Source organism: Callithrix jacchus, chromosome 22, assembly GCF_049354715.1.
Source record: "Callithrix jacchus isolate 240 chromosome 22, calJac240_pri, whole genome shotgun sequence".
Classification (NCBI taxonomy): domain Eukaryota; kingdom Metazoa; phylum Chordata; class Mammalia; order Primates; family Cebidae; genus Callithrix; species Callithrix jacchus.
Window position 1 is genome coordinate 40,282,998 of NC_133523.1, and position 141,797 is coordinate 40,424,794.

The 141,797-nt window shown below is 49.6% G+C and overlaps 2 protein-coding genes, 1 long non-coding RNA gene, 1 other non-coding gene and 1 pseudogene across 13 annotated transcripts; 2 read left to right on the forward strand and 3 right to left on the reverse strand.

Moving 5' to 3' along the window:
- Window positions 1–19,648: 19,648 nt before the first annotated feature.
- On the reverse strand, window positions 19,649–21,205 carry LOC100404632 (inositol polyphosphate 5-phosphatase K pseudogene; annotated as a pseudogene). Its single transcript, XR_013531190.1, has one exon. The product of XR_013531190.1 is annotated as an inositol polyphosphate 5-phosphatase K pseudogene (transcript).
- A 9,910-nt stretch (window positions 21,206–31,115) lies between these two features.
- HIF3A (hypoxia inducible factor 3 subunit alpha) lies at window positions 31,116–75,312 on the forward strand. Of its 9 annotated transcripts, none has more exons than XM_078360201.1 (15): window positions 31,116–31,311; window positions 39,162–39,352; window positions 40,509–40,654; window positions 43,415–43,499; window positions 43,794–43,909; window positions 44,347–44,555; window positions 45,172–45,278; window positions 45,513–45,660; window positions 52,924–53,042; window positions 54,118–54,308; window positions 57,796–57,900; window positions 62,075–62,346; window positions 64,160–64,277; window positions 67,976–68,057; window positions 72,641–75,312. In XM_078360201.1, exons 2-15 carry the CDS (start codon window positions 39,304–39,306, stop codon window positions 72,736–72,738), a joined length of 1,845 nt encoding a protein of 614 aa, XP_078216327.1. In that variant the 5' UTR covers window positions 31,116–31,311; window positions 39,162–39,303; the 3' UTR covers window positions 72,739–75,312. The 9 variants fall into 9 exon arrangements, with proteins under 9 accessions (XP_078216327.1, XP_078216329.1, XP_035140720.1 ...); XM_035284829.2 differs by lacking the exon at window positions 31,116–31,311 and adding an exon at window positions 31,512–31,566; XM_078360200.1 differs by lacking the exon at window positions 31,116–31,311 and adding an exon at window positions 32,879–32,968.
- LOC118150349 (U6 spliceosomal RNA) lies at window positions 41,733–41,837 on the reverse strand. The gene has a single exon (XR_004738459.1). It is a non-coding gene; the product is annotated as a U6 spliceosomal RNA (small nuclear RNA).
- A 3,032-nt stretch (window positions 75,313–78,344) lies between the features above and the next one.
- Window positions 78,345–79,014, reverse strand: LOC108589637 (uncharacterized). Its single transcript, XR_004737896.3, has 3 exons — window positions 78,869–79,014; window positions 78,624–78,686; window positions 78,345–78,475 (listed from the first exon to the last, which is right to left on the reverse strand). It is a non-coding gene; the product is annotated as an uncharacterized LOC108589637 (long non-coding RNA).
- A 143-nt stretch (window positions 79,015–79,157) lies between these two features.
- PPP5C (protein phosphatase 5 catalytic subunit) lies at window positions 79,158–118,062 on the forward strand. The gene is made up of 13 exons (XM_002762256.4): window positions 79,158–79,288; window positions 84,265–84,506; window positions 103,527–103,674; window positions 104,341–104,462; window positions 110,993–111,058; window positions 111,369–111,467; window positions 112,201–112,306; window positions 114,797–114,939; window positions 115,070–115,157; window positions 116,049–116,089; window positions 116,176–116,354; window positions 117,265–117,346; window positions 117,487–118,062. The coding sequence occupies exons 1-13, from the start codon at window positions 79,168–79,170 to the stop codon at window positions 117,547–117,549; spliced, it is 1,500 nt and encodes a 499-aa protein (XP_002762302.1). The 5' UTR covers window positions 79,158–79,167; the 3' UTR covers window positions 117,550–118,062.
- Window positions 118,063–141,797: the final 23,735 nt, after the last annotated feature.

Here is a 141,797-nt window from a genome sequence, read left to right on the forward strand (position 1 = left end):
TCGGTCTTTCCATGGAGAATTCATGTAGAGATTCTTGATCCTTAATCACATTTGTCAAATAAAAAGTTTCCCAGAAAACCAGATACCATATGTTAATGAAAGAAAAGAAAGCATTTGGTCATGAAAAACTAAGGATTCACAAGATCTCAAGGGAGAATCTATAGAGAAGTGAATGAATGAAGAGATACTTCCTAGCTTAAGAATGAAGCAGGAGGCAGTGGATGACATTTGACTCAGCAAAGAGTCTGCACGTGGTCTGAATGTCCATTTCTGGCCTGTGTAAAAAACCCTGTGAAAGATGTTTTATACAATGACTTCGGCCATATAGGATGACAAGCAAATTTGTTATCCAGTGAATAGTTTAAAAGGAAATCAATAATGGAAACCCGTGGATAGTGGGAGGCACCTCACTCCATGCCTGTCCTCTGATGTTCATGTTTCCTGCCTTTGCCTGACAGCTCACCTACCTCCCAGCACGGGGCCCGAGGCACGTGTTCAGCACCATGGACAGCGCCCTATTCATCCTGGGTCTGCTGGCTGCTCATTGTGTGAGGATGGAGGCAAGTAAGAAGTTTCCCACCCTGGGATACAGAGAGCTCTGGGAAATGTTTAAAGAACGTGTCCTGGGGTGACAGAGTCAGATCTGAATAAAGTCTTAATGAGCCCTCAGGGGGCTGAAATTAGGGAGCTCTGCAGGGACCTCAAGGCCCAGAACTATTGTTAAACAAACTGTGGGTCAATGCAAGCAGCCTGTGTCATCTTCCCTGAACCCTAGTCTTACAATACGAGATCCCAAACAACCTGAGCCCTGTTGAGACCTCCACCACTTCCCAAGCCCACTGTCCCCATTACACAACCACTCGTGGTGTGGATGGGTAGACTAGGACTCTCCCAAACAGGGCTTCAGTTGCTTCCAAAGGGGGTTTAACTTTGAAGAGACCAGAAAAAACACTGATAACACCAGCGTTTCCCAATGAGCTGGAAAAGAAAATTGAAGAGGTTTGGGCATGTTTTTCTGATGACTGTCAAGAAAGACCTCAATCTGGGTATCCTAGAGACATCTCACTTTCCAGTCCATGTTTGACATAAAAGTGGTTTAAATGATGTGCAAATTCATGAAGCATTCCATTTTAAACAATTAATAAAAAGGCTGGCACCGTGACTCATCTCACTTTCCGGTCCAAATAAAAAAAAAAAAAGGGGGGGTTTAAAAATTACTAAAAAGGCTGGTGAGGTGACTCACGCCTGTAATCTCAGCACTCCAGATGACTGGAGGCCAGGAGTTGGAGACCAGCCTGGGCAATATGGAGAAACCCTGGCTCTGGCCACCCATCTTCTGTGCTGTGTCTCTGGGTTTCCCGACAAATACCTGTTCATTCTCTCTGTGTACCCTTCCTGTCTGTGCTATGCAGCACATTCCCAGACCCTCCCTGGAGTCTGTGCCTCCTCTCTCACTTATCTCTCCTGTCCATCTCATCCTCTCAGCCCTGCTGCCAGCCTCCCAAATGCTGCCCCTACTCTCTGGCAAATCCCCATTTATAAGATTTGCCCTAGTGCTAAAATTCCTAAGACACCTTCTCTTTTCTCTAGACCCTGAGGCTGAAAGTGCATATCACCACCAAGGAACAAACTGGGGCAAAAGATGATGAATATAAAATGTTATCCGATTTTAAAAAAATAATAGTTTTATTGTTGCTGTGATTAGTACTCACTTTTCAGTTTGAACTCATTGGGCAGACTAGTAATTCCTCAGTGCTTTCAGCTACCAGGGGAGCCCCGAGGCCCCACACTGCCTGTGGACATGCTGTAGGGATGGACCCTCTCAGAAGGTCACTCACCTTTCTATGTCTAGGGCAATGGCATTCCCAGGCATTTACTAGTAATACAAAGGTTTTTGTAGTGCTGGTAATGGTCTTTCCTTTCCATGTTTAGCACTCCCTTCAGGACCTCTTGTAAGGCAGGTCTGGTGGTAACAATTTTCCTTAGCATTTGCTTGACCGAAAAGGGTGTTATGTCCCCTTGATGTATGAAGCTTAGTTTGACTGGATATGAAAGTCTTGGGTTGAATGTCTTTTCTGTAAGAATGCTGAAGATAAGACCCGATCTTTTCTGACTTACAGGGTTTCTGCTAAAAGCTAAGCTGTTAGCCTGATGGGGTTCTCTTTACAGGGTACCTGTCCCTTGTCTCTAGCTCCTTGTAACATTTTTTCATTCATTCTGACTGTGGGGAATCTAATTATTATGTGTTGAGGATGGCCACCTTGTGTCATATCTCACAAGGGTTCTCTGTATTTCCCAAATTTAAGTGTTCCTCCAACTTTGTCTCTCTAGTGAAGTTGGGGAAATTTTCATGAAAGATATCCTAAAATATATTTTGCAAGTTGTTTAATTCTTTCCCTCTCTTTCAAGGATGCCAGTCATAGATTTTGTCTCTCTACATAATCTCATATTTCTCAGAGGTTTTATCTATTCTTCTTTAATGTTTTTTCCTTATTTTTGTCGGAGTTATTTCAGATAACTTGCTCTTTAAGCTCTGAGATTCTTTCCCCCACTCAGTCAATTCTGCTATGAATACTTTTGATTATATTCTGAAATTCTTTAAGCGAGTTTTTCAACTCAATCAGATCAGTTTGGCTCTTTCTTAAAATGATCATTTCATCATTCATCTCCTGTATCATTTTATTGTATTCCTAGAATGCTTGGATTGGGTTTTGATTTTCTCCTGAATCTCAGTGATCTCTGTTCCTATTCATATCGTTTCAAGCCATTTCAGCCTGGTTAAAAACCATTACTGGAGAAGTAGTGCAGACATCTGGAGCTCAGAAGACAGTCTGGCTTTTTGAGTTGCCAGAGTTCTTTTGCTGGTTCGTTCTCATCTGTATGGGCTGATGTTCCTTCAGTCTTTGAAGTTGCTGTCTTTTAGATGCCTTGTTTTTGTTGCTTTTATTTTTATTTTCTCTTTTATCTTCTTCGATGCTCTTGGGGGTTTGATTGTGGTTTAATGTAAAACATAAAAAGTATAATTCCCCCCAAGAACCTATTATAACCAAAATAAAAGAGCCCCTATTGTATATTGTTAAATGCCTCTACCACCGTTAAACATCAGGCAATAACTGCTTGGGTACACCTATCAATGGTTAAACCTGTTTCTTATGAGTCACAGACACAAAGGAAGGACAGCATGACCTACATCTGAAAAGCTGCTCAAGACCTCCACTACCTACCTAAAAGAATCAACACTCAGCCAGAAGTGGTAACATGATGCTCTGGGTGGCAATGGGAGCATTAATTTTTCTCTTTTTCCCAAATGTAATGCCTCCGTTGTATCATTTTGGCCTGCCGCCTTTTCCTTGGAAACATCTCTTTTGTCCTTGTTGGGTGTAGAGGCCACTCTAAGGCCAAACTGGATACCACGTTGTCACTGTTAATCTTGTTTGCTCTCCCACTTACCCTTAGCCAGAGCAGATGGGAACGTAACTCTATAGTAAACAGAAAAAACTATGGCATCAGGGAGTCATCTTCATGGTTGCTAGATTTGTCATCAGCATCCCCAGAGAATTTTGTCTGGCCTATCTGGAAAAGTTTCATGGCCATCTCCCTAGACCTTCTGACTAACCATAGTGATCCCAAAGTACCTAAACTCCTACTTAGTAAGTGAAACTCTCCCCAACTTAACAGAGTCCACCTAAACCCACTCCTCACTATCACATGGACTGGGAAGGTGGCTGTCTCCCAAATTCGTGCACGTCAAGGGCACTAGTGATTCAGTCTTTTGCAATCTTTTGTTCAAGGAGTGTGGAGAATGTCTTTATGTGTCCTATCAAGGTTTTCCAAACTCATATGGCACCTTGGATTCCCCCAGAGAACCAGCGTTTCTCCTCAGGTTGCTTTCATCCTGTGGGAATGGTGTTCAGAAACCCAGAGCTTCTCCGGGCACCCCCACCTCCCATCCGCTGCCCCAGAGCTGTGTTTTCTCTGACATTCCATATTTACAACTTTATTCTTCCGCAGAAAAACCACAGTTCAAACCATCGTTTGTTTTCATTGTCTCAGTCCTACCCTCAAATAGTTACACCATGTGAAAATTTGAATTTGTATTGTCTGATTCATTGACCTTTCCCATATGACTACCTATGCTCTTTCCTACCACCATTATTTATTTATCCTCCTGTATTTTCCTCTAATATTTGATCTGCTCCTCCTTTGATATTGATTATTGTTATCCAGATGAATTTAGGACTTCGTGAGTTGTGTGAAATTGGGATTTCTATAGTTTTCTGTAAGTTAGCATCCAGTTGGCCAAGGAGATCTTTCCACATTCCATGTTTCCCTCTGAACTGAAAATGAATTTTCATCACATCATTGACCGACCTACCCTCTGCTGCAATACTGAGCTCGTTCGGAAAAAACCGGACCGCAGGCTAGAGGAAATTCCTTAAGTTCAGGCTTTATTGAGAGGAAAGAGCCTCCGGGCGGACCAGCCAGGAGGAAGAGGAGAATGGCCGCGCCGCTCAGAGGGCCAGGGTTGTTTTATAGGGGGCTGAAGGGCTGGGGGTTGGGAAGCCGAAAGCCGAGGTGGTAGGCAACTGTTGGTCAGTTTGAACTGCTGGGCGGCGGGAAGCTGGGCGGCGGGAAGCTGGGCGGCGGGAGGGCTAGGGCCGGTATGTAAAGTGAGAGATAAGGGAGCCTCTTTGTGGGGGAGGGAAAGAGAGAGCTTTCGCGGTAGGGGCAGAGTTTTCCAAACAATCATAAACGCAGAAATACAAATTCATCAGGTTGTCTTTGTTTTCAGAGTCACCTGAGCTGAAGTGCAGTGCTACAATCTCAGCTCACTGCAGCCTTGATCTCCTAGGCTCAAGAAATCCCTTCTCAGCCTCCCGAGGTAGCTAGGATTACAGGCATGCACCGACACAAGCAACTGATTTATTTTTATTTTTTATTTTTAGTAGAGAGGAGGTATCACTTTGTTGCCTAGGATGGTCTCAGACCCCTGGGCTCAAGCGATCCTCCTGCCTCAGCCTCCCAAAGTGCTGGGATTACTGGCATGAACCGCCATGTCTGGCCTAGATTGTTTTTGATACTCATAATACATGTTTCTGTGCCTTTGAGATCACCATTCATCATCCTTTTTAAAATGAATAAACACCGGTGGCTCAAGCCTGTAATCCCAGCACTTTGGGAGGCCGAGGCAGATGGATCATGAGGTCAAGAGATCGAGACCATCCTGGTCAACATGGTGAAACCCCGTCTCTACTAAAGATACAAAAAATTAGCTGGGCATGGTGGCGCATGCCTGTAATCCCAGCTACTCAGGAGGCTGAGGTAGGAGAATTGCCTGAACCCAGGAAGCGGAGGTTGTGGTGAGCCGAGATCACGCCATTGCACTCCAGCCTGGGTAACAAGAGCGAAACTCCGTCTCAAAAATAAAATAAAATAAAATGAATAAACACATTATGTTTTGACTGGACTTGAGCTTCATGAGACAATTTTGGTTATTTTCCTAATTCTACATTTTCTGGCTGTCTTCAAAATAGTTTTTCAGCTGAAACACAAACTTTTATTTCAAATGTCATAATAATCCAATTGGAATGACATAGGATACCTGCACACAAACACGTTTATATAGAGAGAGGCTACACATTTTTAAAAATAAAAATTTTTAACCAGAAACATAATATACTTTAAAATAATTGCGGAGATATTTAGAACCACTGGCAATGTTACGTGATATTTTACATGAAGAAAAAAGGAAGAGTTTCCCATTCTGTGTCTTTATATCCCGGCATGAAACAATTTATAAAGGATTTAGAACATCTCTAAGATTGTTCTGTGCCAATGGGGGAAAAGGAATTTCATGGTGAAGTCGAGTGAAAGGACTTGTGATGGAAGGGCTCCGAAACCATGGGAATTTTGGTGAAGACCAGAGAACCAGGACAGCAGCAGTTTCTTTTCTGCATTATCCCTTCTGTCATCATGTCCTTCTGAAATTGGAACCCTCTGGCCATTCAATGAATTCATCATTTTACAAACTCTCCAAGGTTGAAAAGAAGGAAGGAAGAGAGACAGAGAGCATTGTGTGCATATACCCAACAGGTGGAGAGGCCTGGCTGCCTCAGGGTGAGAGGTGGCAGCCCATGCCACCCTCTGTGACCCATCCCAACCACCCAGTTTGTTTAATAATAGTTCCTACATCACACAAGACAAATTTATAAATTTATAAAGTCATACATTTATTACTCATCTTGTGCTTTGCTTCTGAGAGAAAAGGATGCAAGGTAATAAAAAAAATCTCAGAGAAGAAGCCCCCTGCCATCCTGGGGGTGGTACCTGCTTGATATCAGCCATAGGGGTCATAATGAGGGGTCAGAGTCCCTGGTTCCCATCAGCATACACCTCTCACGCTGTCCAGAATCCTAGAAGGGGGCCTGTGGCCCTCGGCATACATGCATGGTGGGCGTCAAACAAGTCACAGAATGAAGTGAGAAGTTGAATATGTGTTTCTCCTGCCCCCAAACACCCACTCAGCATCCCACATCTCAAGTGATTCCATCCTCTCTTTCCAGGCACATCCAGGAAGCAGAATCCAGGAGTCATCTTTCCCCTCATGTTCCATCAGCTGACACTGGAGGGAGTGACAGGGATAGACACTGAGCAGGACAGAGATGGCCAGAGGTGGGGGAGAGACTGGACATGGGCAGAAAAGAGGACAGGAGAGCCAGGAGGAGAGGATGGCAGTGTTGAGAGAGTGAGGTTGTGAGAGGGAAATAAAAAACAGATGGAGGAAGAAACACGGAGGGAAAGGGAGAGGTGGACTGAATAGAAGCAGGGGGCAGAGACAGGAAGACACGGTGAACAGGGACTCTACCCAGGGCAGAGCAGGCATGCGGCTCCCCTGCTCCCCTGTACCCACAATCCCATGGAGGGGACAGGACTCACCTGCAACAAAGCCAGTCATCTGAGGTCAGGGGTGAGGGATACTTCTTGCCTTTCATCTCCACTGTGAGGGACCAGGAGCAGCACTGCTTGAAGCAGACTCTGAAGCTGCGGTCTCCACACATCTGGGTCCTGGCCAAGGGCTCACCGGCATCGTCATAGCAACAGTGCTGCAGCAGGTCGTAGAACTAGTGCCCACATCTCACGTGCGGCTGGCTCAGCGTCAGATAAGCACTCCTGGGGCCACTGGAGGAGACAGAGCTGGTGAGGTCCAGGTGGTTGAGCTAGAGAGAAACTGCCCAGGACAGCCCTGGTCTCATTCCCATCCCTCCTACAGGGAGTGTCCTACAGCACTAGCCCAGGGCGTGTTTCCTGGGTATGAAACCCAGTGTTCACTGCTGAGTCCTCAGCTGTGATGCAAGAGACTCCATCTGCCCTGGGGGTGCTCCTGAGCCTTGGGGGACCAGTGAGTCATGAATCCTCCGCTTCTGCTGTCCCTCCCTGCCTGACTGTAAGTTATTAACCTGCTTTTTGGAACTGGCTGTGGTTGTGGGTGTTCTGTTCACCATATTCAGTGTGGTCAGATGCAGCCCAAGATGCAGTAGCTGAAGTGTTCAGACCCCTGTTCCCGGTTGTCGGCGCGGTGGTGACGTTTGCCATCCTCCCTGCAGTGGGAGTCCTCCCTTGGGATTGGTAACTCACAAATGCTGCAAATTTGGCAGAGCAAGGAGGGTCCAATCTGATGAAGCCACGGCTTACCTGGCGTGCTATAATATGGAAATGTTTGTTCTTTGACCGTAGTTCCTACCGTGAAGCTAAACTTGGAATTTCCTGATAGGAACACCTGTTATTCCAAATGAGCTTCTTTCAGGTCACACCAACCGAGTTCATGCTAAGAATGTGGTTTAGGGGAGGCCCCCAGGTAGCCTCAGTGTCATGCCAATCACCACAAAGACCAAGAGATTTGAGGATTAGAAGGAAGAAACCTTCAGCATCACCAACCTCCAAGAAAAGTGGAAATGGGGAGGCAACAAAGACCAAACTTACTATAAAAACTCTTGAAAAACTGGAGTTGAACTTTCCGATTGCTGAAAACGTGGAGGTGCTGAGAGGATGGGGAGCCCCTGGAGGCCATGGATGCTCCCACCATCCCCACAGCTTCCCCTCTCCATCCTCAATCATGAGCCTCGGTGAGAACTGGTCTTCTCAGTGCATTTGAGCTACAGACAGGTCCTAAGCAGGGCATATAAGTGATCAGATTGTGAATCAGGAAAATCTGTGTCCCTCCTGCTTGAAGGAGGGTGGGTGAGAGGATTGAGATGGGAGCAGGAGACCAGGCAGGAGGCTGATGGAGCAGAAATATGCAGGCAATTTCCAGAGTCCTGCAGGCCCACTCGTTCTCACAGGTGGATGAGCTAAGCACCCATATCCCCCTCCCCATTTCTCATTCTGACCCCTCTCCTGCAGCTGCAGGGTGAGAAGTGACCTCCAACATGGGGATTGTGACACTCTCAGGTTGTGAATCAATTTGTCACCATGGGTGTCTCACACATTAAACTAGACTCAACAGAAATAGAGGAGTGTGCACAGCACAGTCTTATTCATCAGTGTCTAAACTTTTCCTTCAGACTGATGCAATGTGACTTTCTCCTAGTGAGTCACAGCCAGACAATTACTAAACACTGGGAGGAAAAATCCTCTGGGCACAGGTTCATCTCGACTTCCTTAAAATCACGGACTGAGTGCCCTGGCGTGTTGCCCCCACACAAAAATTGAGTTGAGAGCTCACAGAGTCAGTCCTAGGTGCTTTGTAGGCTGAGATGGGGCGTGACATTTGGCCTGGTTTTTTGTGGTAAAAACAAAGTTGAATTTAGGCCTGGAGACCAGCCAGTGCCAGAGAGCACATTCCACAGGGCAGGGTGGGCTTGGCATCTCTGGGGAGAGAGGAGCCCAGCCGGCCCTCCTTGGCCTTGACCCCCATCTCTCAGGGCAGCCAAGTCAGGCCAGGTAGAGAAAGCGGCAGTGGGAGATGATGATGGTAAATGGGGTGTCAGAAGCCGGGTCGGAGGGAGGGCAGCGGGGCAGGGCCAGGGCTCTGTGGATGCAAGAGTCCCTCTCTCAGCAATCCTGACACTTTGAGGTCAAACCTCCCTGGGCTGGAATCTTCTCTCTACATTTTCTCAAAGGGTCAGAGAAGCTGTTTTCCAGTAGCCCTGTTCATCTCCCTGTATGATAAGAACATTCTGTTTCTGGATATTGTCGGCGTCCCGGCCCCTTCTCGGTCACATCCAGTGCACATCTGGACACACCATGCGCTCTCTTGGCAGCAGAAGAATGTTGAAATCACTCAAACTCCAGCCCACATGCAGCAACCCTCGCCATGGCCTCATGCTCAAAAACTAGCCAAAGCCACCTGCTTAACTGCCCACCTGCTTCACACGGGACCAAGCCTGAATCCTTCTTAGGGAGTGCTGAACTGGTAAAGTGGTGTCATCATCTGGGGTAAACACCCAAGATTCAGGGTCTCATGCCAAGAAAACCGGGTGTACAGACACAGGAAGCGGGCTCAGGAGCAGAGGGTTAATAGGCAAAAGAGGAAGAAAAGCGCTCTCTTTCTCAAGAGGCACCTGAATGGGACTTCCAGCCACAGTGGAGTGTACTGGCTCTTATCCACAGGTTTGAGGAGGCGGTGTCTGATTCCCATAGGGCCCACAGGTTGTTGGAAGAGCTGTGACAGTTACATAGTGCTCGAGGAATCTGGCCGCCCCTCCCTAATTGTATTGTGCAAATGGACTTTCCACTTGGTGGACGCCATGTTGTCTGCTGTCTACATGTGGAAAGGAAAAGGGAAGATGGAACCACTATTTTGAAAATGCCCAGTCCCAGGTAGCCTTTTCCTATCAGTACAACTGCTGACAGTCACCTGTGTAAGCTTCTAGCCTGCCCTTCTATGTCTGCAGCTCGATTTTAATGGCTGATCATTGTTAGAAAAGAATATGATGTGGGGGGAAGCTTTTCATTAAAAGAAAAGCCTTACCAAAGACTTTTTTACCCTCTCTATCTGCCTAAAATGTTTCTTAACTCCTGTATCACTGGGTCCTATTTAAGTTATAAAGTTTATTTCATGCTGGGCATGGTGGCTCATGCCTGTAATCCCAGCACTTTGGGAGGCCAAGGCAGGTGGGTCACCTGAAGTCAGGGGTTTGAGAACAGGCTTGCCAACATGGTGAAACCCTGTGTCTACTAAAAATACAAAAAAAAAAAAATTAGCTGGCTTGGTGGTGGGTGCCTGTAATCCCAGCTACTTGGGAGGCTGAGGCAGGAGAATCACTTGAACCTCGAAAGCAAAGGTTGCAGTGAGCCGAGATCACGGCACTGCACTCCAGCCTGGAAGACAGAGAGAGACTATCTCAAAAAACAAACAAAAACCAACAAAAATATTTCATATACCCGAGCACCTTTGTGTCATTTCTCCTGAAGTCTGTTACACTCCCTGACAGCTCTGGTGTGTCCCAGGAGGAGCGGGGCATCATCTTAGCTCCACCCTGGGGGTGGGTGTGAAGTTTGCACTGCCGTCACACACTGGGTTCTCCTTCCACCCCCGACCCCGCTCAGAGATTCCAGGATTGTCTTCTTATCATCTCACTTGTTAATTCCAGCCATCCTCGTGGGTGTGAAGTGGCATCTCATTGTGGCTTTGATTTGCATTTCCTTGGTGACTAATGATGTCAAGTGTATTTTCATTGGATATCAGCTCTTTTCATACCTTTCTTAAAGGAATGTCTATTCAGATCCTTTGCCCAGTTTTAATTGACTTATCAGTCTTATTATCGAATTGCAGGAGTTTTTTTCTATATCCTGGATTCAAATTCTTTCTGAGATATGAGATTTGCAAATACGTTTTTCCATTCTGTGTGTAATTTTTACTTTGACTCTATCCCTTGAAGCACAAGTGTTAATTCTGATGAAATGCAAATTATCTATTTTTCTTTGGTTGTTCTTGTGTTTGGTATCATATATAAGAATATTTTATTTTATTTTTTGTTCCATTTTAAGACAAAGTCTCACTCTGTCACCTAGGTTGGAGTGCAGTGGCACAATCCTGGCTTACTGCAACTTCCACCTCCCAGGTTCCAGCAATCCTCCTGCCTCAGCCTCCTGAGAAGCTGGGACTACTCAGGGCATGTGCCACCACACCTGGCTAATTTTTATATTTTTAGTAGAGATAGGGTTTCACCACATTGGCCAGGCTGGTCTCGAACTCCTGACCTCAAGTGATCCATCCGCCTTGGCCTCCCAAAGTGCTGAAATTACAGACGTGAGCCACCGCACCCAGCCTTCTTGTTTTTATAAGTATTAGTCTTCAGCTTCCCATTTCCTGTCAGGATTTATTAAAAGATTATTAGATATAAGGCAGGAGGATCACTTGAGCTCAAGAGTTGGGGACTATCTGTAAAAAAATATTTTTATAATAACTTAGTTGGGAATGATGGCATGCACATGTGGTCCCAGCTACTTGGGAGGCTGAGGTGAGAGGATCGCTTGAGCATGGGAGTTCGAAGTTTCAGTGAACCATGATCCCACCACTGTTCAGCAGTCTGGGTGACAGAAAGAGACCTTCTTTCTAAAAACAATGACAACAATGAAAGCAATAACATGAACACATTATGTTACTGAATAAATACTATTCGAAATTGGGCGCGGTGGCTCACGCCTGTAATCCCAGCACTTTGAGAGGCCAAGGTGGGCAGATCATGAGGTCAGGAGATTGAGACCATCCTGGCCAACATGGTGAAACCCCGTGCCTACTAAAAATACAAAAATTAGCCAGGCATGGTGGCGTGCACCTGTAGTCCCAGCTACTCAGGAGGCTGAGGCAGGAGAATCACTTGAACCCAGGAGGCAGAGGTGCAGTGAGTTGAGATTGTACCACTGCACTCCAGCCTGGGTGTCAGAGTGAGACCCTGTCTCAAAAAAACAAAACAAAAACTATTCAAGTCATTTCCATATATAAGTTAATTAAACCACAAAATTACCTTAAGATGTCAGTCTTGTAAGAAAACTATGGCTCAGGGAGAGAGAAAGAGATTTCCAAGTGCTGTATGACAGTGTGAGGAGTTTATTTCTGCAGGGCATTGGCAACGAATGGAAACTGGTTCTGTCCAGGGATGGCTCAGCATCCATCCAGCACTTTGAGGGGCCAACGTGGGCAGATCACTTGTGGTCGGGAGTTTGAGACCAGCCTGGTCAACGTGGTGAAACCCCGTCTCTACTAAAAATACAAAAATTAGCTGGGTGTGGTGGCGTCCACCTGTAGTCTTAGCTACTTCAGAGGCTGAGGCAGGAGAATCGTTTGAACCCGGAGGCAGAGGCTGCAGTGACCCAAGATCACACCGGTGCACTCAGGCCTGGGTGACAGAGCGAGGCTCTGTCTCGAAAAAAAAAAAAAAAAGAAAGAATAAGAAAAGACAAATAAATCAGGCTACTAAAATATGTAGCCAATGTGACCTTTGTCTGTAAATATATTATCAGAGTCATTCTAATTTCTGCCACAAGAGGGCGTGTCAGGCTTAGTTAGGGCTTGACTGCCTTTTAGCTAGCCCAACAGCTCCCAAATGATTGTCTCAGAACTCCCTAATTTTATCATTATGATTACTGTTATTAGTATTATTTTGAGACAGGTTCTCTCTCTGTTGCCCAAATGGGAGTGCAGTGGTGCAACCATGGCTCGCTGCAGTCTCAAACTCCCAGACTCAAGTGATCCTCCCACTTCAACCTCCCAAGTATCTGAACTATGAGGCATAGATCACCACGCTGGCTAAGTTTTTCATCCTTTATAAAGATGGGGGGTCTCACTAAGTTGCCCAGGCTGGTCCTGAACTCCCAGACTCAAGCATTCTTCCCACTTCAGCATCCCAAAGTGCTGGGATTACAGGTGTGAGCCACTGCCCCCAGCCATGTTTGGATTTTTAAACTGACACACCTGCTGGGCATGGTGGCTCACACCTGTAATCTCAGCACTTTGGGATGCTGAAGTGGGAAGACTGCTTCAGCTCAGGAGTCGGAGACCAGCCTGGGTAACAGAGCAAGACCCTGTGTCTACAGAAACTTTCAAAAATTAGCTGGACGTCTTGGTGTGTACCTGTAGTCCCAGCTACTGAGGAGGCTGAGGTAAGAGGATCACTTGAGCCCAGGAGGTCGAGGCTGCAGTAAGCCGTGATCACACTGCACTCCAGCCTGGGCAAGAGAGTAAGACCCTGTCTAAAAATAAAAATAACTTGGCCAGGCACCGTGACTCACGCATGTAAACCCAGCACTTTGGGAGGCCAAGGCAGGCAAATCACAAGGTCAGGAGATCGAGACCATCCTGGCCGTGGTGAAACCCTGTCTACTAAATACAAAAAATTAGCCAGGAGTGGTGGCATGTGCCTGTAGTCCCAGCTACTCGGAAGCCTGAGACTGGGGAATCACTTGAACCCAGGAGACGGAGGTTGCAGTGAGCCGAGACCATGCCAGCCTGGCAACACAGCAAGATTCCGTCTAAAAAAAAAGAAAACAAAAGTAGCACACGTCTATGGCATACATAATGTAACACACCAGCTGGGTTCAGGGTAGTCCCTGGAATCAAACACATCGGCATTTATGCAATGAAATGAGGGCTATTCACAGGAAAGTGGAATAAATACAGAGGACTACCAAAATAGCCTTGTGTCAGTTCAGGTCACATACTGCCACCAAATAAATTAGACAACAATATCTCCCTTTTTAGAGTTATTTGAACCTTGGAATTGTGTGTTTTCTATTTTTATTTTTTTCAGGATGAAGTCTTGCTCTGTTGCAGGCTGGAGTGCAGTGTCGTGATCTCGACTTGCTGTAACCTCCACTTCCCAGGCTCAAGTGATTCTCTTGCCTCAGCCTGCCAAGCAGCTGGGATTACAGGCGCATGCCACTATGCCTGGCTAATTTTTGTATTTTTAGTAGAGATGGGGTTTCACCATGTTGGCCAAGCTGGTCTCAAAACTCCTGATCTCAGGCGATGCACCCGCCTCGGCCTCCCAAAGTACTGGGATTACAGGTGTGAGCCACTGTGCCTGGCTGGAATTGTGGTTGATGAAGGGTGAGCCTGTCATTTTTTATAGATAAGAGGTGTCCTGCCAAGTCACAGCTTAGATGCAATTCAGCTCACAGACATACAGAGTCAGATATCCCTTCTTTTGATGAGTTAAAAGTTTATATTTGGTTGGGCACAGTGGCTCAAGCCTGTAATCCCAGCACTTTAGGAGGCCAGGGTGGGTGGATCTCGAGGTCAGGAGTTCGAGACAAGCCTGGCCAATATGGTGCAACCCCGTCTCTACTAAAACTACAAAATTTAGCTGGGTGAGGTGGTGCACACCTGGAGTCCCAGCTGCTCAGGAGGCTGAAGTAGGAGAATTGCTTGAACCTGGGAGGCAAAGGTTGCAGTGAGCCAAGATCATGCCACTGGACTCCAGCCTGGGCAACAGAGCAAGACTCTGTTTAAAAAAAAAAAAAAAAGTTTATATTTAAGGTGAATAAGACAATATTCAGTCAAAAGTATATTTTTCTTTAGAGTCAACATTTTGAAATAAGAACTAAATAAGAGCATTTCTGTTCCATGTAGACTATGGCAGAGGCCAAAGCCGAGTGATCAGCAAAGACCATCTGAGATTCCAACACCATGGAAGGGGTAGACATGGGCAATACCATTCTCTGAAGCGGAGAACTTTCCCCAATACCAGTTTCTTCCCAAAACAGGGTGCTATCTTCCTTTGATGTACGTGTAGTTGCTTTCCCAGAAAAGTTGGAGTATATTAAAATGCTGCAGGCCTGGCACTGTAGCTTATGACTGTAATCCCAGCACTTTGGGAGGCTGAGGCAAGCGGATCACTTGGGGTCAGGTGTTCAAGACCAGCCTGGCGAGTATGGTGAAACCCCATCTCCACTAAAAGTACAAAAGAAATTAGCTGGGCATGGTGGCAGGTGCCTGTAATCCCAGCTACTAAGGAGGGTGAGGCACGAGAATCACTTGAACCAGGAAGGTAGAGGTTGCAGCGAGCTGAGATGGTGCCACCGCCCTCCAGCCTGGGTGGCAGAGTGAGACTCCGTCTCCAAACAAAATTAAATTTAATTAAATTTTAAAATGCTGCTGCCAGGCATAGTAGCTCACACCTGGTCATCCCACCGCTTGGAAGGCTGAGGCAGGAGGCTAGCTTAAACCTAGTTTTGATTTTTTTCTTTTTTTAAGACAGCAGAAAAAGGTGATTTTATTTATTTATTTAGAGACAGAGTCTCACTCTGTCACCAGGCTGGAGTAAAGTGGCACAGTCTCAGCTCATTGCAGCCTCCGCCTCCCAGGTTCAAGCAATTCTCCTGCCTCAGCCTGTAGCTGGGACTACAGCCATGCACCACCATGCCTGGCAACTTTTTTTTTTTTTTTTTTTGAGACGGAGTTTCGCTCTTGTTACCCAGGCTGGAGTGCAATGGCACAATCTCGGCTCACCGCAACCTCCGCCTCCTGGGTTCAGGCAATTCTCCTGCCTCAGCCTCCTGAGTAGCTGGAATTACAGTCATGTGCCACCATGCCCAGCTAATTTTTTGTATTTTTAATAGAGACGGGGTTTCACCATGTTGACCAGGATGGTCTCGATCTCTTGACCTCGTGATCCACCCGCCTCGGCCTCCCAAAGTGCTGGGATTACAGGCGTGAGCCACCGCGCCTGGCCCGCCTGGCAACTTTTGTTTCTTCTTCTCATGTTTGTTTCCTATCAGCTAATTTTTGTATTTTTTGTAGAGACAAGGTTTTGCTATGTTCCGCAGTCTGGTCTCCAACTCCTGGGCTCAAGCGATCCACCTGCTTCGGCCCCTTGAAGTGCTGCAATGACAGATGTGAACCATCAGGCCCAGCCAGAGCCTAGAAGTTTGAGTCCAGCCTTGGCAACGTAGTGAGAACCCATCTCTACAAAAAAAAATTTTTAATTAGCCTGGCATGATGGTGTGCACTTGTGGCCCCAGCTACTCGGGAGGCGGGGGCAGGAAGATTGCTTGAGCCCAGGGGGTTGAGGCTGCAGTGAGCGGTGATCACACCACGGCACTCCAGCCTGAGCAACGGAGTGAGACACCCCTCCCCCACCCCCGCCAAAAAAAAAAATAAAACGGTGCAAGATTCTTGCTGCTTCTCTGAAAGCTGGCCTGAACGATTGTTAACAGATTCTTCCTGTAGAAGAGGACTTGAACAGGATACAGGAAACCCTGCCTTGCCAGAGCTGTGCAGTGCGTCACACAATGCCTGGAGTCCCTGGCGTCGGCCACTAATTACCAGAAGCTCCGTAAGTTTGCAAATACCTCCCAGCTCTGAGAGCTACTCATTGAACCCTGAGAAAGGTGCAGGAGAGGTGGGGGTGTAGAGCCCTGGGAGGGGCCCCTTGGGTCCCCAGAGTCTGGAGAGAGTTTCTCCTCCAGGGAGATGCTGAGGCCACCAGCAGGGAACTAGGACCACAGTCGCCATCCCACCACTGTCCAGGGCAGTCACCTGCATCATCAAGTAGACATCAGCCTCTGCACAGGGAACCGTGATATATATGAGACCTTCACATGGACGTAACCATAAGCATGAATTCAGCACTCACGTTTTCTTAATGACAGCTGTTTTTTTTTTTTTTGGAGATGGAGTCTCAGTCTGTTGCGCAGGCTGGAGTGCAGTGGCACGATCTCAGCTCACTGCAACCTCTGCCTCCTGGATTCAAGCAATTCTCCCACCTCAGCCTCCAAGTAGCTGGGATTACAGGCATCTGCCATCACACCCAGCTAATTTTTTGTATTTTAGTAGAGATGCGGTTTCACTGTGATGCACAGGCTGGTTTCGAACTCCTGACCTCATGATCCACCTGCTTCAACCTTCCAATGTGCTGGGATTACAGGCATGAGTCACTGCGCCAAGCTGACAGCTGCTCTTCTTTACAGAACCCCAGCATGTACAGGTGTCAGTATCTGTCAGTATCAGCACCAACACATGTCCACGTGCCATCGTCGGTAAGCATACTACTATCAAGGCAGGCCTAAGGCTAAGACACAGATCTTAACACCATGGCACGTACTGACATGTGTAGTTGTCAGAATTCACATGGGTGGATACTGACTTGTGTGTTAATGGCAGCTAGTGACATGACACCTGCCTGTGTGACATTGACACATGCATGGGCATTTATAGATGTGGGCACACACATCTGCATGGGGTGTGAAAGTGCCCATCTGAATCCCATCCATTCACCCTCCAGGCTGGAGCCCCTCAATGGGCTGGGGCCGTTCTGACTAAGTTGTATCCCAGAATCTGGCAGAGAACAGATACATTATAAATGCTTGAATGTGGGCCAGGCATGGTGGCTCATGCCTGTAATCCCAGCACTTTGGAAGGCGGAGGCAGGCAGATCATGTGAAGTCAGGAGTTGGAGACTAGCCTGGCCAATATGGTGAAACCTCATGTCTACTAAAAATACAAAAATTGGCCCACTGGGCTGGTGCACGCCTGTAATCCCAACACTTCGGGAGGCAGAGGTGGGTGGATCACCTGAGTTCAGAAGTTCAAGACCAGTCTGACCAACATGGTGAAACCCCATCTCTACTAAATACAAAAAAATTAGCCGGGCGTGGTGGCGCATGCCTGCAATCTTAGCTACTTGGGAGGCTGAGGCAGGAGAATCGCTTGAACCCAGGAGGCCGAGGAGGTTGCAATGAGCCAAGATTGCACCATTGCACTCCAGTCTGGGCAACGAAAGTGAAACTCCGTCTCAAAAAAAAGAAAAAAATTACCAGATGTGGTGACAGGTACCTATAATCCCAGCTACTCAGGAGGCTGAGACAGGAGAATTGCTTGAACCTGGGAGGCAGAGGTTGGGGTGAGCCAAGATCGGGCCATTGCCTGGGCCACAAGAGCAAAACCCCATCTCAAATAAATAATTAAATGCCTGAATGAGGCTGAGTGCAGTGTCACACACCTGTAATCCCAGCACTTTGGGAGGTCAAGGTGGGAAGATTACTTAAGTCTGGGAGTTTGAGACCAGCCTGGGCAATATAGTGATATCTCTTCTCTATCTAAAAAAAAACAATAATGCTTGAATGAATGAGTAAAGGCAACGAATACTTCAAACTGACCAGGGTCAGGCACTGTGATAAGCACTCACATGCCTGATCTAATTAATCCACACCACAATCTCCATATAAGGACTAATGATCCCACTATACAGATGGGGAAAACTGAGTCATAAAGACAGGATGTAGCTTTCCCAAAGGCATTCACCCTGTAAGTGACAGAGCCGGGATTTGACCCACGTTTCTCAAACTCAACATCTAATGTCCTTAATCACTGGCTGGTCCTCATTATGATGGGACAACCCTCTCTCCCAATTCTTGGGACACACCCTCAAACTCCTTCCAGTGCCGGCACTCAGCAAGCTGGAAGAAAGTAAGGCAGCCTTTCATCATGAAATCAGAGAAAGGGAGAGACACTTTAAGGCCAATGAAGCTCAGAAGTTCTGTATCAGCACTGGGTGAGGTGGCTCACACCAGTCATCCCAATGCTCTAGAATACCAAGGTGGGAGGACTGCTTGGGGCCAGGATTGAAACCCATCTCTACAAAATAAAAATTTTTAAATTACCCATGCCCAGTGGCGTACATCTATAGTTCTAGCAATGTGGGAGGCTGAGGTAAGAGAATCACCTGAGCTGGGGCAGTGAAGGCTGCAGAAAGCCGTGATCACACCACTGCACTCCAGCCTGAGTAAGATGCTGTCGAGAAGGAGAAGGAGGAGGAGGAGGAGGAAAAGGAGGAGGAGAAGGAGAGGGGGAGGAAGAGGAGAAGGAGGAGGAGGAGGAGGCGGAGGAGGAGGAGGAAGAAAAGAAGAAGGAGAAGCAGCAGCAGCAGCAGCCTGAAAACATAAAAATTAAAAATTCAGTTCTTCAGTCACACTCACCACATTTCAAGTGCTTGGTAGCCACATGGACAGATGAGATACAAATAATTTCTAGGATTCTAGAAAGTTCTATCGGACAGCATGGTCTAGCATGGGTATCTAATCCTTTAAATGTAAGGACTCTTTTGCTTATTTGTTTGTTTTTTGAGACGAAGTCTCACTCTGTGGCCCAGGCTGGAGTGCAGCGGCAGGATCTCGGCTCACTGCAACCTCTGCCTCCCAGGTCCAAGCAATTCTCCTGCCTCAGCCTCCTGAGCAAGTACAGGCATGCACCACCACGCCCTGCTAATTTTTGCATTTTTAGTAGAGACCAGGTTTCCTCCTCCATCTTGGCCAGGCTGGTCTCAAACTGCTGGTCTCAAGTGATACATCCACCTCCTTTTTTGCTTATCTGTGGTGGCAGATATCACAAAAATTATATGTAGACTTTTTTTTGAGACAGAGTCTTACTTTCTCACCAGGCTGGAGTGCAGTGGCACAATCTCGGCTCACTGCAACCTCCACCTCTCAGGTTCAAGTGATTCTCCTGCCTCAGCCTCTCAAGAAGCTGAGACTACAGGTGTACACCACCATACCCAGCTAATTTTTTGTATTTTAGTAGATACGGCATTTCAACATGTTGGCCAGAATGGTTTCGATCTCCTGACTTACTTCATGATCCACCTGCCTCCGCCTCCCAAAGTGCTGGGATTACAGGTGTGAGCCAATGCATCCCGCCTCAAGCCTTTTTTTTTTTTTTTTTTTAAAGCCACACTTCTAATTCCCCCTGCACAATGTAACAGTCACAATGTTCTGGCCTGTGGGAAGCCAGGGGACGGTTCTGGATGGTTCTTGCAGCACAGAGCAAGTGCAGTGGGCCTCAGCCTCGGGACACGGGACAGGCACTCGAAGGCTCCCAGAGGCATCTTCTCTGGGAAAAGGGCTGGAAGGGTCTGCTTATCCCCGCTACAGAACGCAGGTTGTTGCTGTAGTAACAGACGAGAAACTTTTCTTCTGTTGCAGGGATGTTGCTGATGTCAATGTAAACCTGGTTCAGGTTGTTGCTGAAGGAGACCTGGTTGTCCCCAACCCAGATGTAGGACACGTAGTCATGAATGTCACGCAGCCCCACCTTGTACAGTCCGATCCAGTCCCACGGGCTCCTGGGGAAGTCTGAGGTTGAGGAGTAGCTGACCATCAGGTTGTTCTCCAGGGTCCACAGGTCCTCTGGCATCAGAACGATCAGTGGAGCAGACAGCAACGGCTTCAGCTCCAAGTCGAAAGTGCCTGCAACAGGCTTATGGTCACTGATGGTGTACGTCATGTAGCTGCCATAGCTCCTCTGAGACAGGGAGAAGTCTGGGGCTGGCAGTCCAGTGGTGTGGGGGCCGGCCTGGGGCTGCCGCTTCAACCTCCACAGGATGCGGTCTGTCCATGCGGGCTTTCGTTTCTTCTCACTGGTGTCGTAGTTGCTGGAGTTCCTATCAAACTTGTAGGTGGGTGGGAAGAGCAGGCGGCCCTCCTGGAACTCCCGGAGCAGCGGGTCATGTTTCTTGGCAATGCTGAGCTGATCCTTCTCCCACAGGTCACTGTAGCACCGATTTTTAATGGATTCCCGGACAAAGTGCAACCCAAAGTCCTCGATGCGAAAGTTCATGTCTCCAAACCAGATAATGAGGTCATGATCCAGGATGTTGGGAATATCTTGTCCCCCAAAATTCTGCATCTCCAGGATCTGGTCAAAGTGCTCCAGCCGCTGGTAATTGTTGGAAATGTGGGGAGGCAGGTGGCAGTTGATGATGCTGATGTAGTAGCCATACAGCTTCAGGCAGATGTTGACTCCTCCTTTGTTCCCCCAGTACCCAAACAGGCCGGTGGGGGTGGATTTAGTAGAGAGAATCTGGAGATAGGGCAAATGCTGATACTTGGCAAAGACCAGTAAGAGGATCCCTTGTATACGCACGTGGGAGACCTTGATGAAGCTCAGAGGGGAAAGCGTATCCATGAGGAAACTGCTCCATGAGTCATTAAAGGCAGCATCGGAAAGGAGGCTTATGATTCCAGAGTTCAATTCCTGCAAACCAATGATATATATGTCAAGATTTGCATTCTGGTTGTTCAGCTGAAGCAGGTCACTGAGATCTAGAGGGGGTGCTGCTGAGGCCACATTCCAAGTCACAACGTGGATGCCCAGCCTCCTGCCTTTCGGCCCGCTCGGCTTCCGAGAGCTCATGGCCGCAGTCGTCCCGCGCGGTGGTCCGGCAGCTCGCGTCTGGCGGCCAGAGCAGCCCCGCGGCCGGCCGGTCTCACCCGCCCCGCTGTCGTTGACTGTTTTTCTTCCCTCAAGCCTTTTTTTTAAAGCTCATCAGCTATCGTTAGTGTTAGTGTATTTTATGTGTGATCCAAGATCCAAGACAATTCTGCTTCCATTGTGGCCCAGGGTAGTCAACAGTTTGAACACCCATGATGATCTGCCCCAGTCTATATATGATTGGTTCTTCTTTATGGTGTTAATATATTCCTCTGTTCCCTGCCTTTCCTGTATACTGGTAGTTGCACATGGAAGCTGAATCAAATTCAGGTTCAATTATTTTGGTGAAAATACTTCCCAGGTCTGCGTCCTTCCACCAGGAGACATATCATGTCTGGTTGTCTTTATTGTGTGAGACTCACATCCTATTGGCCACAGGAAGTCACATGACCAACCCTGACATAGGTGGGTCAGGAAATGTGTTTGACATACTCGAGGACCTGTGAAGTCACATGGTACAGTCATGGATGTATAATTCTGTAACAAGGAGGAAGTGGAGATTTGGAGACAATAACTCAAGCTACCACAGGGGTATTTCTTTTCTTCTTTTTTTTTTTTTTAAATCAAATGGACTTTTCAGAAATGAAATCCCAGCACTTTGGGAGGCTAAGGTGGGAGGATCACTTGAGCCCAGGAGGTCTAGATCAGCCTGGCCAACATGGTAAGACCCTGTCTCTACAAATAATTTTAAAAATTATCTGGGTCTGGTGGTCTGTGCCTGTGGTCCCAGCTACTCAGAAGGCTGAGACAGGAGAATCACTTGAGCCTCAAGGTCGCAGTGAGCTGTGTTCATGCTACTGTACTCCAGCCTGGGCAACAGATCAAGGTCCTCTCTCAAAAAAAGGAAATGGGCTGGGCACAGTGGCTCACATCTATAATCCCAGCACTTTGGGGGGCCAAGGCAGGTGAATCACCTGAGGTCAGGAGTTCAAGACAAGCCTGGCCAATATGGTGAAACCCGATCTGTACTAAAAATACAAAAATTAGTGAGACATGGTGGCACATGTCTGTAGTTCTGGCTACTCAGGAGGCTGAGGCACAAGAACCGCTTGAACCCGGGAGGCAGAGGTTGCAGTGAGCTGAGATCGTGCCACTGCATTCCAGACTAGGCAACAGAGTGAGACTCCGTCTCAAAAAAAAAAAAAAAAAGGAAACGAGGGAAGGAGGGAAGAAGGAAGAAAAAGAAGGGAAGGGGAAAGGAAGGAAGAGAGAGAGAGAGACAGGAAGGAAGGAAGGGAGGGAGGAAAAGAGGGAGGGAAGAAAGGGAAGGAGGGAGGGAGAGAGGAAGGAAAGGAGGAAGGGAGGAAACTATGAGTCATAGAGAGGTTAAGTAACTTGTTCAGTCATGCAGCTGGTAAATGATGAGATTTGAATGCAGGCAGGCTGGCTCCAGAGCCCAGGATCCCAACTACTACACTCTAGGAAAACATCAGAGCCCACTTAATGGGGCTGTGGTGACATTCTGATATGAACGGGAATGCCAAGGGCTTAGGACAGCGCTTGGCACAGGACCTGGTCATCATGTTTGGAACTGGTGCTGTTTATTTCCATCACCTGATTCTGGGTTGGCCTTGGCTTGGGTTTGGAGGGAATTTCTGCCCCTGGAAATGTTCCAGGGGTGGCAGCTGGATGTTTTAAATCCAAGGACCTTATTAGGAGTCAGAGTTGGGCAAGGGGAGACAGGACATAAAATCCGATCACAAGAGGTAGCTATGAATAGGTCAGGAGCAATTCTCCCCAGCCTTGAGCAGTAGGGAGGGTGAGTCAACAGAAGTGAACTCACCCTTCCTCCTAGTTATAGTATTATACATCCCTGACTGTACCATGTGCCTTTACAGGTCCTCTTAAGTGTGTCAAATACATTTCCTGACCCACTGATGTCAGGGTTGGTCATGTGACTTCCTGTGGCCAATAGGATGTGAGTCTCACACAATAAAGACAACCAGACCTGATGGTAAGTAGAATATCCATGAAGATTTGCAGGAGACCATGGCCAGCAACACTGGCTTATCAGAACTGGGTTTGTGCACAGTTCTGGGTTTTCGTTGCTGAACCCCCTTTCTCTGTGGATAAGACAAGCATTTATTTCCCAATATCCCAAGGCCTATGACTCTACCTCCAGGCTGCTACTCGTAGGTGGAGCCCACCTGGTGCCTGTGGCTGGATCCCAGGGGCTACTGGACCTAGCTAGATGATGGTGCTTCATAGCTAGATATGGTGCTATGAAGAGTGTGGCAGATGACATTTCCTGGAAATGGTCACAGTAATATTTTGGGTCTCACATGCTCTCCCTTGTGGTAGCTTGCCCCTCCCATCAAAAGGCAGAGTATTTTCCTCTTCTTGAAGGTGGACAGAACTTTGTGATTGCCTTGACAGAGGGGAAAAGAGGGTGGGCGGTCAGAAGCAACACTGCATACCTAGGTGACTTCCACAGCTAAGTTATAAAAGCAGACATGGCTTCTGCTTGTCCTTTCCCTTCCCTTCCCTTTCTCCCTCTTGGTATCCCTCTCCCTACCTGCTCCCCACCACTGGCACCTGGGACCTAGCTGCCATGATGTGAGGAAGCCCAAGCAGCCACATGGAAAGGTCACAGGTAACTGTTCCGACCACAGGGCCCAGATGAGTTCCCTGCTGATAAGCAGCATTAAATGCCTGACAGGTGAGTGAGAAAGTTTCAAATCATTCCAGTCCACAGCCTTTTAATCCACCCCAAGGGGTGTCAAGTGCAGCAAAGATGAGCCATCCCTGCTGAGCCCTGCCCAGATTGCAGATCTGTGAACAAAGCAAATGTTTTCACTGGGGTGATTTGTAAACTAGGGAACTTCCAGTTCTTTCCTTGTTGAGGGGAAAGAGGACTTGAAGATTTTTCCTTTCATTAAAACCTAACTCAGGCTGGGCACAGTGGCTCATGCCTATAATCATAGCACTTTGGGAGTTAAGGCTGTTGGATCACTTGAGGTCAGGAGTTCAAGATCAGCCTGGCCAACATGGCAAAACCCCGTCTCTATGAAACACAACAACAGCAAAACTAGCTGCTGTGATGGAGCACAGCTACTTGGGAGGCTGAGGCAGGAGAATCACTTGAACCAAAGAGGCAAAGGTTGAAGTGAGCTGAGATTGTGCCACAGCACTCCAGCCTTGGCAACAGAGTGAGACTCCATCTAAAAAAAAAACAGGCCGGGCACAGGGGCTCACACCTATAATCCCAGCACTTTGGGAGACCGAGGCGGGTGGATCATGAGGTCAAGAGACTGAGACCATCCTGGTCAACATGGTGAAACACTGTCTCTACTAAAAATACAAAAATTAGCTTGGCATGGTGGTGCGTGCCTGTAATCCCAGCTACTCAGGAGGCTGAGGCAGGAGAATTGCCTGAACCCAGGAGGCGGAGGTCGTGGTGAGCCGAGATCGAGCCATTGCACTCCAGCCTGGGTAACAAGAGCGAAACTCCGTCTCAAAACAAACAAACAAACAAAAGAAACCCACCTAACTCAGATGTTGCTTTCTTATTTAAAAGTCTCCCATGTTCCCATCTCCTTCAGAATGAAAGTCTAAGTCCACACTTAATCTAAAAGATCCTTCCTACATGAGCTGCCCGTACCATGGTTTCCTGTCAGCATTGACTCTCTGACCTCTTATTCCACTCTCCCCATCCACCCCTCTGCTCCAGCCACACTGGCCTCCTTGCTGATTCTTGAACTTACCAAGCAAGTCCCACCTCAGGGACTTTGCACTTGCTGTTGTCCCAGCTCAGAATGCTCTTTCCCCAGATATCTATATAGCTCCCACCTCACGTTCAGGTCTTTGCTCAAATGTCACCTTCTCAATAAGTCCTTCTATGACCACACTATTTAAAATTACAACTCCCCTTCCTTCCCCCCAAAATAAGTCACTTCTCATCCTTATTATCTGGGTTCCATTTCTGCAGAGCTCTTAGCACAATCTAATGGATTGCATATTTCACTTATGTTTCTTATGCATGATCTGTCTGCCTGACTGGAGTATGAGTTCCATTTGGGCAGGTCAGGGGTCTCTGTCTGTCTTTGTCACTGCTGTATCCGCAGTGCCTACAACAGTGCCAGGCATATGTTCACCACTCTGTGAATATTTGTTGGTATAAATGGAAGGAATGAATGGATTAATGGGTGCATATATTGTTGGAAGAATAGATCCAGCGGAGAGGAAAGAGGAGGCTGACAGGAAAGGAGCCCAACTCACCTCAAAAACGTGAAGGCTTCCATTTGCCAAAGGCAGAAGATACTTTAAAAAAAAATCTCTTATCTCCACAACCAAATAATCAAGCAACTAATCAATCACTCTCCAAACCATGTCCCTCTTGCCTCTTAAACATTTCTTGTTTCTACCAACATTTTATTATGAGCAATTTCAAGCATGCAGAAAAGTTGAAGGATTTTTCAATGAACACCCTTATCCCAATGACGCAGACTCCGCTCTTAACATTTTACTGTATTTGCTTAACCATATTTGTATACATTTATCCATCCCTCCATCCATCCATCCATTCATCAATTTATCTCTCCATCCCTCCACCTATTACTCCATCCATCCATTACACCATCCATTCATCCATCCATCACACCACCCATCCATCCCTCCATCCATCCCCCATCCTTCCATCCACCTATTATTCCATCCATCCATCGATTACTCCCCCCATTCATCCTTCCAGTCATCCACAACTCCATCCATTACTCCAGCTATGTTTTGGTGCAGTTCAATGAAAGTTGCAGACATCAGTACACTGTCCTCTAAGTTCTTCAGAGTGTCTATCAGTATTTGTTTACCATTCTTTATTTTCTACTTTGAGGTGAAGTTTACAAACAACATGTGCAAATCCAAAGTGTGCTATTCACTGAGTTTTGACAAATTCATATACTCGTAGAACCCAAACTTCTGTCAAGATAAAGAAGCACTCCCCTGCTGTTTTTTCCAGTATACATTAGCCTTACTTGTTCTGGAACTTCATTTCAATAAAATCACATAATACATTCTTTTCTGTGTCTAGCTTCTTTTACTCATTATGAGGTTTCTGAGAGTCATCCATGATGTATGTGTATCAATAGTTCATTATTTTTTTCTTGCTGATAGTATCCACTGCATGGGCATACCGTATCCACTGCATGGGCATACCACAATTTGCTTACCCATTCTACTAATGATGAATCTCAAAATCTCTTCAGTCCGTCCCCTTTCTTCATCTCCATGGTCCCTTCCCTGGTCCAGGCATCTCTTCTTTACACCCAAGTCTGCACCCCAGCCTCTTTCTTGTTCTCTGATCTCTAATCTCACTCCCTCTCATCCACCTTCTGGAGGAATTTTTTTCTTTTTGAGACAGTTTTGTTCTTGTAACCCAGACTGGAGTGCAGTGGTGCAATCTCAACTCACTGCAACCTCTGCCTCCCAGGTTCAAGTCATTCTCCTGTCTCAGCTTCCTGAGTAGCTGGGATGACAAGTGTGCTCCACCATGCCCGGCTAATTTTTTGTGTTTTTAGTAGAAATGCCGTTTCACCATGTTAGCCATCCTGGCCTCAAACTCCTGACCTCAGGTGATTTGCCTGTCTTGGCCTCCCAAAGTGCTGGGATTATAGGTGTGAGCCACTGTGCCCGGCCTTATTTTGTTTGTTTGTTTGTTTTTTTGATAGAGGATCTCTGTCACCCAGGCTGGAGTAAGTGGCAGGATCATAGCTCACTGCAACCTCAACCTCCTGGGTTCGATCAATTCTCCTTCCTCAGCCTCCTGAGTAGCTGAGACTACAGGTGCATACCACCACGCCCATGACTAATTTTTAAATTTTCTTCTTCTTTTCTTTTAATGTAGAGATAGGGTTTCACCATATTGACCAGGCTGGTCTCGAACTCCTGACCTTGTGATCCACCGACCTCGGCCTCCCAAAGTGCTGGGATTACAGGTGTGAGCCACTGCACCCAGCCAATTTTTAAATTTTCTTGAGAGATGGGCTCTCACTATGTTGCTCAGGCTTGTCTCAAACTCCTGGCCTCAAGTGATCCTCCTGCCTCGGCCTCCCAAAGCTGTGATTACAGGTGTGAACTACCATGACCAGCTCCCAGAGGAATCTTTATAAGGTACATGTTGTGTTCTGTCCTGCTCAAAACTCTGCCATGGCTCCCCAGTGCTCCCTAGGGAATGCCCGAGATTCTCTTTTTTTTTTTTTTTTGAGATAGAGTCTCACTTTGTTGCCCAGGCTGGAGTGCAGTGGTGCAATCTTGGCTCACTGCAACCTCTGCCTCCTGGGTTCAAGCAATTCTGCTGCCTCAGCCTCCAGAGTAGCTGGAAGTAGAGGCGCACGCCACCATGCCCAGCTAATTTTTTGTATTTTTAATAGAGACGAAGTTTCACTGTGTTAGCCAGGATGATCTTGATCTCCTGACCTCATGATGCACCTGCCTTGGCCTCCTGAAGTGCTGGGATTACAGGCATGAGCCAGCCCACCTGGCCTTGAGATTCTTTCATGGCTTTCAGACTTGGTTTGGTCTCACCCCCTCGCACCCCTCCACCATCACCTCCCATCTCCCCTCTTTATACTCCAGGCTGCAACCACAGTCTACTTGTCAGTTCCCTCAGTGTACCAAGCGCTCTTTTGCCTCCAAACGGTCATATTATCTTCCCTTTGCCTACATTACTTTCCCCCCAGCCCCCTCGTTCACATATTTATTTATTTTAGAGATGGATCTCATCCTGTTGCCTAGACTGAAGTGCAATGGCACAATCATTCTCACTATAACCTCCAGCTCCCAGGCTCAAGCAATTCTCCCTTCTCAGCCTCCCAAGTAACTGGGACTATAGGCGCACATCACCATACCTGGCAAAGTTTAAAAAAAAAAATTAAGAGATGAGGCCGGGCGCAGTGGCTCATGCCTGTAATCCCAGCACTTTGGGAGGCTGAGACAGGTGGATCACCTGAGGACTGAAACTTGAGACCAGACTGGCCAACATGGTGAAACCCCATCTCTTCTAAAAATACAAAAATTAGCAGGTGTGGTGGCAGACACTTGTAATCCTAGCTACTCAGGTGGCTGAGGAAGGAGAATCGCTTAAACCTGGAAGGTGGAGTTTGCAATAAACCGAGATTGCGCCATTGCACTCCAACCTAGGGAACAAGAGTGAGACTCTGTCTTAAAAAATAAATACATAAATAAATTAAAAATTAAGAGATGGGATCTTGCTATGTTGCCCTGGCTGGTCTCAAACTCCTGGCCTCAAACAATCCTCCCCTCTCAGCCTCCTGAGTCATTGGGTTTACAGGTGTGAGCCACTGCAGTTGGCTCTCCCCAACCCTCTCTCTGCTTGCCTCCTCAAGTCTGCATCCAAATGTCCTTTCCTCAAGAAAGCTTTCTGACAACCCTCACAGGGTGGGTGAGGTGCCTCAACCAAGTTCCCACAGTTCCTGGCAGCTCAGACTACTCTACATTTTAATATTAAAAGGTCTTAAATTCCCCCTTGGCCGGGCGCGGTGGCTCAAGCCTGTAATCCCAGCACTTTGGGAGGCCGAGGCGGGTGGATCACGAGGTCAAGAGATCGAGACCATCCCGGTCAACATGGTGAAACCCCGTCTCTACTAAAAATACAAAAAATTAGCTGGGCACGGTGGCGCGTGCCTGTAATCCCAGCTACTCAGGAGGCTGAGGCAGGAGAATTGCCTGAACCCAGGAGGCGGAGGTTGCGGTGAGCCGAGATCGCGCCATTGCACTCCAGCCTGGGTAACAAGAGCGAAACTCCGTCTCAAAAAAAAAAAAAAAAAAAATTCCCCCTTAACTTCAGTTCCAGGTTCAAATCCTGTCTCTCCAGACAGACAAGAACACATCCTTTAGCAAAAACTGGAAACCATTTTAATGGACACATTTCCCTTATTGCCTTAGCTGCTGGGAACCTCTGAGCGAAGTTTAATGCTAACCCAGATCATAGAGAGACACCTGTTGCATCTCTATCTATAAAGTGCTGGTTCTATTTTAATGTTTGTTGAACTAGTGCCAGCTTTTCTTGGGCACTGTAAATCCCACTGACTGGCTCTCTGCTATGACTCCCTCATGCCAAAATCAATGAGTTCTTCTCTTCCACTGAATCTACCATCCAACTACTGCCCTCTCCAAACTCTTCCAACACACCCACTGGAACGCTTCTCACCTTGTTAACAACCACGCCCCTTCCTCAGTTTCTCCCTTGAACATTTCTTCTACTCCGTGTCCTTGCCTAAACCCTGACAAGCTGTAACAATGCTGCTTCCTCTGCAGCTCCTTCTACTATATATTTATTTAGAGACAGAGGCTCACTCTGTCACCCAGGCTGGAGTGCAATGACACGATCTCAGCTCACTGCAACCTCTGCCTCCCGGTTTCAAGCAATTCTCCTGCCTCAACTGGGATTACAGGCATCCGCCACCACACCTGTCTAATTTTTGTATTTTTAGTAGAGATGGGTTCCACCATGTTGGCCAGTTTAGTCTCAAACTCCTGACCTCAGGTGATCCGCCCACCTTAGCCTCCCAAAGTGCTGGGATTACAGGCGTGAGCCACCATGCCTGGCCCCCTTCTATGATTCAGACTGTTCCTTTTCTCACATCCCATGTGCCTTCACATTGAGGGTTGAGAGGTAATTTCTTTATATATCAAGATTCTTGTGGGTGCAAGTATCTGAAATCCATTCAAACTAATCTAACACAAAGCAAATAAGACAATAGAGAATGAAGCAATATTTAACAAAAGTAACAGCAAAAAAAAAAAAAAAAAGCCCATCGTGGGGTTCATTTGAAAGTCCAAGAATTAAACTGGAGTTCAGGTATGGCTGAATCCAGGCACTCAAGTGCTGGTGTCAAAACTGCCTTTCACAATCCTTCATTTCTGCACAATCTCTTTTGCACGGAACCTCATTTCATAAAGCCTCTCCTCTCTGTGGCTGTTCCATCTGCTTGGCAATTCCAGCAGAAATAGAAAAACCTGTTTCCTGTTCGTTGCGGCAAATGTCTCAGGGTTGATTCTCATTGGGCTAAATTAGGTAACATGCCTTCCCTGAACCAATCACTGTGGCCAGGGAAGCCGATTCAATTGATGAGCCAGCTCGGGATCTTATGGCCGTCCCTGGAGCTGGTGAAGGCGGGGCAGTGGCCAAGCCCTATTCAAATTAAATAGATGAAGAGGAGAGAGAAGAGGTTTCCCAAAAAAAAACATTGTGGGGTACTGGGGCGAACTGGGGAGCCTTGTGGATTCCTGGGGGAAGAGTGTTCTAAGCTGTGGGAGTGGCAAATACAAAGGCCCTAAGGTGAGCAACTTGCTTGCCAAGTTCAAGGTTCAACAAGGCCATTTCTGCCATCGTACCTTCTTCCCTGCCAACCAAATCCAGAATAGTGAGTTATCGAACACACGCACACACACGCACGCACACACGCGCGCGCACACACACACACGCACACACACACGCACTGTTCCTTATCCAACTGTAATGCTTTTTCACCATTGCTTGGTAACTGTGTACACCTCTTCCTTCATACTTGACTAGTTAAAACAATTTCTCTGCTCTTTTTTAAAGAGGGTGTGATCGAGTTAAAACATATTTACTAGACTTAGGCTTAATTATTTATCAGTGGGAACCTGAAAAGGGAGCCAGAGAGGCTAAGAGGTTACGGTGGAGTAGAGGGGGTGGGGAAGGTAAGCTGCGGTGCAGGGGGCGCAGACTGGAGGGATGGGGTCGAGGTGGGGCAGGGAGGGGCTGGGGAGTGAGAGCGAAAGGTAGGTGCCAGAGGGCCAGGGGTGGGATTAGGAGTTGGAGGGTGGAGAGGGTTAGCGGGATACTCTGTGGATAGATTAGAAGGGCTAGAGGAGGCGGGGCTAGGGGGTTGGAAGGGGTGGGATTGGAGGTCGGAGAGGCTCACCTGAGGTTAGGAAATGGAAAGGTGAGAGGAGGTGGGAGTTAGAGGCTGGGGACTGGGGTGCAGAGGGCAGAGTGAACTGGGGGGCGTTTAGAAGAGTACTGGGGTTGGCACTTCAGAGGCTTGCCCAGAGAAGGCGAGGCCACCCGACGGTGCAAGCTACAAGGCCGAGGAAGTCCGCGGCGAGGGGCGTGGTTGGAGGTGTGTATTACATGGTATTCCCCCCCACCAACTCCTCTTGCCTTTCCAAGTCTTTTCCTCTGGTTCCGCCTCCTTTTCAGGAATGACATGCCCTTTGCCCAATCAGAACCGCGTGCCTGGCGCAGCGCAGCCAATCGTGCGGCGCGGGGAGGAGCTGGGGAGGGGGCTCGCAAGGCTAGGGGAGGGGGCTAGGGGCCTCCGAGGGCTCCGGAGCGGCGACTGGCGAGCCATGGCGCTGGGGCTGCAGCGCGCAAGGTACTGAGGTTCGGGGGGCAGGAGTTCTGGGAATTGGGCGGCTCCCCTCCTGGAGACCCTTGAACTGGATTGGGGGGTTTCGCGGGTGCGAGCCAAGAAAGCCCCGGGGCGCGCAGTTGAAGGCACATCCCCGCCGCACTCTCCACCTTGGGGACTGCAGGGGTGGGAGATTCCCTGCGTCCCTGGCTGCCCCGCCCCTCTGACCAAGAGCGGCTAGGGTCCCCGATTTCCAGCTACCCAAGGCTCGCTTCCCCACCTGGTTGCGTGCGGAACTTGGGATTCCTGAGAAATTACGGGTGACCATGTGAGCAGTACCCGGGCTTCTGCGTCGAATATTCTCTCTCCACGTATTGGTCCCTCTTAGCCTCTGAACCCCCCAAATTGAGGGTGTTCTTTGCCACCAGGTCCCTGGGATCCTAGGAGATATGGGATACCCCTAAATTGAGCCTTCTCACGTATAGGGAGTGCCTTGGAATGGCATTCAGCTCCTGAGTTCAAGAGAGGAGAGATCTCCTCTGATCGTACCCTTCCTGACAGTCTCCCAAACCTTGGGATTCCCTAGAAGTGGGCTGAGGGGAGCCCCTTTCAGAATCCGTCTGGGACCCTTCCGAGGAGCCTTTTTGTATTCTTTTAAAAGGCAGAGTTACCCCCTTAAGTAACAGGGAAACAAGCTGGACTCACTTTCCAAAGTCTGGCCCCTCATCTCACCCCTCCAGCCCCATCTTGAGGGACAGGGGAGCCCCATCCAACTTTTATTTAGGGGAGACTCCATGGCAGGGTGCGGTGAGCCTGCAGGCTGTGATGGGAGCGCCCCTGCCACAGTGCTTAGCTGGGGTCATTCCAGGCAGAGGATGGGTTTCTGGGTTCACCTCCCAGCAGGTGCAGCACTGCTGGAACACAGAGGAACCTGTGCCCTAGGGCCACTGCCCAGGTCAGGGAGTCCTATCTGGCCATGTTCTCATGGGACTGTGGAAAATGTTCTAGGTCCTCAGCTTTCCCTGTCCAATGTGAGGCACCCAATAAGCCTCACCCCCTTCCCTCCTCCCTGGCTTCTCAGGCCTGATTGGATCCGTGCACACCCCATGTTTCTTACCCCCCCATCCTCTCCCCCTTTCCCCATTCTATTCCAGGCCCTGGCTCTGGGCCTACCAGGGAACTCCATCCCACTCCTTTTGGGCCAGCCGCCGTCCCGCCCCTCTCAGCACCCCCTCCTGGCTAGGTGGGGGCCCCTCTTGGCTGAGCTGGGGTGCCCCCCCTCCCCACCCAAGGCCAGCCCTTTCCTGTAGAGTCATCTCCCTGCCACGCGCCACCCACTCATAACTCGCACCCGGGTCCTGGCTGCACTGCGTCCCCTCCTGCACCCCCTGGAATGACCCATCAGCCAAAGGGGGCCTGGGCGATGGTGAGTGGGCCCCCCACACCCCCTTTCCCCTTTCCCTTCCTCTAGCTGGGCCTGGCTGCCATCCCACTGTGGGCAAGGATGCTCTTGGGAAGTCCCTGGTGGGTGCAGCTTTCAGCCTAGAGTGCCCAGTGAGGAACAGGGTTCCCGGAGGAGCTAGAATTTGGGGGACCAGCACCCCACCGGATTACCATGTCCTTGTGAACAAGCAGAGTCAGGTGCCAGAGAGACTCCCCCAGACCCCCATGCTAAATCCCTTCACAAACCCAAACCCTGCCTCTGGTCTCTCAGGACACCTCTGGACAGTGCCAAGGGGCATCCTTGCCCAGCTACAACCTAAGCCCCCACCCACCAAATCCTCTTTCTGTAGGACCCCCCTGCCAATACCCAGCTGAGTGCAGAAGAGAAAGGCCCGGAAGTAGCCCTGAATGTGGGTCAGGGACTCCCTAATTTTACTGTGCCTTTCTCATGGGTGGCAGCTTCTTCAGGGCAGAGAAGAGGTGAGCTTCTCTCCTTCCTGGTTGGAGGGGGGCACTGGGCCCCGACCCCCATTCTCAGGCTTCACCCTCTGGCCGCCAGGCCCTGGCCCCACCCCTGTTCTTGGCTGGAACATGGAGGAAGGGTGGCAGGGTTCCAACTGCACGTCCCAAGCTGGGCAGAGTGCCAGGGGGCTGGACCAGGGCTGGGCATGGGGCCAGCTGGGGAGATCTGGAGGCAGCAGGGGTGTGAGGGGGGAAGGGACTGAGGCTGCTAGGCAAAAGAGGGGCAAGGCAGGGGCCCCTTGGGTGGCGGGCACACCTACCAAGAGCACAGGCCCTAGAGCCGGGGTTCAAATCCCATCTCACCCACCGCCTGGTGGTGTGGACTTGTGTCAGTGACTGCTGCTCTGAGCCTCAGTTTCAGATCCTGGAAATATGGGGTGGCTGGGGGCGGTGGCTCAGGCCTGTTATTCCAGCACTTTGGGAGGCTGAGTTGGGTGGATTGCAGGAGTTCAATACCGGCCTGGGCAACATGGCAAAGTCTCATCTATACTAGAAATACACACATTGTGTGGTGGTGAATGTCCGCAGTCCCAGCTACTCGGGCGGCTGAGGTGGGAAGATGGCTTGAGCCTGGGAGGCAGAGGTTGTAGTGAGCCAAGATCAGGCCACTGCACTCTAGCCTGAGCAATAGAGCCCGACCTTGTGTTAAAGAAAAAAAAAGAAAAGTGGGGATGACACCCCCTTTTCATCACCCCAGATCAAGATGAGGAGCCAGTAGTGAGGAAGCAGACGGTGGGGGGCATGACACCCAATAGGTGTGCCATAAATTGAGTTCGAGTCAAGAGTAGGCAGACCTAGCTTGAATCCCTGGCTCTGCTACTGAAAGCTGTGGGGCCTCAGGCAAGTTTCATCATCTGGTTGGGCCTGCTTCCTCATCGGGGTGAACGGGGAAGTAATTGCAGGAACATGGTCAGATTAACTGAGAAGTGGTTCAGCGTGGTTGTGTCGATGGAGGGCGCTGGGTTACTCAGGCTGAGGATGCCAATGCTCTGACTCAGTCTGTGTCTCTATAAAAGGCGAGATCAGGCCGGGCGCCGTGGCTCATGCCTATAATCCCAGCACTTTGGGAGGCTGAGGTGCGTGGATCATGAGGTCAGATCGAGACCATCCTGGTTAACATGGTGAAACCCTGTCTCATCTCTACTAAAAATACAAAAAAAAAAAAAAAAAAAAAAAGAAAAAGGAACAAAATTAGTGGGGTGTGGTCGTGGGTGCCTGTAGTCCCACCTACTCAGAAGACTGAGGCAGGAGAATTGCTTGAACCAGGAAAGCAGAGGTTGCAGTGAGCCGAGATTAAGCCACTGCACTCCAGCCTGGGTGACGGAACAAGACTCAGTCTAAAAGAAAAAAAAAGAAAGCGAGGGAGATCACTTTTACTGCTCAATAGGGCTGTAGTAAGGACTTAATGGGGTCTCCCGCTCCGAGGGTGGTCAGCACACCAATGCTCTGTAGTAAGGACTTAATGGGGTCTCCCGCTCCGAGAGTGGTCAGCACACCAATGCTCTGTAGTAAGGACTTAATGGGGTCTCCCGCTCCGAGAGTGGTCAGCACACCAATGCTCTGTAGTAAGGACTTAATGGGGTCTCCCGCTCCGAGGGTGGTCAGCACACCAGTGCTCTGTAGTAAGGACTTAATGGGGTCTCCCGCTCCGAGGGTGGTCAGCACACCAGTGCTCTGTAGTAAGGACTTAATGGGGTCTCCCGCTCCGAGGGTGGTCAGCACACCAGTGCTCTGTAGTAAGGACTTAATGGGGTCTCCAGCTCCGAGGGTGATCAGCACACCAGTGCTCTGTAGTAAGGACTTAATGGGGTCTCCCGCTCCGAGGGTGGTCAGCACACCAGTGCTCTGTAGTAAGGACATAATGGGGTCTCCCACTCCGAGGGTGGTCAGCACACCAGTGCTCTGTAGTAAGGACTTAATGGGGTCTCCCGCTCCGAGGGTGGTCAGCACACCAGTGCTCTGTAGTAAGGACTTAATGGGGTCTCCCGCTCCGAGGGTGGTCAGCACACCAGTGCTCTGTAGTAAGGACTTAATGGGGTCTCCCGCTCCGAGGGTGGTCAGCACACCAGTGCTCTGTAGTACTACCACTGTTACTTCGTCCTCCTTTTAAGCTTTAAGATGCTTATGTAAAAACCATGTATGTAATAGCATGTGCACACCACACCATCAGGCATGTAGAGTAACCCACAGGTTACTCTAAAGCCCAAGAGGCTCCTAAGCCTTTGCTTTTCATCCCTGACATGTGCAAAGGGAGAATAATAAGTTCAACCTGGGCCAGCTGTGGTGGCTAACGCCTGTAATCCCAGCACTTTAGGAGTCCAAGGCGGGCAGATCACCTGAGGTCAGGAGTTTGAGACCAGCCTGGCCAACATAGTGAAACCCCTGTTTCTACTAAAATTACAAAAATTATCCAGGCATGGTGGCAAGTGCCTGTACTCCCAGCGACTCAGGAGACTGAGGCAAGAGAATCACTTGAACCCGGGAGGCAGAGGTGACAGTGAGCCAAGATCGAACCACTGCACTCTTCAAAAATAAAAAAAAATGTTTAACCTTTGTATAACACTAACTATTTGCCAGGCCCTGTTTTCTAAGCCCTTGACATATATATGGACTCATTTAATCTGCAAAACAACCCTATGAGCTAGGTGCTGTTACTATGCTCAGGGAGTCTGTGCCACTTGTCCAAAGTCACACAGCTTATAAGTAGTGGAGTCGGGATTGGAACCCTGAGCCAGAGGAACTAGCCCCCACACTTCCCAGTAGAACATCCAGAGGGCAGGCTGGAAGCTGGAAGGAGGGTCCCTCCGCAGCCACCAGCTGGCTCCTTCTATGGAAGAAGCAGCCCAGCCACAGAGAGGATTACAGAGCCCAGCTGTCTGGGAGGTGAGGCGCTGGCCCCACCTCCCTGCCGATTCCCACTCCCTGTTCCCTCTGTCGGGCCCCCAGCTCAGTGAGGCCCTCTCACCCCCACCCTCTGGGCAGGAAGACAAACAGGGCTGGAACAGAACAGGACGGAATGTCCTCTCAGGCAGGCAGGACTGAGGCCCCTGCCCCCACGAACCAGGCAGGAGGGGACAGGACAGGGCGATATCTCCCCCGCTCCTGCCCTCTCTGGTGCCTCCCACCCTGCTGCACTGTGGACTTTATTTTCCTTCTGCCTCCAGACAGGAAAATAGCCCCTCACCTTGGGGGGTGGGGCTGCAGGTCTCTTGCCTGGGGCTGGAGTTGATGCCACCCCAGAAGCAGCCTCTGCTCTTGAATTTAGGAAGGGATAGTGTCCCCTCCTAGAGGTTCTGCTTCTGTCGGATGGATCCCAAGGAGGGGATGAGAGAAAAGACTGAAAACTGGAAACTCATGGCCCAGATTCGAGTCCCAGCTCTGCTAGTTGTTGGCTTTGGGGCTTCTTGGGCAAGGACTTCACCTTTCAGCGTCTCAGTTTCCCCGCATTGTAAAGTGGAAGTTTAAAATGCTCCCCCCTCTGCTGGGTGCGGTGGCTCACCCTGTAATCCCAACACTTTGGGAGGTGGAGGTGGGCAGATCACTTGAGGTCAGAAGTTCGAGACCAGCCTGTCCAACATGGTGACACCCCGTCTCTACTAAAAATAGAAAAATTAGCCAGGCATGATGGTGGGTTTCTGTAATCCCAGCTACTTGGGAGGCTGAGGCAGAAGAATCGCTTGAACCTGGGAGGTGGAGGTTGCGGTGAGCCAAGATTGTGCCATTGCACTCCAGCCTGGGCAACAAGAGTGAAACTTTGGCTCAAAAATAAGCACATAAGTAATTTTAAAGATGTAAAAATAAATAAATAAATAAAATGCCTCCCTCCTAGGGCTCCCCTGAGGATTGGATAAATACATAGTTCAGTGGTAAGCATATAAATGCTTAGCAAATGGCAGCTGCCTATTACCAATGGTAATATTTATCCATATTATAAGTGTAGATGAGATTATATATACAATATGCTACACTAGACTATATATACAATATACTAGGTGTAATACACCACATAATAATCTTTCATTTTGTCTATTTTTGTTAATTTTTTGTTGTCTTCTTTTAGATACAGAGCCTTGCTCTGTCACCCAGGTTGGAGTGCAGTGGCACAATCATGGCTCACTGTAACCTCGAATCTGGGTTCAAGCAATCCTCTGCTTCACCCTCCCAAATTTATAGCTGCTTCCAGCTTTAATTTTGTATGAAAGTAAAGAGGCTGGGCATGGTGGCTTATGCCTGTAATCCCAGAATTTTGGGAGGCCAAGGTGGGAGGATCACTTGAGTTCAGAAGTTTAGGACCAGCCTAGGCAACAAAATCACACACACACACATACACACGTCTCTACATGAAAAAAAAAATACAAAAATTAGTTGGGTGTGCTGGTGCACACCTGTGGTCCCAGGTACACAAGAGGCTGAGGCTGGAGGATGGTTGAGCCTAGGATGTTGAGACATATTTATGCCACTGCACTACAGCCTGAGCAACAGAGCAAGAGCCTGCCAGAAAAGAAAGAAAGAGAGGGGAGAGAAAGAGAGGAAAGAAAAGAGAAAGAGAAAGGAAGGAAGGAAGGAAGGAAGGGAGGGAGGGAGGGAGGGAGGGAGGGAGGGAGGGAGGGAGGGAGGAAGGGAAAGGAAGGAAGGAAGGAAGAAAGAAAGACAGGAAGAAAGGAAGGCAGAAAGGCTTTGGGTTGGGTTCACAGAGACCTGGAGTTTTAATTTGAAGACAGTGGCAGAAACAGGGAGAAGAGCTAAAATCCGGACATAAACCCAGGCCCACAGAGAGAGAGAGAATGAGAGTTCAGGCTGACCATCGTTTAAAGGCAGGCCTCCCTATTTGTGGGCAGGCACTGCACCTCTCTGAGCCTCTGCGTCCTCATCTGTTCAATGGGATGTTATCAACTTCCCTCTGGGTTGCCTGAGCATTAGGCAGGTTAACGTAAGTTTCACACTTGGCACTGGGAGTGACAAAATAGTAAAAGCTGGATAGGTGGCAGATATTTCTGGCAAAATGACACTGATGCTTCCAATCCTACATGTAAAATGTAGGTATTTGAAATGGATTGCAGGGGAGGGTGAGTGGTGAACAGAACAGGTTGCTTTGCTGTGTCACCCTGGTGGGTCCCTGCCCCTCTTAGGGCCCCTGCTGGTGGTTTGTCGTTAGACTTCGAGATCTGCGTTCCAAGATTCTTAGGATGGTTCAGTTGAAGGAAAAGGGCAGGGGAGGATATTCTGGGAAGCTATAGGGCAGGGGGCCTAGGAGTCTGTAGGCATCTCCTTCGTGGGCCCTCCCTCCTCTGACCCTGGGCCAGTTCAGCCAGCCCCCTCCCAGCAGGGGCCCTCCCTGTCCCCCAGGAAATAAACTGCAGATAAGTCAGGGAGGGGACAGAGCGGTCATAGGCGCGCCACGGAGAGGAGCGAGGCGGCGGAGGCACCATGGGCTGGCAAGACCACAGGTAAAATCCCGGCTAGGAAGGGCTCCACAGTGTAGCCCTCGCAGGCCAAGAGAGAGCCGCGAACTCGCCACAGCCACACATCGAGGCCTACATAGCCCCGGCCCAGCCCTCCATGAGCCTTGGCCCCACGTGGCAGTGCCCCACGGGCTCGTTCCGCGCTCGTGTCTTTCCCGAGTCACCACCAGTGAACGCTGCCCATGCCCTCAGGTCAGCCACCGAGCTCCGCAAGGAAAAGTCCCGGGATGCGGCCCGCAGCCGGCGCAGCCAGGAGACCGAGGTGCTGTACCAGCTGGCGCACACGCTGCCCTTCGCACGTGGCGTCAGCGCCCACCTGGACAAGGCCTCTATCATGCGCCTCACCATCAGCTACCTGCGCATGCACCGCCTCTGCGCCTCAGGTGAGCGCCGCCCGTGGGAATTCCCATCTTGACCAGGCCCCGCCCACGGAAAGCTACTTCCCTGGGAGGCTCCTCCTCCGGGAAGCCATAGCCCGACAAAGCCCCGCCCTCTGGTGACGTCTTCCCAGCGGAGCCCCACCCCCTGGAAGCCACTTCCCACGGGAGTCCCCGCCCCCTGTGAGTTTCCGACCACCTGGGAGTCCCGCCCCCTTAGAAGTCCATCACTTGAGGCCCCGCCCCTTAAAAAGAGCCCTCTGGAAGCCCCGCCTCCTTAGGACGCTCAGAGAAACCCCTAACCCCTCAACCCTTGCCATTTGGTCCTCTAGGAGACTCTCCCAGATAGATAGGCGCTGGTCTCATAACAAATCCACTGGGAGTCTGCGCCGCCCAACTTTTCATTACCGTAGCTGAGAGTCCCTTGTCCCTTCCCCACCCTGCTAGTTCTATGTCACTTGTTCTCTTAGTAGGCATTTCCTTGAATTTCCACCCAGTTAGAATTGCACCCCGCAGCAGGCTTTGCCACACACGTTCACGCGCGTGCGCGCGCGCGCGCGCGCGCGCACACACACACACACACACACACACACACACCATGGAATCCCAGGACTCTGAAAAGGGAGGAAGTAGCATTTATTCTCTGGGAGGCTCTGCCCATTTGATTTCTCTGCCCCATAGAATTTTACTTTTCTAGGAGGCTTTCCCCCCTTAGAAGTCTGTCCCCTGGGAGTCCCTGCTTCTCTAGAGTTCTGTCCCTCTGAAAGGTCCTGCCCTCCATGAGTTCCAAACGGGAGGCTTCCCCCTCAGCTCTGTATTACAACTCCCCGTAGGTCTTGGCCTCTTCATATTTTGACCCTGGGGAGTTCCATCCACTTAGAATTCTGTCCTCCAAGAAGGCCCATCCACATCCTTAGAATTCTGTCCTCCAAGAAGGCCCATCCACATCCTTAGAATTCTGCCCCCTGGGAGGCTCTGATTCTAATTCGAGTGCTTCATGGTCCCGCTCTCTTCCTTGGGAATCCAGACCACTAGGATGTACCCCCACACATTTGGGGGTGCATGTAAGTTTCTCTGAATGAGGAAATGCAGAGGGAGGCTAGCTAGGGTCAGTCTGCAACTGACTTAGAGATGCACCCATCCTCCCTGCCCCGGGTACCAGGGGAGTGGAACCAGGTGGGAGCAGGGGGAGAACCACTGGATGCCTGCTACCTGAAGGCCCTGGAGGGCTTCGTCATGGTGCTCACCGCCGAGGGAGACATGGCTTACCTGTCGGAGAATGTCAGCAAGCACCTGGGCCTCAGTCAGGTGAGAGGTGCTCCCTGCTCTGTGCCTGGCCCTGTACTGGTGATGCTGGGGATACAGTGATGAACAGGACAGCCATAGCCCCACCTTTATGGGACTCACAATACCAAGGGCATATAGGTATGTCACTAGACAGGAAGACCCAGAATGGTCAGGGCTGGGATGGGACAGTCTAGGGGGCTCTGGGAGCCCAGGGGTGGTGTACCTGACCTAGCCTGGGTGGGGATGGAGGGCTTCTGGGAGGAGAAGACATCTGAGTTGAAATCTGAAGAACTTAGCTGGTCAAAGGAGTGTGGAGAATGGATGGAATCAGTGAAGAATGTACGTGGCAGAGGGAACAGAGGAGGCAAAGGCCAAGAGGTGAGGAAAAAAAAAAGAGTATTTGGGGTAAATAAAGAAGTTGGCCACATGCAGTGGCTCGCACTTGTAACCCTAGCACTTTGGGAGGCCAAGAGGGGAGGATAGTTTGCATTCAGGAGTTCAGTGTTTCACCTGGGCAACATGGCAAAATCCCGTCTCCACCAAAAATATAAAAATTTACCAGGTGTGGTGGCACACACCTGTGGTCCTAGCTACTTAGGAAGCTGGGTGGGAGGCTCACTTGAGCCTGGGAGGTGGAGGTTGCAGTGAGCCAAGATCGCACCAGTACACTCCAGCCTGGGTGACAGAGCAAGAGCCAGTCTCAAAAAAAAAAAAAAAAGAAAAGAAAAGTTTATCCTCCTAGGTGCAGAGTGCAATAGGAGAAGCTGAGAGATAAAAGACTAGAGAGGTCATCAGGGTAGGCTGTGGCCAAATTTAAAGCCAAGTTAGCTTTATCTCCAGGACCCTGGGGAGCTACAGAACAAATTTAAGCAGTGTAGAGATTATGCCAGAGAGGTAGAATCAGATTTACATTTTTGAAAGATCCCTCTACGTACAGCGTAGAGATAGATTTGGAGGGAGTGAGATCAGAGGTTGAGAGATCAGCAAAGTGTAGATGCCAGTATCAGGTGGGAGAAGAACAGGGGCAGGGGCCATGGGGACGGAAAAATAGAAACAGGAGACATTTAGAAAGTAAACCTAACTTTCTTTCTTTTTTTTAATTAACATGGAAGGCTTCACGCATTTGCATATCATCCCTGTGCAGAGACCATGCTAACCTTCTCTGTGTCTTCTGATTTTTAGCCTATGTGCAGCCGGAGCGAGCATAGAAAGTAGAACTAACTTTAATTCATCCTTACAGCAAGGCCCATGAGAGAGTTCCCATTCTTTTTTCTATCTCACATAAATGAGTTCCATAGTTGGTATCTGTTCCTTTTCTCTGCCTCATTACCCCACTCCTGGTACCAATTCCTCTGTTAGTGTGAGTGAGCATTTGGACCCAGAGAGATGAGTGTCACAAGATCCCAAAGCTAGGAAGTGGCAGAGCCAGAATTCGGCTTCAGCTACAAGAGATTCTGTCAGAGGAGCAAGCTCTCCCTCTTTCCCTGTTCACCAGCACCAGCTCCATTCACATGGTGAGCCAACAGGGTCCACCTTCACCTGTGTCCCCTCCTCCTAGCACCAGGCTCATTTCCCAGATTAAAACGAAGAGTTGGGTTTTCAGTCTGCCAGACAGGTGTGATATAAATGGAGTCTCATCTCAGTGCAAGGAGAGCCTTGGACTTACTGTTCCCTCTTTCTAGAATACTCTTACTCCAGGGGGCCACAAGGCTACCTCACTTGCTTCGTTCAGCAGTTTTTTAAAATGTCACCTCTTCAAAGAAACTGTCTAGACCACTCTCTCTAAAGCAGCCTCCCATCATTGCATCACCTTTTCCTGCTTTTGTTTTCTTCATGTTGCTTTTTATATTATCATTATATGCTCTTTCATTCACTGTCTGTCTCACCCCACTGGCCAGTAAGCTCTTCAAGGCAGGGATTTGTGTGTGTGGCCACCATGTCCATACCATTTAGAAGAGCTGGGTGCGGTGACTCCCATCTATAATCCCAGTACTTTAGGAGGCCAAGGTGGGAGGACTGCTTGAGCTCAGGACTTTGAGACCAGCCTGGGCAACATAGTGAGACCCCATCTCTAAAAAAAGTTTTTTAAAAATTAGCCGAAAGCCAGTGCAGTGGGTCACACCTGTAATCCCAACACTTTGGGAGGCCAAGGTGGACAGATTACTTGAGGTCAGGAGTTCAAGACCAGCCTGGCCAACATGATGAAACCCCATCTCTACTAAAATTACAAAAATTAGCTAGGCATGATGGCACACACCTGTAGGCCCAGCTACTCAGGAGTCTGAGGTAGGAGAATGGCTTGAACCTGGGAGGTGGAGGTTGCAGTGAGCTGAGATCGTGCCATTGCATTCTAGCCTGAGCGACAGAGCGAGACTCCATCTCAAAAATAAATAGCAAATAAATAAATAGCTCGGTGGGGCAGAGCATGCCTGTAGTCCCAACTACTGAGGAGGCTGAGGTGGGAGGATCAGATCGTTTGAGCCCAGTAGGTTGTGGCTGCAGGAAGTCATGACTGTACCACTGCACTCCAGCCTGGGCAACAGAGCAAGACCTGTCCAATCAATCAATCAATCAATAGAAGAGAGCCTGGCACTTGGTAGGTGCTGAATAAATGCTTGGTCAGTGGGTGGATGAATGGATGGATGGACAAATGGATGGATAAATGAATGGGGAGATGGTGAAATCTTCCAGGCTTGAGAATTAGAGCAGGGGAATGAGGATGGGATGGAGGAGATGGGTCAGAGGCCCTGGTACACCCCACCCCACTCTTGTCCCTGGCAGCTGGAGCTCATTGGACACAGCATCTTTGATTTCATCCACCCCTGTGACCAAGAGGAGCTTCAGGACGCCCTGACCCCCCAGCAGAGTGAGTTCCCTGGAGGCCTCTGTCCCCACCATACAGAGGAGGAAGCTGAGGCTCTACCCTTCCCTCAGCATATTCCCTTCTCTTCTGGAACACCAGACTAAGACAAGTAGGAAGAGGAGAGATAGCCCTGCCCTGGGGAGCTTGAGGGGACACATACTACCCCTGGGGGACCCTCTCTGGTTCCAGATCCTAATTATTGGGATGGAGCTGGGGAGGCCTGACCAGCCAGGTTGCTGGAGGGTACTGGGCTTGTGTGCAGCTGCCTGTGACCGCCCCCATCCCGGGCCTCCCCAGCCCTGTCCAGGAGGAAGGCGGAGGCCCCCCCAACGGAACGGTGCTTCTCCTTGCGCATGAAGAGTACACTCACCAGCCGTGGGCGCACCCTCAACCTCAAAGCAGCTACCTGGAAGGTGCGTGGGGCCCGGCTGGAAATGGGCAAGGATGCCAGGGCAGCCAGGGCTGCTGGTGCTGGGTGTGAGCACTGGAAGATCTCAAAGGGTGCTGGAGTCTTGGTATCCCCTGGCCCGGGAACCCTGCAGGGCTCACTCAGATCGGGTCTAGTGGGTCCTTAGGGCATTACGGAGTGTGGGTGTCTGTGGAGTTGGGACCTGGGGCTCCTGTAAGCTTTCTTAGGATGGATCCCTATGGGCCTGGGGTAGGCGTCCTCAGCCCCTTTGAACCTAGAGTCTCCACAGGGTTGGAATCTGGAGTCCTCACGCGCTCTAAGCTGTGTCTCACCTCCCTGGGGGGCCACAGGACGCACCTTCCAGCCCCATGGATGGTTTCAGGCCTTGAGGCATCACTGCCTTGACCCCTCTCCCCACCCCACCACCGTCTTGGCCCCCAGGTGCTACACTGCTCTGGACATATGAGGGCCTACAAGCCCCCTGCACAGACTTCTCCAGCTGGGAGCCCCAGCTCAGAGCCTCCCCTTCAGTGTCTAGTGCTCATCTGCGAAGCCATCCCCCACCCAGGCAGCCTGGAGCCCCCACTGGGCCGGGGGGCCTTCCTCAGCCGCCACAGCCTGGACATGAAGTTCACCTACTGTGATGACAGGTGGGCAGGGGTCCCCCCCTTCCCTCTGCCCAAGTTCAAGTGCTCTGTTTCCCTCCCCACCTCCACAACCCACATTTCTCTCTCTTCTTTCTCACTTCATCCATCTCTCTCTCTCTGTGTCTGCTGTCTCTGAATTTTCTAAATGTTTTTCTAATCTTTTCTTTTTTTTTGTTAAAACGCTGCCTCGCCATTTGTCCAGACTGCTCTCAAACTCCTGGGCTCAAGCCATCTTCCCAACTTTGCCTCCCAAAGTGCTGAGATTACAAGTGTGAGCCACCGTGCCTGGCATCCTTTTGTCTTTCATTCTCTCTCTGTCTCTGAGTCTTTCTCTTAGTGTCTATCTCTCTTTGTCCCTCTTCTAAATGAATGAGTCAATTTGTGTCAAGCAGTGAGGTGCCACAGGTTCCGGAAATTAGGATGTGGACACTTCGGGGGTCATTATTCAACCCGCCATCCTCCTCTTGTTCTGTTTCTTACTCCTTTTCTCTCAGTTGCAATCCTGTCTCTCTACATCTTGCTGACTTTGTCCCTGTGTCCCCTGTTGCCACTTCCCTCTACCTCTTCTCCCTCTCAGTCAGTTGCATCCTGACCAGACCCCACTCTGCCTCACCCCCAGGATCGCAGAAGTGGCTGGCTATAGTCCTGATGACCTGATTGGCTGTTCTGCCTACGAGTACATCCACGCGCTGGACTTCGATGCAGTCAGCAAGAGCATCCACACATGTATGTACCCAATTTCCCCAGGCTTGGAGCCAGCTGCCACATGGCCCATAGCCGACACCAGGACCCTGAGCTCCCCTCACCCCAGAATGCACTCCCTCCCCACCCCAACACCAGCTCCCTGCTCCCCAAGCCCCAAGGACCCGTCTCCTTCCTTGCTCTCATACCCAGCCCCAGATCTTTCTCTCCCCAGTTGCACTCTTGGTGGCCCTGACCCCTCCCCATCCCCTTCCTCAGTGCTGAGCAAGGGCCAGGCAGTAACAGGGCAGTACCGATTCCTGGCCCGGAGCGGTGGCTACCTGTGGACCCAGACGCAGGCCACAGTGGTGTCAGGGGGCCGGGGCTCCCAGTCGGAGAGTATCATCTGTGTCCATTTTTTAATTAGGTAAGCGGGGGTTGGGGTGCCTGTGTGAGGGCCTGGTCTGTACATGTGGACAGGTGTGTGTGTGTGTGTGTGTGTGTGCGCGCGCGCGTGCACATATAAGCATGCATGTGTATCACGCATAAGTGTTTGTGAGGGAGTGTGCACATGTACACATGTGAGGAACGTGTGTGGCCATGTAAATGCTGTTGCTTGTGCCTGCATGTACGCAGGTATGTGTATGGGTGTGTGGACTGTTAATTTGTTTTTTCTTGCTGCAAACCTCTGCTTAAGTGGACTCTTCATTCAAATTAGAAAGGGCTCTACATTTGGTGGGTGTGGTGGCTCACGCCTGTAATCCTGGCACTTTGGGAGGCTGAGGTGGGCAGATTGCCTGAGCTCAGGAGTTGGAGACCAGCCTGGGCAACGTGGCAAAACGCTGTCTCTACCAATAATACAAAAAAATTAGCCAGGTGTGGTGACACATGCCTATAATCCCAACTACCTGGGCGACTGAGGCAGGAGAATCGTTTGAACCCAGGAGGAGGTTGCAGTGAGCCGAGACTGCGTCACTGCACTCCGGCCTGGGCAACAGAGCGAGACTCTGTCTCAACAACAACAACAAAAAAGACTCTACATTCAAGTTAAAATAAGAAATGTAACAGAATCCTGGGGTCTTTTTTGCATTCTAAAAATTGGTGTGTGGCTCATGCCTGTAATCCCAGCACTTTGGGAGGCCAAGGAAGGAAGCTTGCTAGATCCTAGGAGTTCAAGACCAGCCGGGTCAAAGTGGTTAAGACACAATCTCAAAAATAAAAATAAAAACCATGTATGGCTTGCATACAGTAAATTCTCTTTATGGTACACAGTTCTGTGAATTTTGACACATACACACAATTGTGTAACTGCTATCACAACCCATTGAGCAATGGGTGTGATTGTAACAGTGGTTACACAATTACCACAATTTGGTTTTTTGAGACAGAGTTTTGCTCTTGTCCCCCAGGCTGGAGTACGATAGCATGATTTTTGGCTCACTTCAACCTCAGCCTCCCCGGTTCAAGCAATACTCCTGCCTCAGCCTCCCAAGTAGCTGGGATTACAGGCGCCTGCCACCACACCCAACTAATTTTTGTGTTTTGAGTAAAGATAGGGTTTTACCCTGTTGGCCAGGCTGGTCTTGAACTCCAGATTTCAAGTGATCCAGCTGCCTCAGCCTCCCAGAGTGCTGGGATCACAGGCATCAGCAACCATGCCTGGCCATTACCACAATTTTTTTACACAAAAATGTTCTCTTACAGTCAACACCTTCCACATCCCCATGTCCCTGGCAACCACTGTCCTCAGACCCCAGAGTTTTGCTTTTTCCAGAGGGTCACATACAGGGAATTATACAGTATGTAGCCTTTTGGGCCTGGATTTTACTGAGCATGATATATTTAAAATTCCTCCATGTTGTGGTCTTTCTTGTACTTTGTTTTGTTTTGTTTTTTGAGACAGAGTCTCACTCTGTTTCCCAGGAGTGTGCTGGTGCTCAAGTGATTCTCCTGCCTCAGCCTCCCGAGTAGCTGGGATTACAGGCATGCACCACCATGCACAGCTAATTTTCATATTTTTAGTAGAGATGGAGTTTTTACCAGGTTAGCCAGCCTGGTCTTCAACTCCTGACCTCAGGTGATCCACCCGCCTCAGCCTCCCAAAGTGCTGAGATTTCAGGTGTGAGCCCCCGTGCCCATCCCAAGTTGTGGTTTGTATCAGTAGTTCCTTTGTAAATAGTGAATAGTATTCCATGGTATGAATGGAGCGGTTTTTTTTATCCATTCACCAGTTGGAAGACTTGGGCTGTTTACAAGTTTGGGTGATTACAATAAAAACAGCTACTGTAAACATTCTTATACAAGATTTCATGAGATCACATGTTTTCATTTCTCTTGGGTGAACAGGAGTTATATAGTAAGTATATATTTAATTTAAGAAACTGCCATGGCTGGGCACAGTGGCTCATGCCTGTAATCCTAGCATTTTGGGAGGTCAAGGCAGGCGGATCACTTGAGGCCAGGAGTTTGAGACCAGCCTGGCCAACATGACAAAACCCCATCTCCACTAAAAATGCAAAATCATGCAGGTATGGGTGGCACGTGCTTAAAACCCCAGTTGCTTGGCAGGCTGAGACATGACAATCGCTTGAACCAGGCGGTGGAGGTTGCGGTGAGCTGAGATTGCACCACTGCATTCCAGCCTGGGCGACAGAGTGAGATTCTGTCAAGAAAAAGAGAAAGAAAGAAAGAGAGAGGGAGAGAAGAAGAAAGGAGGGAGGGAGGGAAGGAAGGAAGGGAGGAAGGAAGGAAGGAAGGAAGGGAGGAAGGAAGGGAAGGAAGGGAAGGAAGGAAGGAAGGAAGGAAGGGAGGGAGGGAGGGAGGGAGGGAGGGAGGGAGGGGAGGGGAGGGGAGGGGAGGGGAGGGGAGGGAAAGGGAAAGGGAAAGGGAAAGGGAAGGGAAAGGGAAGGAAGGGAAGGAAGGAAACCAAGGCTGGGTACTGTGGCTCATGCCTGTAATCCCAGCACTTTGGGAGGCCGAGGTGGGTGGATCACCTGAGGTCAGGAGCCTGGTCAATATGTTGAAACCCTGTCTCTACTAAAAATACAAAAATTAGCTGGATGTGGTGGTGCATGCCTGTAGTGCCAACTAGTCAGGAGGCTGAGGCAGGAGAATCACTTGAACCTGGGAGGCAGAGGTTGCAATGAGCCAAGATCGCGCCACTGCACTCCAGCCTGGACAATAGACCAAGACTCTGTTGCCAAAAAAAAAAAAAAAAAAAAGAGAGAGAAACAGCCAAACTGTTTTCCCAATGGCTCTATCGTTTTGCATTCCCATCAGCAATGTATGAGGGTTCCAGTTGCTTCATATCCTTGCCAGCTTTTCATATTGTCTGGGTTTTGGGGTTTGGTGTTACTTTTAGTCATTCTAATAGGGGTTTAGTGGGAAAATCATGATGGGGCTTTTTTTCTCTGTTATGTGTTATAGAAGCTTTTCACCATTTAGGAATGCAGCGGTATCCATGACAACATAATGAGGCAGAGTTAGAATTATAGCTTTTTGGTCAGGTGCAGTGGCTCATGCCTGTAATCCCAGCACTTTTGGAAGCCGAGGTGGGCAGATGACTTGAGATCAGGAGTTCGAGACCAGCCTGACCAACATGGCAAAACCCCATTTCTACTAAAAATATAAAAATTAGCCAGGTGTGATGCCGTGTGCCTGTAATCTGAGCTACGTGGAAGGCTGAGCCAGGAGAATCGCTTGAATCCGGGAGGTTGCAATGAGCGGAGATTGGGCCACTGCATTCCAGCCTGGGCAACAAGTAAGACTCTGTCTTAGAAAAAAACAAAGAAGGACAAGAAAAAAAAATACATCTTTTATTTTAAGGTTGTCTTACAGGACATGGCACCAGTTTCTAAAGCCTCAGGGTTTTTTCTAAATCTGGAGGAATGTTCTGAAATACAAATCAACATATATATATAATATATATAATATATAAATTTTTATATTTTTTATATATATATATATATATATATATATATATATATATATATAAATTTTTTTTTAGGCCAGGCATGATAGCTCATGCCTGTAATCCCAACGCTTGGGAGGCCAAGGCAGGCAGATCACAAGGTCAGGAGATTGAGACCGTCCTGGCTAACATAGTGAAACCCCATCTCTACTAAAAATACAAAAAATTAGCTGGGCATGGTGGCATGCATCTGTAGTCCCAGCTACTCAGGAGGCTGAGGCAGGAGAATCACTTGAACTTGGGAGGCGGTGGTTGCAGTGAGCCGAGATCGCACCACTGCATTCCAGCCTGGGTGACAGTGAGACTCTGTCTCAAAAAGAAAATTTGTGATAAAGTCTTGCTTTGTCATGCAGGCTGGAGTACAGTGGCACAAACAGGGCTCACTGCAGCCTTGACCTCCTGGGCACAAGCAATCCTCCCACCTGAGCCTCCCAAGTTGCTGGGACTACAGGCATGCACTACCATGCCTGGCTACTGTTTTTGTATTTTTGTAGAGATGGAGTTTCATTATGTTGCCCAGGCTGGTCTTGAACTACTGAGTTCAGGTGACCCACCCGCCTTGGTTTCCCAAAGTGCTAGGATTAGAGGTGTGAGCCCTGAAACCCAGCCTATAATTTTTAAAAAATAGGAATGTGGTCTTGTTATGTTTCCCAGGCTGGCCTCAAAGTCCTGGGCTCAAGTGACCCTCCCACCTCAGCCTCCCAAAATGCTGGGATTGCAGATGTGAATCACCATGGCAGGCCTACAAATCAACTTATGCCTCATGTCTCTGCCCTTCTCAGAGCCTTTGTGAGGCTCCCCAGTATCCTCAGGAGAAAGCCCAAGGGCATTGTCATGGCTCCCCAGGCCCTGTGAAGCCTCTGCCTCCGTCCCCTTCTCCCTCACTCTCCCAACCTCAGGACCTTTGCACAGGCCGTTCCTCCTGCCCAGAACGCTCTCCTCTCTTCCCTCCTCCCCTTTCTCCTGAGTCATACCCACACATCCTTCCGGTCTCAGCTCAGACATCACTTCTGGAGACCCTTTTTCCTGAGCCCCTATATGAGGTCAGATGCCCCCACCCCACTTTCTCTCCGGGTATCCTGCACTTTTACACCAGAGCACTTAAAACCATTTGTAATTATCCTATTAACTGGTGTGTTCAGCCAGGCCTTCTTTGATTGCCCTTTTCAAAATTGCTTTATTTTTCTCCCTAGTACTTACCACTGTTATTTTTTTTGGAGACAGAGTCTTGTCTTGATCTGTTGCCTAGGCTGGAGTGCAGTGGCATGACCTTGGCTCACTGCAACCAACCTTTGCCTCCCAGGTTCAAGTGATTCTCCTGAATGACCCTCCCAAGTAGCTGGGATTACCGGAACCCGCCACCCACACCCAGCTAAATTTTTGTATTTTTAGTAGAGACGGGATTTCACCATGTTGGGCAGGCTGGTCTTGAACTCCTGACCTCTCAGATGATCTGTCTGCCGCGGGCTCCCAAAGTGCTGGGGATTACAGGTGTGAGCTACCGTGCCAGGCCTTCCCTAGTACTTACCACTGTCTAACCCAACACTGTCCGATAAAAGCATGATGCCAGCCACAGACGTCATTTTGAATTTTCTAGTAGTGACATTAAAAAGGTAAACAGAATGCTGGGCTTGGTAGCTCACACCTGTAATCCCAACACTTTGGGAGGCCATGGCCAGGAGTTTGAGACTAGCCTTGGCTACATAGGGAGACCCCATCTCTACACGTAATTTAACAATTAGCCCAGCATGGTGGCATGTGCCTGTAGTCCCAGCTACTCAGGAGGCTGAGGCAGGAGGATCTCCTGGGTGATTGAGGCTGCAGTGAGCTGAGATTGCACCACTGCATTGCAGCCTGAGAGACAGAACAAGACACTGTCTCAAAAAAAAAAAAAAAAAAAAAGGTAAACAGAAGCAGGTGAAATTAATTTATTTATTTTTAATTAATTTATTTATTTTTGAGGTAGAGTCTCACTCTATTACCCAGGCTGGAGTGTGGTGGTATGATCTCGGTTCACTGCAACCTCCACCTCCAGGGTTCAAATGATTCTCCTGCCTCAGCCTCTGAGTAGCTAGGACTACAGGTGTGTGCCAACACGCCCGGCTAAGTTTTGAATTTTGAGTAGAGATGGGGTTTCGCCATGTGGGCCAAGCTGATCCTGAACTCCTGACCTCAAGTGATCCACCAGCCTAGGCCTCCCAAAGTGCTGGGATTATATGCGTGAGCCACCGTGCGTGGCCTATTTTTAATAATACATTTTATTATTCATATTCAAGATCACACTGCTGTGTACGTAGCGGAGCTGAGATTTGAACCCAGGCCGCTGTCTGTAGAGTCCTTGCTATGAACCACTACACAGTAGTGCTTGACAAGGAGGTGTTTGTGGAATGACGAATAAGTGAACTGAATGTGGCACATGTGCACATATTTGAACCCAAGTGTATGGGACGTGTGAGCATCTCTGTCCCTGGACCCACTTGGGTGTATGTGAGCACTCCTGTTTGTGCCTGTGTATACCGAGTGTGTGTATGAGTGCAATTGTATGTGCTTATGTTTTTCAGGGGAATAAGGGTGGCTTTGATCCAGCCTAAATTGGGATGTTTCCTGCCCAGGGAGGGTTTCCTGAGGGTGGGGAGAGGTCACAGCTTCTCAAGAAGCTGGTGGGAAGACTAGGCCCACCTGCATCCTGTCCTGTAGGGGGTTATGCAGATGAGATGCAAATGAGGGCTTGATCCTCAGCCCCACCCAACTCTCCAAAAGCCAGTTTGCCCAGTGAGCATTTGGATCCTCTCTGCAGCCAGAGACTGTGTGAAGGGAGGTGCTGGGGACATAAGGATGTATTTATAAACCTGTTCCCTTGAATATGAAAAATAGCTATGAATAGAAACAGCATAAATAAAATCTTATTCATAAAAATTACAGCCCTATGAATTCTTCCTATTTGGTAACATAATGAAGACTATGTTAAAAATAGATTTTTCATCAATACCTTTCTAAGAATCTATAAAGAGAATATTTAGGTATTCTGAAGCCTTCCGCTCACCCCTCTCTCTGCCCCAGGGCCTCCCCTCCCTGCTCCTAGGTCTCCTCCCCTTCTGTCTTTTGGCCCTGCCCCCCCATCCCTCAGTCTTCCTCCTCTCTGCCCAGGCTGTGCTAAATGCCAGCTCTTTTTTCTGCCTTTCCTTTTACAGAAGGAGCCTGGAAAGGGACAAACTTAACTTTCTTTTTAAAATGCTGTCAGAATAGGCCAGGCGCAGTGGCTCACGCCTGTAATCCTAGCACTTTGAGAGGCTGAGGCAGGTGTATCACCTGAGATCAGGAGTTCAAGACCAACCTGGCCAACAGGGTGAAACCCCATCTCTACTAAAAATACAAAATTAGCCGAGCATGAGGGTGTGCACCTGTAATTCCAGCTACTTGGGAGGCTGAGGCAGGAGAATCACTTGAACCTGGGAGGTGGGGGTTGTAGTGAGCTGAGATTGCACCACTGCACTCCAGCCTGGGCAACAGAGGGAGACCCTGTCTAAAAAAATAAAAAGCAGTCAACAAAAATCAAACCCTTATAGGAGACAAATAAATGTGGGCAATTATTCTCTGCAAAATGCCCTCCAAGCCCCTGGGCGCCATTGCCTCTTGTAATAGGACGTCACCTGAATAGGTCCTGGGCTGCAGCCAAGGACCCTCCCTGACTCCCATCTCCCTTTCTGCCTCATACCCCAGCCGGGTAGAAGAGACCGGAGTGGTGCTGTCCCTGGAGCAAACGGAGCAACATTCTCGCAGACCCATTCAGCGGGGCAGCCCCTCTCAGAAGGACGCTTCTAACTCTGGGGGCAGCCTTGGTATGGGGCAGGGCTGGGGCTGGGAGGGGTTGTGTCCCTAGGGCCCTTGGGAGAAAGCCCAAGCACCTTCACATGGCCCGCCACGCCCCGTGGGACCTGCCTCCCTTCCCTGCGCACTCAGCCTCCAAACCACACGGCCTCCTAAGAGCCCTCGGAATGCTCCAGCTTCGTGCCTCAGGGCCTTTGCACGTGCAGTCTCCTCCGCCCAGAATGCTCTTCTCTCTCCCATCCTCCCTCCTCTCCTGTGGCTATAGCATGGTTGCTTCAGCCTCGTGCTGGCCTCTGCTCTAAATTCTGCTGTGGCCCCGCGTTGCCCCCGGGCTTCTGGCTCCTTCCGTTTGGCTTTGCTGCTCTTTGGCTTCCAGTAATCTCGATCTACCTAAGTCTGGCTCCTTTCTCCCTCTTCCCTCTTTCTCTTTGCATCCTGGATGAGCCTCCCTCCCGGTTTGTCCTTCAAGCTCTTGCTGGCTGCCCATGCTTCTGGGTGTGGGGCGGGATTGCAGATATGACATCCTTTCGTTTTGTGGCTCTGGGCTTTGTCTTAACCTCTGGGGACCTTACAGCCTCCTTGAGGGCTTGGGGCCAGTCTTCTCTCCTAAGGTGCAAGTTCCCTAGAGCTGAATGGCCAAATGCTGTTCTGGGCCACCACTCCCCTCCCCTAGGACCTTCCAGAGACTTACCACAATCTGGCCACTGAAGTTTACACCTGGGCCAGGTGTGGTGGCTCATGCCTGTAAATCCAGCACTTTGGGAGGCTGAACTGGGCGCATCACTTGGGGTCAGGAGTCTGAGATCAATATAATGAAACCCTGTCTCTACAAAACATACAAAAATTAGCTGGGCATGGTGGCACCCACCTGTAATTCCAGCTGCTCGGGAGGCTGAGGCAGAAGCTGCAGTGAGTTGAGATTTCGCCACCGCACTCCAGCCTGGGTGACAGAGCGAGGCACTAAGAACAGTGACCATCCTGACTTGCTGAAGATGTCAACTGTGTTCCTGGGGTTGTTGTGGAGGGCTCTGTCCCTCAGCCCGAGGTCACCAGCCCGTGTCCTCCCTGTCTCCACATGTCCTGCAGATGCTCCTGGCCCCCGGATCCTCGCCTTCCTGCACCCCCCTTCCATGAGCGAGGCTGCCCTGGCCGCTGACCCCCGCCGTTTCTGCAGCCCTGACCTCCGTCGCCTCCTGGGACCAATCCTGGATGGGGCTTCAGTAGCTGCCACCCCCAGCACCCCACCAGCCACACGGCGCCCCCGAAGTCCTCTTTCGGTAAGCCATCCCACCCATGTGAGCCCTCAGCATCCAGGGCTCAGTCCCCCGGGTGGTCTTGGCCTGTGACTTAAACCTGGCTGTCCTCTGGGACTCAGTTTCTCCATCTGTGTAGTGGGGAGGTTGGGATGAGATGAGGTTTAGGTTCCTTTAAGATCCAGATCCAGATTCTTCAACTGTTAGAATTCCAGAATCTGCCTCCATTTAGGGAAAAACTTTCTCAAGCTATGTTTTTCCTCTGTTCTCCTAATAATGCAACAATTATCAACACAGAAGAAGACTATGTGACCAAATGTGGGTAACGTTCCCCACACACCAAGCAGCAGACTCAGCTGGGTGTCCTCTAATTCACTTCCAGCACCAGCTACCTGGAGATAGTGTCAGACCCCACAGGTTGAGGCTCAGTCCCCAAGACTGCTCCTTGTTCTTCAGACACCAGTCACAAGTCTGGGCCTCCAGAATTTCTTTTTTATTTTAATTTTTGACATGGAGTCTCACTCTGCCACCCAGGCTGGAGTGCAATGATGCAATCTCAGCTCACTGCAACCTCCACCTCCCAGGTTCAAGCAATTCTCCTGCCTCAACCTCCTGAGTAGCTGAGATTACAGGCGTGCACCACAATGCCCGGCTAATTTTTGTGTCTTTGGTAGAGACGGGGTTTCACCAAGTTAAACAGGTTGGTCTTGAACTCCTAACCTCAGGTGGTCCAATCACTTCGGCCTCCTAAAGTGCTAGAATTACAGGCGCGAGCCACCAAGCCTGGCCTTGGCTGTTTTTTCTTTGTTTCTTTGTTTCCTTTCTTTTTTGAGACAAAATCTCACTCTGTCACCCAGGCTAGAGTGCAGTGGTGCCTCAGCCTCCTGGGTAGCTGGGATTACAGGTGTGTGCTACCACACCTAGCTAATTTTTTGTATTTTTAGTAGAGACAGGGGTTCACCATGTTGGCCAGGCTGGTCTTGAACTCCTGGCCACAAATGATCCGGTTGCCTCAGCCTCCCAAAGTGTTGGGATTACAGGTGTGAACCACCATGCCCAGCCTCCAGAATTTCTGACCAACCAGCTTCAAGTTGGGGTTCTCATGACCTCCTCTTTGGGTTTGATTTTTTTATTATTTTTTTAATTTTTTATTGTTTTGAGATAGAATCCCACTCTGTCGCCCAGGCTGGAGTGCAGTGGCACGACCTTGGCTCACTGCAACCTCTGCTTCCTAGGTTCAAGCAATTCTCTTGCCTCACCCTCCCAATTAGCTGAGATTACAGGTGTGTACCACCACACTCGGTTAATTTTTTGTATTTTTATTAGAGACAGGGTTTCACCATGTTGGCCAGGCTGGTCTTGAACTCTTGACCTCAAGTGATCTGCCAAAGTGCTGGAATTATAGGCGTGAGCCGTCGCACCTGGCTCTTCGGGTCTGATGAATTTGCTGAAGCAGCTCATAATAGACAGGAGGACACTTACTTAGGTTGACTGGTTCATTGTCAAGGATATTGCATGGGATACAGATGAAGGGATACATTGAGTGAGATATGGGGGAAATAAGGGTCTTGGAGCTTCCATGCCATCCCTGGGCACCACCCTCCAGAAACTTCCATGGGTCAGCTATCTGGAAGTCCCTCAAACCCAGTCCTCTTGGGTTGTTATGGAAGCTTCATGCTGTCAGCATTTTTTCCCCCAGGATATCAAGCAGAACCCTCTCTGGGGACAGTCTTATGACTCACAGTTAGAAAAACGGGGGGAGATTAGAGGTCTGCCTTAGAGCAGGTGAAAAGAGGGCAGAAGAAGTCTGGAGAGAGTCTGTTTCCTGAGGCCTAATACACCCAACATTGTAACTAAAGACTGTAACAAGGGTCATGAGAGTTTGACCCAGGAACCATGCACGAAACCATATGTATAAAATACACCACAGGCCCTGTATTAGTGCGTCTTCACACTGCTGCTAAAGACCTTCCCAAGACTGGGTAATTTATAAAGAAAAAAAGGTGTAATGGACTCACAGTTCCACATGGCTGGGGAGGCCTCACAATCATGGCGGAAGGTGAAAGGTACATCTTACATGGTGGCAGGCAAGAGAGAATGAAAACCAAGCGAAAGGGGTTTCACCTTATAAAACCATCAGATCTCATGAGACCTATACACGACCACAAGAACAGTATGGGGGAAACCCCCCCATGATTCAGTTGTCTCCTACCGGGTCCCTCCCACAATGTATGGGAATCATGGGAGCTACAGTTCAAGATGAGATTTGGGTAGGGACACAGCCAAACCACATGAGGCCCCCAACCTAGGATGTTTGGAGCTGGCACAGATGACCCTCCTCCCTCTCCAGCTTGTGACCAAGCATCCAGTTCTCTGAACTTTGACCTCAAAGAGTCAAAACGTCTAATGTCCTGATTTACACAGACCTACATTCATTCCTAAATCTGCCATTTATCAGCTGCATTACCCTGGCTGGGCAAGTGAGTTCCTGAGACCTTAATTTCTTCACCTGCAAAAGAAAGATAATAACAAGTTGCCACATCATTGGTTATTCTAAGCATTAAATGAGAGTATTCATGAGAAGCACTCAGTAGGGGCCTGGCACCTGTTGGCGCTCAATAGATCATACCAGTTACTATCACTATTTAGGGTGAGGATAGGTGACCTTTGACCTCGGTGGGTCCATATTGTCCAGTGTTGACTGACTTCATCCCCACTCTCCACCCCAAGAAAATATCTTCTCTGTGAAGAAATACAGTCTGTGACCTTTGACCTCACCCTTCACCCCTGAGACAGCTGGCCTCTCCATTGTTTCCCCCTAAAACTCCAGATTCCAAGACCTTTAACCCCAGAGAATTTGTTTGAAAGTCTTGGCCTCAGGCCAGGTGTGCTGACTCACACCTGTAATCCCAGCACTTTGGGAGGCTAAGGTGGGCGGATCACCTGAGATCAGGAGTTCAAGACCAGCCTGACTAACATGGTGAAACCCTGTCTCTACTAAAAATACAAAAATTAGCCAGGCATGGTGGCAGGTGCCTGTAATCCCAGCTACTCGGGAGACTGAGGCAGGATAATCACCCGGGAGGTGGAGGTTGCAGCGAGCCGAGATTACACCATTGCACTCCAGTCTAGGTAACAAGAGCAAAACTCCATCTCAAAAAAAAAAAAAAAAAAAGGAAAGTCTTAGCCTTAGGCTCTGATTTTTTTGTAAGCAGTGCCTTGCTCTGTCACCCAGGCTAGAGTGCAGTGGCACAATCATAGCTCCGCCAAGCCCAGCCAAGCTCTGATCTTTCTAACCTTCCATGTTTGGCCTGTCAGTCTACATACACCCAGGTGCTCTGACTTCTGAACACCCAGGTTCAAAACTCATCTGCATTTGCCATTGGACCCCCTTGGTGCCCCAGATGCCTGGCATTTGACCCCCACCTCTACCCTTGAGCTGCAGACTGTCTTACTGTTGATACATCCTAGGCTCAAGATTTCCTTAAGTCTCCACTCCGTCTCTCCACAGGCTGATCTCCCAGATGAACTACCTGTGGGCACAGAGAATGTGCACAGACTCTTCACTTCTGGGAAAGACACTGAGGCAGTGGAGACAGATTTAGATGTAGCTCAGGTAAGGGCTGGCGTGGAAGGAGTAATCCTCAGCCCTCTGTTCTGGGGATCCACATATGTGGCTTTAGAGAAGGGTAGTGGGATGGGTAAAGGAATGAGTGGATGGATGGATGGAGGGAGGGATGGAAGGATGGAGGGATGGAGGGATGGACCACTGTATTTATTAGGTGGATGATGGTAGATGAATGGATGATGTTTAGGCAGATATTTTAATGGATGGACAGATGGATAGATGGATGGATGAATGTTTAGATGGATATTTTGATAGATGGATGAAAAATGAATGGGTGATATTTAAATGGATAATTTATTGAGTGCATAGATAAAATGACAGTGGCCAGATGTATTAGTTATCTATTGCTGTGTTACAAATTGCCTAAAAACTTAACACCTTAAAACAGCAAATATTATGTCACATGGTGACTGAGTATCAGAAATTCAGGAGCAAGTTAGCTGCTGGTTTTTGCTCAGAGTCTCTCATGAGACTGAAGTCAAACTCTCAGCCAGGGCTCCAGTCATTTGGGGTTAGAGGGTTTTCTTCCAAGCTCATACACATGAGGTTGTTGGCAGGCCTCAGTCCCTCACCCTGTTTTGTCTGGAGGCCTCAGTTCCTCATCACGTGAGCACAAAATGGCAGTTGGCTTCCCTAAGGCAAGCAATCCAACCAAGAGAGAAAGAAAGAAATGGGGAAGCAGAGAGACGGAAAGAACAAGTCCCAGACAGAAGACACAGTCTTTCATAGCCTACTCTCAAAAGTGACAAAGCCTCACTTCTGCCATATTGTTTTGGTCCTACAGATAAATCCTGTACACTGTGGGAGGCAGGCAATAGTATAAGAGTGTGAACATCAAGAGGCAGGGATCATTGGGAACTTCCAATGACCGATGTCCCTTCCTCAGGCAAAATACACTCACCCTCCTCTCAAAGCCCCCAGAGTCTCCCAAAGTTTCTTCCCATTACAGCACCAGCTTGAAGTCCAGAGTCTGATCATCTGAATCTAGTTTGCATGCTGGTGAAGCTCTTTAAGTACCATTCCTCTCAATATTTTGGCTTGTGGACTGCTGGAGACAAGTCATCTGTCACCCACATACTCAATATACAATGATAAGACAGGAATAGACACTACTATTCAAAAAGGAGCAGAAGAGGAGCATGCATGTATCCCTGGTCCATCCATGGGGGCAAATATCAGAAGTTCTTTCTTTTCCTTTTTTTTTTTAAATTGAGACAGAGTCCCCAGGCTGAAGTGCAGTGGTGCGATCTTGGCTCACTGCAATCTCTGCCTCGCTGGTTCAAGAGATCCTTCTGTCTCAGCCTCCCAAGTAGCTGAGATTACAGGTGCCTGCCACCACATGCAGCTAATTTTCTGTATTTTTTGTAGAGACGGGGTTTTGCCATGTTGGCCAGGCTGGTCTTGAACTCCTGACCTCGTGATTCACCCACCTTGGCCTCCCAAAGTGCTGGGATTACAGGCATGAGCCACCTTGCCAGCCCAGAAGTTCTTTCATTATAAAGAACTTTAGTAATGAAAAAGAATGTTTAAAAGTAGGGGCCGGGCGCGGTGGCTCACGCCTGTAATCCCAGCACTTTGGGAGGCCGAGGTGGGTGGATCACGAGGTCAAGAGATCGAGACCATCCTGGTCAACATGGTGAGACCCCATCTCTACTAAAAATACAAAAAATTAGCTGGGCATGGTGGCGCGTGCCTGTAATCCTAGCCACTCGGGAGGCTGAGGCAGGAGAATTGCCTAAACCCAGGAGGCGGAGGTTGCGGTGAGCCGAGATCGCGCCATTGCACTCCAGCCTGGGTCACAAGAGCGAAATTCTGTCTCAAAAAAAAAAAAAAAAAAAAAAAAGTAGAGACCAGGTCTTGCTATATAGCCCAGGCTAGTCTTGAACTCCTGGGATCAAGTGGCAGCTTTAACTTCCCACCTTGGCTTTCCAAAGTGCCGGGATTAGAGGTATGAGCCACTGTGCCTGGCCCAAGGGTGCTCTGCATTGCTCAGAGACAACTTCTTTTTTTTGAGATAGAGTCCCACTCTGTCACCCAAGCTGGAATGCAGTGGCGTGATCTCGGCTCACTGAAACTTCTAACTCCCAGGTTCAAATGATTCTCTGGTCTCAGCCTCCTTACTAGCTGGGACTACAGGTGCCCACCACCACGCCAGGCTAATTTTTGTATTTTTATTAGAGGGGGATTTCACCAGGCTGGCTCAGAGACGATTCTTAATAATAGCATCATTAGCCATCTGAGGGCTCCTGCAGTCAGCCAAGCTCAAGGTTAATGGCATGGTTCTCCTGAACACCAAGTCTGCCCAAGGCTTCTGACATCAGCCACGAGTTTGAAGGTCCCCAGAGCCACCTTCGCTTTAGACCAGCTGCCCACCAGTGTGGAGATACCCAGACTCCTGTAGACTCCCTCAGGCTTGATAACTTGCTAGAGGTGTTCATCTACTCAGAAAGTGCTATACTTAGGATTGTAGCTTTATTATAACAAAAGAATACAAATCAGAAACAGACAAAGGAAAATATTCATAGGTGGAATCTGGGACTGGAGGGTCGCAAATGGAAAGTTTTCTTGTCCTCAGGGACGTTATCCTTCCAGCATTGATATGTAGCAATATGTGCAGAGTAATGCCAACTCAGGAAGCTCACCAAAGCATCAGTGTTCAGAGTTTTCATTGGGGTTTCATCGCATAGGTATGATTGAGCAAATTGCTGTCCATGTCATTGAATTCGGTCTCCAATGCCACCCCTACCTTCCCTGGATCAGGCTGATTGTGTGTGGACCAAAGCCCCAACTCTTTCATCACGTGGTCATTCTTTCTGCATGGTCAGCCTCCATCCTGAGTTATCTCATCGGCATAAACCACCTAGGGGTTCACCATGAGTCAGCCGGTTAGCATGAACTATCCAAAGGACCCGCAATGAGTAGCAAAGACACTGCTATCACTCAGGAAATTCCAAGGGTTTAGAAGTTCCCTTCTAGGAGCTGGGACAACAGACCTCGCTTTGGGTAAAGTTATTCACTACACGAGGAGGTTGAGAATCTTCGAAACCTTCAAGTCCTCTCTCTTTCATGTTTAACATTCCTTCTCTCTCTCTCTCTTCTCTTGCCTTTTACTGTAAGTAACAAGAAGAAATCAGGAAGTCTCTCCAACACTCTGGCTGGAAATCTCAGCCACATCACCTGGTGTATTTGTTATATTTCCTACTTTCCACATCGCTCCAGGCCACTACAGGATAAACATTCTCTTCCCTCTGGTTTCAGTAATGTTTCTCACTTCTCTGTAATCTCTCACTGAGCTTTCTTAATGTAATATTCGGATTTTGACCAATGGTTTCTTTGAGGCATTTAGGATTTATTTCTTCCTTCCTTTCTCTTTCTTTCTTTCTCTCTCTCTTTCTTTCTTTTTTTTTTTGATGGAGTCTTGCTCTGTTGCCAGGCTGGAGTGCAGTGGCACAATCTTGGCTCACTGCAACCTCCACGTCCTGGGTTCAAGCGATCCTTCCGCCTCAGCCTCCCGAGTAGCTGGGACCACAGGTGTGTGCCACTGCACCCAGCTAACTTTTGTATTTTTAGTAGAGACGGTGTTTCACCATGTTGGCCAGGATGGTCTTGATCTCTTGACCTTGTGATCTGCCCACCTCCATCTCCCAAAGTGCTGGGATTACAGGCAGGAACCACCATGCCCTGCCCTTTCTTTCTTTCCGTGTCTCACTCTGTCACTCAGGCTAGACTGCGATTGTGTAATCATGGCTCACTGCAACCTCAAACTCTTGGGCTCAAACAATCCTCCCACCTCAGCCTCCTGAATAATTAGAACTACAGGCATGGGCCACCACACCTGGCTAACTGTTTTCATTTTTGTGGAGATACGAGTCTCGCTATGTTACCCAGACTGGTCTTGAACTTCTAGCCTCAGGTGATTCTCCCGACTCAGCCTCCTAAAAGCTCTGGGATTACAAGTGTGAGCTACCATGCCTCTGACTCAATTTGGGATTTCTCTAACATCCTCTTCAGAGAGTCCCTATACCCATTTTTATAGATGAGGAAACTGAAGCTCAGACTGTTGGCCGCAGGCACAGAACTCAGAAGTGGTGGTGCGATGACTTCAGCCTAGGTCCACCCAAGTCCAAGGCTCTTGCTCTTACTTCCCTCCTGCCCTCCACAGGATGCTGATGCTCTGGATTTGGAGATGCTGGCCCCCTACATCTCCATGGATGACGATTTCCAGCTCAACGCCAGCGAACAGCTACCCAGGGCCTACCACAGACCTCTGGGGGCTGTCCCCCGGCCCCGTGCTCAGAGCTTCCATGGCCTGTCGCCTCCAGCCTTTGAGCCCTCCCTGCTGCCCCGCTGGGGGAGTGACCCCCGGCTGAGCTGCTCCAGCCCTTCCAGAGGGAACCCCTCCGCATCCTCTCTCATGGCTGGGGCTCGGAAGAGGTGAGCCATAATAAAGGGGGAATGTCAGGGGAGCATCCCCTCACCCCATCTTGCCCCTGCCTCCTGCCTCAGCCTCATCTCTCAGCATTTCTTTAACCCTGATCTCTGCTCCAGCCAGGCCTTCAGTGGGCCCACCATGCTCCAAGTTTATGCCCATCTCTATGCCTTTGAAGTGCCCTCCACTGCTCTCACTGTTTATCCAAATCCCACCTTTCAACCAGAGGGCTCTCTCCTTTGGAACATAGTTCTATCTGATCTAGTGATAATTTTTGTCAGAGTTTAGAAGACATTGCCACCATGTCGGAGAAACTATCTAACGTGAGTGTGGTGATGCATGCCTGTAGTCCCAGCTACTTGGGAGGCTGAGGTAGGAGGATCACTAGAGCCCAGGAGTTCAAGGCTACAGTGAGCTGGGATTGTGCCACTGCCTCAGCCTGGGCAACAGTGAGACCCTGTCCAAAAAAAAAAAGATGAAAGAAAGAGCAGAGAGAGAGGAAGGAAAGAAGGGAGAGAGGGAGAGAGGCGAAGGAAAATAAAAAGAAACTGTCTAGAACTATGTTGCAAGCATGTGCTCACTTCGAATCCAGAGTGGTTTCTGCTTTTATGGATACATCTTGGCATCTCCCAAGGCACCCAGCTTGGTGCTGGCTATAAAGTGGGTACCTGATAAAGACTTATAAAATGAGGGATGGATGGAATTATTAATGAATATTGTTGTCACTTTTTTGGGTGGACAGGTGGTTGGATGGAGGGGTGGATGGAAGGACAGATGGATGGACATATAGATAAAAGGGTATACGTATGCACATGTGGATGGATGGATGGATGTCTGAGTAGACAGAAGGATGGATGGATGGATGAGTTAATGAGTGGCTGGAGGGAAGGAAGGATGGATGAATGGATTAATGGATGGATGGATCAATGAATTAATGGATGGATAGCAGATGGATGGTGAATGGATGTATGGATGGATGGATCAATGGATTAATGGATGATGGCAGATGGATGGTGGATGGATGGCACATGGATGGATGGATGGATCAATGGATAGATGGATGGATGGATGAATGGATAGATAGATGGATGGTGGATGGTAGTTGGACGGCAAATGGATGGATGGATAGATGAATGGATGGATGGAGGATGACTGGGTGGATAGAAGTATGAATAGATAGATGGAGGACAACTAGGTGGATAAATGGAAGGATAGATGGATGGAGGTTGTTTGGGTGGGTGGGTAATGGTTTATTGGATAAATGAGAAGATGGATTGGTAGATGGATGAATGGTGAATGGATGGATGGCAGATGGATGCTGGATGGACAGTGGATGGATAGGTGGATGGATAGATGGATGGATGGATGGATGGGAGATGGTGGATGGACAGCAGATGGATGGATGGATGGATGAATGGATGGATGGTAGATTGAATGGTGAATGGATGGATGGGAGATGGATGATGGATAGACAGTGGATGGATGGAGGGATGGATGGATGGGAGAGAGTTGGTGGATAGACAGCAGATAGACGGATGGATGGATGGTGGATGGCTGGGTGTGTAGAAGGATGAATGGATAGATGCAGGACAACTAGGTGGATAAATAGGTGGTTGAATGGAAGGATAGATGGATGGAAGCTGGGGGATGGATTATTGGATAAATGAGAAGGATTGGTGGATGGATGGATGGACTGGTGGGTGTATGAGCAATAATAGGTGCTCAAGGGAGTGAACAAATGCTCATCACCTGCTTACATTGTGACCCGCACTTGCCCAGGTGTGCTGTGTCCTAAGATTCTTGCCTGTTTTCCTCCAGGACCCTGGCCCAGAGCTCAGAAGGCGAGGATGAGGGAGTGGAGCTGCTGGGAGTGCGACCTCCCAAAAGATGCCCCAGCCCAGAACCTGGAAACTTTCTGCTGTTTCCCCTCAGCCTGGTGTGTTGCGGGATTAATGGGATTTTCTGGCCCTCATTAGCTAGCTGGCTTAAATCTCCTGTTTTATAAGTAGGAAACCAGAGAGGGGCACAGGCTGGTTGAGAGTCATACTGAAGATCAGTGGGCCAGCTGAGGCTGGGGCCTGATTGTCTAGTTTCACTAATGGGTACTAAGAAGCTCTGCAGTGAGCTGAGATCGTGCCACTGCATTCCAGCCAGGGGTGACAGAGTGAGACCTTGTCTCAAAAAAAAAAAAAAAAAAAAAAAAATATATATATATATATATATATATATATATACACAGTAAGTGCAAAGAAGGAAAATTGAACAGGATAAGGGGAGACATGGCATGTGGTTGGTATCTGCAGGCCTCTTCTCTGTTCCCATGGGACCCTCTCACAAAACTAAAATAGGTCTTGGCTTTGGATTACTAGTGCAGAGTTCAAAGTACAGACACTAGAAAGACTGACCTGGGTTCAAGTCCCAGGTCTGCCACCCAGTAACTGAGACCTTGGGCAGGTGACATCAGCACATGGAGCCTCAGTTTCCTCATCCAGAAAGTAGGAACAGTTCTATCTCAGGGGACTGCCGTGAGAATTAAAGGAAAAGAGGCGCTTAGCTGACGCTCAGTGTGGTGTACGAAAACAAGCCAAATGGCCGGGCGCGGTGGCTCATGTCTGTAATTCCAGCAATTTGGGAGGCCGAGGTGGGCGGATCATCTGAGGTCAGGAGTTCAACACCAGCCTGGCCAACATGATGAAACCCCATATCTACTAAAAATACATAAATTAGCCGGGTGTTGTGGCGGGCACCTGTAATCCCAGCTACTTGGGAGGCAAAGACAGGAGAATCGCTTGAACCCAGGAGGCGGAGGTTGCAGTGAGCCGAGACCATGCCACTGCACTCCAGCCTGGGCAACAAAGAACAAAACTCCATCTCAAAAAAACAAACAAACCAAACAAAAGCAGCCTCCCCACAGTGTCCCTCCTCCTGTCTCTCCCCAGCTATTCATTCTGCATGGCAGCAACCACAGTGCCCTTTTTCAAAGCCTGGGCAAGGTGCAGTGGTTCCCACCTGTAATCCCAGCACTTAGGGAAGCCAAGGCAGGAAGATCACTTGAACCCAGGAGTTCAAGACCAGCCTGGGCAACATAGTGAGATGCCGTCCTCTACAAAAAAAAAAAAAAAAAAAAAAAAAAAAAATTAATATTAATATTAAAAAGTTAACCAGGTGTGGTGGCATGTGCCTGTAGTTCCTGCTACTCTGGAGTCTGCCCTGAGAGAGGTTCACCTGAGCCTGGAAGGTCAAGGCTGTAGTGAGCCTGTGATCGTGCCACTGCACTCCAGCCTGGATGACAGCACAAGACCCTGTCTCAAAAACTTAAAAACAAAAAAGCCAGCCTGGACTATGTCACTTCTACAAGGCCTCCCTCTAGGACCTTTCATGGCTCCCTAGTGCTTACAGTAGTGCCTTGGTTCTTCGCTCTGCAAATGTTTGAATGTGAGATGTGGTTGTTAATATAACAGTTTACAGGCCAGACGCAATGCCTCACACCTGTAAGCCGGGTAGTTTGGGAGGATGAGGTGGGAGGATCACTTGAGGTCAGGAGTTCAAGACCAGCCTGGCCAACATGGTGAAACCCTGTTCTTACTAAAAATACAAACATTAGCTGGGAGTGGTAGTGTACACCTGTATTTCCAGCTACTCAGGAGACTGAGGCACAAGAATTGCTCAAACCCAGGAGGCAGAGATTGTGTAGTGAGCCAAGATTGTGGCATTGTATCCCAGCCCGGAGGACAGAGTGACATTCTGTCTCAGAAAAAAAAAATATATATATATTATATATATAATATAAAAGCAATATATTATATATTATATATAATATAAAATAATATATACTATATATAAATATATTATATAAATTATATAAATATATATTAATGCATACAATATATAATATATATTATATAATATTTTATTATATATTATATAAAATACATATTTTATGTGTGTATGTGTGTATATATGTGTGCATATGTTATTATCTCATGGTATATGTTATACATATGTATTATATGTGTATATACATATATGACAGCTTACACTTATTAAGTGCCTCCCATGTACCAGACACTGACTGCACTAAATTCCTTGCATGACTAACTTATTTAATCCTCACAACTAGTATTGAAATATTCTTGTTACTATTACACACATTTATGCAAATGAAGTTAAACCACTGTATCAGAGTCTGGGCAGGAAAGGTAGCCCCGTCAGATGGAGCGTTGAGGATTTAATAACAGGACTGTTGAAAAAAGTGTTAACATAGTGCAGGGAAATCAACAAGGCTGGTACAGTACCCTGGGCACGCATGGGAAGTAAGCACCAGCCTTGGCCTGAAGTTGCAGGACGGGTGGTCACCAGATCCTGCAGTGGGTGGAGTCCAGCTAATACAGGCTGACACCTTCCATGGAGGAGACCACCAACCCACAAAGAAGAATAAATACCCCACCTGCTGGTATCTCCTGTGAGCTCACCAACAGGAACACACGGAGCAAAGTTGCAGGCTGTTACAGCCCCTGCGCACAGGTCCTCGGGCAGGGAGGAAGAAGGAGAAGAGGGAACAAGGCTCTGGGGGAGGACAGGGACTGACCCAAAGTCATGCCACTTCCAGGTGGCCACTGGATCCCAGCAGCCCTTAACCACTGCACCATCTTGTCTCTGGATCTTCCTCCCTTCCTCCCTTCTTCCCTTCTTTTCTTCCTTCCCTCCATCCCTCCCTTTCTCCTTCCCTTCCTTTCTTCTCTTTCTCTTACTTTTCTTTCACTCTCCTTTCTTTCTCTTTCCTTCTTTCTTTCTCTCCTCTCTCTCTCTCTCTCTCTCTCTTTCTTTCTTTTCAATGGAGTCTCACTCTGTCACCCAAGCTGGAGTGCAGTGACACGATCTTGGCTCACTACAACCTCCTCCTCCCAGGTTGAAGCAATTCTCCTGCCTCAGCCTCCCAAGTAGCTGGGATTACAGACGAGCACCATCACGAACCTGGCTAATTTTTGTATTTTTAGTAGAGAAGGGGTTTCACCATGTTGGCCAGGCTGATCTTGAACAACTAACCTCGAATAATCTGCCCACCTCAGCCTCCCAAAATGCTGAGATTGCAGACGTGAGCCACCGTGCCTAGCTTCTTTTGTTTTTAAATTTTTTTGTAGAGATAGGGTTTCATTATGTTGCCCACGCTAATCTCAAACTCCTGACCTCAAGTGATCCTCCCACCTTGGCCTCCCAAATTACAGGCATGAGCCACTGTGGTTGGCCTTATTTTTTATTTATTTTATTTTATTTTTGTTATTATTATTTTTTTTTTTTTTAGAGATAGGGTCTCTGTCACCCAGACTGGAATGCAGTGACACTATCATAGCTCACTGTAACCTCAAACTCCTGGTCTCATGGAATCCTCTCACCTCAGCCTCCTAAGTAACTGGGACTACAGGCACGTGCCACCACACTCAGCTAATTTTTAAATTATTGGTAAAGATGAGCTCTCACTATCTTGCCCAGGCTGGTCTCAAACTTTTGGGCTTAAGCGATCCTCCCACCTCAGCCTCCCAAAGTACTGGGATTACGGCCACTGTGCCCAGCTATGGCTTGGATACTGATGATGATAATGATGGGTGGTGGTGGTTTTGTCCCTCTCTCCCACAGAGTTTCCTTCTGACAGGAGGACCAGCCCCAGGGAGCCTGCAGGACCCCAGCACCCCGCTCCTGGACCTGAATGAGCCCCTGGGTGAGTAGCACCCTTTCCCCTGGGAGGTATAAGAGGGATGGAGCCATTCCAAAGGTGCTGGGGGACTATCAGTGCTTGGAGATGACCTTGGTGGAAATGGCAGCTCCTGTCTCTTCTCTCTTCTCATGGGCACTGTGGAGGAGTGGGGAAGAGAGACCCTAAGGGAGGTAGGGGCTCTCCAAGGCTGCCCTTTGGGGTGGAAGCCAAGCCCCGGCCCGAGACTAGATCTCTGGAGCCTACATGCCCATGATCACACTTTATTATCATTTATTTATTTATTTTTGAGACAAAGTCTTGCTCTGTCGCCCAGGCTGGAATGCAGTGGTACAATTTCAGCTCACAGCAACTTCCACCTCCTGCGTTCCAGTGATTCTCCTGCCTCAGCCTCTCAAGTAGTTGGGATCACAGGTGTGCACCACCACACCCAGCTAATTTTTGTATTTTTTGTAGAGACAGGGTTTCGCCATGTTGGCCAGGCTGGTCTCGAACTCCTGACCTCAGGTGATCTGCCTGCCTCAGCCTCCTAAAGTGCTAGGTTTACAGGTGTGAGCCACTGCATCCAGGCTAAAAATGTTTTTAGATGTTAAAAAAAAAAGTTTTAAAGGAAATGTCTGCCGTGTGGCTATCGTGGTGATGGTGCTTCCCACAGCCCCTCCACAGAGCATGAGGCAAGCTGTCATTTTACAGTACAACTATCAAAAGCCATAGCTTCACTTGAAACCTCCATGTATCAGCCAGAGGAATCTTTTCAGAGCCTGAATCTGACCCTGGCCCTCCTCTGCTCAAAGCCCTTCCATGGCTCCCTAACGCCCTTCAAAGAAAGATCAAGCTCCTCACTTGAACTTAGATCCCTGCAGGGTCTGATCTCTGCTACATCTGGGACCACACTGTGCTCTGTTTCAGCCACAGTCACTGTCTTTCAGTTTATTCCTTCCTTCATGCGTGTAACAAATATTTATAGAGCATGCAGTAAGCACCAGGCATAGTTCTAGGGGCTGGAGACACGTTGTGAACAAAATGCATAGAAATCTCTGCCCTTGTGGAGCTGACATTCTAGTGCAGGAGACAGACCGTAACAAAGAAACCAGTACAAGAGCCAGGCACAGTGCCTCACGCCTGTAATCCCAGGACTTTGGGAGTCAAAAGTGGGAGGATCGCTTGAGGCTAGGAGCTTGAGACCAGCCTGGACAGTATAGCAAGCCCTTGACTCCACGAGATGGAGTCATGCCCTGTCACCCAAGCTGGAGTACACTGGTGCAATCTCAGCTCAATGCAACCTTCACCTCCTGGGTTCAAGCGATTCTCCTGCCTCAGCCTCCCGAGTAGGCATGTACTACCACACCCGGCTAATTTTTGCATTTTTAGTAGAGATGGGGTTTCGCCATGTTGGCCAGACTGGTCTTGAACTCCTGACCTCAGGTGATCCAACCACCTTGGCCTCCCAAAGTGCTGAGATTACAGGTGTGAGCTACCACACCTAACCTAAATTTTTTTTTTAAATTGGCTGGTGCATGTCTTTAGTCCTAGCTACTCTGGAGGCTAAAGTAGGAGGATCACTTGAGCCTGGGAGTTCAAGGCTGCAGTGAACTATGATGGTGCCACTGTGCTCCAGCCTGGGCAACATAGCGAGACCCTGTCTCAATTAAAAAAAAAAAAAAAAAGTCCAAGAGGGCTGGGCAAGTGCCTTGGGAGGCGATGGAGGGGAGGATCAGTTGAGACAAGGAGCTTGAGACCAGCCTGGGAAACATGGCAAGACCTGGTCTTTAGGAAAAAAATTTGAAAACCAGGTGGGTGTGGTGGCACGCACCTGTTATCCTAGTTTCTTGGGAGGCTGAGATGGGAGGATTGCTTAAGGCCAGGAGTTCGAGGCTGCAGTGAACTGTGACTGTACCACTGTACTCCAACCTGGGTGACAGAGTGAGACCCTGTCTCTATTTATTTATTTTCACATTTTCATTTTCTTTCTCTTTCTGTCTTTTTTTTTTTGAGACAGGTTCTTGCTCTGTCATTCTCGTCTCACTGCAACCTTAATGTCTCTTGGCTCAAGCGATCCTCCCACCTCAGCTTCCCCAGTAGCACCAACAAGTTTGGCTATTTTTTTTTTTTTTTTTTTTTTTTTTTTTAGTAGAGATAGGGTTTCACCACGTTGCTCAGGCTGATCTTGAACTCCTGAGCTCAAGCAGTCCACTCACCTTGATCTTCCAAAATGCTAGGATTACAGGCATGAGCCACCACTCAGGCCCCTGGCTCTATTTAAATGAATAAACAGGCCAGGTGTGGTGACTGTTTATTGGTTTAAATAGAGCCCATTATGCCTGTAATCCCACCACTTTGGGAGGCTAAGTCGGGTGGATAATCTAAGGTCAGGAGTTCAAAACCAGCCTGGCCAACATGGCGAAACCCCATTTCTACTAAAAATAGAAAAATCAGCCAGGTGCGGTGGCTCATGCCTGTAATCCCAGCACTTGGAGAGGCTGAGTGGGCAAATTACAAGGTCAGGAGTTCAAGAGCAGCCTGGCCACGATGATGAAACCCTGTCTCTACAAAAATACAAAAATTAGCCAGGTGCAATGGTGGGCACCTGTAATCCCAGCTACTCAGGAGGCTAAGACAGGAGAACTGCTTGAGCCTAGGAGACGGCGGTTGCAGTGAGCCGAGATCACGCCATTGTACTCTAGACTGGGTGACAGAGCAAGACTCTGTCTCAAAAAAAAAAAAAAAGAAGTATGATCAGGGTGGTTTCATTGAGGAGATGATAGTTGAGCAAAGATGTGGAGTGGCCCTGATGATATCGGGGGAAGAGTGTCCCAGGCAGAGAGAATGGCAAGTCCAAAGGCCCTTAGGCAGGGACTATATCTGCCTTTTTGGGGGTGGGGGAACTGTATCTTGCTCTGTTGCCCAGGCTGGAGCACAGTGGTGCAATCACAGCTCACTTCAGCCTTCAACTCCTGCGCTCAAGTGATCCTCCCATCTCAGTCTCCGTCGTAGCTGGGACTACAAGTACACTTCATCACATCTGGCTAATTTTTTAATTTCTGTAAAGAGGTCTTGTTATGTTGGGTAGGCTGGTCTCAAACTCCTGGGCTCAAGTGATCCTCCTGCCTCAGCCTCCCAAACTGCTGGGATTGTGCCTGGCTGTATCTGTCTTATTTGGGGAAAAGCAAGACCAGTGTAGCTGAAGCAGAGAGGAGAGAAAGGTGAGGGCTGACTGCATGGAGCCTCTGTGGGGCATTGTGATGTCTTTAAAGTCATCATAATGGAGGAGGCTGCCTCAGGGCCTGATATCCTGATCCTTCTGCCTGGAATACTTTTCCCTCTGTTCTGTGCCATGTTACCACATCCTTTAGATCTCAGATCAAATATGACTCCTTCCACAAAGCCCCCCTCACTTCATACGCTCGTGGCTTATAACACTCCATAACATAATTACGCAGGCCTCTGGGTCATCATTTGATTGCTGTCTGTCTTCTCCTTTGGGTACGAGACCTTTGAGGGCAGGGGCCGGGGCTATCTTGGTTCCTGCTGTATTCTTCTTTGTGCACATGGGTGGGTGGTGGCTGAGCACAGAGGGGGTTCTCTGCACATATTGGTGAATGAGGAGCTAAGATTCAAGCACTCACACTGTGCCTACTTCCTGCACCTGATCCAGTTGGCACTTCTCACTGGAATGTCCGTCTCACAGGGGCAGGGGCAGGGAGTGTCATCCATCCATCCTGTTCCTGCTGTGTCGCTAGCACCCGGCACAGTGCCTGACACAAAGTGGATACTCAGTAAATGTGTTGGGGTTTTTTGTTGTTTTTTAGGCAGGTTCTCACCTTGTCACCCAAGCTGGAGTGCAGTGGCACAAACAGTTCACTGCAGCCTCAACCTCTTGGGCTCAAGCGATCCTCCTACTTCAGCCCCCACAAGTCGCTGCGCCTACAGGCATGTGCCATCACACCTGGCTAATTTTTGTATGTTTTGTAGAGATGAGATTTTTCCATGTTGCCCAGGCTGGTCTTGAACTCCTAAGTTCAAGCAGTCCATCCGCCTCAGCCTCCCAAAGTGCTGGGATTATTGACATGAACCACTGCGCCCAACAGCAAATATGTTTTGAATGAGTAAATTCTCATAAATGAAGTAGGTGTGAGTATCCTGGTTTCCCAAGTAACAACAGCTGACTTAACTGTACTCTCACCAGTACTAGTTATGGTTCAGAGCACCTTCCATGGATGTACTCACTGATTCTTCGTTACAGCCCTGAGAGGGAGGCGCTGTTATTAGCCCATCTTACAGATGAGGAAACTGAGGCACAGAGAGGTGAAGTCACCTGCCCCAGGTCACACAGCAAATAAATAGCAATGCCTGGATTCCAACTAGGGAGCATCTGGCTCTGGACTCGGGTTCTTCACGGCAGCCCTGAACATCCCAGAGAGGTTCAGAGAGTGGAACGTGCCCAAGATGTCACTACTGTTTGAATCCAGGCAGGCCTGCTTCGCCACCCAGGCTTTTAACTCCCAGGAAGGGAAGATGGGTTGGGGTTATGGTTGTCCGATGATTTATATTTCATCTTTTCATTTGTCATTTCTCTTTCATCTTTGCAGGCCTGGGCCCCTCACTGCTCTCTCCATACTCAGACGGGGACACCGACCAGCCCCGGGGCCACTTCCAGCCAGCGGCAGGCTCGGGCCAGGCTGACTGAGCCAGCTCCTCTCCCCATCTCCCTTCTTCTCCCCCAGAAAGGACCTCAACCACACTCCAAGCCGGCAGCCGACGCACAGGATGGGGGCACCAGGAGAGGGCCCCTCTCTCCTCTAAGTGCCCCCCTGCCCACCTCGGGCCTACCTCAGCCCTCACCCCTCTGCCTGCTCCCAATCTGGGGACTCTTTGGGGTGGTCTCAGCTCAGTGACCTCTGGGAGGGGGTCCCTGCCTCCTCCTCCTCCTCTCAGGATTTCTCTTGGGGTTCTCAATACTTGGTTACCTCATTATCCCTTTCTCTGCCTCTTTTGGCTTTATTTTGGGGAATTAGGGGTGGGGAGGGTTAGGGGGTCGGGTCTGTGTTTCCAGGTTCTGGAGAGAACGATGATCCACAGGTCACCGTGATCATGTTTCCTTCTATCCTTCTTGTATTTTTTTTTATTTTTGTCTATTTCATAATATGGTTTTTAATCACAATGAATTGCCTGGGGTCTGTAAGAATGTGGGACTCTGATCTTTCCCCCCCCCTCAGGTGTCAGTGGGGGCAGGCTCTGGGCTAGACCTTACCCCCAGCAACTTCCCATTGAGGCCAAAGCCCCCTACGCTGCCCGTCAGCTCTGCCTGCCCCTTCCGTTCTGGGCTTCCTGCTGCCCCAGCTTTGCCTGGACACTGACTTCATTCATAGTTCTCCCACTTCATCTGCTTCCAAACTATGCAACCTGCAACGTGCTCCCGTTCTGTCCTCTATAACCTCTGATCTACACTGGTTCTGGACCACACAACCTCCAGCATGGTCTGGTTTAGACCTCACCTTCTTCTTCTTCTTTTTTTTTTGAGATGGAATCTTGCTCTGTCGCCCAGGCTGGAGTGCAGTGGTGTGATTTCAGCTTACTGCAGTCTCCTGGGTTCAAGTAATTCTCCTGCCTCAGCCTCCCAAATAGCCGGGACTACAGGTGCATGCCACCACGCCTGACTAATTTTTGTATTTTAAGTCGAGAGGGGATTTCACTTGTTGTCCAGGCTGGTCTTGAACTCCTGACTGCAAATGATTTACCTGCCTTGGCCTCCCAAAGTGCTGGGAAAACAGGCTCGAGCCACTGCACCTGGCTCTGACTTGATCTTGTAATAACCAGTTCTAGAACCAGATCATGCTCTAGTTCTCCTAGATTCTGAACCTATGACCTGCTCCACTCACTAGTTCTGGACTGAACAACTTCTAGACCTTGCTGCCTCTGGGGCCCTCTGATTCAGCATCTGGTGATCTGCTATTTCTCTGGTTCTAGAACTGACTTACAAGTGTCTTCTGACTCTAGACTTCATCCCATAAATTCTCTTGGCTCTAGACTTCATAATTTCTAGACTCCTCTTTACTCAAGATCTGACTCCAAATTACCTGGGGTCTAGAATTCAGCCTTCAATATCTTCTAAAAGCAGACTTTGCCTTATACATTTCCCTGGTTTTAGATATTACAACCCTCAACTCCTGATTCTAGATCTTATGGCTTCCGAATCTCTCTGGTTCTAAAACTCAGACTTTAGGCTTTTTATTTTTTCTTTTTTTATTTAAAAAAATAGAGATGGGGTTTTGCCATGTTGCCCAGGCTGGTCTCGAACTCCTGAGCTCAAGCAGTTCTCCCTCCTTGGCCTCACCAAAGTGCTGGGACTTCAGGCATGAACCACTGAGCACAGCCAGGCTTTTTCTAATTCTAGACTTTATTCTATAAATTCCTCTGCTTCTAAGCCTGACAGCTTCCAACTGCCTTTGATTTCAGATCCAAATTCCTCTGGTTCTATAATTCAGCCTCCAAATGCTTTTGATTCTGGAATCTAGACTTTGCCCTATAGAGTCCTCTGGTTCTGAATCTTATAACCACAACTCTCTAATTCCAAACCCCACCCTCCTAAATATATTCTGAGCTTCCCCACCCACTGAGTTTACCCCAGTTTCAACCTTCAGTCTTAAGTCTTCCCATTCCAGGCCCCTGCCCTCTAGGCTGTGCTGCTCCTGGACTTAACGCCTCTCCATTCTCATTGCCTACAAGTTCTGTGTCCTAGAACCCCCTCCACTTTCCACCTCAGCCCTCCAGACATGCACTTACCTTGACTTTACCCCAGATGTTTGGGGCACCTGGGGTTCCCTCACCCTTTGGGGAGCTTGCAATCCAAAGACTTCTCCAGCTCCACAGGCACACGCACAGACACAGCACTGTCTGCAGATTTCGGGTTGGGGAGAGAGGCCAGGACCCCTCAGCTCTCTGCCACCATCTCTGTGCTTCCCTTACCCCACAGCTTTCTTTCTACAAATAGTGCTGTTCTTGGTCTCCCACGGGAAAATGCCTCCCCCTCTTAGCCCCATTTACCCCCTTTTTGGAAGGTACTGCTCACTCTGTTTTGTCGGGGGTGGCCTGTCCAGATTGGTGCCATGGGGGGCCTGACCCCTCCCTCCCTCCCACAGGAGGTAATGTGGGCCCTAAATGGAGGGAATTGTGCTGGGCTAGGGACTGGACCAGCCATGCTGGCTCTGAAACTCACCAGTCTCTATACCACCATAAAGACCTCACCTTGGCAGGCACCAGAGCTCTGTGTATTGACTCATCTTTTGGATGTCCTCTGGGAGTGTGGGTGCAGTGAGTGGCTGGGTGTCCACGTTACTCTTTCTTTCTTTTTCTTTTTCTTATTCAGATGGAGTCTCCCTCTGTTTCCCAGGCTGGAGTGCAGAGGCATCATCTCAGCTCACTGCAACCTCCACCACCCAGGTTCAAGCGATTCTCTTGCCTCAGCCTTCTGAGTAGCTGGAATTACAGACATGTGCCACTATGCCCAGCTAATTTTTATGTTTTTGGTAGACACGGTTTCACCACGTTGGTCAGGCTGGTCTCGAACTCCTGACTTCAGGTGATCTGCCCGTCTTGGCCTCCCAAAGTACCAGGATTGCAGGCATAAGCCACCGTGTCCAGCCCTTTCTTTTTTTCTTTGGAGACAGGGTCTCACTATCTCACCCAGGCTGGAGTGCAGTGGTACAATCACGGCTCTCTGCAGCTTCCTGGGATCAAGCAATCCTCCCATCTCATCCTTCCCAGTAGCTGGGACTACAGGCACATGCCACCAGGCCCAGCTAATTATTTTCATTTTTTGTAGAGACAGAACCTTGCCATGTTGCCCAGACTGGTCTCAAACTCCTGGGCTCAAGCGATCCTCCTGCCTCAGCCTCCCAAAGTTCTAGGATTATAGGCTTGAGCCACCACACCAGCCCCGTGCTACTTTCTGATTCTGTGTGTGTGTGTGTGTGTGTGTGCACGCACACTTGTGTACCCACATTGTCATTCTGTGTATGTGTGTGGGTCTCTATGACATTCTGTGAAACTGTGTTGCAGGGGGTTGTGATTCCTTCTACATATGCATATTAGTATCTGGGTGAAATGATTCTGCCTTATATGTGTTTCTGGTTACTTTGGGTTTCTCTTCTTCTGAGTGTGGAAGGTGCTCTGATTTTTTTTTTTTTTTTTTTTTTGGTACCTGCATATGTCTGTATGATGTGATGCTCTACACATGTCTGAGACTCTTTGATGCTGAAATTCTGGGTACCAGTATGTGTCTGTGTGATGTGATTCCCCATAGTTAAGTGAACATGTGTGTGCAAGAGTGTGCGTCCCTAGATTCATGTGCAGGTGGGTGTGTCTGTTGTCACGTACGTCACTTTCATACCCGCCCCCCCACAGGACTGCACATAGAAATTTCTTCAAGGAAGAAAGCCACTCTCAAACCTTTGCACTTCCTGTTCCTTCTGCCTTAAATGCCTCTCTCCCTTCCCCTCTCCCCTCACTTGGTTATCTCCTACTTGTATTTCACATCTTGGTTCAGGTACCAGCTACTCCAGGAAGCCTTCCCTCCCTGCCCCAATTGGACAAAGTCCCCCTAAACCCCCTTTGGACGTCCCATCACAGCACTAGGTACTCTGCCTGACTGAGTATTTGATTGGTTGGTTGGTTGGTTGTTTTTTGAGACAGAGTCTCACTCTAGCCCAGGCTGGAGTGCAGTGGCATGATCTTGCCTCACTGTGACCTCTGCCTCCCAGGTTCAGGCAATTCTCCTGCTTTAACCTCCCTAGAAACTGGGACTTTAGGCGCACACCATCATGCCCAGCTAATTTTTTGTATTTTTAGTAGAGACAGGGTTTTGCCATGTTGGCCAGGCTGGTCTTGAACTCCTGACCTCAAGTGATCTGCCTACCTTGGCTTCCCAAAGTGCTGCAATTATAGGTGTGAGCCACTGTGCCCAGCCCACTTTGAGTATTTGTAATGGAGTGAATATGAAAGTACTGTTCTGTGTCAGGCTCTCTGGCAAATACTGTACTCATGTTATCAAACTCTCCTCTAATCCTGTATGATGGGCATAATTATTATCCCCACTTTACAGAGGTTGAAACTGAGGCTCAGAAGAGGTGATCACTTCCCCAAGGTCACACAGTCAGGAAAGGATTTAGCTGGTCAAACCCAGAATTCAAATTTATGGCAGTCTCCTTTTCCCCCAACCCAAAAAGAAAACAAACCCAACAAAACAAAACAAAAAAATTTACTAGCCCACCAAGATAGGCTCTGGCACATACAGAAGCGGTAGAGTGGGAAGTAAGGGGGCTGGGTGAGGTGGCTCACACCTATAATCCCAGCACTTTGGGAGGCTGAGGAGGGAGGATCACAAGGTCAAGAGATCAAGACCATCCTGTCCAACATGGTGAAACCTCATCTCTACTAAAAATACAAAAATTAGCCGGGTGTGGTGGCTTGTGCCTGTAGTCCCAGCTACTCGGGAGGCTGAGGCAGGAGAATCTTGAACCCAGGAGGCGGAGGTTGCAGCTTGGTGACAAAGTGAGACTCCATCTCAAAAAAAAAAAGTGGGAATTAAGGACACAGGAATTAGCTGGGATTCCTGATTCTGGCTCTGTCGCCTTCTTATGTTGTTGTGACCTTGGTCAAATGCGTAGACTTCTGCAAGTCTGTGCCTTCATCTGTAAAATGGAAATGATACTAATATCTACCCTTTAGGGTGATTGTTAGTTGTGCTGAGGGCCAGTGAGAGAGATGGAGTTAGACTAACAAGAGGTTTGGGAGTGGAATAGCTTTTGCATCCAGGAGGGGAGCCAGAGTATAGCCTCACAGGACTTAGTGCTATAAAAGGGCTTGGAAAGGACAAACAGGAAGGGTGTATGGTGTGTGGAGGTTGCAGAAGGGGTGGAATCTGGAGATGCTGCCTGAGGTTAGACTATTCATGGTCTCCTAATCAGGAGCTTGGGTTTTCTCCTAAGGGTAGTAGGGCCGTGAAAGGCTGGTAGCGAGGGTATGTTATGGTCTTATGTCTTAGAAAGATCCCTCCACCAGTCGTGGTAGCTCACGCCTGCAATCCCAGCACTTTGGGAGGCCGAGGCGGGCGGATAGCTTCAGGTTGGGAGTTCCAGACTAGCCTGGCCAACATGTAATAAAATACAAAAATCAGCCGGGCATGGTGGCAGGCGCCTTGTAATCGCAGCTACTTGGAAGGCTGAGGCAGGAAAATCACTTGAACCCGGGAGACAGAGGTTGCAGTGAGCCGAGATCACGCCACTGCAGTCAAGCCTGGGCGACAGAGCGCAAGACTCCGTAGGGGGTGCGGTGGGGTGGGGGGGAACCTCTAGCTGCCATGTGAAGAGTAAACTGGACGGAGGCAGAGTGCATGCCATCAATGCTGTGACCTCAGACAAGAGAATCTGGGAAAAGACAAACAGGAGAGTTTGACAATGCAGGATTTGGGAAGCTGAACACAGGCAGAAAGGAGATGCTGCAACACACTTTTATGGTCCTTGCTCAGGACTTGAAATCCAGAGTGCTTTCAGTTAAAAACTCGAAAACACTGACCTTCTAGGTTGGATCTGTTTTGGCTTGAGAAACCACCCATTTTTCAGATGGGTAACTGAGGCCCTAGAGAGGAGGGGAAGATTTGTTCAAGGTCACACAGCTAATCGACAATAGGGCTCGACGCCCGCGTAGGGCATGGCGCAGCCTTGCAAAGCAGCCACACCCGCCAGCGACATTCACAACCCACCCCCCAACCATAGAGGACAGCGGGGAAATCCAACTTTAAGAACCGAGAAACTTCTTACAGCCTTGGAACACGGTAACTTTGGGAGCAGAAGCCACTCGGGTCTGTTTCCCCGCGCGCCCCTTCTCCCATTCGCTATTGGCTCCTTCTAACAGGGGTACCGTCTGGGTACCCTCTGGTCACCTTGTCCTCCGCGCGCTCTATGGCGAGAGGGACCTGCGCACGCGCGTGAAGGGTGCCTTCAGGGCCCGCGCTTTACGACACTTGTGCGGCAGCGGCGGCGGCCACCCGGCGCTCCTTCGCGACGGTTCGGCCGGGTGCCGCTGGCCGCCGTTGCCAGGGTGGGGGTCGCTTTGCGGCATGGCGATGGCGGAGGGCGAGCGGACTGAGTGTGCTGAGCCCCCCCGGGACGAACCCCCGACTGATGGCGCTCTGAAGCGGGCAGAGGAGCTCAAGACGCAGGCCAATGACTACTTCAAAGGTGCGCCCGCCAGGCAGGGAGGGTGGACAGCGGCCCAGGCCGAGGGGTGCCGGGCCCGCCCGGAACCATGGCAACGCGGAGCGGCAGCCTGGGCGCGGGGCAGGCACTACCAAGTGACCGGGCGTGGGGAGGCCCGGGATGGCGTTATCAAGGAGCGGCATAGGGGTCTTCGGAGAGTGATACCTAGGAGTGGCGTGCGGAGCGGGTGCTACTCAGTGGGAAGTCTGAGGAGGGCGCCACCAAGTGTGGGGCGAGAGGGGGACCGGAATGAGGGCGCTACCAAACGTGAGGCCTGTAGAGGGCGCTACCAGGCAGTGACATGTGGTGGGGGAGTGAATGATGGCGCTACCAAATGGGGACCCCTAGGGTGGCTGCCGCCAAGTAGTGGGTAGAGGAGGGACAGTTCCAATAGAGAAGGCAGTCGTGGGGGTGGGGAATGAATCATTAGATGGAGGGAGCAAGGAAGTAGGAGATTTGGGGTGACCCAAGGAAATGGAATGTGATGGTGGGGGCCTTGGGAGTAGGGCCTGGGATCCCCAAGAATAGTATCACTTAGAATATTTAGAAAGAGTCAAGTGTGGAGCACCCATTCATTCATTAACTCAACAAATGTTGATTGAGTACCTGTTATGTGCCAAGGACTGTGCTTCATTCTGGGGATATAGCAGTGAATGAGATGGATGTGGCCCTGTCCTTAGCTTGCAATTTTGCAGGTGAATCAGACATGAAAAAAACATTTAAATAAGTAAAATATGTGATGAGTGCTTTGAAAGCAAACCAACAGGGTGATGAGGTAGGAAATAAGGGTTGGAGTCTACTTCAGATAGCGGGGTGGAGGAGGAGGTATTTAGGCTGAAACTCACAGAGGGAGAACTGGGGAGGACGTTCAAGGTAAATCGGACTGTGCAAAGGCCCTGGGGTGGGGAATGAAAGGACGTTGCCATGGCTGGAGCTTTGGCTGGTTAGGGGGAGACTGATAACAAGATGAGATTAGGATAGAGGCTAGATCATGCAGGGTCCCCTAAGTCACTACAAAGACTAGTGTTTTTTTTTTGAGACGTTGTTTCGCCCTTGTTGCCCAGGCTGGAGTGCAATGATACCATCTGGGCTGACTGCAACCTCTGCCTTTCAGGTTCAAGCGATTCTCCTGCCTCAGCCTCCCTAGAGGCTGGGATTATAGATGCACACCACCACACCTGGCTAATTTTTGTATTTTTAGTAGAGACAGGATTTCGCCATGTTGGCCAGGCTGGTCTCGAACTCCTGACCTCAGGTGATTCGCCTGGCTTGGCCTCCCAAAGTGCTGGGATTACAGGCGTGAGCTACCGTGCCTGGCCCTACAAGAGGACACATTGAGTAAGGAGATGGGCCAGTCTGGGCTGGAGAAGAATTTGGGCGTGATCAATCTATGGTTGGGAATGAATGAGATCATCTAGGAAGAGGGTCTAGAGGGGGAACTCAGGACAGAACCCAAGCAGAAGAGGGGAAGGCTAAGGAGGAGCGCTTAGTGAGGTGGAAAGGAAGCCAGGAAAGGTGTCAGGAAGGCTGAGAGAAGAGAGTGCTTCTAGAAGAAAGAGCTGCTGCCCTGGGTCAGATGCTGCCAAGGCGAGCACTGGCCATTGGCTTTGAGTCCATGGATGCTGGTGGTGGTGTTGACAGGAGCAGTTGTTGGGGAATGATGGGGGTGGTGGCAGCCAGGAGGGTGCTGAAGAGTGAATGGGAGGGGAGGAAGTGCAGGCAGCAAATATTAACAAGTGTTTGGAGTATTTTGGTTCTGAAGGCGAGTGGAGAAATGGGGGGGTGGTAAGAAGAGAACATGCAGTGTCAGGGGAAGATGGGTTTTTTGTAACAATGGAAGAGAGTCTGGTAGAGATGGAGAACTGATTCTGCATGAGAGAGGGGAGACTTGCAGCAGCAAAACCCTGGAGACGGGGGAGGGAAGGGATGGGAAGAGCGAGGGGAGTGGAAAGGATATAGAGCCCTGGAAGTGAGCCAAACAAAGTGTGGAGAAGTTTGATTCCGTGGCAGCAGTGAGAGGGAGGTAGGGCCAGTGAGAGATGAGGCCAGAGGCAGAGCCTGGGAAGACAGTGGGAAGCATGGGTGTTGTCCTGAGGGTGGTGGATGCTATGGGAGGTTTTAAGAGCAGGGTGACATGGTTCAATTAGAGTTCAGAAAAGATCCCTGGCTGCCATGCAGATACTGGATGTCAGGGTAAGACAGGAAGGAGACTAGATTGGTGGACAGGTGAGGGGTGGTGATCGCCAACCCGGCTGGTGGGACAGAAATAGACTCAAGAAGTGTTTCAGAGAGGAAGTGAGAGTGGCTGCCTGGAGAGAGGGTGGACGGTACTCTAGACAGGGGGGAAAAAAAAAGGTGGCAAAGTCCCAAAGGCAAGCAGAGCTTGGCATGGACGCCATGAGTGGGGCTGCAGTTTAGGGGTTGGAGGAGGTTATGAGGCTGCAGGGAGCAGATTTCGAAGAGAAGAGCCGTAGGGAGGAGTCAGGGCTTTCTGGGGTGAGGGTGGGGCCTCTGGGGGAGCCCTGGGAGGTTCTGCGTAGGGAAAAGACAGGGTCAGGTTGGTGCTTTAGGAACACTCCTCTGGAGGGGCAGGACGGGAGCCTACGAGGTCAGGTGGAGGCTGAGGCAGGAACCTGGGCAGGAGAGGCCAGGCCAGGGCTGGGTGGGACTGGAGGGTGAGAAGGGAGTGGCTGGATCTGAGAGATGCTCAGGAGGCTGACTCGGCAGAAGTGAAATGACTGCCGGGCTTTGGGGGTTGAGTCCAGGACAAGGCTCAGTGTCAGCTGGGTGAAGGGGTGGGAGGTAGACTTCCCTGGGATGGGAGCAGCCTGCATGGGGGTTGCTGCTGAGGTCGGGTCAGAATTCTGGGCCACAGCAGCCGCTGGGAGGAGCCCGTTGCCCCCCAGGACCTGGGATCCAGGCTCTCAGGAGTCCTGGGGCTGGGCAGGCAGCCAGAGGGGCCTGGCACTGAGCTGGCGGAGGAGAACGGCCCTTCTGGCCCAGGCCCCTCCTGTCTGGCAGGCAGTAGCAGGCACAGAGCCCCAGGCTCCAGGGCTGTGGGAATAACAATAAAAAGAATAATTACAGCTCACCTTAATTGAGCCTTGTGGTAGCCAGGTAAGCCATGGGGTTTAATCCTCCCCAGGGGCTGGGTGATGGCTAGGAGTGGCCCTGTTTGTTTATAAAGGAAGCAAGGCTCGGAGAAGCGAAACCACTCGCCCAAGGTCAGAGTGTGTGAGCAGCAGGGCCCGGATATCCCCTTCCTCTACACGTGCTTGGCTCCCAAGTTCAGGTTCCTCTCAGAGCCATCCTGGCCCTGTTGAGGAGAAGAGAGGTCCTGGGGGCAGAGCCTGGTCCCCATCTCAGGTCTGAGTCCAAAGGACGTGTCTCAACTCTCTTCCCCTTTCTCTGGGCCTCAGTGCCCCGCTTCTGTAAAATGAGGGGTGAGAGCTTCTGGTTAACCCCTAAGAGACTCCAGGTTTAAGAGCTTGTGCAGAGGAAGCAGGTCATGGTTGAGAGCTCAGGCTGCCTGAGTTCAAACCCTGTGTCTTCCTCTACCTGCTCAGTGATACCTGGACAAATGACTTAACCTCTCTGTGCCTCTGTTTCCTCACATCTAATATGGGGAATGTCTTGAGGCTTAAATATGCTCCTATTAGTAAAGTGCATAGAACAGGGCCAGGGTATGGCACGTGGGTCGACCCCTGGAGTACAGGCTCCTCCCATTTCCTCTTAGTTCCTTACTTCCTCCCTTTAGTCATTCATGCATTCACTTCTTCTGATCGCTTCTTTTGCTGCAGCCAGTTTTCTTACATGAGTTCATAACCCTCACAGCCACCAGTGAGGCAGAGCTCGGAAAGAAGAGGCTGTTTGCCTGCGGCCTGTGTTAGAGATCTGCAGAGCCGGGCGTCGGGCCCTGAGACTCCACGCTCCCCTCCCTGTGCCACTCGAGTAACAGCTTCCCCGGCAGGAATGCTCGCCAGGCAGCCTCTGGACCACAGCCAGGAGGCCTGAAGGAGTCCTCGAAGGCACTGGCATTCCAGGGAGGGTCGGTCAGATCTGGGCTGCCTGGTTCTGCCCTTGCTTGTTTCTGGGAAGTCCCAGGCCTTGCCCTCCTGGGGCTCACAGCTCTGGAGGGACACACTCATTACCTAACAGTGACAATGAGAGTGGACATGGCTGGCACAGGAGAGCCCAGGGGCTGTGGCAGCCCAGTCTCTAAGGCTGTGCAAGCCTTGGCTCTCCTGCCTGTCAAATGGGCATGAGGGAGGAATCAAGCCTGGCTCTGCAGGTGCAGACAGGGCATTTGACCTTGAACAAGACCTCTATAGCTTATCTGTAAAATGAGCACCAGATGGTCCTTACTGAAGTAGAGATGAGGATTCCACAGGTCAGGCTGTACAGGGCACAGCTGTAGCTCATCTCAGATAAAACCTGACCTCTCCTCCTTGCCAGATGTCACATCCTGTCACTCCACACTTAGAACATCAATGCCGGGACCTCACTGTGGCTGCCCGGGCCCCAGGGATCTGTCCCACCAGGCTTCCTGCCTCACCTGTCTTCCCCCTGCCCACTCCACCCAGCCACTCTAGCTCTCTCTGGCCCTCAGACAAGGGTTGCCCCTCTCTGGGCTTCCACCTGCCCCTGGGCCTCAGCATCTGCTCTTCTTCCTATCAAAGTGTTCTTCCCTCAGTCTGCTGCTAGTGCCCCGCTTGAGGTTGGAGGGGTGGGCGGGTGGGTGTGTGGAATCCGTTCATTCCTGGAGATTGTGGCTGAGAGGACAAACCCTGAGCTAGGTTGGTTGGGACAGGCAGGAGGGGCAGGCTGAAGAGACGTCTCTGGGCTTAGGGTGGCCCTCAGCTTCCCCATCTGTGAGTGGGGATACTGGCCACCACCCAGCCCAGGGCCTGTCCTCTCGGGGTTGGAGCACTGCCTCATCCCTCTTTCCATCTCCACAGCCAAGGACTACGAGAACGCCATCAAGTTCTACAGCCAGGCCATCGAGCTGAACCCCAGCAATGCCATCTACTATGGCAACCGCAGCCTGGCCTACCTGCGCACCGAGTGCTACGGCTACGCACTGGGAGACGCCACGCGGGCCATCGAGCTGGACAAGAAGTACATCAAGGGTTATTACCGTCGGGCTGCCAGCAACATGGCGCTGGGCAAGTTCCGGGCCGCGCTGCGAGACTACGAGACGGTGAGCTGGGGAGCGGGCCAGGCCTGGTGTCTGAGCCAGCGGATGTCGAGGGCTGGGCTGGCAGGGGCGGGTGTGAGGGGCCATTCACGCCTCTGCTCACCACTCACTCAGCCAGCAAGTGCCCGAGGGCCATTGACCCAGGCCACAGCTCTGCTCAGCTATCTCACACTTTGTGACCCTGGGCCAGTTACCCCACCCCTCTGTGCCTTCCTTTCCACATCTGTGAAATGAAGAGAACAAGGGGTCAACCTCAAGGGTAGCTGTGAGGAAAAGTGAGCTTCTGCTTTTCACATGAGTAGACCAGTGCCCGACACGGGGCTGGTATCTGGTGATGCTTCAGCTGCTGGTTATTGTCGATGTTAGTACCAGTGCTGGACAGGAGCCACACACCCTTCCTTCTTCTAGTGGAGCTTATCTTTCAGGGGCAAGGAGAAGACCCACCACTGAATAGGTTAGCAAGATAATTGCAGGTGATGATCTGCACTTTGCAGAAAATAGAAAGGGCATTCCAGTGTGGTGGCTCTCGACGGTAATCCCAGCACTTTGGCAGGCTGGGGTGGGAGGATTGCTTGAGCCCAGGAGTTTGAGACAAGCCTGGGCCACATAGGGAGGAGACCTCATCTCTACAAAAAATATAAAAATTAACCAAGCATGCTGTCACACACCTTTAGTCCCAGCTACTCAGGAGGCTGAGGCAAGAGGATCACTTGAGCCCAGGAGCTCAAGGCTGCAGTGAGCTATGCTCACCACTGCATTCCAGCCTGGCTGACACAGTGAGACCCTGTGTCAAAAAAGAAAAAAAGAAAAAGTAGAAAGGGTCATACGCTGCCAGGGACAGCAGACGGGATATGTGTGATATGCTGATGAGGGAGGGGACCTAGGGCACAATGAGAATTCGCTAGTGCCCTCACCCACCTGATGATAATCCTGACGGCATGAGGCCCTGCAGAGCGAGTAGACACCTTCACACCAGTTGTGCTCTGCACCTTCCTTCAGGGAGCCTGGCTGAATCATTGCAGGACCCTGTGAGGGGGAACCAGATTACTCCCGTTGCACAGATGAGGAAACTGAGGCCCCAAGGGGTGAAGTCACCTGCCCAGTGACCCCCACCTGGTTAGTGGCAGAGCTGGGATTTGAACCCCTTCATGAGAAGGGGACTTGTGCTTGTCTTGCGAGGAGGGTCAGTGCAGCAGGGGCTTGGTCAGTGTGTGCCGAGTGGATTGTTATCCTGCCCCCACACAGCACTTCCTTGTTCTGTTGCAACCATCACACTTGGAGCTGTTTCTATGTGTAGCGAGGGGCAACTGAGGAGCTGAGAACTGAAAATCTGCAGTTGGTGGGGGGCTGAGAGCACGAGTCTGCAGCCAGTGGGAGCCAGCTCAGACAGCTGGACTGGCTGCTGGCCACTGGCCTGGGTGGAGGGTGGCCTTCAGGCCAGGTGAAGGCTTGAGTCAAGCACGGGGCCAGGGGACACATTTCAGGATGCGGGCAGAGATGTGATGGGGATTTGGGGTGACACCTAGGAGGGTGGGGACAGGGGCAGCAGAGCAGAGTCCTTCCCAGCTTGGACTCTCAAGCCATTCTTGGCCAAGTCGCCTCCCTCATTGTCTCTTAGTGTCCTAATCTAGAAAATGGTGACAAGAGGAGTGGCCGCCTCCTGGGTGGCTCTGGGTGTTATGACATGGTTGAGTAAAGGTCACTGGGGCTGCAGGGCTCAGTAATGAGTAACCAAGGACAGTCGGTGTTGGATTAGGGCAGGGCTCCAGGTGGGAAGGGGCCCTGGGGAGATAGTGGGGCAGAAGAGAGGTGCCCCAAGGACAGGTTTAGGGCAGGTCCTGTGTGGGGCTTCAGGAGCTTCTTTCCCCATGATAAGGAGGAGGGGCTCTTTTCAAGGCTCTAGCCCAGTCTAGGGTCCATCCCTGCATACTCCCTGAGGCTGAACTGGTCAGCTCTAGCTGTCTTGTGGGTGTGCCACGTTTGAACTGTGTCCCAGGCCTGGCAAATGGCAGGGAGGGTTGAGGGTGTGGGGAATTCAGAGTCTTCTGCAGAACACCCAGCACCTAAATTGTCATAGCCCCTTTCCCCATGGGGGCTCTCCCAGCAGCATTGGGCCCCCCCCACATGAGCCTGAGGGCTTACCTGTCACCAGGCTATCCACATACCTGCAGGCCTTCAGCCCTGCTCCCTTCTGAACAGTTCCTCAGGCTCCATGTGCCCTGGGGCAGCTCATCTTCCCAAGACTCTACCTCCTGCTTGCCAGATGCTAGAGTTTCCTCTTAGACCAGGAGCTCGCCAGGGAAGCAGAGCAAAGGCATAACCTCAGCCCTGGGCGAGGGAGCTCCCCTTAGCCTCAGTTTCCTTAGCTGTGAGGGAGCTCCCCTTAGCCTCAGTTTCCTTAGCTGTGAGGGAGCTCCCCTTAGCCTCAGTTTCCTCAGCTGCCGGCTCACTCTGGGCCCAGCACTGTCGGGAGCCCTTTGTGTGCCTGAATTCAAGCTGAGACCTAGAGAGGGAAAGTCCCTCCTCCAAGGTCACCCAGAAGGGAAGTGGCAGAGCTGGGACTTGAACCCCCAGTCCATGCTTGTGACTGTTCCTGGGCCACAGCCAGTTGAATGACTTTAGCACTTTTCTCCTCATCAAATAGGAAAAAACGGTTCATTGTTTGGAGGAAGTGTGTATCAGTATTGTTTTGTGTGTTGGGTGTGTTATAAAAATCCCTATTTTACGTGTGGGCTGTAGGCAGAGGTCTGAGGTCAGCAGTACAGGGGTTGGAGGCGCAGGCTCTGGGCTCAGGACGCCTGGGTTTACAGCCAGCTCAGATTGGATAGCAGTTGTGTGGCTCCCAGTACCTTTTCTCCCAGGCCTCAGTGTCCTCATCTGTTAAAGGAGGTGAGAATATAGGAGTAACAACCAACGTGTTTTTTCTTTCTTTCTTTTTGTTTTGAAACAGTCTCACTCTGCCGCCCAGGCTGGAGTACAGTGGCACAAATCTCAGCTCACTGAAACTTCTGCCTCCTGGGTTCAAGCAATCCTCCCACCTCAGCCTCCCGAGTACCTGGGACTACAGGTGGGCATCGTCATGCCCAGCTAATTTTTGTGGAGATGGGGTTTCACCATGTTGCCCAGGCTGGTCTAAACTCCTAGGCTTAAGTGATTTGCCTACCTTGGCTTCCCAAAGGGCTCAGATTACCGCACTCAGCCTCAGAGTGTTTATTCTCTGATTCAACAATTAACACAGAAAGTTTCTGTGACTGCTGGTCACCAAAGGGAGTGGGGATTTCCCCCTACCCGCAGCCAAGCAGTTGATTTTGCAGTGAACACCAGCTGGGTGTTCTCTAATTAATTCTGACTCTGTCTGTCTAGAGATAGCATTAGATTCCACAGGTCGAGGACTCAGTCCCCACTCATCCCTCATTTCTGATGCTGATCACAAGACCTAGGTTATTGTGCCAGTGATTCTGACTGACTGGCTATTAATTAGGGTTCCCGTGACCCACTCCTTGGGTTCAGTTAATTTGCTAGAGAATTCCCTCAGAGAATTCAGGGAAACACATTTACCAGTTTTTTATAAAGGGTGCAAGAAAGGATACAGATGAGGAGATGCGTGGGGTGACGTATAGGATGGAGCGCAGAGCTTCTGCACCCTCTCCTTGTGCACCACCCTTCAGGAACCTCCATGTGTTCAGCTATTCAGAAGCTCCCTGGACCCAGTCCTTTTGGGGTTTTATGGAAGCTTCATTATATAGGCATGATTAATTATACCACTGGCCATTGGTGATCAACTTAACACCTTCGGCCTTTCTCCCCTCCCAGAGGTTGGAGGGTGGGGCTGAAACATTCCAACTTTTCAGTCCCACTTTGGCCATTCAGCCCCCATCCTGAAGCTACTTAGGGGTGGCTAGCCATTAGTCAACACGTGAGCATACAAAAATATCACTTTGGAGATTCTAAAGATTTTAGGGGTTGTGTGCCAGGAAACAGGCCGTGATGAATATCAACCCTGTGTTTCACAGCACCACAGTCTACCCGTGCTCTTCAAACACAGCTCCCTTTTGTCAAAAGAATATACAACTCAAAAGGTACTACTGGCCAGTTTGTTACTAGAACTCCATTCAGTCATTAGTAATTAGTCTAGTCCATGATATTATATGATTATGTCTCCCAGGGTGAGATCAGTCAGGTTTGCAGGTTTTTCTTCAACCTTGTCAGTTTCCAAAAGCAGGCGTGATCTCAGCAAATACATAGCTTCCCCCTTTCAGGCATTAGATGTAATTGAGGTAAGAGACAGTGTCACCTCTTGCTCTGAGCCTCTTTCAGAATATTAATGTAATACTGGATTTTTCTTAATTCATGACTCATTTATTCATTCCTTTACCTTCAGCTCCCATTCCTCTGTCTCTTCATTTATACCTGTTGTCCTAAAGGAAGAAACCGAGGCAAAATTAATATAAGCAGAGATTTTATTTGGGCCAAGGTGGAGGACCAGCCTGAAGCCACTTCCACATTATCTTGGGAAGTGCTCCAGAGAGCAGATAGGCTCAAGCTTTTAAAGGCAAAAGGATAAATCAGGAGAGCAGTGATTACAAAGGGTGTTTATCAGGAATTCTCATTGGTTTACAAAAATAACATTGATTAGTAATTGGTTCTGGGTTGCTCAGTTGCGGGGTGTAAGTTACAGCATCCATGCATGGGGTCGTTAGGTGGATGTGTAGCTGTTTGTGGCATCGGTCAGTCTCAGGTCCACAGAGTAAGTGGCTTTGGGGGATGAGTATTTTTCACAAGCTGGGGAGTGAGACATGACTGCGCTCTCATTCCAGTTCCTCTCTGGGCTTGATCATTTAAAGGGGGTTTGCATTACTCTAGAAAAAGTTTCTTTTCTTTCTCATTTTTCTCTTTTGATCAGAATCTTTCTTCTCGAAAGCAGTTATCAAAGTCTGAGTGTCAGGGTGCCCCTCATTCCTGGGAAGGTTCACTCCAGGACAGTCCTATTCCATGTGGGGAGCAGGGAGGAGATGGCTCAGCTAGGAGTTTTCAGTGTCCAAAAGCTGAATTAGGATGGCCTCACAGTGGCAACAAGGAGACCTGAATCAAGTCACTGATTTATACAGCTGCTGCTGCGCATCAAATCATCTCTAGTCTTCAGAATACCATGATTTTTGTTTTCTTGTAAGAAGTAAAACAATAAGATTAGTATTACTAAATAGAAATATAATGCACATAAGGATTATAATGAAAACAATGTATATGCCAGAGTGAAAAAAAGCCTTTTCCAATTAGGGAGCCAACTAAAAATATCATGAGGAAAATTAGACCCAGCTTCTGCTTTGGGGACTTGGTGTGGCCAAGATAGAATTCAAGACTCAGTACAAATTGTAGGCAAATAATAACCAAAAACAATGGTCAGGGCTAGAATCTGACCAGTAACACACGTGTGCTACTGAGGCATAATTGTTCTGTCTCCAGTCCCTCCATTTTACCAAAAGCAGATCATAGCGGGACCACGTTTTTCTCAAAGTAAGTTTTAGTGTTATACTTTATTTGTATAAAGTACAGCAAGATTAGTAACTGACCATAGAGACTCCTTTTAAGTTGACTTTCCTGGGACTTTTTAATGAGGAATTTCAGATGAGACTTTTTGTTCGTTTTTTAACAGAGTCTTGCTCTGTCACCCAGGCTGGAGTGTAATGGCACAATCTCGGCTTACTGCAGCCTCTACCTCCTGAGTTCAAGCAATTCTCCTTCCTTAGCTCCCGAGTAGCTGGCATTACAGGCATGTGTCACCACACCCAGATAATTTTTGTATTTTTAGTAGAGACAAGGTTTCACCATGTTGGCCAGGCTGGTCTCAAACTCATGACCTCACATGATCCGACCACCTTGGCCTCCCAAAGTGCTGGGATTGCAGGATGAGCCACTGCTCCCGGCCCAGATTAGACTTTTAAAAGCCTCTTGAAGCTGTGAAGCCAAACCAAAGATTCACCATCAGACTGTACAAATTAGGTGAATTTCTCTCTTCTCAAGGTCCCAAAATATCTTGAGGTTCCTAGGCCTGTCAGAAAATGACTTTTTTTTTAAAGACAGTTTCTTGCTCTGTTGCTGAGGCTAAAGTACAGTCGTGCAGTCACGGCTCACCAAGGACGCAGCCTCGACTTCCCGAACCAAGCAATGCTCCCACCTCAGCCTCCCTAGTGGCTGGAACTACAGGCATGTGTCACAAAGCCCAGCTAATTTTTGTATTTTTTATAGAAACAGGGTTTCACCATATTACCTAGGCTGGTCTCAAAGTCCTGGGCTCAAGCCGTCTGCCTGCCTCAGCCTCCCAGAGTGCTGGGATTGCAGTCTCGAGCCACCGCCAACCGAAGTAACGTTCTTTACTTACTGAAAGGGAACAGTGTAGGTAACACACCAGGCCACTCTTTTTTCCACGTCATTGGGTTTATAAAGTCAGCCCCAACCTTTGAAAGCAGTCGGGTTGTATCTGAAAACATGCTATTCCAGTCAGAGCCTTGGTAAAATAACCAGTGTTTTCAGCATGTCCTGTTACAAAAGGAAACAGATTCTTATTGTTTTCTTATGCAAACAACTATATTGTGGCAAAATAAGAATATTCACGAATAGTTTGTGAATTCTGGAGAAATTAGCTAGAGAGAAAGGTATATATTTCAGTTTTGCTCACAAAAATATATTTTACGGGCCAGTGGGTGTGGTGGCTCACGCCTGTAATCCCCAGCCCTTTGGGAGGCCAAGGCAGGAGAATCACTTGAGCCCAGGGGTTCAAGACCAGACTGGGCGACACAGTGAAACCCTGCCTCTATTAAAAGAAAGTTATTATTATGTTTTTAAATAAAATAAGAAATATAACCGGTCATGGTGGCACATGCCTGTAATCCCAGCTACTTGGGAGGCTGAGGCAAAAGGAGAATTGCTAGAACCCCGGAGGTGGAGGTTGCAGTGAGCCGAGATTGTGCCACCGCACTCCATCCTGGGCAACAGTGAAATCCTGTCTCAAAAAATTCAAAAATTTTTTTGAATTAGTAAAATAAATAAAAAGTAAAAAGCAAAATAAAATATATGTGTATACTTTACCCAATTGTTACAAGCTATAAATAGCTCAAAAGAAAAGAATTTTAACCCTGGAAAATAAAACATAAAAAAAATCCGCACTATTTCAAACAGAAAGCCATAAAAATCACTTCAGTCCTCCATCAGTTCTGACCTATGAACAAGTAATTCACTTTTGTTCTGCTTGATATTCTATTAAAAATCTTCGTGAACCATCATCTTTTTGTTGGAGTTCTGAAAGTTCTTACCAAGTTCAATGGTATAGTCCCCAAAGTTACCAGAAATCATTATTATTGTACAACAATAATTGCCTGTGTATGATAAAGGACTTAGAATAGCCGTGGTTAAAGACTCAAGTGACCAGGAAATTTGGTTATTTCTACGTCATGCAGTTTGACATTTTAATCAGAATTATGGCCAGGCGCAGCGGCTCACGCCTGTAATCCCAGCACTTTGGGAGGCCGAGGCGGGCAGATCATGAGAGGTCAAGAAATTGAGACCCTCCTGGCCAACTTGGTGAACCCCATCTCTACTAAAAAATACAGGAATTATCCAGGCATGGTGGTGCGCGCCTGTAGTCCCAACTACTCAGGAGGCTGAGGCAGGAGAATTGCTTGAACCTGGGAGGTGGAGGTTGTGGTGAGCCGAGATCAAGCCACTGTATTCCAGGATAGGTGACAGAGTGATACCCCATCTCACACACACACACAAAAGGCTGGGCGAGGTGGCTCAAGCCTGTAATCCCAGCACTTTGGGAGGCCGAGGCGGGCAAATCACATGAGGTCAGGAGTTAAGACCAGCCTGGCCAACATAAAGAAACCCCTTCTCTACAAAAAATACAAAAAATTAGCTGGGCGTGGTGACACGTGCTTGTAATCCCAGCTACTCAGGAGGCTGAGGTAGGAGAATCGCTTGAACCCAGGAGGTGGAGGTGGAGGTGAGCCGAGATCGCCCCATTGCACTCCAGCCTGGGCAACAAGAGCAAAACTCCGTCTCAAAAACTAATAATGATCATAATGATAAAACAAATAAATAAAACCCTTTTTAAAAAATCAGAGTTATAACTGATAACATAGACCAAGACATAGTTTCTTTTTCAGAAATCTATACAATTTTAGAACATATGTTAATGATATTCATGCAAATGCAACAAAAAAGATCAACATCATTTTCCTGTGTGACAATACTTCCCTTATGGTTTTTACATCCCAAATAAGCCTAACGTTGTCTCTTGGACTTTCACGGGCCCCAGCATCCAAAAGTTAGTTTGAGGTCAAAAAAGCTTAATTTTAGAATTTGAAATTTGATTTTTTTTTTTTGAGACAACGTCTCATTCTGTGGCCCAGGCTGGAGTGCATTCACACAATCTTGGCTCACTGCAACCACTGCCTCCCAGGGTCAAGTGATTCTTGTGCCTCAGCTTCCGCTGGGATTACAGGCATGTGCCACCACACCCAGCTAATTTTTTTTTGTATTTTTAGTAGAGATGGGGTTTTGCTCTGTTGGCCAGGCTGGTCTTGAACTCCCGGCCTCAAGTGATCCTCCTCAGCCTCCCACAGTGCTGGTATTACACGTGTGAGCCACCACACCCAGCCCTGAAATTTGATTTTATAAACCCTGCAAATGTGTCAAACACTTAAACAAAATAGGATCACACATCGCTTTGAAATAATAGTCATTTATTTAGCCTAAGTGGTAAGTTAGAAGATTGCAAAAACCGAAACCTTTACTCTTTGGTAGAGAAGAGACTCAGTTTCCCAAACAAAAGACCGAATAAAGAGCAACAGAATCTTTCTCTCTCTCCCTTCCTTTGTTTTTTCTTTGTTTTGTTTTTGTTTTGCAATTTACCCAAAAGGTAAATGAAAAATCTTTTATTATCTATTATTATTACTACACCAAAATATTGTTCAGAAGAGAAAACCAAATTCTCCCTTTGCATCAGTGTATGACTTGTGGTAAAACTAATATTAATAAAACCTTATCAACATCTATCCAGTCTCAATCAGCTTTGACCCTACGAGATTTCCGTGAATCTTTTATAAAATCTCTTACAAATTTTTCTATTCTTTTTTCCCCCAACTTTCCATAACTATTCAGTTTATCTCATTTTTTCCTTCTTTTATTCCTTCAATTTAATACAACCTTTAAATTACCTCTCAACTAGATAAAATTACCTTTCCTTTAACAAAACCACATCCTCTGTCCTGTGTATAACCTTCATTACCAAACCTGCGTCTTAGACGTTCTGTATATAGAATTGTTTCCCTTGGTTATCATATATTAGAATTTTAACGCTGTCACCTTGTGGAAGCAGAGTACTTCAGGTATCAGGGTAACCAGTTTCTTATTCATACCTTTCCAGCTGAGCAAGACTCCTTGCTGGTCTTCTTCCTAATGGAAGGCCCTTTGAGACTGCAACACGTCATGCATGGAAAAATGTCCCAACACCTCTGCAGTCTGGTGGCCTGAAGAACCCAGTGGGTAGGGAGGGCAGTTTTCTCTTCTCTTTGGGACAAGAGGACTCACCCTCATGCAGCTTTTGATTTGGAACTCACAGGAGTTCCAAATGAAAAGACAAGTCTGAATTACAAGCGGTCAGAAGTAGCTGCAATTTAAAAAGCACGCTGTGTAATTTCAGCCCATAAGGGCAGCCCCCAGTGCCAGAATGCCAGTATCGTGACCCGGGCCTCCTGCTGTGAAGCAGTGGTGGACAAGGCAGTTTTCTCTTTTCCCCAGAAACCCGAATCCCTTGCTCATAGACAAAGATGGAAACCTTCCTTCTAGGAAAGGAGGGTTAGAAAGAACCACTCACATAAAATCTAGACCTCACCTGACAAGGGAGGGTGTCCAGATTCAGGAGCACTCACCCTTTGCCCCCAGTGAAACCTGTGGAGTTGATGTAACACAGTAGGTTTGTTCTGGTACTGACCAGAGTCCAGGAACGCCCAGTGTCTGAGGGGTCGCTCTGAATCCTGCTCACAGGGCCCGAAAACATTGACAGGACTGCAGAAACTGAGGCAAAATTAACATAGAGTTTTTTTAGTTTTTGGGTTTTTTTTTTTTTTTTTTTTTTTAGAGATGGAATCCTACTCTGTCACACAGGCTAGAGTGCAGTGGCACTGTCGTTGCTCACTGCAGCCTCAAGCTCCTGGGCTCAAGTGATCCTCCCACCTCAGCCTCTCAAGTAGCTGGGCCCGCAGGTGCACACCACCATTCCCAGCTAATTATTTTCTTTTTCATAGAGATGGGGTCTTGCTGTGTTCCCTAGGCTGATCTCGAACACCTGGACTTCTGCCTCTGCCTCCCAAAGTGCTAGGATTACAGGTGTTAGGCACCATGCCTGGCCTGCTTGAGCTTTTAAAGAAAAAAAGGACAAATCACAAGAAGGATGGTTGTAAGAGCTGTTTTTCAGAAAATCTCATTGATTTACAGAAATAACATTGATTAATAATTGGCCATCCATGGTGGAACTAGAGGGTATGAGTTGAGATGTCTGTGGCTGGTGGCAGCTGAGAGTCCATGTAGCTTGTGGCTTCAGGAGATGAGTACTTCTCTTATGAAGAGTGGGATCTGACTGCTCTCTTATTCCAGTGCCTCTCAGGGCCTGATAATTTAAAGGGGCTCACCAGATAAAAGGTTTCTTTCCTTTCTCATACCCACTCTTTTCTTTTCTTTTTTTTTTTTTTGAGACGGAGTTTCGCTCTTGTTACCCAGGCTGGAGTGCAATGGCGTGATCTCGGCTCACCGCAACCTCCACCTCCTGGGTTCAGGCAATTCTCCTGCCTCAGCCTCCCGAGTAGCTGGGATTACAGGCACGTGCCACCACGCCCAGCTAATTTTTTGTATTTTTAGTAGAGACGGGGTTTCACCATGTTGAACAGGATGGTCTCGATCTCTTGACCTCACCCACCTCAGCCTCCCAAAGTGCCTTTTCAAAGGGACATTAGAATTGGCCACTGTGCTGGGTCTAGGTTGTAGGCAGCAATTCTCGTCTGGCACATGTCTCCCCTCAGATCACTTCCATTCAGATAGGGTACAGTTACATAGGTGAGGGACTAGTGGGCTGTTTTTACCACCAGCCTATATAACTGCATTCACTGTTAGCCCCAGTTTTGCCAGATGGTGTGAAAGCACAACCCACTCCCATCTGGCTCTTCGGAATTCTGACATAAGGTTTAAAAACATAGTCACGGTTTCTTAAGAATTATCCCTGCTTCCAGCACTGTAGCTGTAGCCTGGGTACTAGGACCGCTACATGAAGTAGGGGAAGGAAAGGTGAGGCGATGAGGGGAAGGAGAAAAGAAAATTTAGAATCACTGTGCCAGCGTGTTTCTCCCTTGGCTAGAACTGCACCGTCACACCAGCATCTTCCCCAGCCCCTCTTCCTCTGATTCTGCATGTCATGTTCCAGCCTGGGGAGTCTGAGGAGTTTGACTGAAGCAGGGATCAGAAGGTGGCCCGCCAGGAGTGAGCTGGAGATGCCCAGTCTCTCTTGCTGTAACATGGACGGGATTAAAGGCTTAGGAAAATTGGAATGCTCGAGTGGATTTGTCACTTAAAACCTACTCACCCACATTGGAGGGTCTAGAAAACACACCTTTCATTGATACTTTGAGAAACAGACTTGCGAGGGAGCCCCGGCATCCGTAATTGCTCCTCTCTGCAGGCTGGACCTTACAGTGGGAACTGTGGTCACTCAGTAGGAAAACTTAAAAGCAGTGGGAACAACTGGATCTCAGGGAGGCAGGGGCCAAGTGTCAGCACTACGCTGCTGAAGGCAAGATGTCTGTAACAAACATGGAAGCAAATTCACAATCAGAATAATCTGACTGTTGTGCCCCAGTCAGAATAGGGGTTTATGGGGGCCTGGTGGTGAATGGAGTTTTAGCTCAGGTCCGACTCTCAGTGGATTGAGTGGGTCTGTGGACCCCTCCTGTGGTTATTTCCCCAGTTCCAGCTGCATAATTGGGATAAATGTATGCAGCAGCATGTATGCAGCAGCTGGCAGAAAATCCCCACATTGGTTCCCTAAGCTGTGGAGTAAGGGCTGTTATGGTGGGAAAGGCCAAATGGAAGCCATAGAGCTGCCTCTGCCTAGGAAAATTATACATTAAAAACAGCAGCACATCCCTGGAGAGATTGCAGAGATTAGTGCCACCATCATAGGCTTGGAAGATGCAGGGGTGGTGAGCCTACCCACGTCCCCACTCAGCTCTCATGTTTGGCCTGTGCAGAAGACAGATGCATCCTGGAGAATGGCAGGGGACTGTTGTGGGCTTCACCAGGTGGTGACCCCCGCTGCAGCTGCTGTACCATGTGATTTCATTGCTTGAGCAGGTGAGCGCATCTCTGGGACCTGCTCTGCAGCTGCTGATGTGGCAAGTGTCCCTTTCTCCATCCCTTTCCATATAAGACCCACCAGAAGCGGTTTGTGCTCAGTTGGCAGGGCCAGCGCTCACCTTCGCTGCCTGCCTCAGGGACATGTCAGTCCTTTAGCCTTGTGTCAGTTTCATTCACAGGGATCTTTTCTTTTTTAAAAATTTTTAATGAAAGTTTTCATTAATTTGTTATATTTTTTATTTTAGTAGCTTTGGGGGTACACATGGTTTTTGGTTACATGGATGAATTGTCTAGTGGTAAAGTCTGAGATTTTAGGGCACCTATCACCCGAGTAATGTACATTGTGCCCAGTACGTAGATTTTTACCCCTCACCCTCATCCCACCCTCTTCCTTCTAAGTCTGCAGCTTCTGTTATACCACTCTGTATGCCTTGCGTTACCCATAGCTTAGCTCCCACTTACAAGTGAGAACATATGGGATTTGGTTTTCCATTAGTGAGTTATTTCACTTAGAATAATGGTCTCCAACTCCATCCAAGTCTGCAAAGGACATTATTTTGCTTTTTTTTTTTTTTGAGACAGAGTTTCGCTCTTGTTGCCCAGACTGGAGTGCAATGGTGTGATCTCAGCCTACACCGGTGGCTCATGCCTGTAATCCCAGCACTTTGGGAGGCCAAGGTGGGCAGATCACCTGAGTTCAGGAATTCAAGACCAGCCTGGCCAACGTGGTGAAACCCCTTCTCTACTTAAAATACAAAAATTAGCCAGGCATGGTGGCGTGCACCTGTAATCCCAGCTACTCAGGAGTCTGAGGCAGGAGATTGCTTGAACCTGAGAGGTGGAGGTTACAGTGACCCGAGGTCACGTCATTGCACTCCAGCCTGGGCAACAGAGCCAGACTCTGTTTCAAAAAAAAAAAAAAAGATATGGTACACCTGTTTAGGGCACTTACCATGAGTGGAGCTTGCAGGACTAGAAGTTTCTCTGGGTGAGTCAGTGCGTAATGAGTGAATGTGGAGGGTAGGACAGTACTGTACATTACTGTAGACTTATAAACACTGCACATTTACATTATACTAAATTTATTTATTTATTTATTTTTAATTCTTTTTTTGAGACGGAGTTTCGCTCGTTACCCAGGCTGGAGTGCAATGGCATGATCTCGGCTCACCGCAACCTGCGCCTCCTGGGTTCAGGCAATTCTCCTGCCTCAGCCTCCCAAGTAGCTGAGACTACAGGCATGCGCCACAATGCCCAGCTAATTTTTTGTATTTTTAGTAGAGACGGGGTTTCACCATGTTGACCAGGATGATCCACCCGCCTTGGCCTCCCAAAATGCTGGGATTACAGGCTTGAGCCACCACTCCCGGCCTATACTAAATTTATTTTTAAAATATTTTTGGTTCTTCAATAATAAATTAACCTTAGCTTACTGTAACTTTTTTACTTTATAAACTTTTTATTTTTAAAAGACTTTCTCACTTTGTTAAAATACTTAGCTTAAAACACAGATGTACAGCTGTACAAAAATATTTTCTTTATATCCTTATTCTGTAAGCTTTCTTCTATTGAAAAAGATTCTTTTGCTTTTTGAACTTTTTTGTTAAAAACGAAGATACAAACATAGACATTAGCCTGGGCCTACATGGGGTCAGGATACCAGTATCACCGTCTCCCACCTCCACGTCTCATCCCACTGGAAGGTCCTCTGGGGCTCTAGAGCTTGGAGCTGTCATCTCCTAGACTAGCAATGCCTTCTGGACACCCCCTGCAGGACCTGGGTGAGGCCCTTGAGAAGGTGCTGTTCTTTTCAGAAACATGTCCACGGTGGTTTGCTTTGTTTCTTTTTCCATCACAGATTTGTGTGAGTAATGCATTGTGCTAAGACATTCCTTTGGCTGTGCTGTCACTAGGCAGTAGCGCTATTTCAGCCGTGTTTATCTTATGGGGGCCATACTCGTGTATGAAGGCCATTGTTGACTGAAACGTGGTTATTGCAGCTCACAACTGTCTGTCTCTGTCTGGCCGTCTGGCTGGTGCTCATGCGTGCGCGCGCGCGCGCTCGCGCTCTCGCTCTCTCTCTCTCTCTCTCTCTCTCTCTCTCTCTCTCTCACTGGTTCTGTCTCTCTGGATCTCTCACTGGTTCTGTCTCTCTGGAGAACCCTGACTCAAATGATGGATCTGCCCCCTCATTGGGTCCTTTTCCAGAAGACACCACCTGTGTTCTTCTTTCCTGTCTCTGCTTGGAAGTTGGGTGCAGACTCAGGCCAGATCTGGGGGACTCCTTCTGCGCCCCCTAGCCTTGTGGATTTTTGTTCTTTGGCTTTCGGTTTCTTACAGCAGAGTGCAGCACAGTTAGTTAGAAATGCCTGTTGCCTCGAGAGCTGGTACTAGTGCCCGTATGCCTACAGCACGGATCTGTGAAAGTGACAGGAATAGTCACAACCGCTGTTTAATCCAGCACTCGCCATGGGCCAGGCTGTGACCTTCATGCAGTAATAACTCACTTCATCTTCACAGCAACCCTGCACAGTGGAGACTTTCTTTATCTCTGATTTATAGGTGAGGAAACCAAGGCCCAGGGGTTGTTCACTCCGCCAAGGTTGCACAGGCAGGAGGTGGCAGCTCAGACCCAGAGTCAGGCGGTAAGCAAGCATGCACAGCGGGTCCAAGTTTCCTGGCGCAGCACTTGCCCTTAGCTCAGGCAGTGCACCCTGATGGTCTCTCTTCTGACTTAATATACAGAAAATGCTGGGTATGACTTGCCAAACCAATTCACCAGAAACTAATCCACTAGGGTGAAAACCCTCATGTCAGGCTTCAGGCTGTCACTGGGCAGCAGCACTGCCCGCCCTGGAAACCTGACTTCCCCCAGCTGCCTGCATGCCTCAGGCGAGCACGGCCCCCACCTGGGCTGCAGCTCGTTGTCTGTATGTTGGAGATACTCAGAATGTCCTGTTAAACCTTGTCCCACTCCACGTGGGACCTGGCTCTTGATGCTGCTCTATAATCCTTCATGGATTAAAAGATGCTGCTTTAAAATCCTTGGGTTTTAAAACCCAAGCAGTTCTGAAGAACAGTTGTTCTGGTAAGTTCAGACAACTCATTCAGTGGCAAAAGCTGACCTGAACTAGTTAGAAGCTGCTGATGGTCTTGATGAGTCTCCAGTGGCATGGCTGAAGGTGTTGCTGCAGAAATGGCTGTGTGTGTATGTGTGATTACCAGGTACTACCCTGGAACTGCCGGGGGTATCCTGTGATACAGCATATACACCAAATGATATGGGGGGTTTTTTGTTTTGCTTTGGGGTTGTTCTTTCTTTTTTTTTTTTTAGGCAGAGTCGTACTGTGTTACCCAGACTGGAGTGTGGTGGCGCGATCATGACTCACTGTGGTTTTACCTGGGCTCCAGCAATCCTCCCGCCTCAACTCCCCAAAGTAACTGGGACTAGAGGCATGCATCACCACACCTGGCTAATTTTTTTTTTATTTTTTCTTTTTTCTAGAGACAGGGACTCACTATGCTGCTCAGACTGGTCTTGAACTCCTGAGCTCAAGTGATCCTCCCACCTCAGCCTCCCATGGTGCTGGGATTATAGTCATGAGCCACAGCACCTGGCCATCCACCAAATCACCTTACTAAAAATCCAAAAAATTCCCAATTCACAAACACATGCAACCCCCAGGGCTTCTTCCGGCATTGTGAACCTGTATTACCATTTCACCAGCTCGAGAGGCCATTACCCATGAGTACAAATGGTTTCAGAAACAGCTTATTTACTTAGAGAGCACTTAGATTCACATGCAGTTGTAAGAAGTAATGCAGAAATCCCAGTTTCCCCTAAAGGTATATCTGGCATAACTACATAAATATCACCATCAGAATACTAACCTTGATACAATCCAGATGCCACTTTTTTTAAAGAAGTTCAGTGTGAAGTTCTGACCCAGTGGGCCTTCAGGAGCTGAGTCCCCTCTAGTCTGGAGTGAATGACCTTGCCCAGGAGCAGGAGCCCAGCAGGGCATCTGCACTGTCCCTGCCAGAACTCGAGTGTGGCAGCAGCTGCAGCAGCAGCAGGCCTGGGGATGAGCACTCGCCTGCTGCTGGTCCTGGCATTGAGTTCTCACGACAACGCTCCAGGGGATGCTGGCATCACCCCCACTTTCTAGAAACTGAGGGAGGCTCGAGATGTGGGGCTGCCTGCCCTGGCAGGCCTGGATTCAGTCCCAGGAGGCCTGGTCCCAGTGCCCATGCTCACAGCCATTGCCCCATGCTGCCTCCCTGGAGGGCGTGCAGTATGCCCTGGGGACAAGAGGCAGTGGGAGCCACTTAATTCTGGTCCAGGCAGGGGGGGAGGTGGCTGAAGGAGAGCCCCTCCCAGTGTGCATGGCTGAAATCAGGAGCCTGGGCGAGAAGGGAATCCTGGCTTCCTGGGTGGGTGACTTCACCTCTCCAGGCCTTGGTTTTGTCATCTGTCAGGTGAGGATGGTAAAAACACTGCCATGTGGAGGAGCATGGACGATAAAATGAGCAAGTGAATTGCTCACACGGTATTAGGCACATAGTAAATGCTCCGGAGATAAGCCGTGTATTATCCGTGCTGCCGCTGCCTGTTGTTCCCACTGCCTTTCTCTTCCCTGCACTGTCATTGTTTGCCTTCATTTTCCTTCCCAGCCTGCCCACCCCCGGAGAATAGGAGACTGGCGGGGAGGAAATGCTCAGTCACTCATTCATTTGTTTGGAGAAAGGGGGGTGGTGGGAATTCATTCACTGCTGCAGGCACAGCTATGGCTGAGCCTCAGCACTGCCCTCACAGGGCCACCTTCCAGTGGGGTGGATAGACTGGTTCCCAGCAGGGTTCACGATTGGAGCAAGGGAGCCCAGGGGCCTTGGGAACCCAGAGGGGGTACGTGACCCAGCCTCTGGGGCGTGCTAGAGGAGGAGACGCTGGGGCTGAGACCTGGAGGAGGAGGTGGACGTACCAATCAGATGCTCTGGGCAGAGGCAGCCTGCTCAAAGGCCTGGAGCCAGCACGCTGGGGACACGATGGCCTGGCTGGGAGGTGTAGAGGGGTGGCAGGAGCTTCATCGGCCAGGCCACACGCTGGTTTGGACTCCAGCCGGGTGTGGGGTGTGGACGCATAACCGCTCCCGGTTGGGAAGGATTCCAGGGTTTCCTGGCACTGCCTTCCTCCCCTGCCTTACACCCACCCACAGCCCAGGTGGAGCTGCCTGGCAGGTGCCCTGGGCTGCCCAGACAAGGAGGAGGCTGTAGCCTGCTGAGCCTGGGTTCTCCTCACCTTGCTTTGCGCACACATCTGTTCTCAGCATGGATGAGCGTCACCCTCTCCTCTGTCACACCAGCCTGAGGGGTCAGTGGGTGTCTCTGCACAGGCTTCTGACTCATGCTGCCAGGCTTTCTACCAGAGGCCACCCCTGCTCCTTGAGGGCCAGCCCTGGGACCTCCCAGTCTGTCCCTTGGTACAGGAGCTATGAGGGTCCACTCTTGGGGAGGATGGTGGACAGGTCAGACGGGTCTACATGACTAAACTGAGACTCAGAGAGGTCCATCACTTGCCCAAGGTCACACGACAAGTAAGTAGCAGAGCCAGGATCTAAATCCAGCCTCAAAATCCAGTCATCTTTTGAGGTTAGAAGATCTCAGAGTTTGCAGGAATTGGGGTAAATAAGGTGGGGAGTGGGGAGGGGATAGGCTCCTTTCACTGGGAACTTGCTGTGTCCCAAAGCTGGATGCCCGCCGCTTATCGTTGAGATCTGGTCATCAGCGTAGCAGGCCTAGAAGAGGGACCGTGAAGAACGGAGGGCGCTTATGTGGAATTTCCTCTCGCCTGGCAGCACTGTGCAGGGTTGGCAAGCATTCGCCCATTCAGCTCTCACAGTAGCCCTGTCAGTGAGATACGGTTCTCAGTCCCACCTCAGAGGGAAACTGAGCCACAGAGAGGCAGCAGACTCACCTGCCCGAGGTCACCCAACTTATGACTGGCAGAGCTGGGATTTGAACCTCGTGTCCCGGGCCTCACCAGAGGGTGAGCAAGGGAAGCGACACCACTCAGGGCTGCTGCCCACTAGCCCCTGCTGTCTGCCAGGCCCATGTATGTCACTTATGCCTTCCCACAGCCCTGACAGGGGAGCCCTGTGTCACCTCCTTGTTAGCAATTAGGTCACTTGGGCTCAGGAAGCCCATGTCATCCAGCAAGTCGTTGGCCTTTTGTGTGAGTCTGGGCTACTCATTGTGACTGTAGACCGGCCGGGCTTTTCCCCTCATGCTCCCGCCACCTTGGTAGTCACGATAGTAGTGTCAGGACCTGCTTGGGATACCGCTCGTCCCACAGGGATTCTCATGGGGCACCCGAAGCTGAGCCCCTAGTCCTCAGACAGGCAGTTGTTTGATTTTAGCACAGTCAGAACTAAGATTTAGGAAGCACGCCCGTGTGGGCAGCTTTGCTGTGCCAGTTGTGGGGTGCAGAAACCAAAGCCTGGCAGATAAACATGTCCAGGGTTGCACAGGCGGTGTGACTTCAGGGTTCATGGAACCCAGGGCTGGGCAGCCTCTGTGCCCCCACCTCGGCCTCACGGTGCACACCCCTTCCCTCCCACCCAGGTGGTCAAGGTGAAGCCCCATGACAAGGACGCCAAAATGAAATACCAGGAGTGCAACAAGATCGTGAAGCAGAAGGCCTTTGAGCGGGCCATCGCGGGCGACGAGCACAAGCGCTCTGTGGTGGACTCCCTGGACATTGAGAGCATGAGTGAGTGGGGCCCAGGCGCCCTCTGCTCCAGCCCAAAGCATTCCACATGGGCCCGCTCTATTCCCTGGGGTGGGCGTGGGCTCGGGGGTAGCCCCTTGTTCTGTCCCCAGGCTGCTGTCTGTCGCTCCTCTGCCTGTGTTCCAGGGCACTCCATCCACAGCCTAAAGCGGGCCTCACGCTTCCCAGTGGGCGAGATTAGGGAGTTGTGGACCCCCTGCCATTTCACTGGCCCCACGGGCTGTGTCTGCTTCACCTCTGGGTGCTGAGAAGATCCAGATGATTATTCTGGATCATCCCACAGATGATGATTGAGCATGTCCTATGTGCTAGGCACTGTCCTAGGCACTGAGAGTACAGCTATGAACAAAAGCCCTTCCTAACCACATGGAGCTGATATTCTAGGAGGGAGATAAGATGATGAACAGGTCACGTAATGAATAGTGCTAAGTGCTATAAAACCGAATAAAGATGGGGATGAAGGAAGAGAGGGAGATCAGGAAGAGGCCTCTGGGCCAGACCTGACCCAGGAGGGGACTCTGCTCGCTCTGTCCCTCTCTTGACCTGTGTGTCCAGAGCCAGGTCTGCCCCATCCCTTGGAGCGAGACCCCTTTCCCCCGACAGTGGCTGTGGTCACTGACTCTCGTGTCCCCTTCGTTCACACCCCAGCCATCGAGGATGAGTACAGCGGACCCAAGCTGGAGGACGGCAAAGTGACAATCACCTTCATGAAGGAGCTCATGCAGTGGTACAAGGACCAGAAGAAACTGCACCGGAAATGCGCCTACCAGGTAACGCACCTGTCAGGTGAATCCTGGGGTGGCATCACAGCACTGCCAGGCACAGGCACTGAGTAAAGCGGCAAAAGTGCAGCCATGACAGCCAACACCGAAGGGGAGTCATGTGTCAGACACTGTGCTTATCGTCCCACAGCAGTTTAGGGAGGTGGCAGGCAGTGCCATTTGACAGATGCAGGGACAAAGGACCAGAGAGGTCGGGTGACTGGCCCAGGGTGCAAGGTGAAGCAGCAGCAGAGTCTGTTGCTTCGAGTTCTCATCCCAGGCTCTTGGGCGCCTGTGGCTGCTGGTTGTTGCAGGTTGTTTGGACCTGATGGTTGCTCCTAGTCCTGAGACCATCCCCCACCGCCACCCCCAAACCTGACCCAGGAGGGCAGCTGACCACAAGGTGTTGACTGTCGAGTGAGACTCAGGCTCTGGTATCCCATCTGGATGAGGCCCCTGACCTCTCAGGGCTACAGACCCCTTACCATACCCTTAGGGGAACTGCTGGGATCCACCTCCTCCTGGGTTGGTTGTGAGGATGCAGGACTTCTTGTGAGGCAGGTTGACAGGTCGGTGACTTACAGGAGTGTGTGCAGGCAGTGTGGGAAGCTGCCAATTGATGGGTCCTAGAGAGCCAGGTGGCCTGGGTTCAAATCTGCCTTTCTACATACTAGCTGTGTGCCTGTGGGCAGATGGCTTCACCTCTCTGTGCCTCGATTTCCTCCTCTCTACAGTGGGGATAATCATGCTGTCTCCACCAAGGGCTGTTGTAAGGAGTAACTGCATGTAGTCCACATCAGTGCTTCTAACAGTGCATAGCACACGGTTAGTGCTCTGAATGGGTCAGCTGTTAGGATGACCACATTGTTAAAGGTGAGAGACGAGGAGTTTCCACATTCCTGGTTGTTTTTAATTGAAGTATAATTAATGCACAATAAAATACACAAATCTTAAGTGTCCAGTTAGATGAGTACTTATAGTTTTATATGCCCACTGCCCAAACAAGTTACAGAACATTTCCATCAACCAGAAAGCTCCCTTTGACCCCTTCCAGTCATCCCTCACTCCCATCCCAGGGGCAACCACTGGTCTGATTTCTCACCACTTCAGATTAATTCTGCCTGGTTTTGAATTTCATGTCAATGTCGTATGGGCTTTCAGTATTTAGTGTCTCTTCTTTCATGCGACACAGAGTATATGGGATTCATACATGGGTGTTGTGTGTATCAGCAGTTCACATCCTCCACTGTGAGCAGCCGGTGATTTGTTTATGCAGTCTTCTTTTCAGAAACACTGGGTTATTTGTACTTTGTAGCTTTTATAAGTATAAGCTGCCATGAACCTTCCCAGTCAAGTCTTTCTTGTGAACGTGTTTTCATTGTTCATGTTGAATTTCTCTATTGATTGTCTTTTTTGTTTAATTGATTTTTCATTCATTATTCTCTTAGGCATGCTTGAGGCTTAATTTGCTTTCTTCTGGCTTCTTAAGAAGGATATTAGTGCTGTTAATTTTACGTCTTCTGTGCAAAGAGCTTAAAAGTAAATTTCCTTCTAAGCAGTGCTTTAGCTGTGTCCCATGAATTCTGATATGTTGTATTTTCATCATCAAGTTAGAATTTTTTTTCTAATTTTCTTTATGAGTTCTGATTTTACCCATAGGTTATTGAGAAGGGTATTGTTTAACTCCCAAATATTTGGGGACTTCTAGATGTTGCTGATTTCTAATTTGGTCCAACAACACACACTGAATGATTCCATTGGGGCTATTTTTGGATCTATCTTGGCAAGCATGCAGTGTGGACTGGAAAATGGTGTGTATTTTGCAGTCATTAGTCATAGGGCTCCATAAATGTCAATTAGTTCAAGATGGTTGAGACTCCTGTTAAAAATCTTTTATAACCTGTTTTTTTCTAAATGCTCAATCATTCATTGAGAGGGGGCTGTTAAAAGCTCCAACTATACTTGTGGATTTGCCTGTTTCTCCCTATAATTCTGTCAGTTTTTTGCTTCCTGTATTTTGAAACTTTTATTAGCTACATATTTAGGGTTGTTATGCTTTCTTGATGAATTGACTCATTATAATGAAGTGACTTCAGTACTTTTTGGCTTGAAATCCATGTTTTCTGTTGTGAATATAGTTAGACCAGATTTTTCACACTTGATACTTGTACCATATAACTTTTCTACCCTTTTGTACTTAACCCATTGGTATCTTTATATTTAAAATGTTTTTCTTGTAAACAGCATATACTTGGGTCTTGCCTTTTTATCCAGTGGGACAGTCATTACCTTTTTTTTTTTTTTTTTTTTTTTTTTTTTTTTTTTTTAAGACAGAGTTTTCCTCTTTTCCAGGCAGGAGTGCAGTGGCGTGATCTTGGTTCACTGCATCCTCTACCTCCCAGGTTCAAGCGATTCTCCTGCATCAGCCCCCAGAGTAGCTGGGATTACAGGCCACGCCACCACACCCAGCTAATTTTTGTATTTTTAGTAGAGACGGGGTTTCACCATGTTGGTCAGGCTGCTCTCAAACTCCTGACCTCAGATGATCCACCCACCTTGGCCTCCCAAAGTGCTGGGATTATAGGCGTGAGCCACTGCTCCTGGCCAATCTTTATCTTTTAATTGAAGTGTTTAGTTCATTTATATCTAATGTAACTATCAGCAGTCATATGATTGCATTTCAGCCTACTGTCTAAATATCTCATTTCTCTATGTCCCATTTGGTTTTTTCCCCATTGCTCCTTCTTTGACTTTCTTTTGTGTGAATCAGGAATCTTTTAGCATTTCATCTGTTTTATTGAATTTTTTATAATACTTGTGAACTTGTGAAAGTGTGTGAGGAGGGATGGAGTGTTCAGTGGTTGCTCTAGTGAGAGAATTAAGCCCCGACTCCCTTAGGCATCCATTATATACATGGTGAATTCACTTCTCTCCTGTGAATCTGTGTGCCTGCCTTGGGAGAACTGAGCAAATATTACTGAAAATATTTTCTGTAAGGCTTTATCATTTCCCAGAACCCTGGATGAAAAAGGCTGCTCTAAAGATTACAGTGTAACTGTAACTTGTCCCATCCTACTTTAAAAAAATAATATGATACTTAAAGGAAAATAAAAGAATCTTATGGCCAGGGATGGTGGCTCACACCTGTAATCTCAGCACTTTTGGAGGCTGAAGCAGGTAGATCACTTCAGGTCAGGGGTTTGAGACTAGCTTGGCCAACAAGGCAAAAACCCCATCTCTACAACCCTGTCTCTACTAAAAATACAAAAATTGGCCAGGCATGGTGGCACACACCTTTAATCCCAGCTGCTCAGGAGGCTGAGGCACAAGAATCACTTGAACCCAGGAGGCGGAGGTTGCAATGAGCCAAGATCACACTACTGCACTCCAGCCTGGGTAACAGAGCAAGACTCAGTCTCAGAAGAAAAAAAAACGAATCTTACAGTGATTCCTTTACATTTCTCCCAACCTTTGCGCTCATGTCATACTTATGCATCTGCTATAAATAGATTGTTGTAATTTCTTTAAATATACTCTGGTCTTCTAAAGGAATATACATATGAATGCATGGCAAATGTCTTTTATATTTACTGTATCTCTTACTCCTTGTTTCTTCTTCCATATGTGGGCTTCTATCTGGTATCATGCCCCTTCTGCCTGAGTACTTTTAGCATTTCTTACAGTGCACATCTGCTCTAGACTAATTCTCTCAGCTTTGGTCTGCCTGAAAATGTTTTTATTTTGTCTTCATTTTTAGGGGTATCTTTGCTGGATATAGAATTCTAGTTGACATTGTTTATTTCAGTGCTTTAAATGTGGTATTATCTTTTGACCTCCATTATTTCTGTGAGCAATCATTCATATCTTTGTTCCTGTCTTTTTCTTCACTGGTTTTAAGATTTTTTCTTTGGTTTTTAGTAGTTTGAGTATAATGGGCTTTGATGTACTTTTTTTTTGAGTCTATCCTGTATTTATTCACTAAGACTTTTAGATCTGTAGATTAGTATCTTTCATTAGTTTTGGAAACTTCTTAGCCATTAACTCTTCCCATTTCTGCTCCCCTTTCCTTCTGGAAAGCTAATAACATGCTTTTTAGACCATTTGATACTATTATATCTTAATGATCTGAGTTTTTAAATTCTTTGCAGTATTCTTCCTCTGTGTATTTCAGTTTGGATAATTGCAGTTGTCCTTATGTTCACTGATTGTTTCTAACTGCTGTTAAGCCCAACACATGAATGATTTATCTCTTGTATTGTATTTTTTAATTGGTAGCATTTTCATTTAGTTGTTTTTTTAAAATATACTTTTCATCCCTTTGTCCCATATGTTCATGTATATTGTCTACTTTTTCCACCAAGTCCTTTCACACATTTACCATAGTTATCTTAAAGTCTCTGTCTGGTAGTTCCATCATCTGGCCCAGGCCAGCACCCACCTACTGTGTGACCTGAACTGGTAGCTCAGTCTCTGGGTTCTGGCTTGTCATCTGAGTCTGCTCTGTTACCAGTTCTTCATGTATCTTATAGTTTTATTCTATGCCAGGCATTTTGTATAAAAGAACATTAGCGACTAAGGTAAATGAAGTTTTTCCTCAGAAAATAGCATACCTAGTCGGGGTACCATGGCTCAGGCCTGTAATCCTAGCACTTTGGGAGGCTAAGGTGGGCAAATTGCTTGAGCCCAGGAGTTCAAGACCAGCCTGGGCAACATGGAGAAACCCCATGTCTACAAAAAAATACAAAAATCAGCCAGGCATTGTGACTGGCACCTGTAGTCCTAGCTACTCAGGAGACTGAGGTGGGAGATCACCTGAGCCTGGGAGGTTGAGACTATAGTGAACTGTGATTGAGCCACTGCACTCCAGCCTGGGTGACAGAGTGAGACCCTGTCTTAAATAAAATAAGAAAATGGAACACATTTCTTCTGTTCTGCCACAAGAGGGAAGGGCTGTATGAACCCCATCTGTATTTTAGGGGCAATTTTTGTTGGAGTTTCTTTACCACCGGCTTTAAACGTGTTCAGAGTAGAATCAGGACTTCCCTTTCAGCAGAGCTTGGAATCTTAGCACTGGCAGACTTCCACGGGTGTCTTTATTGTCTTAAAGTCACCAGCTTTTGGAGCTGTGGGGGACCTCTGGTATTCAGCCCTGCCACCAGTCTGTTGGGTCGCTGGGGCGCTCTCCCCTCTCCAGTCTCACCCCCACTTCTGTACCTCAGGGGGTTACTCTCAACCTTAATTCCTCATGCCTAGCCTTCCATGAAGCCCATGTGAGGGAGTTGCCAGGGACAGAGGCGGGCTGTGCTGGGGCTCCCTGGGGTCCTCATCTGTCAGGCCAGCCCCCACACATCCGTGAACTTCCGCTGATTTCCCCTCACACTCAGCCCTCCTGCCTGCACCAAGATGAAAGCTGTGGGTTCCTTCTCCAAGGAAGGGCTTGTCCTGTCTGCCTTTTGATGAATTTAGGTCCCTTTGCATTGCCAGCTCTCAGATGGCTTTTTCTTTTTGTTGTGGTGGCTTGTCCGGCTTGTTTTCATGTTAGAGCGAGGCAGTCTTTTGTAACTTTCTACCTTCTGACTAGAAGTAGATACCTCCTACGTTTTCTTAACACTTTTTTCCCCAACTTATTTTGGCAGTTGTCAAACCTACAGAGAGTTGAAAGAACAGTGCAGTTAACATCTATACACCCTTCACCCAGATTCACCACTTGTGAACATTTTAATGCATTTGCTTGATGTGTCTGTCTACTTATGTATGCATATGGATGTGTATACTTTTTTCCCCCCCAACCCATTTGAGAGTAAGTTGCAGCCGTCAAATCCTGGGTATCCCAAAAACAAAGACGTTCTCTTGTGTGACCACAGTTGAATTGTCCTGCCTTAGAAATTCATCGCTGATAGTGATACTGACTAAGGCAGACAATCCACAGGCCACCTGGGAAATCGGGAAATCTGGAAACATCGACACACATGCATGTCATTGTCAAGGTCTCTCTAATCTGGGGAAAAAAATCATCTGCATTTCTAGACATCGATTAATATTTTAATTCCCCCAGCTTTCCTCAAAACATCCTTTTTAGTGGCTTTTAAAAAATTCAGGTCCATTGAAAGCACCAGTGTTGTATATGACCTGCCTTTTTACCTCTTCTTACCTGGAAAGTCTCACTTCGTTTTTGGGAGACTCTTTTGTGACAGTGACATTGAGCTGTGTCCGGGCCAGTTCTGTTGTAAAATGTTCCGCAATCTGGATTCATGCATGTGTTTCCTCACAATGCTGCGTATTTGAAGATAATTCAAGAATCAGGTTTTCCTAAGAAACAATGACGATGCTTTAGCAGCGCACAGGCCACTCAGAAGCCTGCGGGCTGCCTCCAGCCTGGCCTGCCCCCACTCCTCCAGACCTCCCCTGCCCTTTTTCTTCTCTCCCTGCTTCTCCCTCATCCTCAGCCCAGCAGGGTTTCCTGGGCAGTCCAGGCATTCGGGGCAGGGATGGGCAGCAGCCCCTGCAGCTGCTCCCACTGAGTCTGCCCTGCCTTCCAGATTCTGGTACAGGTCAAAGAGGTCCTCTCCAAGCTGAGCACACTCGTGGAAACCACACTCAAAGAGGTGCGCGTTGTGGGGCAGTGCGGGAAGGGCTGGCGGGGGTGGGCTCTCTGGCTGGGGAGGGGCCACGGAGCTCAGGAACTCATGGATCCACCTCCCTCTCTCCCTGACACCCCACCCTTGTGCCTTTCCCGAATGTCCCATTTCTCTCCCGGCCTCTCGGTCTCTGTCCCACCCTCTTTGTGTGTCCTGCTTGTGTCTCTTGCATGGTTATTCTCGGTCTACTGTGAACTCTCACCCTTCCCCTCACCTCTGCCCCCTCCCCACGTCTCTCTCTGGGCCCCTCCCTCTCCGGTGGCCTCTTTTCTTTCAGACAGAGAAGATTACAGTGTGCGGGGACACCCATGGCCAGTTCTATGACCTCCTCAACATATTCGAGCTCAACGGTTTACCCTCAGAGACTAACCCCTATGTATCCTTCTCAGCAGAGCCAACCCTCTTCCCAACCCCGACCCCAGCCCTGTCCTCAGATCTGTACGGAATGGGAGGAGCCCCTACCAGGGAAAAGACATGACCTTGGGAAGGAGAGGGCTGGCCATGATGGGGCACCACGGTGCAGGTGGAACTGAGGCTGGCCACATACCCCAGGCTCAGACAGGCCTGGACCAGCACCCACCTGCTGTGTGACCTGAGCTAGTAGCTCAGTCTCTCTGGGCATGTCTTCATCTGCTTCGGGATCACATTTGAATGGCACCTGGCACTGGCCACAGCTGGGTTCTATCCTGGCTTTGCCACTTCCCAGCTATGTGACCGAAGCAGGTTACTTCACTTCTCCATGCCACAGTTTCCCCATTTGTAAAAGGAGGATAATATGTACAACCCTATTACTCATCAGTCAGTGAGAGGATAAGTTAGAACAGGGTCTGGCCCACACTTGATGCTATATAAGTATTTACCCATATTATGATACTTGTTTGATGAATGGCCAGTTGTAGGCCCACTAGGCCTGTGCATTGCTGGTTGGGAGGGCCCATGTCCGATCTCCCCTGTGGCTGCAGGCCTCTCTGGGAAGAGCTGAAGCAGGCGGACTGACTGGTCCCCGTACCTCCCTGCCATTGGCTTTGGGAGACAGGAGGTAGGGTCCTCAGTGCCATACTACCACCCCACCCCCTCCCACGCTTGCCACGTTTTCCTTAGCAGGACAGATATTTAATGGTGACTTTGTGGACCGAGGCTCCTTCTCTGTAGAAGTGATCCTCACCCTTTTCGGCTTTAAGCTCCTGTACCCAGATCACTTTCATCTTCTTCGAGGTGAGCCGGGAAACGACAAGGTTTGGGTTCAGTGTAGGTTCGGGGGGCGGCAGCGGCGGGGGCACTCTCTCTGCAAGGATAATAGTGCAGCTGTATTTATTTTGTGGACTTGGAGATAACGTGCAGGGCACCTTGTAAGGCTGAGTATGCTGTGGACTCGGAGATCATGTGCAGGGCGCCTTGTAAGGCTGAGTATGATGTGAGCATAGAAATGGATGTTTGACCATTTTTCAGCAGATGGCAAACAAGGGTCTGAGGATGGGGCCCTTTTTCTAGTTTTCACAAGGGCATGAAACAGGCTCCTGAGTGGCCCTAAATCTGGCAGTAAAGTCAAGCTGAGTGACTGAGTGCCCAGACCAGGGGCCAAGGGTGGGAGCAAGGGACTGCTGACGAGGCAACTGTGCCTCTTCACATTCAGGCTTGGGTTAGATTTGGGTTCTCCTGACTGACGTAGAGCCTGGAGCTGAGTGTGGTGGTTCACACCTGTACTCCCAGTACTTTGGAGACCAAGGTGGGAGGATCACTTGAGCCCAGGAGTTTGAGGTCAGCCTGGGCAACACAGTGAGACCTGGTCTCTAGTAAAAATTTTTCAAAAGGCTGGGCGTGTGAGATTACACACATGTAATCTCAGCACTTTGGGAGGCTGAGGTGGGTGGATCACCTGAGGTCAGGAGTTCGAAACCAGCCTATCTAACATGGTGAAACCCCGTCTCTACTAAAAATACAAAAATTAGCTGGGTATGGTATCTCATGCCTGTAATCCCAGCTACTTGGGAGGCTGGGGCAGGAGAATTGCTAATGCCAGCTACCTGGGAGGTTAAGGCAGGAAAATTGCATGAACCCAGGAGGCTCAGGTTGTAGTGAGCCAAGATCACACCAGCCTGAGCGACAGAGCAAGACTCAGTCTAAAAGAAAAATTACCTAGGCATGGTGGCATTGTGCATGTAGTCCCAGCCTCTTAGGTGGCCAAAGCAGGACAATTGCCTGAGCCCAGGACTGTGAGCTGCAGCGAGCCACAATGACAGCATGCACCCCAGCGTGGACATCAGAGCAAGACAAGAGGCTGGGCACGGTGACACAGCCTGTAATCCCAGCATCTTGGGAGGCCATGGCAGGCAGATCATGAGATCAGGAGATCGAGACCATCCTGGCCAACATGGCAAGACCCCATCTCTACTAAAATAAAAAAAATTAGATGGGCGTGGTGGTGCACACCTGTAGTCCCAGCTGCTCAGGAGCCTGAGGCAGGGGAATCGCTTGAAACTGGGTGGCAGAGGATGCCATGAGCCCAGATTGTGCCACTGCACTACAACCTGGGTGACAGAGCAAGACTTTGTCTCAAAGAGAGAGAGAGAGAGAGAGAGAAAGAAAGAAGAAAGAAAAAAGGAAGGAGGGAAGGAAGGGGGAGGGAGAAAGAGGGAGAGGGAGGGAGGGAAAGAAATTTGGAATAGAGCCCAGAGTATTGCTGGAGGAGCAGACACAGGTGTGAGACAAAGGGGACAAAAGGGGCCCTCTAAGGTTCTGGCCGGAGCATCTGGAGGGCTGCGGCTGCCAGTGACAAAGATGGGGAGACATAAGAGCAGGGTGTGGCCAGGAGCTGAGGAGCTCCGCTTTGGACATGGCTGTGAGACTCAGAAGGCATGGGGTGTGGGTGGGGTTCCAGGGGGTGTTGTAAATGTAGGTTTCTTGGTGTCCAGATGAGATGAGACAAGATGAGCTCGCCAGGTTGTGAGGGCCACACGGGAGGCCCTGCCCATGGCGGGGTTGGGGTGAGTGGGGAGGTGAGCGATTGGCTAGAGCGAAGCCCGACACCTGTGCCCCTGGGCTCACAGAGCTCACACAGCAGCACCCGGCATGGGGTCAAGCTCAGGGAGCCCCTACTGTGGGCCTCGTTGCAGGAGGCAGCAAGCGCTCAGGCAGAAGGGAAGGAGGAGGTCAGTGCTTGTGTCTCAGACAGAATGGAGCTCACGGTGGGCTGGGCTGGGCTGGGGCGCCTGCTTTGTAGATGGGCCTACTTTTTGTTTTTAAGACAGGGTCTTGCTCTGCTGCCCAGGCTGGAGTGCAGTAGCATGATCATAGCTCACTGCAGCCTCCACTTCCTGGGCTCAAGTGATCCTCCCACCTCAGCCTCCCAAGTAGCTGGCACTACAGGCACGGATCACCATGCCCGGCTAATTTTTAAAACTTTTTTTGTAGAGAGGTCTCAGTATTTCACTCAGGCTGGTCTCAAAATGCTGGGCTCAAGCAGTTCGCCTGCCTCGGCCTCCCAAAGTGCTGGAAGTATAGGCACGAGCTGTGGTGCAGAGCCATGGGCCTACTTTTTGTCAAGATACCCCCTGGGTGCCTCCAGTTGGGAAGGTACTGCAGTGGGAAGCTCAAGGCCCACGGGGCCAGGGGACACACCCACAGTTCTGGGCCCTGAGGGTGCCAGGCTGGGGGACATTGATGTACCTGGAGGCTGAGCTTTCTCTTCTGTCCTGTGTTGGCCAGGCAACCATGAGACAGACAACATGAACCAGATCTATGGTTTCGAGGGTGAGGTGAAGGCCAAGTACACAGCCCAGATGTACGAGCTCTTCAGCGAGGTGTTCGAGTGGCTCCCACTGGCCCAGTGCATCAACGGCAAAGTGCTGGTGAGGACGGTGTGAGGCCCGAGCGTGGGGTCCCCGCCCTGCCACACCTGGGCAGACGTGCTGGGGAAGGAAGTCGGGGCCTGTGGGTGGCCGGCACCTTCCCTCACAGCAGCATCCCCCAACTCCCCAGATCATGCACGGAGGCCTCTTCAGTGAAGACGGCGTCACCCTGGAGGACATCCGGAAAATCGAGCGAAATCGGCAACCCCCCGATTCAGGTGAGCGGAAGCGGGGCCAGGTGCCTCCAGCAAAAAGGGGCGGCGTGGGCTCAGATCTCCCTGCAACCCAGCTCTGCCTCAGAGGATGGGCTCTGTGCCCTTGGCAAGGGACAGCAGGTCTCAGCCTTAGTTCTCACACCTGTGACTCGGGCCAGTGTACCTCCTTCATGGGGCTGTGGTGGCAAACACAGTCATGACTGCAGGCTGAAGGCTAGGGGAGCACTGACCATACCTGTCCTTATTTGAGTTCCACTGTGGCCCCCTGGAGGGCGGAGAGATCTTGGGGCTCCTGTCCTAGTGACAGGCACACTGCAGAGCTCACCCCCAGGTGTGCGTGCACATGCCTACTGTAAGTGCCGCAGCAGACACGGATGTGGCAGGCCAGTGCCGGGTGGTCAGGGAGGCAAGGTTTGCGCCAACGCTGCAGGAAGACGACGCACCTGTGTGCACAGAGCCTGGCGAGCACATTCTAGTCTCAAGGAGGGGTCCCAAGGCAGGGAGACATCGGCGCGCAGGCAGGACCGTGCCTTGAGGGCTGACGTTGGACATGGTGTTAACTGGGCCCAAATCTTGTGTAGCCTTACAGGCCTCAGTCAGAAGCCGGGTCTTTGTTCCTAGGGCAACACAGAGCCACCAAAGGCTTCAAGCAGGAGAGGGCCTGATCTGAACAGTGACAGTGAAAGCTCCATCTGGCTTCATGCCACAGTCGATTGAATGGGGTCTGGAGGGCAGATCAGCAGAGGGTGGAGGTGGCTCAGAACCACGGTTGACTAGGCCTGTGCATGATGGATGCCCTCTGCCCAGCCTCCCCCCAGGGCTATGCTATGGTGGGAGCGCATGGCTGGGCCAGGAGGTGGCCTAGTCCCTAATGTTTCCCTCACTCCACCACAGGTCCCATGTGTGACCTGCTCTGGTCGGATCCGCAGCCACAGGTGAGTCTTCGGTGGGGTGTGGCTGTGGGCAGAGGGTGGAGGCGAACAGTCACCCTGAACCATCCCTCCCACCTGCCCACCCTCAGAATGGGCGCTCAGTCAGCAAGCGGGGCGTGAGCTGTCAGTTTGGGCCCGACGTCACCAAGGCCTTCTTGGAAGAGAACAACCTGGACTACATCATCCGCAGCCATGAGGTCAAGGCAGAGGGCTACGAGGTGGCTCACGGAGGCCGCTGTGTCACTGTCTTCTCTGCCCCCAACTACTGGTATGTCTTTCCCGCCCAGGGCCTCCACCAAGCCACAGGTTTTTCTTTTGCCTTTTTGTGATGGAACATTTTAAAGACCAGGCAAAAACGTATAAAAGAGCATGACGAACACCCCACGCCCTTCACCCACCTCTGCAGCACCAGTGGGGCCCAGTCTGCAGGGGCTGACGAGCCACCCCGGGTTACAGCAAACCCGGGAATTCACTTCCTCCCCGTGATTCCCCAGCACGTTGCAGAAGTGAAAGGGCTCTTTTCTAAACCACAGTACCACGTTCCTGTTTTTAAAAAGGAGTGCTGATCCCTTGCCCTCACCCGAATCCCAACTTCTTTCTCCTGGTCTCTCCTGAGTGTTTTCCAGCTGACTTCTTCCAAGCGGGACCCAAACAAGGGCCGCATTTTCCGTCTCTCCCCACCCCCATCATTTATTTGTTGAAGAATAGGCTGCTGCCTGCTATAGTCCCCTGTGTCCTTGACTGCAACACAGAATAGGCTGACTGCATCCCCATGGTGCCATGTGACATGTTCCTCTGTTCCCTGCATCCCCGTGGTGCCATGTGACATGTTCCTCTGTTCCCTGCATCCCCATGGTGCCATGTGACATGTTCCTCTGTTCCCTGCATCTCCAGGTGGGCAAAGCTGGAGGCATGGTCAGATCTTGAGTGGGGTCTTGGCGAGCATCCACTTCCGTGGGCTGTGCCCTGCCCCTCCCTGCCCCAGCTTCCCTCACTGCCGCCCTCTTTTCTGCCCCTCCCGTTCTTTCCTGTGGATTCCTGTCTTCCCCACCGCTGTCTACCTGTGTCTTCTTATGGCTCTGTCCCTCCCTCTCCCTCTCTCTATTCCTTCTCTGCCCCACCCTTCTCTTAAACCTCCAGCCCTGACCACACTGTCCGTTCTGCTCCTGTCCCTGCAGCGACCAGATGGGGAACAAAGCCTCCTACATCCACCTCCAGGGCTCCGACCTACGGCCTCAGTTCCACCAGTTCACAGCAGTGGTGAGTCCCCCTCGGGGCCCCCACCCCTCCCATGGTGGGCCTGGGGACAAAGAGGCTGAGACCCTAGTAAGGGGCCGGGGAGGGTTACGCCAAGGGCTCCGTTCTGACTTCTGTCCATGCCGCCTGCCCCGGTTCCACAGCCTCATCCCAACGTCAAGCCCATGGCCTACGCCAACACGCTGCTGCAGCTGGGAATGATGTGAGGCGACGGGTGGGGTGGCCTGCACCCCAGGGCCCCTCCACTCCCACTGGACCCAGGCCCCGGGCCAGGGCAGAGCAGGCCCCGCCGCAGGGCAACGTTGGACCCCCTTTTACTTTGTAAAGTTTGTATTTATTCCCCTTTAGGTTTGCAGAGGGGGTAGGGGCAGAGTCAGGGGCTGGCCAGAGGGCCTGCTCCCTGGACAGAGAGGAAGGAGATGGAGCAGCTGGGGCTGGGGGCACAGCCCGGGCATTCTGTGGGGAGGCTGGCCTTGTGGGGTGGGGTGGGGTGGGGCCGAGTGGCTGCCCTGCCCTCCTCGTCTGCATGGCTCCTCCCCCACTCAAGCAATAGGGCCCTGTCATAGGAAGACCCCCCAGAGAGAGGGTCAGCAGGGGGGGCCTCGCCTGCGCCTCCCCTCCTGTAGCCCCATGGTGGGGCTAGGCTGGGGCTCACCCCTCTCCCCAGCTATTTTATGTCTGTAATTAAATATGTTAAAATAAAGTCATTATGGAAGTCAGCTTGTCTCAGGATGGTGGAGCCGCGGGAGCTGCCTGGGCTGGGGTCACTCTTGGCCTCCTCAGGAGAGCTGGAGGGTGGGGAGGCTGCGAGTCCCACTGGCCAGGCCCACCCAGCTCAGGGCTAACCGCCCAAGTGGCCCCTGCCTCCACCCAGCACCTTGGGCCCCTGGAGAGAGTTCTGCTGCCTGATGGTAAGGCCCCACCCACAGTTCACTGGTATGTAGAGACAAGGCTTGGGTGGGGCTGATGAGGCCAGGACTGAGTGGAGCATAGCAGAAGCTGAAGAAGCTCCTCCCCCTTTGCCAGCCCCAGCAACAAGTATGATGGTGCCACTCCCTGCCCCTGCCACCCTCCCTCTGCCCGTGGCTCACCAGAAAGCCCTGCTCCCTGCACAGGGAGGCCCAGCAATGGTTCTGGACGTCACATGATGAGGCATCTCCAGTTGTCCAGGGAGACCACAGGACCCCTGTCTCACTCCTCCTTGGCTCTTAGTCACAGAAAACACTGGATCCCATTCAGGCTGCCCCGCTGGGCTTGGCCCTCCAGAGAGATTGTTTTCCAGTGTGAGTGCCTCTGGACTCAGCTTTCTCCTGTGGAACTAGGGGGAGGCCTACAGCAGATGACTCCGGCAGGGCTGAGTCCAGGAGTGGAGGCCTCCCAGGCAGATATGAGGCAGTGGCAGTCCTGATTCCGTGTAGGCACCGGGGAGGTGTTTTCTAAGACCCATCAGCCTTACAGTAAGTGCACCGCCTTCTGGGGGCAGGTGTGCTGGGGTCCAGAAGGCAAGTGCACATGGCTTCAAGAAAACAGGCACGAGGCCCAGCTTGCCAGTGCAAGACAAAAAGCCACCATGGCTGTTGGGAGGGTGAGGAGGGCGCTTCACACCTGATGGAGTCAGCCAGTTAGGAAGCTGTAACGTTCCCCAGTGCTGCAGCACAGGAGGTCTCCCAGGACCCAGAACAGCCATTATCCCCACAGTTAGGGCCTATTGTAGTGAAAAGATGGGGATGAGGGCCTATTGTAGTGAAAAGATGGGGATGAGGATTGGCGAAGGGGGGGGGGGAGGAGGATTGGCAGGAGGAGGAGGATCTCGGCGGGGTGGCGGGGGGGAGGATCGGCGGTGGGGATGAGGCAGGCGCGAGCATCCCACTGCCCGCTCCCATGGAGTTGTGGAGACAGCGCATGGCAGTGTGTGGTGACCTAGGGAAGCTCACCTGGGCCTCTGCATCCAGCATTTCCTTCAGGGGTTGGTCATGGGGACTGTTCAGCCCACATGGCTAACTAGCCTCCAGAGAGACCCACAGCCACCACCCTACATCACATCCTTAGCATAGACTGTCCACTGTGGCCCAGGGCTCCTGGTCAACAGAGACGCTCCTGTCAGGGAGTACACGCCAAGGGCTCCCAGGCTACCTCCCAGGAGCCGGCCTTTTCTTGAGTCAAGGCTACTCCTGTACTGCACAGCTGCGTAACAAACACCTTAACCCTCATTGGCTTAAAAAAATCTGTGTCTTGCTGCCTTTCTCAGCTCTGTGATTGGCTGGGCATGGCTGCGCAGGGCTCACCTGAGGGCTGAGGCATGTGTGGTCAGCTGGCATTTGGGGCTAGAGGCCTCTGAAGATTTGCCCAGCTGGACTTCCATGGGGCTCACTCCCATGACTGCAGTTGCCGTGGGCTGTTAGCTGGGCCGGCACTGAAGCGCCTGCGTGTGGCCTCCATGTGGCCTGAGCTCTTGACGTGGCAGCGGGGTCCCTTAAGGGAGCATTAAATGTTTATATTTAAATCAACCAGCTGCATTCCAGCTGTAGCTCTTGCCTCAGCAATGTCCTGCCTCACAGTCAATTGTCTCTTTTATTTCCTTCAATCTGGAACATTTCCTCGGCCTCTCTTTGACATTGACATATGTGATGATCTCGCTCCTCCCACTCCGCATGACTGGAGAGTGCTCCTTGTCTTGCTGCTGGCTCCTGCTCGGGGCTGGCTGGGCTCTGCAGTTGGAGTGGACACAGCGGAGGCCTCATGCTTGTGGTGAACGTCGCAGATCATTTCCCCCCATTCCGTCCTTTTCTGTTAAATTGTGGTGAAAAGCACATACACTGTACCACCGTAACCATTTTCAAGTATACATCCCAGACTGTCTTTTGTCTTTAGACTTCACTTGTGGTTTGTTGCCATGCACAAGCTTATTTTTATGAAGCCAGATGTATCAGTATTTCTTTAATTGTGCTGGCGTGGGAGTCAGTACCTCTCCCCACACGCGGGTTTCAGGGAAGCTCCCTCGAGTTTCTTCTGGTGTTTGTACTGTTTTCTTCTTTATGTCAAGATCTCCGATGTATGTGGAGTTCATTCTTGTACGTGGTGTGAGGAATGGGTCTAGTTTTATCTTTTTCCAAGTGGCTATTGGAGGAAGTTTTTAAATGAGAAGATAAATTCAAAAGACGCTGCAAGAGATGGAACCCGTCACGGCGATCGATCTCGGTGAGGTCAGAACAAAGAGACTCAGGCGCACCTCCCACTGAGCAGATCAATGCCGCAGAGCTGGGCTGGGGAGACGGAAGGGACATGGGAGGGAGGGAGGAGCGTTTGATGGGGAAAGGTCTGGGTAAGCCAGGAAGTTTAATCAAGGGGAATAAATACACAGAGTAAGTCTCCAAAGTTAGAGGCAATGAATTGAACAAAAAAGAAACGCAGTACCAAAAGCGAGTGTGACCAAGAGATGCCCATAGAAGCAGGTGAACATCCAGGGCGGGCCGGGCGCAGGGGCTCACACCTGTGATCCCAGCACTTGGAGATGTGGCGGCACGAGTCTGAGTGCTAAAATAGGGGACATTGCTCTAGTTAGTTTGGGTTAGGGTCATGCTGGGGACATGCAAGGCACACGGAGGTGGAGGAGACGCTGAGGGCAGGTGTGAATGCTGAGCCATGGCGTTGAAGGCCACTGGAGAGTCTCAGGGTCTGGCAGGAGCAGATGTGGAGTCCCAGGAATTATGGACATGAATTAGGGGTCCTAAGAAGCCTCGCCACCCACAGAGGCTGTGAAGGAAAGACCAGGTCAAGACTAGAGACCCGGGGGGCGGGGTGTATCTTAGATGCCTGACACCCCATCAACCAGGATGGACCCAGGCATCCGCCCAGCTGGATGGAGCAGAGACTCCAAGGCAAGAAGGACCTGAGTTCTGTCTCCTTTCTCATGGTCCCTTTCACAGTCTTCCCCCAACCCCATCTGTCAATGGCCATGATTAGGTCACAGACCCAGGCACTGGCCACCAGAGATGACCTAACCTCCATAGCATCAGGTGGGGCCCCTGCCTGCCACCGATGGGGGATATCAGTTGCTTGGCAGTCAGAGGGACAGAGGCCACCTCCCCTCCCCTCCAGCACTGCACTTGACAGATGGGGAAACTGGGCCCATGGTTCCCTCTGCCCACACCCTCCTGTGGCTCCATCTCCTTGGTCCAGCAGATAGCGGGAGCCAGGCTGAGGAATTTGGATACCAGAAAATGGGTGGAAGCGGTTAAAACCTGAGGGGATCAGGAGGGGCAGGGTGGGCACCCATCTCAGGAAGAGTCGAGGGGCAGTGGTGTGATTTCCACACCCGGTCCCTTGGCTCGGCTAAGAGTTTACATGCATTAACATTTCATTCTCAGTGAGTCGGACAGTTTTCAGATGCCCATTTTACAGATAAGCTAGTTGAAGTACACAGAGCAGGTTAAGTTACATGCTCAGAGTCAGAGCCAGCAAGCGGCAGAACCAGGCTGGAGCACCAGCTGATGGGCTGCAGAGTCTGTGCCTTAAGCCAGTTTGCAGTAGCATTGAGCACTTTATGTGTCAGGCAGTATACAGACACTTTGGGTCCTCGCAGCAACCCCATTTTACAGATGAGGAAACTGAGGCACAGGGCAGTAATATATCTGAGGACACACAACTAGGAAGGAGGATAGAGCGTATTTGCTGGGAGATAAGAAAACCTTTGATGCCAAATGCTAAGCTTTTGACCCCTTTTAGCAAACAAAATTTTTATGATAGCAAGAACTTATCCTGGCTGGTTAAATCTGATTTTTCCCTTTTTAGTTCATAGGTGTTCCCTAATCTTCCCCCTGAAGAGAAAACACAACTTCTTCCAGAGCTGTGCAGTTCTCAAAGCATTTTTTTTCTGAGATAGAGTCTCGCTCTGTCACCTAGGCTGGAGTGCTGTGGCGCGACCTCAGCTCACTGCAGCCTTTGCCTCCTGGGTTCAAACCTCCTGAGTAGCTAGGATTACAAGCGTGTGCCACCATGCCCAGCTAATTTTTTTATTTTTAGTAGAGATGGGGTTTCACCATGTTGGTCAGGCTGGTCTCAAACTCCTGACCTCACGTGATCTGCCCGCCTCAGCCTCCCAAAATGCTGGGATTACAGGTGTGAGCCACCACTGTGCCCTCCCACAAAGCATTTTTGTTAGCGGTTTTTTAAGATTTCTCTTGAACAAGAGAAACTGCAGGGCACTAGGGGGCGCTGCAACACTATGATGTTCCATGGTCATTACAACACTCTTCCAGCAGGTGGTAGCAAAGTGGGTGCCCTTTATCCAATCCCCATGTATTTTTCCAATTTTCATCATTTGTATGGTATGCAAATATTTCCAATTCTCAAAATTTGGTCTCAGCTGCCATTCTAATTATTTGAGTCTCTGTTTCCCCTCCACTCTGGGCCGAAATCTTCCTGTCAGTGAAACAGGGATGTTTAAAGGAAAATTCCTTGGGGCCCTTTCCCAGAGCTGTCCTGATGACCCATTTGGGGCAGTTTCTCTCTTTTTGGAGCCTGAAGCTGCTGGAAAGACCCTGCCTGCTGGATCCTCAAATAGCATGGTGGACACTCCCCTCCAGACCTCCTCTGTGGGCCCAGCCTCTCCTCTCTCAGCCCCTTGGAGTTCCTTCCCCTTCTGGGCCCCGAAGTCCTGTCTCTAACTCAAAGACAGTTATCTGTGTTAAAATAAAATAATATGGGCCGGGTGCAGTGGCTCATGCCTGTAATCCCAGCACTTTGGAAGGCCAAGGTGGGTGGATCACTAGAGGTTAGGAGTTCGAAACCAGCCTGGCCAACATGGTGAGACCTCATCTCTACTAAAATTACAAAAAACTAGCCAGGCATGGTGGTGGGTGCCTTTAATCCCAGCTACTTGGAGGCTGAGGCTGGAGTATCGCTTGAACCCAGGAGGCGGAGGTTGCAGTGAACCGAGGTTGCCCCACTGCACTCCAGACTGGGTGACAGAGCAAGACTGCGTCTCAAAAAATAAGTAACAAGCGTAGAAACCAGGACTGAAAATTAACCAAGCAGACATAAGCAGTGAGGCCACATAAACAAAATCTAGTTTAATTTCTGAATGTGAGTGAAACTCAGCTTATTCCTTGTGAAAACGAAAATACCGCTGCTAATCATAAACAGCTGAAGTCGCCTTCCAAAAGGATGTAAAACAATCGCTTTTTTTGTTTTTGAGATGGAGTGTCACTGTTCCGTCCAGGCTGGAGTGCAGTAGCTCACTGCAACCTCCACCTCCCAGGTTCAAGAGGTTCTCCTGCCTCAGCCTCCTGAGTAGCTGGGATTACAGATGCCCGCCACCATGCCCAGCTAATTTTTGTATTTTTAGTAGAGATGAGGTTTCACCATGTTGGTCAGGCTGGTCTCGAACTCTTCACCTCATGTGATCTGCCCGTGTTGGCCTCCCAAAGTGCTGGGATTACAGGTGTTAGCCACTGTGCCCAGCCTCAAAGCATATTTGTTAGAGATCCTTTAAGATTTCTCTTGGGACACAGACCAATGGAACAGAACAGAGGCCTCAGAAGTAACACCACCCATCTACAACCATCTGATCTCTGACGAACCTGACGAAAACAAGCAATAGGGAAAGGATTCCCTATTTAATAAACGGAGTGTGGAAAACTGGCCAGCCATATGCAGAAAGCTGAAACTGGATCCCTTCCTTATGCCTTATACAAAAATTAACAATAAATGGATTAAAGATTTAAAACATAAGACCTAACACCATAAAAACCTTAGAAGAAAACCTAGGCAATACCATTCAGGGCATAGGAGTAGGCAAGGACTTCATGACTTTAACACCAAAAGCAATGGCAACAAAAGCCAAAATAGGCAAATGGGATCTAATTAAACTTAAGAGCTTCTGCACAGCAAAAGAAACAATCATTAGAGTGAACCGGCAACCAACAGAATGGGAAAAGAAATTTGCAATCTACCCATCTGACAAAGGGCTAATAACCAGAATCTAAAAAGAACTTAAATTTACAAGAATAAAACAACCCCATCAAAAAGTGGGCGAAGGATATGAAGAGACACTTTTCAAAAGAAGACATTTTTGCAGCAACAAACATAAGAAAAAGTGCTCATCGTCACTGGGCATTAGAGAGATGCAAATCAAAACCACATTGAGATACCATCTCACACCAGTTAGAATGGCGATCATTAAAAAATTTGGAGACAACAGATGCTGGAGAGAATGTGGAGAAATAGGAACACTTTTACCCTGTTGGTGGAAGTGTAAATTAGTTCAACCATTGTGGAAGACAGTGTGGCGATTCCTCAAGGATCTAGAAATAGAAATGCCATTTGACCCAGCATCCCATTATTGGGTATATATCCAAATGATTATAAAACCTGTTATCAAGACACATGCACATATATGTTTACTGCAGCACTGTTCACAATAGCAAAGACTTGGAACCACTCTAAATGCCCATCAAAGATAGACTGGGTAAGGAAAATGTGACACATATACACTGTGGAATACTATGCAGGATAAAAAGATGAGTATGATTATGTCCTTTGCAGGGACATGGATGAAGCTGGAAACTAACATTCTCAGCAAACTGGCACAAGAACAGAAAACCAAACGCTGCATGTTCTCACTTATAATTGGGTGCTGAACACCAATTATAGAAGACAAGGACACGGAGGGGACTGTCACACACTGGGGCCGAGGGGAAGGATAGCAGTGGGTGGGGAATTAGGGAGGGTTAACAGGAGAAATACCTAATGTAGATGACAGGGAGATACATTCAGCAAACCACCAAGGCACGTGTATACCTACATAACAAACTTGCACTTTCTACACATGTACCCCAGAACTTAAAAATATATATATATATTCTCTTGGAACAAGAGAAACTGCAGGGAGCTAGGGGGCGCTGCAACACGTCGGTATTTTGTAGTCATTACAACAGTCTTCCAGCAGGTGGCAGCCAAGTACTGGGGAAAGATGGTGCCCTTTATCCAATCCTCATATATTTTTCTAATTTTCATCATTTGTATGGTATGCAAGTATTTCCAACCCTCAAAATCTGGTCTCAGCTGCCATTCTATTTGAGGCGTACACTTGTCTGTTTCCCTTCCACTCTGGGCCAAAGTCTTCCTGTCAGTGAAACAGGGATGTTTAAAGGAGTTTTCTTCGGGTCCTTTCCCAGAGCTGTCCTGATGACCATTTGGGGCAGTTTCTCTCTTTTTGGAGCCTGAAGCTGCTGAAAAGACCCTGCCTGCTGGATCCTCAAATAGCATAGTGGACACTCGCCTCCAGACCTCTTCTATGGGCCCAGCCTCTCCTCTCTCAGCCCCTTGGAGTTCCCTCCTCTTCTGGGCCCTGAAGTCCTGTTTCTAACTCAAAAGAGTTATCTGTGTTAAAATAAAATGACATGGCCGGGTGCAGTGGCTCACGCCTGTAATCCCAGCACTTTGGATCACCTGAGATCTGGAGTTTGAAACCAGCATGGCCAACATGGTGATCCCATCTCTACTAAAAATACAAAAAAAAAAAAGTAGCCAGGTGTAGTGGCGGGTGTCTGTAATCCCAGCTACTCAGGAGGCTGAGGCTGAAGAATCGCTTGAACCCAGGAGGCGGAGGTTGCAGTGAACTGAGATTGAGCCACTGCTCTCTAGCCTGGGTGACAGAGCAAGACTCCATCTCAAAAAATAAATAAATAGCTGGACATGGTGGCTCATGCCTGTAATCCCAGCACTTTGGGAGGCCAAGGCAGACAGAGCATGAGGTCAGGAGATTGAGACCATCCTGGCCAACATGGTGAAACCCCCATCTCTACTAAAAGTACAAAAAATTAGCCAGGCGTAGTGGTGCTCCTGTAATCCCAGCTACTCAGGAGGCTGAGGCAGGAGAACTGCTTGAACCCAGGAGGCGGAAGTTGTGGTGAGCGGAGTTCACGCCGTTGTACTCCAGCCTGGGCAACAGGGCAAGACTCTGTCTCAATTAATTAATCAATTAATAAAAACATGGAGACCAGGACTGAGAATTCCCCAAACGGACAAAAGCAGTTAGGCCACATAAACAAAACTTAACCTAGTTTGATTTCTGAATGTGAGTGAAACTTAGCTTATTTCTTGTAATTAAATGCTGCTGATAATCATAAACAAAGCTGAAGTTGCCTTCCAAAAGGACGTAAGACAATCACATTGAACCAATCCCTTGCCATCCGGAAGCCCCAGCTGTCATCGCCTGTCATCGTGAAGGTGAAGCCCCTCCTGGTTTTTGCTTTCTAAGCCATCCTACACCAGCCAGCCTCTGAGCTGCTTGCTGCTCAGACCGAGGTCTCCTGGATCACGATTCGTTCATGACAACACACTTTTTCCCCCTCATTGGATCTGATTTAATTCTGGACATTTTTGGAGTGTCAGAAGTAAGATTCAAAGATCTTGAGGAGCCCTGACCCCAGTGAGTAACCAGGCGTGGGCACCCCACAGAGCGAGCGGTGTTCCCTGCTTTCTTGCTAACCAAGGGGTCTGGGGTAAGTCTCTTTTGGATCTGAGTTTCCTTCTCTTCGCCTTTGAGCCCTCCATTTGTCATACTCAAGGAGGTGATTCTGTTTGTCTGTCTGAGCTTGAGTTCGGGTAAGTCATTCTTTCCTGTTCAATAATGGGGGAGGATCTGGCCAGGCACCCCATAGCTTACTTGGGAGTCTCAGAGAAAAGGCAGGGTGGCTTCAGAACATCCCAACATTCTCCATCTAGAACTCTATCTGTTTATATGTTTAAGAACTGTGGCTGGGCTCAGTGGCTCTCGTTTTTAATCCCAGAGCTTTGGGAAGCCGATGCAAGCAAATCACCAGAGGTCAGGAGTTTCCGACCAGCCTAAGCAACATGGTGAAACCCGGTCTCTACTAAGATATAAAAATTAGCCAGGCATGGTGGCAGGTGCCTGTAATCCCAGCTACTCAGGAGGCTGAGGCACGAGAATAACCTGAATCCGGGAGGCAGTGGTGGCAGTGAGCCAAGATTGCACCATCACACTTCAGCCTGGGTGACAGAGCAAGACTCTGTATCAAAAAAACCCACAAAAACTATGGAGTGGGCCCCTTTGCCTTTCTGGAAAAATGGGTGGACGTCACTAAGGATGATGTGGAATTGCAGTGGCCACCCTGGGGAATGCTTAACTTGGATCAAACAATCCATGTTAGAGGCATCTGTGAGTACAGAGGATATAAAACCTCTCCAAAGCAATGAAATGCATTATTTGATTGGTACGAAGATACTTCTAAAAGACAGACTGACTCTAAAGGAATCCTTACTGCACCCGAATGAACAAGTAAAGGCAAAAATTCAGAATGCTTCGACGGACCCGACAGAACCATCTGCTACTCCTTCTGCACCTCCTTACCCTCTTTGGCCTGGTTACTCGGAATCTACTAATCCTTTTGGTCCGTTGCCCCTTCCTCCTGAACGCCGGCAACATTAGATGCCTTTCAAAAAAGACTTTCTACGTCAGGTGCAGTGGCTCACACCTGTAATCCCAGCACTCTGGGAGGCCGAGGAGAGTGGATCACTTGAGGTCAGGAGTTCGAGGCCAGCCTGACCAACATGGTGAAGCTCCATATCTACTAAAAATCCAAAAAATTAGCTGGATGTGGTGGCGCATGCCTGTAATCCCAGCTACATGGGAGACGGAGGCAGGAGAATCTCTTGAACCCGGGAGGTGGAGGTTGCAGTGAGCCGAGATCGCACCACTGTACTCCAGGCTGGACGACAGCGAAATGCTGTCTCAAAAAATATATGGATGGATGGATTGATAGAGTCTATGGATCTCTCTGAAATCCCTGGCATTCTGTGGGCCTCTTCTTCCACAGCTGTGGGCAAAATCAAAAGTCCTGAACCTATGAAAATCCAGATGGATCTTTTGAAACCACTTTTGAAGTTGGCCCAGTACCCGCTTTACAACCCAAAGCCGTACATGTGCAAACTCCTACAACAGAAGATTTCATGAAACGGGCTGTTTCTTCTCATGTTCCTCTCTGTTTTTAAAAAGGCACAGATGAGGATGGATATTTGCACAAGTTCTCCATCTCCATGGGCTCTTTATTAGAACCATAAATACAACTTATTAAAACATTCCTATAGTGCCCTACCCAAACACCCTATTGATGAAGGGGCCAAATGAGTCCGAATGGTTCACAGGAGTGAACATATGCTCTGCCTTTTTTTTTTTTTTAAGATGGAGTCTCACTCTGCCGCACTCTCTGTCACCCAGGCTGGAATGCAGTGGCTCAATTCAGCTCACTGCTGCCTTCACCTCCCGAGTTCAAGCCTCCTGAGTAGCTGGGATTACAGGTGCTTGCCATCATGCCCATCTAATTTTGGTATTTTTAGTAAAGAGGGGGTTTCACCATGTTGGTCAGGCTGGTCTCGAACTCCTGACCTCACGTAATCTGCCCGCCTCGGCCTCCCAACGTGCTGGGATTACAGGTGTGAGCCACCACTGTGCCCTGCCACAAAGCATTTTTGTTAGCGGTCTTTTAAGGTTTCTCTTGACCTCAGCCCAAAATCTCCTGAAACTGATAAGCAACTTTAGCAAAGTCTCAGGATACAAAATCAATGTGCAAAAATTACAAGCATTCCTATACACCAATAACAGACTTAAAGAGAGCGAAATCAAGAACTAAATGCCATTCACAATTGTTACAAAGAGAATACAACTAACAAAGAATGTAAAGGACCTCTTCAAGGAGAACTACAAACCACTGCTCAACGAAATAAGAGAGGACACAAACAGATGGAGAAACATTCCATGCTCATGGTTAGGAAGAATCAATATCATGAAAATGGTTATATTGCCCAAAGTAATTTATAGATTCAATGCTATCCCCATCAAGCTACCAATGAACTTCTTCACAGAACTGGAAAAAACCACCTTAAACTTCATATGGAACCAAAAGAGAGCCTGCATAGCCAAGTCAATTTTAAGCAAAAAGAACAAAGCTGGAGGCATCACACTACCTGACTTCAAACTATACTACAAGGCTACAGTAATCAAAACAGCATGGTACTGGTGCCAAAACAGACATATAGACCAACAGAACAGAACAGAGGCCTCGGAGGCAATGCCACACATCTACAACCATCTGATCTTTGACAAACCTGACAAAAACAAGCAACTGGGAAAGGATTCCCTAAAATAATAAATGGTATTGGGAAAACTGGCTAGCCATGTGCAGAAGGCAGAAACTGGACCCCTTTCTGACACCTTACACTAAAATTAACTCTAGATGGATTAAAGACTTAAACATAAGACCTAACATCATAAAATCCCCAGAAGAAAATCTAGGCAAAACCATTCAGGACACAAGAGTAGGCAAGGACTTCATGACCAAAACACCAAAAGCATTGGCAACAAAAGCCAGAATAGACAAATGGGACGTAATCAAACTCCACAGCTTCTGCACAGCAAAAGAAACAGTCATTAGAGTGAATCAGCAACCAACAGAATGAGAAAAAAATTTTTTGCAGTCTACCCATCTGACAAAGGGCTAATATCCAGAATCTACAAAGAACTAAAACAGATTTATAACAAAAAACCAAACCCATTCAAAGGTGGGTAAAGGATATAGACACTTTACAAAAGAAGACATATATGAGGCCAACAAACATATGAAAAAATGCTCATCATCACTGGTCATTAGAGAAATGCAAATCAAAACTACATTGAGATACTATCTCATGCCAGTTAGAATGGCGATCATTAAAAAATCTGGAGACAGATGCTGGAGAGAATGTGGAGAAATAGGAACACTTTTACACTGTTGGTGGGAGTGTAAATTAGTTCAACCATTGTGGAAGACAGTGTGGCGATTCCTCAAGGATCTAGAAATAGAAATATCATTTGACCCAGCAATCCCATTACTGGGTATATATCCAAAGGATTATAAATCATTCTACTATAAGGACACATGCACACGAATGTTCATTGCAGCACTGTCTACAATAGCAAAGACTTGGAACCAACCCAAATTCCCATTGATGATAGACTGGACAGGGAAAATATGGCACATATACACCATGGAATACTATGCAGCCATAAAAAACTTGAGTTCGTGTCCTTTATAGGGACAGGGATGAACCTGGAAACCATCATTCTCAGCAAACTGACACAAGAACAGAAAGTCAGCCACCACATGTTCTCACTCATAGGCGGGTGTTGAACAATGAGAACACATGGACACAGGGACAGGAGCATCACACACTGGGGTCTGTCGGGGGGTGGCAAGTTGCGGAGAGAGCGCATGGGGAGAAATGCCAGATATAGGTGACGGGGAGGAATGCAGAAAATCACACTGCCATGTGTGTACCTATGCAACAATCTTGCATGTTCTTCACATGTACCCCCAAACCTAAAATGCAATTTAAAAAAAAAAAGCTTTCTCTTGAACAAGAGAAACTGCAGGGCGCTAGGGGGCGGTGCAATACCATAGTGTTTCATGGTCATTACAACACTCTTCCAGCAGGTGGCGGCAAAGTGCTGGGGAAAGAGGGTGCCTTTTGTCCAATCCCCATGTATTTTTCTAATTTTCATCATTTGTATGGTATTCAAATATTTCCAACCCTCAAAATCTGGTCTCAGCTGCAATTCTAACTATTTGAGGCTTACACCTCTCCACTCTAGGCCGAAGTCTTCCTGTCAGTGAAACAGGGATATTTAAAGGAGTTTTCTTGGGGCCCTTTCCCAGAGCTGTCCTGATGACCCATTTAGGGCAGTTTCTCTCTTTTTGGAGCATGAAGCTGCTTGAAAGACCCTGCCTGCTGGATCCTCAAATAACATGGTGGACACTCCCCTCCAGACCTCCTCTATGGGCCCAGCCTCTCCTCTCTCAGCCCCTGGGAGTTCCCTCCTTTTCTGGGCCCCAAAGTCCTGTCTCTAACTCAAAGACAGTTATCTGTGTTAAAATAAAATAACATGGACTGGATGTGGTGGCTCACACCTGTAATCCCAACACTTTGGGAGGCCAACGTGGGTGGATCACCTGAGGTCGGGAGTTCGAGATCAGCCTGCCAATGAGGTGAGACCCCCATCTCTGCTAAAATTACCAAAATATTAACTAGGCGTGCTGGTGGGTACCTGTAATCCCAGCTACCTAGGAGGCTGAGGCAGGAGAATCACTTGAACCCAGGAGCTGGAGTTTGCAGTGAACCGAGATCAAGCCACTTCACTCCAGCCTGGGTGACAGAGTGAGACTCTGTCTCAAAAAATAAAAATAAAAAAAAATCGTGGAGACCCGGACTGAGAATTCCCCAACCAGACAAAAGCAGTGAGGCTACATAAACAAAATCCAGTTTGATTTCTGAATGTGAGTGAAACTTAGCTTATTCCTTGTGAATAAATGCTGCTGGTAATCATAAGCAAAGCTGAAGTCGCCTTCCAAAAGGACGTGAGACAATCACTCCTCTGTTGCCGAGACTGGAATGCAGTGGCGTCAATCTCAGCTCACTGCAACCTCCGCCTCCAAGGTTCAAACAATTCTCCTACCTCAGCCTCCCAAGTAGCTGGGACTGCAGGCATGTGTCACCAAACCCAGCTAATTTTGTATTTTTAGTAGAGACAGCGTTTCACCATGTTAGCCAAGCTGGGAAATGCTGTCTCAGAGGAAGATAGCATCTTATGGATCTCTCTGAAATCCCTGGCATTCTGTGGGCCTCTTCTTCCACAGCTGTGGGCAAAATCAAAAGTCCTGAACCTATGAAAATTCAGATGGATCTTTCAAAACCACTTTCGAAGTTGGCCCAGTACCCGCTTTACAACCCAAAGCCGTACATGTGCAAACTCCTACCACACATTTCATGAAACGGCGGTTTCTTCTCATGTTCCTCTCTGTTTTACAAAACGCACAGATGAGGATGGATGTTTGTGCAAGATCTCCATCTCCATGGGCTCTTTATTAGAACCATAAATACAACTTATTAAAAAATAACTTACAGTGCCCAACCCAAACATGCAATTGACGAAGGTGCCAAACGATTCCGAATGGTCCACAGGAGCGGACATAACGCTCTTTCTTTCTTTCTTTCTTTTTTAAGATGGAGTCTTGCTCTGTGTCACCCAGGCTGGAGTACAGTGGTGCAGCCTTGACTCACTGCAACCTACGCCTCCTGGGTTCAAGCAATTCTCCTGCCTCAGCCTCCCAAGTAGCTGGGATTATAGATGTGCACGACCATGCCCAGCTATGTATTTTTAGTAGCGACAGGGTTTTGCAATGTTGGCCAGGCTGGTCTTGAACTCCTGACTTCAGGTGACCCACTGCCTCGGCCTCCCAAAGTGCAAGGATTACAGGCGTGAGCCACCACGCCCGGCCATGCTCTGCTTTCTTAAACATTTCTGTAGACAAAGGGACCCACTCGTCCTTGGCCCTTCTTTGAAAAAAGTCAGTGATACACTTGGACAGAATGCCTCAGGAACTCACTGAGGCTCCTTCATGCTTCTCACAAACTTTTTATCAGAAATGTATTTATTTATTTATTTGAGATGGAGTCTTGCTCCATCTCCTAGGCTGGAGTACAGTGGCGCAATCTCGACTCATTGCAACCTCCACTGTAGTGTTCGCGCCAAGGGCTCGAGACAGCTAGTTGACTCGCCCCAGTTTGGCTGCTGGACCTGTCTGCATTTCCCCACCTCAAGGGCTGTCGAGTGAGACAAAGGGCCGCGAGCTGAGTCACTGAAGCAACAACAGAATGCAAAGCAAAGGTCTGCAGTTTACGAGGACATTGTGCTGTCTGCTTCCATGTCCCCATCAGTCTCTGTGTAAGCAATAAACTTGCTGCAATTGAGATGCCTGAGAGGAGCAGAGACCTCTGCCCATATTTTCCCTGGAGCCAAGCCTTTGTTTTAGCTCCTGGTGAGAAACAGGTTTAACCAGCCACCTTAAGGGCACCATTGTATCTTTGAAATGTAAAATCTTTGAAATGTAAACTACTACCACCAGCCCCCTTAAACTGCTTTCTGAGCGGATATCACAAGCCCCTGATAACTATTTTTTATGGCGTTTCTATTTCCTTTCTGTTTACCCCTTTTTTCTTTCAACTGAGATTAAGTAAATGTAACAAGAAAAAAGTATAAAAGCTGTAACCCACAAGAATAAAATCGCTGTGGCTGTCACTGTGCCCAGCCCTCCAGACTCTACTTTTCTATATTCTTTCTCTTCCGCGCACTCTCTCTCTCAGGTTGAACAAGACATCTACGTTGGCGGTCTTGGGGCCTCCCGCAGGTCGGTAGTCCCCCGGCAGACGTGCCGGACCCTGACACTCCACCTTCTGAGCTCAAGCAATTCTCCTGCCTCAGCTTCTGGAGTAGCTGGGATTATGCCTAATTTTTGCATTTTCAGTAGAGATAACGTTTCACCATATTGGCCAGGCTGGTCTCGAACTCCTGACCCCAAGTGATCTGCCTACCTTGGTTCCCAAAGTGCTGGGATTATAGGCGTGACTCTCCACACCCAGCCTATATCCTGTGGATTTTAAAACTCCACAGTTACCCGGAAATTCCATCCCAATTCATAGGTCAGTGATTTGCTTCTTTGCTTTTCATCCGAAGAGGACTCAAAAAATTCACTTGAAATATTTGATTCAAGGGCCAAAAAGACTCTTAACACAAACTCCAGTTCTCAGCAGAAGCAGTACAATATCTAGGTCACAATTTATGTGTAAAAGGAATTTTTCCATCTCCAGAAAGCATGAAAACTATTCAAAATTATTCCAGCCCAGTGACTAGGAGGCAACCCAGGATTTCTCGGACTTTCAAGAGATTAAGCGTCCTGAGTTCCCCACATTATTTTAATTTTATTTTTTTAGATGAAGTCTCGCTGTGTTGTCCAGGCCAGAGTGTAGTGGCCTGATCTCGGCTCACTGCAACCTCCACCTTCCAGGTTCAAGCAATTCTCCTGCCTCAGCCTCCTGAGTAGCTGGGACTACAAGCGTGAACCACCATGCCCAGCTGATTTTTGTATTTTTAGTAGAGACAGGGTTGCACCATGTTGGCCAGATGGTCTTAAACTTCTGACCTCAGGTGATCTGCCTGCTTCAGCCTCCCAAAGTGCTGGGATTACAGGTGTGAGCCACTTTGCCTAGATTTTCTTTCTTTTTTTTTTTTGCTTCAGGAACTTCTTAAAATAAGAACTTCCAAGACTTTCAAGGTTTCCCTGAAGCTTAGATGCTGACATGAAGCCTGCCCTATCCTCATTGAAAAATAGGCCCTTATTCTCCCTTCCCTTTCATTACTTCCCACCTCCTTGTAGGAAGGTGTTCCATTTCTTCATCCTGGCATTCAAGGCCTCTGTGTCCTGGCCTGTCATCCCAGCTACTGGGGAGGCTGAGGCAGGAGAAGTGCTTGAACCTGGGAGGTGGAGGTTGCAGAGAGCCAGGATGGCGCCAGTACACTCTAGCTTGGGCAAGAAGAGCAAAACTCCGTCTCAAAACAATGAAATGAAATAAAAATAAAAATAAACCTCTTCTGATAGGTGTCTCCACCATGCCTGGTGACCCTGGAGAGGTCTCTTAACTCCATGAGCCACAGTTTCCTAATTTGTATAATGGGGATAATGATAGAAGCCGTGGTGGGGCGCGGTGGCTCACGCCTGTAATCCCAGCACTTTGGGAGGCCAAGTCAGGAGGATCACCTGAGTTCAGGAGTTCGAGACCAGCCTAGACAATTAGGCAAAACCCCATCTCTACTAACAATACAAAAATTTGCTGGGTGTGGTGGTGGGTGCCTGTAATCTCAGCTACTCGGGAGGCCAAGGCAGAAGAATCACTTGAACCTGGGAGACAGAGGTTGCAGTGAGCCAAGATCGTGACAGCACTCCAGCCTGAGTCACAGAGCAAGACTCCCTCTCAAAAAAAAAAAAAAAAAAAGTGTGCAGGCCCTGGACACGTTCCCCTGAACTTGTTTATTGAGGCAGTGGGTCGCAGCTGGGCCAGTCCAGACAGAGGCTGATTTGGAATCAAGACTTCGGTCTTTTGGGGTAGCCATTCAGACTCTGTGAGTTTGAAACCACAAATCCAAAAGGTTAAATTGGGGGGCCGGGCCCTGCAGGCACTATTTAAATCCTCTTTGCATTAAAAATAGTGAACCTGCCCTCACCTGCTGCCATCTGCAGGTCACTAAAGTATCCCTTCCACATCTGAACCCTGCATGATTCTGACGTGGGATCCAGAGGACAGAGGTATTAATAGTTATGTCCAGGCCCGGCGCGGTGGCTCAAACCTGTAGTCCCAGCTACTCGGGAGGCTGAGGCAGGAGAATTGCCTGAACCCAGGAGGCGGAGGCTGTGGTGAGCCGAGATCGCGCCATTGCACTCCAGCCTGGGTAACAAGAGCGAAACTACGTCTCAAAAAAAAAAAAAAAAGTTATGTCCATTCCCGAGTCAAACGGAGACACCAGGCCTCTTTTCCCAGCCGCCGCCAGGGGGCGACAGGTGCACTATCCCCAAAAGGACAATTCTTCCCCTCCCAGTTTGCCCCTGATACCTCCCCCCATCAAAAGCGGATTAGTCTGGATTCCCTTCTGCTTGAATCCAGTGCAACAGCGCTATCTCAGCTCACCGCAACCTCCACCTCCCAGGTTCAAGCAATTCTCCTGCCTCAGCCTTCCGAGTAGCTGGGATTACAGGCGCATGCCACCACAAGCAGCTAGTTTTTGTATTTTCAGTAGAGAAGAGGTTTCTCCATGTTGGTCAGGCTGGTCTCAAACTCCCGACCTCAGGTGATCCACCCACCTCAGCCTCCCAGAGTGCTGGGATTACAGACGTGAGCCACCCTGCCCGGCCTCCTCAAATCCTTCCTATGTCTCACCAAAGTCCTTATAACAGGATCTAGACCTGTTCAATGCAGCAGCCACTACTGACCCAGGGCTATTTTAATTTCAGTGTCATTGAATACAGTTAAACATGCACGTACAGTCTTTTCGGCTGACGGGCGGCACCATGCCCCGCGTGTACAGCTCTGTAGGGCCTTCTGGAACTAGAAAACCTGAAGTAACTGAAAGATTATGAAAAACGGAACGATCAACATCCCAAGGTGCCTAACTAACCTGACACATTCTGTTGTTTCTTATTCGGGCCTCAACTGACGAGGCCACTGGACTTTGTAACCGACCTTGGCCAACCTCCTAACCCCAGACCCTACAACCTCCTCCCAGCTTGCCAAAAAACGTCCTAAACTATAACTTCTGTAACTTTCCACTGCCCACCCCAAACCTTCAAAACAAACTCCTATCCTTCCACCAGCTCTTTTCCAACTCAGCCCCCCCCATCCCCCACACCTGGGTGAATAAACAGCCATGTTGCTCACACAAAGCCTGGTTGGGGGGCGTCTTCATTCAGAGGGCACGTTTTAACAATCCACATCCTGAAGTCACAGTAGCCATGTCACAAGTGCTCAAGAGCCACACGGGCCAGCGGCTACCACACTGCTCAGAGCTGGTGCAGGACGTTGCCACCATCGCAGGCAGCTCTCCCGCACAGCTCAGGTCTACCCACTGCCCCCATCTCACCCTCTGCGTCATCTCCCACTGCCCTCTCTGTCTCTCCCGTGGCTTCAGCCACCCAGGTCTCCGGGACACATCAGGCATATTCCTGCCTCAGGGCCTTTGCACTGCTGTTCTCTTTCTTCAAATGTCACATTCCCAGGGAGGGCTTCCCTGACCACTTATAAAAATGTAACCCTGGCCGGGCACGGTGGCTCTCTCTTATAATCCCAGCACTTTGGGAAGTTGAGGTGGGTGGATCACTTAAGGTCAGGAGTTCAAGACCAGCCTGGCCAACATGGTGAAACCCCATCTCTACTAAAAATACAAAAGTTAGCCGGGCGTGGTGGTGCGCACCTGTAATCCCAGCTACTCAGGAGGCTGAGGCATGAGAATCCCAAAGGTTAAATTAGGGATTAAGGAGGCAGAGGTTGCAGTGAGCCGAGATTGATCGTGCCACTGCACTCCAACCTGAGTGACAGAGCAAGACCGCCTCTCAAAAACAAACAAACAAACAAACAAAAAACCAGTGTACTTGTCTGCACTTGCTGGCTTTATCTTTCAGACCTCTGATTGCCCCTGGAACACTCGTTTATTTCTCAATAGCATGCTGACTTGTCAGGGAGGCTAAGAGAGGAAACTGGTGACAGGCAGATTGCAATTAGGAAGTGAGGAAAGTAGGAAGTCAGGTGACTCGTCCCTGTAACTGCCCGTGATTAGCAATGCAGGAGTTGGAGGAGCCACATGGAAAACACTGCCACCCAGAGCACAGGTGGCTGTGCTTGCCACGCAGGAGCCCCTGGTTCGAGGTGGTGGCCGTCACTGCTCCAGCTGCCACCATGGCCCTAGCATCCTCCAGATGGTGTCCCCTTCCTCTGGCTTCCCTCCCACAGCAACAGCAACCCCTGTGGAGGACTCTGGAGCGGTGGCTCCGGGCTCCTACCCCGCAGGGGGCAGGTGGGCCTGGTTGGAAGAGGTAAGGGAGTTGCTCAAGGTCAGCTCTGACCTGTCCCCGTCGTGTTCCCGGCCCCAGCAGCTGCTCAGTTATTTGTCGAATGCTGGTGGTCGAAAGGAACCACGCGGACGGGGTGAGCCAAATCTCAGAGGCGCCTAGTGGGGGATGTGCTGGAAAGATACGGCCCTTGAAGGGAGCGCGCACAGGAAGTGGGGAGGAGAATTTGAGGTCGCCCACAGCCGTGTAAAGGGCCTGAGGTCTCCCAAGGAAGGATCCCAAGCGCTGTTCTAGGTGCAAGAAACAGGACCCTCCAGGAGCGAACCTTCGGTGTGGAGGTAGGGGTACGCCTGCCGATGAGGACGAGATCCAGGCATTAGGGGGTGAGGCCTGCTGGGGACAGAAGTCTGCCAGGCAGGGCCCAAGGAAGGCCAGGGCAGGAGAGAGTTTGCAGTCATCATAAACGGCGCGGCCTGGAAAGCCCTCACTGAGAAGGTACCAAGTATGCAGAGACCCGAAGGAGGTGAGGGGGTGCGGCCGGCAGATGCCTGGGGGAAGCGCAGGACGGGAGGCGCAGAAGAGCCAGGTGTGATAATAGGGGGTTATTAATGTGTCACTACTGCCCATCCCATGCCAGGCTCGATGCTGGCATGGGGGAAGGCAGTGGCGCCAAGAAGGCCACCTGCCTCCGTGGTGGTGGCTGTGGGTTGGATTTCCACGTGCCTGGTGATTTAAAAGTGAGGCCGCCCGGAAATGAGCTTGCAGAGTTTGCTGGGGGCGTGGTGGAGGCCGGCCGTGTAGACTTTCAGAGAGCGGGCCCGGGAGGTGACCTCGATCCTGAACCCGCCCTGGTCCCGGAGCCAGCTCAGAAACAGGGGCGCCCTAAGATTCCTAGGGGTGTGACCAGGTTTCGGAGACAGAAAACGACACTGCCTACCCCCTAACCCGGTTCCGCAGACCGGTTCCCACCGAGGCCCCGCCTTCCCCAGTGCAGTCTCCGCCCCTGCATAAGAGGCCACATTCCCCTACATCTATGCAGAGAGCGTGACAACGCGCAAGAGCTGCAGCGCCCATTTAACCACCAGGAGGCGCTCCAGGGCAGCTGATTAAAATCGTGCGGGAAGAGATCGCGAGAGGCCGGGAGTTCAAGACCCGGCTGAGCAATATAGTAACCCTCCCCCGCCCCCCGCTCCCCGCCTCTCGCCTCTACTAAAAATATATATATATCCTGCGAGCGATAGTGTTTCCCAAGCACTTGGGTGCTCTGGGCGCTGGCCCAGCGCCTTAAAGCGCCGAAGTTACCCCTGGCCTTTGAATGCTAGGCTGCAGAAAGCCACAAGACAGGGGTTCTCAAAGTGAGGTCCCAGACCAGCTGCGTCAATGTCTCCTGAGAACTAGATACACATTTTCGGGCCCACTCAAGATCTACAGAATTCCTTTGGGCATGGAGCCCAGCAAACTGCGTTTTCAAATGACCTCCTCTGTCCCCACGCGCCCGAGTTGCCCGACCAATTTGAGACCCCAGCTCTGGCGTCTGATGGTCTCTAGGACCCCTAGGGTCGCAGTTGTAAGTCCCGGCTGCCCGTTGCTTGGAATGACCGGGGAAGCTTTAGGGACTGTGGCTGCCCCAACAGTGCCCTGCACCATTCCAAGATTCCAAGAGCAGCTCCCGTGTGCAGGCTGGGCATGGGCTCCAGGTCATTCCAGGGGCAGCCGGGACGGGGACTGCTGCCCTAGGGTCCCTGTCAAGGCTGACCTATGCACTGAAGAACTGGTCGCCGCTGATACGTAGCAGGAATAAGACAAGATGACATCTCATAGGGCTGATTTGAGCACGAACATATCACATCTTCTTCAGTTCCCCGAGCAGTGCTGGAACGAAAGCTCTGCTATGATCCCCTTTCTCATGAGGACGTGGAGGCACCAAGAAGTCAAGTAACCAGCCCAGGGTCACACAGCTTGCAAGGGGTGGTGCTGGGGAAGCCAGGCAGGTGGGCTCCACACTTCACCCAGTTCTCTTCTCCTGCTGTCACACCTTTGGGCCTGGGAGGGGAGTCTCACTCGGTCTCCCAGGCCAGAAAGAAGTGGTGTAATCTCGACTCACTCACTGCAACCTCCGCCTCCCAGGTTTAAGCAATTCTCGTGCCTCAGCCTCCCGAGTAGCTGGGATTACAGGCACCTGCCACCACGCCCAGCTAATTTTTGTGTTTTTAGTAGTGATGGGGTTTCGCCATGTTGACCAGGCTGGTCTCAACTCCTGACCTCATGTGATCCACCCACCTCGGGCCCCCAAAGTGCTGGGATTACAGACGTGAGCCACCTCGCCTGGCCCCTCTACCCTCGTGTCTCAGGGTGGCATCTCTCTTGTCCATGTTTGTGTTCTGGAATCACCGGTGACCTCTTATTTTCCTCTTTGGTGATGAGGAGCAGCTGGGCTGGGCTGGATAAAGGCTGATTCGGAGCCCAATCTCTGGTGTTCTGCGCTTCCTCTTGGAAACCTTCCTACCTTTGAAACCATACCCCAGAGGCATCCAGGGGCTGACCTGCAGGTGCTGTTTGAAGCCCTCTGGGATTCAATATAATACTGAACACCCTGTTCTCAGTTACTAGAGGGCTCCCCTCACCTCTAGGTCTCCCCAAATGCTCACAGTGGGGATGCTGGGAACAGGAGTTCACTAAAGGTTGCGTTCACTCCAGGGGGAACAAATTTTGACTCACTAGGGGCACAGACTTGCCCAAAGCCTCAGGGCCACCTGCAAAGGCTATACAAATAAGACCCAGGGATGCCTAGGTATACAAATAAGACGGGAGGCTGAGGCATGAGAATCGCTAGAACCTGCGAGGCAGAGGTTGCAGTGAGCTGAGATCATGCCACTGCCCCAGCCTGGGTGACTGAGACTCTGTCAAAAAAAAAGGGGGGGGGGAAGAGTGGGCGCCGTGCCTCAAGCCTATAATCCCAGCACTTTGGGAGGCCAAAGCAGGTGGATCACCTGAAGTAGGGAGTTCAAGACAAGCCTGAACAACGCGGAGAAACCATCTCTACTAAAAACACATAATTAGCCGGGCGTGGTGTTGCGCACCTGTAGTCCCAGCTACTCTGGAGGATGAGGCAGGAGAATCACTCGAACTGGGAAGGTGGTTGCTGTGAGCCAAGATCGCGCCTCACTCCAGCCTGGCCACAGAGCAAGACGCCCTCTCAAAAAAAAAAAAAAGACCCAGGGAGATGGTACAAAACTCTGTTTCTGCAAGCATCTGTGTGTCTGCGACTGGCTTTTGAGTTTCTGCATGATAATATTAGTGTGCCCACATGGCTGAGTGAATCTAAGTGTCTAGCAGTGTGTGATGTGTCCTGCGTGGGTGAACATGTTGACATTTGCAAGTATGGCCGTGTTTGTGTGAATGAGTCTGTGAGTTTGTGGGGTGTGGGGTCTGTGCCTCTGTGAGTACATGTGTGCACTCCATGTGTGTGTCCCTGTATCTGTGTATGTGTGTGGGCAGGTTAATCATAGCTCCGTTTGTGAATGTGGGTCTGACAGTGGAGCCTGTGTGTGTGCATGTGTCTGTGGTGTGTGCTGTGCCTGCGTGTCTGGGTCTGAGTGTGCATGTGTATTTGTGTGCACAGGTGTGTGGCAGTGTGAGGGACTGACCCCATGTTGCCAAGGGCGGCTGATGTCTGTGAAATCCACACAGTTCTGTGTTAAATCCATCTTGCCACTTGTTTGGGGTCCACGTTGCTTTCCTCCTCATGGCCCCTGATGTTCCCAAGAGCCCCCATAGCTCTGGGCGCTACAGGGAGGGGGAGAAAACCTTGCTCTGAGGCGTCAAGTCATTTCCTGCTTTCATGCCATCTTCTCCTCCAAGCATCTGTCTCTGCTGTTCCTTTTTACCTTCCAGCTCCCCAGGTAGTTCAGGTCCCCAAGGTCACGAAACCTCTGCTCCAAGGTGGGCAGCAGCAAATGACAGACCGCCCCCACCACTACCATCCCACCCCCACCACTACCATC

Coding starts and splice junctions, on each gene's coding strand:
- HIF3A (XM_035284829.2), top strand. CDS start 31,541: ATGGCGCTGGGGCTGCAGCGCGCAAG. Junction 44,556..45,171: donor TTCACCTACTGTGATGACAG/GTGGGCAGGGGT, acceptor CCTCACCCCCAG/GATCGCAGAAGTGGCTGGCT. Junction 68,058..72,640: donor GGACCTGAATGAGCCCCTGG/GTGAGTAGCACC, acceptor TCATCTTTGCAG/GCCTGGGCCCCTCACTGCTC.
- PPP5C (XM_002762256.4), top strand. CDS start 79,168: ATGGCGATGGCGGAGGGCGAGCGGACTGAGTGTGCTGAGCCCCCCCGG. Junction 116,090..116,175: donor GGTCGGATCCGCAGCCACAG/GTGAGTCTTCGG, acceptor GCCCACCCTCAG/AATGGGCGCTCAGTCAGCAA. Junction 116,355..117,264: donor TTCTCTGCCCCCAACTACTG/GTATGTCTTTCC, acceptor CTGTCCCTGCAG/CGACCAGATGGGGAACAAAG.